Source organism: Centruroides vittatus, unplaced genomic scaffold, assembly GCF_030686945.1.
Source record: "Centruroides vittatus isolate TY-2023 unplaced genomic scaffold, ASM3068694v2 contig_290, whole genome shotgun sequence".
Classification (NCBI taxonomy): Eukaryota; Metazoa; Arthropoda; class Arachnida; order Scorpiones; family Buthidae; genus Centruroides; species Centruroides vittatus.
In genome coordinates this window covers 2,744,155-2,856,064 of record NW_027121846.1, presented here as the reverse complement: position 1 = coordinate 2,856,064, position 111,910 = coordinate 2,744,155, and the positions used below count along the sequence as shown (strand labels likewise).

General features: G+C 29.0%; 5 protein-coding genes and 1 long non-coding RNA gene across 8 annotated transcripts; 4 read left to right on the top strand and 2 right to left on the bottom strand.

Moving 5' to 3' along the window:
- The first annotated feature begins 4,776 nt into the window (after positions 1 to 4,776).
- LOC136972340 (protein psiJ-like) lies at positions 4,777 to 5,265 on the top strand. Its single transcript, XM_067266897.1, has one exon. It carries the CDS (start codon positions 4,777 to 4,779, stop codon positions 5,263 to 5,265), a length of 489 nt encoding a protein of 162 aa, XP_067122998.1.
- A 6,823-nt stretch (positions 5,266 to 12,088) lies between these two features.
- Positions 12,089 to 12,635, top strand: LOC136972447 (uncharacterized). The gene is made up of 3 exons (XR_010880332.1): positions 12,089 to 12,178; positions 12,310 to 12,466; positions 12,539 to 12,635. It is a non-coding gene; the product is annotated as an uncharacterized lncRNA (long non-coding RNA).
- Positions 12,636 to 26,724: 14,089 nt separating this feature from the next.
- On the top strand, positions 26,725 to 42,990 carry PIG-F (phosphatidylinositol glycan anchor biosynthesis class F). 2 transcript variants are annotated; one of them, XM_067267018.1, is made up of 4 exons: positions 26,725 to 27,031; positions 39,296 to 39,387; positions 42,317 to 42,433; positions 42,664 to 42,990. In XM_067267018.1, exons 1-4 carry the CDS (start codon positions 26,780 to 26,782, stop codon positions 42,863 to 42,865), a joined length of 663 nt encoding a protein of 220 aa, XP_067123119.1. In that variant the 5' UTR covers positions 26,725 to 26,779; the 3' UTR covers positions 42,866 to 42,990. The 2 variants fall into 2 exon arrangements, with proteins under 2 accessions (XP_067123119.1, XP_067123121.1); XM_067267020.1 differs by lacking the exon at positions 42,317 to 42,433.
- A 900-nt stretch (positions 42,991 to 43,890) lies between these two features.
- Positions 43,891 to 58,563, bottom strand: LOC136972418 (homeobox protein unc-42). 2 transcript variants are annotated; one of them, XM_067267017.1, is made up of 4 exons: positions 58,015 to 58,563; positions 57,885 to 57,938; positions 52,745 to 53,031; positions 43,891 to 45,266 (listed from the first exon to the last, which is right to left on the bottom strand). In XM_067267017.1, the coding sequence occupies exons 1-4, from the start codon at positions 58,040 to 58,042 to the stop codon at positions 44,880 to 44,882; spliced, it is 756 nt and encodes a 251-aa protein (XP_067123118.1). In that variant the 5' UTR covers positions 58,043 to 58,563; the 3' UTR covers positions 43,891 to 44,879. The 2 variants fall into 2 exon arrangements, with proteins under 2 accessions (XP_067123118.1, XP_067123117.1); XM_067267016.1 differs by lacking the exons at positions 57,885 to 57,938; positions 58,015 to 58,563 and adding an exon at positions 56,815 to 57,293.
- Positions 58,564 to 63,031: 4,468 nt separating this feature from the next.
- Positions 63,032 to 71,188, bottom strand: LOC136972422 (multiple coagulation factor deficiency protein 2 homolog). The gene is made up of 5 exons (XM_067267023.1): positions 71,157 to 71,188; positions 70,354 to 70,505; positions 70,204 to 70,290; positions 64,822 to 64,982; positions 63,032 to 63,200 (listed from the first exon to the last, which is right to left on the bottom strand). Exons 2-5 carry the CDS (start codon positions 70,503 to 70,505, stop codon positions 63,112 to 63,114), a joined length of 489 nt encoding a protein of 162 aa, XP_067123124.1. The 5' UTR covers positions 71,157 to 71,188; the 3' UTR covers positions 63,032 to 63,111.
- Positions 71,189 to 78,730: 7,542 nt separating this feature from the next.
- On the top strand, positions 78,731 to 106,098 carry LOC136972405 (unc-112-related protein-like). Its single transcript, XM_067266998.1, has 13 exons — positions 78,731 to 79,118; positions 85,277 to 85,427; positions 85,737 to 85,970; positions 86,473 to 86,681; positions 95,797 to 96,002; positions 98,584 to 98,686; positions 98,888 to 98,995; positions 100,969 to 101,144; positions 101,220 to 101,344; positions 101,424 to 101,530; positions 101,782 to 101,997; positions 104,867 to 105,013; positions 105,088 to 106,098. Exons 2-13 carry the CDS (start codon positions 85,286 to 85,288, stop codon positions 105,376 to 105,378), a joined length of 2,064 nt encoding a protein of 687 aa, XP_067123099.1. The 5' UTR covers positions 78,731 to 79,118; positions 85,277 to 85,285; the 3' UTR covers positions 105,379 to 106,098.
- The last annotated feature ends 5,812 nt before the right edge of the window (positions 106,099 to 111,910 follow it).

The window sequence follows — 111,910 nt, the reverse complement described above, 5'->3', positions numbered from 1 at the left end:
CTGAATTCATTTTGTCTTGTTCTGGCTTTATCAGTGGATTTATAAAATTCTGTTTTATATTTTTCATATAAATAGTTTATAGATGAGAATTGGATATATTTAGTATTGATATTTTCTTTTCTAACATTGAATCTATTAGTTATATAATAATCAAACCACTTATAAGTTTCTTTGGGTAATCATTCAATAAATATTTTTTTAAAAGTTGTTTTTGTTCTTTTTCAATATCTTCTTTTGATGTTGTTCTACTCAGTATTTTTCTTAATTCCATCAGAAAGGTGTTTCTTTTGATTTCTATTGGACAGTATGATTTATTTTTAATTATTTAAAAAATAAATAATTTATACAACCGACCCCATTGTTTTAAATTTATCTTTTTTATATATTTTATTAATTTTAAGTAATTCAAACTACTTTAAAATATGGAAATAATCGTATAATATGTATTTATATTTTAGAAAATACAAGAAAAGCGACGCTTCCACAGCTTCCATGGACGGCACGCCACTGAAATCTGTGCATCAGTACGATCTAGACCAGATGTGTCCAAACTACGGCCCGCGGGCCAGACCAGGCTCGGCAGGTGATTTTATCCGGCTCGCCCATGTTTAAGTTCATATTTAATGTATTACAAATTAATTATTTTGAAGTTTAATATTATTTTTAAGGTTTAAACATGGAAAGAACAAAAAGAAAAGTTGATGACGAGTGCGTGAAGTTATCGCCATTAAAAACGCGGCATTTTTAATGAAGAACGGGGAGTAAAATACTTCTTCGTGCAATTGCAGTCAAAGTATCGCAAAGCTGTATGTGTAATTTGCAATGACACTGTTGCTGTAATGAAGGAATATAATTTACAAACATGCTTCAACCTACTCACAATTTAAGGACAAGCAGCATACTGAAAAAATTGAAACAATGCGTCGTAGTTTGTGTACTCAGTAAAATTTATTTAAAAAGGCAAACTCGGAAAATAAAGCATTGACCATAGTTAGCTTGAAAGTTGCTTATTTGTTGGCGAAAGAAGGAAAACCCTTTATGGATGGAAACGTCGTTAAAGAGGGTATGATAGAAGCTGTTGGTGAGTTGTGCCCGGAAAAGTTGCAACTTTTCAGAATGGTCAATTTTTCCCATAATACTGTTGCTCGTCGAATTGACGATATTGGAAACAATATTCTCTACCAGATTACTGGTAAAGCATAGCGTTTCACTCGGTATTCTCTCGCGATGGATGAATCAACTGATGTTAGTGGCACCTCACAACTTTTAGTTTTCTTCGTGGAGTTGACGACCAACTTAATGTCACACAAGAATTAGCCTCCGTTAACAGCATACACAGCACTACAACTGGAGAAGATATCTTCAAAGAAGTACAGAAAACGTTGACAAAGTATAACTTGCACTAGAATCGACTCCAAGGTGTGACAATTGATGGAGGAAGAAACATGTCTGATGCAACATCGGTGTGGTTGGGCAAATTAGAAAAGCTTGTAAAGGTCAACAAGCATCAGTATCAATTTTTCTGCACTGTATTATCCATCAACAAGCACTATGTATAAAACATGTCGATATGAGCTGCGTTTTGAAACTAGCTGTTTCTGTCGTAAATTTTATTCGATCACATGCAGTCAATCGTCGTTAATATCGATCTTTTCTCGAACAAATTGAATCCAGTCCGTTGACTTGTCGTATTATACTGTAGTTCGATGGCTTAGCTGTGGAAAAGTGCTCAAATTAATTTATTTCTTGCGGAGAAAAATCACCCTGAACCACTTTTATCGGATGCCAAATGGCTCTGGAAGTTTGCTTTTTTTTATTTTTATTTTTATTTATTTTTTTTTTTTTTTTTATTTTTGCAGATGCTGTGACACACGTGAATAACTTGAACTTAAACCTCCAAGATAAAAACAACGTAATTTGTGATTTATTCACGAAAATCAAAGCATTCAGGACTAAAATAAACCAAATTTATACAATACATCAAAAATATTAGTGTAATTAGAAAATTACTTTTATTTAATATATATTCTAGGACCTTGGGTTCTATCCACTTAGTGATGGGCCCATAGAATTAATTAAATATTCAGAATTATAAAAAAACTCAAACTTGGAATTTAAACTTTAATCTCGCAGAAGTTATCGTGATTAAGTACGTTTTTATCTAATCATTTGCTATTGGATGCTTGTAACCAATTATCGATCTAAAAATATTGATATTTTATTGGACAATAATTTGCAAACTCATAATGTGGTGATAATTTTTCGCACGACTCTATTCAGATAATGCACGAGTGCGTCAATTTTGATAACAGGTCAACAATAGAGAATGTTATGACATAACTAGATGTTTTCTTGCAAAATTTTTGGTTTAGAATATTTTTGAAAACACTATCATTAGAAAAGTGTAGCTTTGATTTAAAATTTATCAATACTATTCTCTTTTTGCTAATATTTATACAATAAATAATTTTGTTGTTAAATATCTTGTTTAGAAAATCCAGCAACGAGTTGCAAAATTTTCCCGGTTTCACCAGAAAAGTTTGCAACATGCTCTTTTGTCGGACTCAATTCACCGAAAAGTTATGCCGCTTTAGGTTTTTCCCCACCTTTTTGGAAAGATTTCCTAGGATACGTTTCATTATTATTATTTTATTACTAGACATCCCCGTCAAGCATGACTGAATGCTTTTTTGAGAAAGTAGAGATTGAAAAATTGAGAATTTATTTTGATATTATTTTTTAAAAAATTCAAAAACACATTGATCTTTAGGAAATAAATTCTGGTCTCGGTTTTCATCTCTAATTCCGTTCACGAGATTAAGGAAAGGCAGACAGACGGACAAAAGTGGGAATTTATAGGTCTACAATTTTTTCAAATTGCAGCCCAACTAGATAGAAACATCACAGCAAACTTCCTTCTAGAAAAACCTGTTAGTGACTTTCGTCCAAAGTCTTCTGAAATCTATTTTTCGTTTCCATTTTTTGAAATACTCGAGGAAACTTTAATTAATCAACAGACTAATTTAAAATACCAGTTATATTCTCAATTCGGCAGTTATTTTATCTCATTGTGAATAGTCTCAACAGTTCCAATAGATCCAGCCTGGAAATCCGTACAAAGGAATAAGTAACGCTTCTTACTGTATTGTATGATATATACTAACAATTGTTTGCAATATTAAGCATCACAACGCAACCTGCATATTAATCTGTTCAATTGTGATCAAAATTCAGCACTCGTAGGATCTATGACGGTCTGTTACGATGAGACTGTGAACGATCAGATTATAATGCTTTCATATTTATTACAAAGTTACAAGCTATATACATGTATCTAGCTTTAATATGAAGCTTATAGTTAGGCAAAAACATTAAAATCTTTAACAATCAACATGGAATGAACAAACTGGGAATAAATTTTATGAGATCAAATCAATTATTGAATACCGGGAATCAAACGAAGGCAAAAACAGGAAAGAAGTCATCCCACCAAGATTATAAATACAAATCGTATATATGATAGCCGATTCATTCAGCGTTATTTCATCTTTATTTAATAAACGGAGAGAATTAATCAATATGTACCCGTAAGTCAGCAACTATGGTATTCAACTAGAACTACACGCAATAAATCATAATAAATAGGATTTATTATGATTTATTGCGAAATATCGAATCCCAATCCAGTATGACAGCCACGAAATTTATCACAACCTTCCACAATAGCGCGTTATAGCTTCATGGAGCGTAGGCAAATTTGAATTAGGGACCCCATGTTAGTTCAACATCAAACATTTTTCTTCGGGAGATATTTTTGGGGAAATATTTTCTTATAAAAGATTGGTTCTGGGCTCCCTGTTGGTGGAATCTCAAGCAATTTTCCCTTTTGCCCATAGGATAACGCGCCACTGACCTTCCAGTCAATCGTTTTATGAGAATTTACATTTAAAACTGAAATAACGTAACTTTAAAACTTTTTCAAACTTTTTTTAGCCCATTTTTAAATTTAATTCTTTAAACTTAATTTCATAACTTTTATCAATAGAATTTGTAATCTCAAACTATTGTTTTTTCTAGATCAATTTTCAGTAAGAAATATCTCGAAATTCACTATTATGACGCAAAATATAACGTAGACATTTCGATTCGAAATTTAAACTTATTATCTAGTTATTATCTACTCGTATATGTTTTATCTTTCCTGAGATATTAAGCAATCACGGTTTATTTAAATTGTTGTTAATTAAACATTTAATATTATGGAAAACAATATTCAGAAAATATAAAAGTTTTTCGTTTCTCAAAACACTGTAATGTTTTTTCCATTTTGATGTTAATTAGTTTAAATATATATTATATACCTCATATTAATGTATAATATATAAGATATTATATTATGTAAAAAATATATAAATTAACTGCCCAGTCATATGTGATTATCAATTATCAAATAAAATGATAAAATTTTATTGGAGAATATTTTTTTAGATAGAACTAATAGAAATATAATGATGATGTTTTTCACACGGTTCTATTTTTATCTTCAAAGATTAAATTTTGCACAAGGCACTCTAATATGATAAATATGTAATATAAATTGCATCTCCTCTTAAAATTATTATTCTCTTCATTTACTAATAATATAATTAGGTAAGTACTTCTATTTTATAATTTAAAACATTTTTTAAAAGTTACTTGAAATTTAATTTAATTTTTTTTTTTTTTTCAAATGATAGCGCTCGTAGTTCAGTTTGTAGTCATTTTTAAACTCTAATTATGGCTTCTACCAACGTTCAAAAACTTACATGTTCCGATGGTTCTTGCACTCTCACGGTTCTATGTGATCCCAATAGCAAGTGTCATGAAGAAGGATGTAGAGCTGCCATCACTTGCGGAGATTACAGTTCGTCTACAGGAGATAAACATTGTGGATGCTGCGACGTAGTGTTATCTTGTGATAAGAATGCTTCCAAATGCAGTACCAAAATATCTTGCGGTAACTGCAAAGTCGATGTATCCTGCGGTAAAAATGGAAAAAGGTGCGAAAAATGTGACGTAGTCGTCAATTGCAAGAAAAACGACGAGTGTGAAGTAGAAATAAATTGCGGAAAAGATGGCAACAAAAAGTGCAATGTCAAAGTCTCTTGTAAGAAGAAGGAAGACGGAAGCTGCGATTGTAATATTAACGCTTCGTGTGGAAAGGATTGCGAATGCTGCGATATTAAAATGTCTTGTGCAGATGAAGAAAAAAGTTGCTGTCACTAATATTAATCTCTGACCGAATAAATTGTATTCAGTTAATCAAAATATCAATTAATGTATCTTGTATAAAATAACTAGATATTACAGAATGATCAGAATTTTCTGTGTAATAATAATTGCCATTGAATAAATAAATCTTGTAAAAATTAAATAATTTGATCTTTATTGGAAATTTAATCATAAATATTATTTTTCTCTCTCACTCTAAATAAATTACAAAATAAATATAAATATATTGAATTTGAGAGCATATTTAAATGTAAATTTATATATTTTTTAACCTTTGGCTATTTCCGTGTGTTAACTTTATCATTACGGGAAAGATTGAGCCAGCAACTGTGGCAATAATATTAGTACTTTTTAATACTGATAATTTAAGCAAACCTTTTTAAGAATTTTCTTAAAAATTAAATATTATATACTTTAACTTTAATTAATACAACATAAATGAATTAAGCAATTACAAATAATTGTGATTGCTGATAATGTAATGATAAAACGGTTCTAAAAGTTACAAATAGATTCTTCTTGACTGATTGTCTTATGCAGAGCTTATTATTTTATGAGTTTTTTTCTCCTCTAGAAATTGTATTTAATTTTTAAAAATGTCGTACTTTTTCATGTTCAAAAACATTTAATTAAAAAGTAGAAAAAGTTTCCTAAAAATGATAAACTTATGGGTATAACCTTATATACATCTTGGCATTATTATCTCATTACATTAAAAAATAAGCAAGTGTGATTTTTTTTTAACTCTTTCCGCCCTGTGGGCACTAAGAGGGCCTCTTTTAGTAGGCCCATTATGGGTTCGGCCAGGGCCACAATGGGGCGACTGGGTGGTGAGGGACGGGGCCCGACATATCCGAACGGACCACCCCCCGAAAAATTCCTGGGGATTAATCGACCCGTTCGGATTCGATCCCGGGTCCCCCAGAGCGGTAGGCTGCCACTTTTACCGCTCGGCCATCCGGCCGTCTAAGTAAGTGTGATTTTAAAAAGCATTATAAGTTACGGAGAAAGTTTAATTAATTAAAATAGAAAGATTATAAAAGTAGCAAATGAGTTTTGAAGTTTAAAATCTACTTACTTTCTAGGCATAACGTATGAAAATCGAATGTGTTACAACTGCAGCACAAATCTGACCGGACTAAAATTTTGTCAGATTGGACAAAATTTTATGCGAAAAATGCGCAAAAGAATATTTTGGCCATATATAAATTAATAATTGGATTTATTTGATTTAAAAAAAACTTTTTACAATCACAAAAATAAAATCAAAATTTGCTACACAAATTAAATTTAAATAAAATCACAAAATTTTTAATGGATAAATTGTTTTTGTTTTGCTTTTTATTATATAATTTACAAACACGCCTTTTTTACAGCTAAATATACAATATAACAAAGGATCTTAAAAATTATAAATTTTATTTTAAGTTTATCAGTGCAGTTACGAATGCCACTAACCACGAGAGGCCGAATGGATAAAACAATTGAACCAATCGTGAGTTGAATTTCTTTTAGTTTTCCGGGGGAGTTTCCTCATCTAAATAGCGGCCATTTTCCTATTAAAAATCTTCCCGGGAGGCATTTTTTTGACAGATAGGTTCGGTGTTACGTTTTCATATCCCATCAAACTAAACTAAATTTTTCGGTCTTTTGCGTGAGGAACGTCTATTCGAACAAATTGACCTGCGCCCGGGTCAGCGTATTTGTACATGATTTAATTTTAATATTTCGTTCGGCCCGTGAAAAATTTTTCTTTCCAATTCGGCCCGGGGCAAAAACTGTTGGCCACCCCTGGTCTAGATGTTTGTTGTATTCAAAGAGCTAGAATACACTACCAAGGTCTTAATTAAAAGACAAGCTTTTAGCTGCAGGAACAGATTGACTGAGACGGACCGTAGTGAAATCGTAATCAAGAGCCAACACGTGTTAACACAAAAAATTAGGAAAGAAGCTGTTTTGTTATATTCAAATCAAAATTTAAGCTATAATAATCCATTTTGAAACTTATAAAAATATATTTGAAGCGTTTGTGTCTAAAATTTGGTGCAAGTACAAACTAGTTGACCACAGAAGACATCAAAGCATCAATCAGGTTAGGAAACTAAAAGCAGCGTGTCTTGAAAATAAAAAATGTACAGTACAACGAAGTAATTAATAGAATGTGGAAAGAACAAGTGTTAGTGTCTAACAGAACAGTAAAAAATCAGTTTTAAAAAAATGGGATTTTCATATATAGAAGTAAAACAAAAACCAGTACTGACACCAAAACATAATAAAATAAAGTTACAATGAGCCAAAACAAAGCAATTCTGGAATGTAGATGACAAAATATTTAATGAGTCATGAATATGCATTGGTCATGGAGTGGGATGCTGGAACTCTCATCTGGCACTATTCTAATGAAGCTTATAAGGATGACTTCCTAAAGCAGCAAAACTTCCTACATCAGTTATTATTTAGGGTTGCATGCCAGATAAAGGATCAGGCAAGCTGACCATTATTACATCAACAGTTAATGATTTTAAAGAACTTTATTATTTCATTCACTGAATATATGTTTGGTGGGGATTGTAAGGTCGCCGACTTCCAGGGGAAAACAGTTAATCACGCGTCAGGAAAACCTAGGGTCGAAATCGTATATGGGTGGTGGCGGTAGGAGACAAAGATGACAAGTGTCTTACACAAAACCGTTTATTCTAACTACTAAGTTAACTTACATATAATAGCAGTACAATACGATCTAGATCGTCAACGTAGCGTTGTTGAGGTGACGTTGGGAACGTTCCGGGGCTTCCTCAGTCACTTCTGGAGAGACAGTCTCTGGGCGCTGATGGGTGATGAGGTAGGGTCCTGTTGCCGATGAGAGGGAATCTTGTTTCGTTTCCCGTGATCTCCGGATTGTCTTGATCTGGGTAGACTCGACTGGGGATGTACTGTACTCGTCTGCAGGAGGAACGCCGCACTTCTTTTTCCGAAGACCGAAGGAGAATCAAACTTGCTGTCGGGAGGAGAACCCCCTGTCTTTGCGACTCGGGAGTTTTATAACCTTTTTCCCCCCTTGAATCTCACCCTTTTGATTGGTTCTGTTCCTTCTCTCCCTTACCCCGATTGGTCATTTCTTTTGTTTCTATGCGAAACCGGAGACCGATCTGGGTCGGGAGAATTCCGAGAGGTGTTGACGGAGTCTTTGAAGTTCGTGCTCGTATATTCCGCTGTTATGGCCTTCTCTTTGACGTTTTTGACCTCACGCGGTCCGCCAGATGCTTCGGTGGCCATTTACCCCCTCTGTTTCCCGTTTCTAACACTCGTACACGAGCACCTGGACAAAGCTCCCTCTCTCTCGGTTGACATCCCCTCGGTCGTTCATTATCGTGTCGCGTTTGTTTTAGAATAAGTTTGGGAGAGTTTCTCTCTTGTCTGGTTTACATCACCAACACTTGTGCCTGACACGATTTGACTCTTGAAATTTCCCGACTTCGGAACTTCATAATTATTCACCATTTTTACGCGTTTTTGCGATCCCTACAGGATAATGTCATTTTTCAAGATGTCAATGCATCTTGTCAGTGCTCAAAATGTTAAAAATTTTAGCTAAATGCATCAACACAATAGACTAGCCAGTAAACAATCCAATAGAAAACAAGGTAAAATTAAATTGGTCCAGGAAAATTAATTTGGTCCAAACCTCCATTCTGCAAATCAGATCTCTTGACTGCTATTTGCAATAGCAAATTTTTTTTTTTATTAGTGTAAGCCATACCTGAAAGAATTAAGACTGTCATGAAAGCTCATGCTGGAACAAAAATATAATTAAATTATATATTTGTTGACTGATTGCATTATTCTCCCCCAGTTTTATTTGATTCCGAAATTTTTCTCATATGTAAAATTTAAAAAATTAAATGATGTTACTTTGATTGTTTAAGTCATACTTAAAATAGTCAAAAGGTTTGACCGTTAAAAAACAAGCAATCAGTACAAAATACTTTTTTAAAGTGTGTAGCAAAGAAACAAAACATCTTCACAATGAAATGATTCCATTTTTGTCAGAGTTGTATAAGCTACTTTTTATGATTATAAACATAGTCCACATTTCAGTTAGACATGGTAATGTCACTGATAGTAAGTGGATAACATGCCGAGTTCTTCACAATAAGCCTTAATCCTGTCCCTCTCCCCCGCAAGGAAATATCGAAAAAACCCTTTTTAGTGTATATTCTGTTGACGTAACCTATTAAAACGCAATTAAAAACGCAAAAAACCGCATGTAAAATAGTATAAATAGAAGCCGAGTTCTTCACAGTAAGCCTTAATCCCGTCCCTCTCCCCCCGTAGGGGAAATTTCGACATGTATATTATATAAAAACACGTGAGTATTCGAATGCAACGTTGTGTCAAAATTTCAAAGGAATCGGTAGGAACAAACAAACGTTATATTTTATTTATATAGATAGGTAGAAAATGATCTGCTTTAGTCCATTCTCACAGAAAAGTAAACTTAGGTCGTCTGAAGTTAGCGCCATCTGTTGGACATAAAAGCCTTAATCCATATATAAATATATTTTTGAAAAAAGGGAAATGGTGATCTTCACATATGCCACAAACCTTCGCGGGAGTGTATTAAACAACTTCCCAAAGTAAATAACGCCAGCCATGTACTTTTATTGTTTTACTTTAAAATGTAATTTTATAATTGTGGCATTAACACCAGAGAACGTTTTTTTGATTTTACATTTTTCTGCAGAGGCAGTAGCCTCAAAAGAAAGGTCGTCTCCAAGACTTTGTGAATAGGGGAAAAAAGTGATCACGTGACATAGGGTCGCGCATATCGATACGGTTGTAAACAAGCCTTTCCGTTCGAAGGATAGCTTACTTTATAATAATGGAAAAACGAAAATATTTTTAGGAAGGTACTGTACAATTAAAAGAGAAATTAAAAAAGTACAATGCCAAGCTAGCTGGTAGAAAAGCCGATTTAATAGAAAGGTAAGTTAAAATAATCTACATCTACATAAATAAACTACTACTAGCCCGTTATAGAGAGCGATCCAAACACTGCCGAATTATCAGGCTAGCAAATGGCTATATAAATATTAATAATTAAGATAAATTTGGTACTAGAGTTAGGCGTTAGGCGCCATCTCTTGCTAAATTTAATAATTAGAATTTTAATTAAATAATTTAAATAAATTTAATTATTAAATTAAATTTTAAATTAAATTATTAATTTAATTATTTAATTAAAATTCTAATTATTAAATTTAGCAAGAGATGGCGCCTAACGCCTAACTCTAGTACCAAATTATCTTAATTATTAATATTTATATAGCCATTTGCTAGCCTGATAATTCGGCAGTGTTTGGATCGCTATCTACGTCTACATTTTTATCGTTAATTATTACATTTATAATTTCAAGTCCTTACAACTATTATATGATACAACTTTCATCTACTGGTAAGTTATTTTAAGGATAAGATTTCACAAAATGCACATTTTTCGTTGATAAAAACATTTAAACACCAGTAAAGTTGTCATTGATTCCTTTCACATTTGTCTAACCAATACTCAATTTAGAGGAGTATATAATAAAAAAGCTAAGCTTATAAATGCTGTATATTATCTTAATAATATAAAAATAAAAGTCAATATATGAAAGTAAAGATATTACTTTTACTATATTTGTAATTATAGTATAGAGAAAACTCGTAGAATATAATTATTGTCTTTATATCGATATATCACGTATACACCGTAATAGTACTGTCGCCGTAAAAAGCTTCGCTAGCCGGACCTCCACCGCAATCCGAGCGCAAACGCAAATAGGTCATGTGATTAAAAGCTTTTACGGCGAGGGGTTTTACGGCTGTTTTACGGCTAGTGGAGTCGCAGCCTAAGAAGGGATTTTTTGAAATTTCCCCCACGGGGAACTGTTACACATTTATGATACATTTTGAGCCACAACAACGCGTGGCCGGGTCAGCTAGTATATATATAATTACTTGTCCTGACTGACTCACTGACTGATTCATCATCGCCCACAGCAAACCGCTGAACCTAAAGTAGTGAAATTTGGTACACAGTTAAGGTACTGTACAGTTTGGTCTAATGATGTGTTCACTTGTTTATAATCGATCAGCGCAAATCGCAACCGTCAATCTCGTAACGGTCAAATCGTAACGGTCAACTCTTTGATAACAGGTGCGTGTCTGGGAATTGTAACGGAATTGTAACGGAATTGTAACGGCTGCGCTGATCGATTATAAACAAGTGAACACATCATTAGACCAAACTGTACGTCATGAAAACGCACACTAAGAAGGGATTTTTCGAAATTCCCCGCGGGAGGAGAAGGAGAGCATTAAGGCTTAACCGAAAAAACGGCTTCTACTGTACTATTTTAGATGCGATTTTTTGTTTCTGGTGGTAATAACTTAATCTCCAAATGTACAATATTTACGTATTACGATTTTTCAACCAAATTTTCTAACCGTTTTAAATTCGAATTTGTTACTACATATTTGTTCGATTATAGAACAATTACAAACGTTCGATTGCATTAGAAGATTCTCACTAATAAGCGGTATGTGTAAGGCAAGTAATTTTATATATTCGGGGCTCAACTGAGGGCTATTTCTATCAAATTGCAAAATCCTCGCGGGCAAAGCCGCGGATAACAGCTAGTAAATATATAAAAATATAAATACGATTTTTATTGTTTTACTTTAAAATGTAATTTTATAATTTAATGAATTTCGAACTTTTTATTGTTCAGCGCGTCATTGGTCGTAGTATCAATATAACAATTAACAAACAACACTGCAAGCAACAATACTCACAGAGACAATCAATCTGAAAACCGGTGCTGTCCAAACTTTTATTTAAACAAGTAGATTGAAAAAAATGGCGGTAGGATTCATTTATTTAACTCTAATTCTGCGATTATTTGTATCAGTGATATTTAACTCGGGATTTGAGAGTACGCAAAACTGCTGATTTATTCTTTATGTATATAAGTTTTCACTATTATTTTCTTTCAGGGTCTTTCCAGCAAACACTTGTGTTGCTTGTTATGCAGCAATTGCCGCAATCCATTCACTACAAACGCCGATAATGAAATAAAAGTTTATTGCTCACATTGTTTTCAGGCGGCTTCTGATACCAGATGCGATACTTGTGAAGGAAGTATTCATGCAGGTAAAAATATTGCTAACTTAGTGCCATTATTAACATCATTAGACATTAGGTCAAATTTCATCTTTCTTACAGGTACGGCAAACAGTGCCACGAAAAATATCTCTGCAGAAATCATATTGAAAGTAGCTGCATCCCAGGAAATAATTATATATATTCCACCCCATGCTACGAGCAGAAGTTTTCTACTCGTTGCACCAGATGCACCCAAATAATAACTACAGATGGTGTGAAATATGGCAATGAACAATGGCATCTGGAATGTTTCATAAATTGTCACACCTCTCTGGGTGGAAATCGCTTTAGAGAAGAAATAAAACCATATTTTGCTGGAGAATCATCTGGTTTTGGAGAAACATCTGCCAAGAGACGCCACACTTGCAAAAGACCTACCACAGGTCGGTTTCTAGAATTCTTGTTAGTTTATTAATAATCACAATTATTGTAACTGAAGTTTAAAATATGAAAATGTATATCAATAATTCATACTAAAATTTATCAATATGGTTGCTTATAACATAAGTACCAGATAAAAATGAATATACATTTATTTCATAAAAAATTATTGTAAATACTTAAATTTTAAATATTTACAATAATTTATCTTACTTTTACCAATTATTAAGTCATTCGTAGTTAGTGTGAAAGTCATGTTTTTTCGATTTCTTTTTGGTCCATAACTGACCTAGTGACTAAAACCAGCGAACACTGATGGTTGGTGCCCAATGAATGCGTTGGTTCGTGAAGATTTCCGGGTTTTCGTCATGTGCTTAACAGCTGAATAAAGGTCTATGGTCCATAGAAAGTTCTCTCGGAAGACATCGCCTTCGTTGAGTTGCTTTATACCAGCAAACCAAACCAATTTCTTTTCATAACTTGATTTCTTTCGTTCAAAATGATTTAACAACAAACAAAGAATCTAAAAACTAACATACCTTTATTAAATAAATTTAAAAATCATGCACTTTTTTATATTTTAGGTCTAGGTTTCTAACATTATTTTTATGTAAATTATACAATTATTTATCTCCGTAAAAAGTTAATCCTTTGAATATTTATATTAGAACAATTCATTTTTAGTTGATATTAAACACCTTTATCAAACACAAATAAGAAGTAAAAAAAAAAAAAGGTAAAATAAAGACTAAATTTTTAAGTGCACATGTTTATTTGTAATTAGTGAAGAAGGTGAAAAATTATAGTTAGCATTGGGTTAGTTCATTTTAGTGTACTTTAGTGGAGATTGATAAGACGATAAGTCTGTTTTTTTCTTCATTTGTAATCAAGAATTTTTAATAAATATAAATATATAACAGAAGATAATAATGCTGATATAATTAATCACAATAAGTAAAATAACCACACGCACTCGACATCTTTTCAAGATAAAGTGAAGCCCAAGAGAGCATACTTGCGTTCATAAACAATTCTATCACTCATTAAAGACGCAAAACAAGGGCCAATTCTAGTTGCGTCAACTATACTTGTTTTTTCACTATTATCTCCATGTCAGATGGTGTGAAAAGGTACTACTAAATTTTCTATACATTTGTGCTCATCGAATATTAAATATACCAATAATTAAGCTTAGTTTCCCTTATTGTAGTTATACTCTTTAAGGTTATATGGAAAAAAAAAAATGTTTGAGAACGCTTAACGAAAAAGTGCATGAGAAACGCTCTCGCAAAACACGCAGATACCAGAAGCTTTTTCTTTGGAGAGATGTTCGAATATATTTTCTTTTTAAACTAATTATTTAATTAAACGTTATACATTTAATCTTTACTAAATCTGGAATTTTTCTTCTAAACAACACACCCATAATATTAATAAATATTTATCATCACAAGTGTTTTTCGCAATAGAAAACTATCCATCAATACAGAACAACTGTAAAGTGAAGCTAGCATTACAAGAGCTCTACAATTAAAAACAGCTAATGGAATTGCAATTAGAAAAATTCTTGCATAATTACTCTTCACATTTAAATTAATCACTTCTTCACTAATATGTTGAACCCATAATATTTCCATCAAAATTAAATATATTTTACTTTCTATTCAGAAAATGACCAACATGAAAAAATTTAAAATCTCTAAATATTATATAAATAATGTAAATTACACACACACAAAAAAAATGATATCCAGAAATTATTTTAGTGATAAAAGTTTAAAATGTGCATGAATTAATCTTTAAATACATTCGAATTTTAGTATATTTTAAGCTATAATAATAAATCAAAATCCGTCGGTATGATTTTTATTAAATTATATCTTTATGTTTCATTCAGATAATTCGAAAACAAAATGAAATAAGTAATTTAAAATTAGCTCATATATCATAGAGTTTTTAAACTCTATTATAAAATCTTTCTTAAATCAAAGTATAAATTTCAAATAATTAAAACAACCGGATTAAATTAAATTATCGAATTAAAATTCGATAATTTTTCTTCGTTGTGTTTTTAATTTTATCAGTGTTTTTAGTTTTGAACTCTTCAGAAAACCAATTGAAATTTATATGAATCTTAATGGCTTATTCTAGTCTTAATCTTAGCTTGAGCATATTAAATTGATCTTAATTGAATATAAATATTAAAATAATTTGCCAAAGTCACGATTAAGGCAAGAATAAGTCATTAGGATTTATATAAATTTTAATTGGTTTTCTGAAGAGTTCAAAAGTCGGTATATTGATAAAATTACGAACATAATGAAGAAATCCTCAATTAATATACAGAAGTCTAAAGAAAAATTTTCTCTGCTTACAATAACAGTATAAAACAAATGGTAAACAATAAACTATCCATTGTTGAAAAAAATCTTTTGTCCAGAAATTTCGGGTTTATAGTAAAACTTAAAATATTTATAAGCTCATCACCGAAGTAATTTTTAATAAATGGTTTTAGAAAAACAAAAATTTTAAGTGTCAATTTATTCATTTATACGAATTAATTCAGATCATTAATAAAATTTTATCACAAAATGTAAAACTGATAACTACGAGCTTAGAAATACATAAAAGTGACAAACAGCGTTGCTATTTCTTCAAGTTCCACTCCGGGCCCTAAGCTTAATAATAATTTCTCCAGGTTTGTAATCGTATCGTTTCAGTTATTCAAATTTTTGATTAATTTTTAAGCTATTTAGTTAGGAAACTTATTCAGAGTCGATCGGATCGTCGAGGCGGCAAGCGCTCTGAGGATTCGGGATTGAATCCGGAGAAGCAATCCCAGGAATTTTTAAATAAAATGGAGTGTGGTGAGTGTGGTTTATAAAATATACTGATACAATACTTGTGTTTTCTATTCATAATTATAAATTATTAGTTAAAAATGAAAATAAAATAGATTTATGAACAGACACGTTGCTTAAAAATGAATTATTCTATAAAAAATTAGTATTGTGAGATTTTGGGCCAAAATTATGAAGAAAATAAAACATAACGGACTTAAAATTTATGATCTGTGACAGTTAATAACATATATAGAATTATTCAGGTTTAATGTTCGTTTCTGTACCACTCATTATAATGTACAGTACTGTACTTAACGGTATTTTCCACTTCATATTTCTGTTTCCATTCCTTAAAATCACTAAATGAATTAAATGTTTGATTATAATTTCATGTAGTAATATCGTGTAGCTCTCTGATGTTCATTTCTTCTTTATGAAATTCACCTGAATACAAACTACATTTAAATAACTTTATAACTTCATTCCTGTTATAGTCCTCCATTTTATGCTTCTTTTTCATATGTCTGCTTAAACTTTGCTTATCCTTGCACTTTAAATTGCATATACTGCATTCCATTTTCAACGAAACACTGAAACAAAAACAAACTCAGTTGCCGCCATAGCGCTGTTCGCCGTATCGGCAGGATTTAGAACTAATGTTTACCAGAGAGCTAGACTCTTGTGCATCCGAGTGATTCACTACCGACTGTCTCTCAGATCTCCTTCATGGAATCCGATCGCCCGCGCACGCGACCGCTCGCGTGACCTCACAACAATAACACTGACACTAAACAAAAACAGCCCTAGTTCCTATGCTGTTTCTTCTATCCTGACGTCAAGTTGTGCGGAAACTTAGGGGGAGTTTCTTGTATTATCACAATTATTACTCAATTATTAGGACTGAGTGATGAAAGGTGATGAACTGATGATGAACACAGGTGTATTTTAAAACACTTCATCAAGTCATCTTTATAAAATTCATCTTTAAAAAAGTTTTTTTTCTGTCGACCCATTCAATATTATGTACTATATATTATATATATACAAGTATAAAACAATATCATATTATATATAATATAACCTCTTATATAATTTTTAAAAGACAATTTTTTAAGAGCAAGAAAAATGTGTAAAATTTTAAATATTTGCAAAGTTTTAGTCATTCCCGCAAACTTTCATCGACCCGTAAAGGGTCAATACCGACCCCGTCGGGTAATCCGAATTTAATATAATAGAATGTATTTAACAAAATATTTCAATTTTAGAATTAATAAATCACAGGAGGGACAATTGTAAATATCAGCAGTTTATAATAAATTTAAATTTAATTTTGTACTCGACTTTTTCAACGAAAAACCCAAAACACTTTGGGCTTTTAACATCAAAGGGCATAAGAAAGCTGCCCAACAGCGGCCGAATGGATAAAATGGAACAAGCAGCTCTTTGCCTGCTGTTCGTCATTTTCAGACGAACGACAACCCAGAACTCACCACGTGGTGAGTTCGTGGCTGCTTCAGAGTTCCACCAAGAGTTGGAAAGAATCCTACTCCACAAGTGACCAACATCACTTGTCGAGTATAGCAGTTCTTAACTCGCACAATGAAAATATTTATAATTACCCCTGAATACTCCAAATTCAGCTATTCGAAACTCAACGTATTATTACTACCTAAACTAAGGGATGCAATATTACAACTAGTAATAAAGACAGAAATCTATAAATACACCTGGCGCGGGATTTAAGAAAGCGGGACACAGAAAGCCCTCTCCATCTCCGGTTGGCCTCTTCACTCAAACGGGACTTAAATAAACGGTACAGAGAGAGCCCTCTAAGCCTTAATCGAGCAGGCTTTAAAGATGCAAGACTCAATGAGCCTTGTCCGTCTTTCTTTGGCGTCTCCTGTCTTCGTCCGAGCGGTCCTTAATATTGAACTTTTCTAACGGTGTAGTTTCGAAATGCATTTTGTAACTAGGATGTTGCAAACAAGTTAAGGATTTGAGAAATGTTTTGGCAAGACTTGTTACTGTAGATTGTCACAGCAGTGATTTTTAATGTTTTTCTTATGCATGGACCAGTAAAATTATGAATAATTTTGCATGGACCAATAATTATATGCAACTATGAATTATGCTTATCTACAGTTTCTGTATGTAATTGTAGATTACTATTTAAATGTCATCTGTAATTAACTGTGCCAGTGTCGGTATGATCAAAAATGTTTCCGTAGACGCAGTGCTAGTTTGAAAAGTATCAGTCCATAGACCAGTAATTGAGACGGCCGGATGGCCGAGCGGTCAAGGTGGCAGCCTACCGCTCTGGGGGACCCGGGATCGAATCCGAACGGGTCGAATAATCCCCAGGAATTTTTCGGGGGGTGGTCCGTTCGGATATGTCGGGCCCCGTCCCTCACCACCCGGTCGCCCCATTGTGGGCCTGGCCGAACCCATATTGGTCCTACTAAAAGAGGCCCTCTTAGTGCCCACAGGGCGGAAAGAGTTGAAAAAAAAAGACCAGTAATTGAAAAACACTGGTATAGAGCCGTGGTTCTCAATCTTTTTGAAGTCAGGGAATACTAAACTTTGACAGTACACTAGCTTTAAAACAGGGTGGCAAACTTTTTTGAAATCAAGAGCGCACACTGTCTAGTATGATGTCATTGGTGTTTACTGATTACATTCCCATATAAAAGTTATTGTACATTGTATCAATTTTTCTTTTGCAACAATTTTTAATTGTATATTTTATTTTTTTGTGGAACACTTGAAGTGGCTTCACGGAGTGGCTTCATGGTCTGCGGAGCACCTGTGTTCCGCAGACCATGGATTGGGAACCACGGGTCTAGAGGATGCAGTTGAATTATAGAATTGCATTATATTTGTTTAAATTTGGTTTTTACGTTGAAAATTTTATCTTTAATATTTAGGAATCTTATCAGAAACTGATTTCTCGATTACTGCATACTTTTCATCCAGGAAAATTCATTATGACCATTTTAGAAAATAAGGTATGTAATTTAAGGGTTAGTTTTATAATTCATTTTTAAATTGACAAACTTTTCTTTCTAATTTAGTTATCTCTGGCCAACACACACAATGAATTTCACTGTGCCGAATTTCGTAACTACTGTCGTACAGAACTACAGTCTTGCCGCTTCAAGAATAACGATCTGACCTACACCCTCTTTGCCAAAGCTTTCAGTTGAGGACGAATGAAACACCTTACTGAACGTACCTCATTGTTTAATGTTTTTCTCTTTTGTAGCCCTTTGCTCATAAGTAAATTTTGCAGTCTCTTACTTCCACACATGTTATGGGCAAGAATATCGTGATCCAACTTTTCATATTTTGTGGTAAAGGCTGTAAGCTTTGTTTTGATTGGTCTTGGTCAAATGAATGACAGATCGATCACAAATTCGAGCTCGTTTAGAGTGGTACAATGCGTCAGACTGCAGCAAATTCCGGCGTGCTCATACTTAAGTCTGAAATTTCTTGAAAAATTGCATAAGGGAGGAAAATATTTATTGGTGAGAGAGGAGAAGCCATTGGAAATTATTTTATATATATATATTTTTTTTTTCCTTCTTCTTCTTCTTCTTCTTTGCACTTTATATATACAGTATATTATATAATATGTATTATATATGTAGATTTAGAAAATAATTTTGAAGATTTGGAAACATTTTTGTAGCTAAATTTTAGAAGTAACTTTTTCAAATGAGGTATGTCCAGATAAGGTGATTTTTCAACTGTATAATTCTTTATAAATTCTGAATGTTAACTGGTAATAAAATAAATTATTTCAAAATGTTTTGAGGTTTAGATCATTGTCTACAAAATTATTATAAAATTAATATACAAACAAGCATTTATTTATTGTGATATCGTCACAATACTGAGTTGCAATTTTTTGTGAATGTTCTCAATTTTTTAGTAATGTCTTGCCTCCGCACATTATACTTTTGTTGATAGATGATTGGCACGATTATTGCTATCTCAGTTCAGGGAAAATTTTGAATTGAAATTGATCTGTGCAAACTGGAAGTTTGTACAGAAGCCGTTATTTGTTTTTGGAAGTACAGCGTTAAGCAAGACCACGCTTAACGCTCCCTTGCTTAACTCTGATTCGATATAAAGCAGTCTGCTCGAAGCCTTAAAAAGCTCAAAATTTACGCTGATTTAAATTCTCGCGGAATTTCATTGATTCATATATAATAAGATTGTGAGAGGCAGACAATAGGTTAATTAAATTGTTTAAATTAAATGTCGGAAGGTCAAAACGGAAAAGAATGACGAAATGTGAAAAAAAGTGAAAAAACCCACAGGTCTTGTCATTCGATTTCTTTAAGAATATATTCAAAATGACTACCTTTGGTGGTAATACAATCGTATATAGTTGAGCGTGGTATTATGGATGACGCACAAAAAATACTAATCAGTGAAGGGTTGAAATGAAAAAGACGTCCTTTACACAAAAATTGAGAAGCACTAGTCTATTGTATTTTGCATACTTAAACCAAAACAATCTTAGTTGCTGCGAGGTGTCATCTATTCTGACGTAGTCATCACCAAAGCGATGTCGACCCTTCGGTCAAGTGGTGCGGAAGCATAGGGGCTCTCTGCGCATTGTCACACAAATAATCTTCGAATATTTTATATTTATACAAATAAATCTTACAAAATCTCGTAAACGTCTAAAGAATTGTATTTTCATTTGAAATTCCGACATTTTACTTATATAAAATCACATTTAGGCTAAAATTAATTCTAATTACCGGACTGCAATTTTTAATCATATTTAAACTTTATTTAATTTAAAATATATATACTCTTGATTTTAGTAGTATCTCGCCTCCTGTACATCATACTTTTCCTGTTAACAATCCAGTCATGCCGGTCAATTATCTAACTCCGTTCAGAGAGAGATATTTGAATTGATATAACGTGACTTCTGGTCGAAGCCGTAAGTTTGTATACAGCTAATCGGAAATTAAGAAGTACAAATTAAATTCTGTACACTGTTTCAAAAGATATTTATTTCTTTTATCAATTTTAAATACACAAGTATCTTTAATAGATATAAATGTGTGTTTTGAATTTAAGCAAATTGATTTATTTTTTTTTTCAGAATAAATCCAATTAAATTTTGAAAAGATTGAAAGAATGAAGAAAGAAGCTTTCTTAATTTAATAAATAAAATTGCAGAAAGCAAAATTGTCGTGTTGTAAGTAATGAAGGCAAAAAATAATAATAATAAATAAATTCTAAGCCGTCAAAAAATAAAATATCATGGCGAGCGAAAGTTTCAAAGTTGGGTCAACACTTGCGGACTAAGTCGAGCGGAAGTGTCAAATTGATTAACCGATTAAATTAAGAATTTAGGGGACAGATCCTTTAAAAAGCCAGAAATTCAAGGAAAAAGAGTGGTGGCTTCTCCCCGGCTCAGTCTGTTTTCTTCCTTGTCGGTTTCCCCGTTCTCTCGGACTTCATTTTCGTTCATTATAAAGGTTTCTCGGTATTTTTAATATTAACTTTAGCCAGTTTGACGCTGCATTAATACTCTAAACCCGCAACCCCGACGGCGATCGATGAATCTTTCCGTAAAGCGAAATAAATCGAAATCATAAGAATTTGATTGATTTCATCCGATGGCCGAAAACGGACGAAAAAGATATTTATCAACGTATTCAAACGAATTTCGGGCAATTTTCGGAAATGGTCAAGCCTCGAGACGTAAAATTTGAAAAGACCGTTTTTTTTTACCTCAGAATGGAGACGTTGGTACGGCTTTGGAGGCGGTTCCGGCGGAGGCAAGCGGTGGCGCCGGAGGGAGGGGGTTCCTCGGACGACGCGGAACGAATGTCGTTCCGTGCCGTTGGAGGAGCGGGGGCTCCACGAGCGAGAGGCAGCGGGTGAAGAAGACCTTCCCCAAGTGCGCGTGGCGTGGCATCCTCCCGGAGTCGGGATCATGCGACGCTACACTCTGGGTCCAGTGCACTTGGCCAATAAGTTGTGGGGTCAATATTTAACTTAGAAACTCTTTTTTTCGATTGACTTCCGGGTGGTCATCGAACGCGTTTTGTGGACTTCCGGTCGAAGATTTTTCTTTGATATTATAACCTCTTTAAGTACACGCCTTAAGCAACCTGTGTTTAAAATTTGGTTAAAATCCGTTGATTACTTTTTAAATTATGGACATTTTAAGATTATATTCTATTTTCAACGTCTTCATCTATAAGGTTGCCATGACTACGGTCACTTACCTTAGTTTGATAAATGTGTAAACCGAATGAGGATTTTTTTTCTGGCCGAATTTTAGCTATAAGTATATAGTGTCATATATTTTTGGACTTGGCATCTCCTATAGAATCTATATATATCTATACTTGTCTGGTGTCTGAGTAGTAATACTATATATATCTGCTATTAAGCTAATTTTATTATTATATGAAGGATTTGTTTATACCTATGAAATTTGATAACATGGAACCAACCATGGAAAATATAACTTTAGGAACTTTTCATAAAAACGCTCACGATATTTTAGAAGAAATTAAAAGATATATCTGTCGCAATACAAACGGGAAGCTAGGTACTGCTGCGCATTTACAATATATCACTGATCAATTCACTAAAGTAATTGATTTAGCTGAAACTAGTCTTCGCAATATCGAACTACCTGAAATACTCAACAAATTTACCACTCCAGCTAAGAAAGAGGATTTACTGCAAAACTTTAATTTTGAGGAGATTTTTACAACCCAGAAAGTAATCTTGGAAAAATTAGATAAAATTGAAAACAAAACAACAACTTATGTTACTGTTGAAGACTTTGCTGAGGCCCAGAAAACTACTCTTGACAAACTTGTTGAAATTTAGAATAAAACAGCCCAATTTACCCCTACCGAAGGCTATAATGATATTCAAAAAGCTGTTTTTGAAGCATTGGACAAAATTGAAGACAAAACATTGGAATGCATTCCTTCGTCGCCATTATACAGTGCAATTGTGAAGACCGGTAGAAACATGGGAACTGGCAATAATTCTAGAATAAATTCTACAAAAGAAGTAGTAGGCCCTACTTGTTTATAGTAGAGAAAAAGACAATAATAACAGTGAAGTCGTCAGGAAAATTATGAATATTAAGATCAAGCCCTCCAACATACACATCGGTATAGACAAGATCAGGAAAATTAGAGGCGGGGGACTAGCTATCGAACTGGAAACCAATAGGGAGGCAGCAATTTTAGAAAAAACCATAGAAGACCAGATACCTGAGTTGGTAACACGTCGTCCAAAAAAGAGATGGCCACATGTTGCTGTCTACTCAGTTCACACTGATATAATGAAGGAAGAACTCCCAAAGTTAATATATCAACAGAACCATACAATTTACGAAAACATCACAGAGGAAGACTTCATGAACCAATTTAGAATCAAATTTGCTTTGGGGAAAAAGACCTACACCTATAAAAACTGGGTAGCAGAAACATCACCAGACGTTAGAAAGCTCCTCTTGGTAATGGAGAAGATTAATGTTGAATGGTCGCGCTGCAGAGTCGTAGATTTTTATCCGATTCTGCAGTGCTTTAAATGTTGTGGATATAACCATTCGGCACGTGATTGTACATACTCTGAAATCATTTGTAGTCATTGTACGGAAAACCATCATTACAACGATTGCCCAAACCGGAATAAAGAGCCTATATGCTATCACTGTAAACGAGACAATCTACATAATCACCAACACAATGCTCGGGATAGTTCGTGCCCCATAAAGCAACGTATTAAAAAGTATATTATCTCACGAACAGAATATGGAAAGAAATAACTTTTATAAAATGCGTTTTCTGCAGATTAACGTAGGAAGAAGCATAGCTGCAACTTCCCTTTTAAGTAAAAATATAAGTGATTATGATATAGTGTTGGTCCAGGAACCATATTGTCTCAGGAACACACCTAAGTGCCTTCCTACCACCTGCTCCTATACTTCGAGGGACTGAATTGTACCCATGGGCTATAATTCTAGTCCCAAATATCTACATATCTATCATGCACCACACTGAGTTTAGTAATCAGTATATAATTAGTGTTGAGATTAATATAAATGAAGTTAGACTTATTGTGGTGAATGTATATATCCCTGGTCACGCTGATTCTGCGGATTTTATTAATAGACTTCAAAGAATTGTTGATGCATTTAGGGGTACGCACATCTTGATCGCTGGTGATATGAATGCACACTCACCGGCTTGGGGCGGTGATGTTTTTGATGGTCGTGGCAGCTTACTGGAGGAGTTTTTTACACACAATGATCTTCTAATTATTAACAATCCACTCTCTCCACCAACATTCACTTCACATAGAGGTGAGAGTTGGATTGATGTTGCTGTGGGATGCAATAGTACTTACACTAAAATTTCTAACTGGAGAATTCTGACTGACGACAGCCTTACGGGACATGCTTTAATTACTTTTGATTTCTCAAACTCAGATGATGCTCAAGATCCTGCGTATGTTCCGCCATTAAAATACGCTCTTAACCGTGCGAATTGGTTGGAGATGAAAGATTATTTGGAGACACACCTGATAAATCAATATTCAGAAAATCGCAATGAAACCTGTCAACAACATAGATAATAACATTAATTTTTAAGATTTTTTTAATAATTGCTGATGAAATCCTCTCCGTTCTTCATGTCCAATTTAAGAAATGCGTCCACCGCTCGAGCTAACAGTAAATTTTCAAATCGGCGTTTTAGATTTTCTGATATTATCTACCACTTGGTAGTAAATGTTGATCTTCCAGTATCTTCTGGTTGTGAATCGGCTGAAAAATCGAATGTATTGCTTTTGCCCACAATCGACTCTGTATAAAATTCTTTTTGTTGACTCTTCTTTTTTGAGACTCTAACAGGTACTAGTGAAATCTCGTGCTTTTCAGAAAACTGCTCGATGTCTGTCCAAATTTTGAACTGATTTCTACATGCTTCGAAAGTATCTATAGTACTTGTTATGAGGTCACTAGCCTGACCAAGAGTGCCATTTTGAGTCTGGAAAAATTTACTCACTACATTCACTATAGCGAGAACTGAGTGAAATGTGTGTAAGGAAATGACGAATTCTGGTTTCGTAATAATATTTAGGAATCCAAACGCTAAATATTATCACTGTGTGCTTGTCACGATTCTCAGTGATCTCTTTTTCCAGTCAATTTAATTGCCTCATAATTTGTCAGTACTGCTTGGCAGTTTTCGTAGGGACAACTCGATCTGGTAGTACTGAGACTTCCCACCAGCCCGTGCCGGTAAGTGGTTAATAGGGTACACCCTATAGCTGCTGGCTTATCTCACAAATGCAAAATATGTTTTGTCTTCAATGTAGTAAATATATTTTGTCCTAAATTTTTTTCTCGCCGAATAAAAGGTGTACATTTAAATTTCCAAAAAGTGAAATTCAACTTTCTTAATGCCCACAAGAAATTAGTCAAATATGGAAAAATATACACAATATACGAGGGTAATCCCAAAAGTAAGATCTTCTATTTTTTTAAAAATACAAAGAAACGTTTATTTTCAATAATGTTCATATCATTTTAAAGCTTGAACGTTTATCTATTTTTCTACATAATCGCCATTTCGGTCAATGCATTTTTGTAGGCTGTGTGGCAATTTTTGTATTCCCATGTCCAGAGCCGTAACTAGGGTATGGTCAAGGTGGCCCCCGCCATAGGCGCCGATTTAATAAAGGCGCCAACGAGAAGGTTTCGGAATAATATTGATTCGAAATTAATAACACAAAAAAACTTCTATATTTATATTTATATAGTATTTATGATCTGTAATTTCTACGAACATATATTCACAATAGGCCAATGGAAATGGCCCATTGTGAATTTGGCCAAACCCTCCATGGGCTTATAAAAAGGCCTCTTAATATGCACAGGACGAAAAGAGATAAAAATAAAAAACAATCACTCAACTCTTATGTAGATATTCCAAGGACGGATTCTTTATAGTACGACGAAGTATACTTTGCAGAAAGTAGACCTATTCATATTAAATGACAAAAGATATTCTATAAATAATATAATGCAATATCTGTCTATTGTTTTTAAAATTTTTTAACACTAGTATCTAATTACGTCTATTTGGTAGACGGCCAAATGGCCGAGAGGTTAAGGCGGCAGATTACCGCTCTGGGAATCCGGAATCAAATCCGGGGGCGTTCCGTTTGGATATGTCGGGCTCCGCCCCTCATCACCCAACAGTCTCATTATGTGCCTGGTCGAACCCATAATGGGTTTGCTAAAAAGAGGCCCTCTTTTATTGCCCACAAGGCGGAACGAGTTTTAAAAAAGTCTACTTGGTATATAAGAAAATAACAGATCATAAATAAATAAAAATGACAATTTCATCGCATCATATCTCTCTTATGATATCAGAAGATATAGGAAATTTCTATAAAAAATAAATATCCCATTAATATATGTGTATTTTTTTAATTTAACAAGTAACAATTCATTTTTGTACTATATGCAACACAACATAACTTAGATGTTTTCTTAACCGGCCGGATGGCCGAGCGGTCAAGGTTAGCAGCCTACCGCCCTGGGGGACCCGGAATCGAATCCGGACGGGTCGAGAAATCCCCAGAAATTTTTCGGGGGGTGGTCCGTCCGGATATGTCGGTCCTCGTCCCTCACCACCCGGCCGCCCCATTGTGGGCCTGGCCGAACCCATAATGGGCTTGCTATAAGAGGCCCTCTTAGTGCCCACTGGGCGGAAAGAGTTAAAAAAAAAAAAAAAATGTTTTCTTAAATATTCGAAATTAAAAAAAAAATATCGCAATAAAATAATTTATTTATAATCTTATTTTAAATGAAGGTTTTAAGGAAATATTAATAAAACATAAATTACGTTATTAACTCACATATGCTTTTATAATATATTTTTGGCTACTATTTGTTAACTTTTGTAACGGCGTTTGTGTCAATTTGGTATTTCCCTTAGCAACTAGTGTTTGGCGTGTTGCCGAATGCCTTAGCAACAGCATCGATATACAAAATTTTGGTCAAAAAATGAAGATGAGACGTAAATCTACAGCAATGTATCGTCCTGTGCACCGAATTGTTTATGTTTTAGGATTATATTTCGTTGTTTATTTGTTATTCTATCATTTTCATTTTGTTCTGCCTACTTTATTTATATTTACGGCTTGGCTTCATCTTCTGTCTTATTATGATCAAAAAAAGTTTCAAAGTATTTTCCGCTATTTTCGTGATCAGCAAGACATTTACGGGAGATATCAGCCGTATTCTGTTAGATTAACGGTTAGAAACAGCTCTTTTATAAATTTTACCCTTATTTCTAAATTTTTATTCTATAATATAGGTTAATATATTAAAGGTAATACTATATAACATTAAATTAAATTCTTTACGTAAATTGTGTTTACTTCACGTTATAAAAGATTATAATTCAACTTTTAATCATTTTAGTACTGCTGTCATACATGCTGTTTGTTTGTTTGTTTAGTTAAGTTATGGCAATGCAACACTTGGCGATCTGCCTAGGAGGAATGTCTCCCTGGTGGTCTTTTTAAGGGTAACTTGTCCCTATTCGGGTGTTACGGACATGGAGAAAATCCAGAAAACTCCGCGTGGCCGGCTCATTCTGGCCAGGTGCAAACCCACAACCAAACTCCCGGTGTTCAGGGAACAGAACTGCTTGGCCACTGGTGGGCCTGTCATACATTTCCCTAATTAATGATTAGGGGCATGTAACTTATATATATACAGGGTGCATAGGAAAGTCCCTTTAACCAGAAAATTCTTGCAAACAGAGAGAGCTACAGCAATGCAAATGAGGTAACGGTATAGTAAAGCGACTATGCCCGACCTAATGCAAACGACAGCAGCACCCCTAGTGGCAAAATTTGGAAGATAGGCAGTGTAAATCGAAAACGAAAACAGATAGAGCAAACTTTCCAATTAGAAAGTTTTAGAGCATCGATTAATTAGTATGAAACGACATGTGGTTCACATGGATAAGATAAATTGTCACCTGTATACCCAAAAGTGTCCAAAAGCGATGCATGCCATTTTGTGTGATGTTTGAAAGGAATAGCCATAGGTATGAAGAAATACGCACAATTTATTGCATAAAATACGTACTCATGTCAATACAGTTTGATAACATCACACAAAAAACAATGGAAAGGCAAACTGTCACACAGTGATAACAAGTTAATGTCGAGTATGTTTGAAAACTTGTTATCACTGTGTGACAGTTTGCCTTTCCATTGTTTTTTTGTGTGATGTTATAAAACCATATTGACATAAGTACGTATTTTATGCAATAAATTGTGCATATTTCTTCATACCTATGGCTGTTCCTTTCAAACGTCACACAAAATGGCATGCATTGCTTTCGGACACTTTTGGGTATACAGGTGAAAATTTATCTTATCCGTGTGAACCACATGTCGTTTCGTACTAATTAATTGATGCTCTAAAACTTTCTAATTGGAAAGTTTGCTCTCTCTGCTTTCGTTTTCGATTTACACTGCCTATCTTCCAAATTTCACCACTAGGGGCGCTGCTGTTGTTTGCATTAGGTCGGGCATAGTCGCTTTACTATACCATTACCTCACTTGCATAGCTGCATAGCTGTAGCTCTCTCCGTTCTCAAGAATTTTCTGGTTAAAGGGACTTTCCTATGCACCCTGTATACATATATACAAGTTACATCTCATTTATTAGGGAAAAGTTGCAGCCATATAAAATTATCCTGAACTAGATTTTTTCTTTAAATGATCATTTACTGGTCTAGTAACCTACAAATACCTTTAACTTCTGTCTGGAATTTTAGTATTAGTGATGGAACTGTATGTATTGCATAGTATTGTTGCTAGTACTGAAATTATGTTTTTTCAGTTAACAGGACACCAGAAGGCGATTGCAAAAGGCTATTGCATTTAACAATTTAGCTAGTGCGACTGTGCCAGCTTTGAGTAGTCCATTTGACTGTTAGTGGAGTACTTGATATATAGTTTTAGAAAGTGAGGGAGGCTTGCCCTCACCTGAGTGTTGAGGTGCTCGCACCAAGGCATGCATCTATGTGTGAAACATGTAAAATAGGCATTACACTGATACCTGTTAAAAACTGACCTTTTGGAGACAAATATCTTGTGAAGGGTTAATTAACAATTCTGGAGGTTGTGTGAAACCCCTCATTCAGAGCTTGAGTCTTACCCGTTGCTGTATATATTGGCTGGCGTCCCATTAACCAAAAAGTACTGTTCTTTCTCTAGGTATTCTATTCTAGTTACTTCTATGATAGACTTCTTTCTTTTTGGCCAAAAGACTTCTATTCTGCAAATTAGCATCATTGATGCTATCACTGCAGAATAGAAGTTTTTTGGCTGCTGTTGGAGCCATTGCTTGACAAATTCTCTGACTTTGACATTCTGGGTAATCTCGTCTCCCAAGGTTTCCTTCAATGGTCCAATCAGGCGATAATCACAAGATGATAGATCTGGACTGCAGATGCAGAATTTCTCAACCAAGTCTGTTGATTAACTCCATTGCATGCAGGTCCTTGCTTCAACACTAGCCAAAAGACTTCTCTTTTGCAGGTGTAGCATTTTGCCAAAATGGTAAATCGTAACGATGGTGGACTTCACGCCGATCTCTGAATAAGCAAGAAACCGTTAATTTTCTCGTTTCTTGCTTTGCCAAAATGATAAGTGTCAGCATGTGGAAGATGAGTACTTAGAAAAAGAAATATAAATTGTGACTAAGTAACATTTACAGTTTCATCACCATTACTGAAATTTCAGGCAAAAGTTGAATAACCCTCATATACATACCCTAGATATAGAACCATACATGGCTAACTATAAAACCAAAATTTTCATAAAACAGTATTTGAAAATTGGATCAACCTTCAATTGACCACCAAAAATTTGTTTTATGTTACTGTTTAGAATTTTACATAATGGTTGCAAGTAGAATGTGTTGGATATAATAGAATATTCTATTATGAAAAACTGCAAAATTTAGAGTTAGTCACTTATGGTTCTATACCCATGATATACAGAATCAGTCAAAAGTCCTTAGTCCCTTTTCTTTCCAAAAGTACTGAAAATATATTAATTTTGTTAATGTAGATACATAGGAAGTCGTGTAGAGAATCAGATGGGACATTTTGATGACCTTGAAAAATTTTTCAAGGTTACGAAAAACAAGTACAGTTTATCAGGCCAGATGACTGAGGCAATTATAGCATCAGCCTACTGCTCTGGAGATCCAGATCGAATCACAGTAGATCAATAAAAAACCTAGGAATTTTTCATTGAGTGGTGTGTCCTGGATATGTTGGGCTCTAACCCTTGCCACTGGGCTACTCTATTGTGGACTTAGCTGAACTCATGATGGGCTTGAAAAACGATTCTCTTAGTACCCACAGGGCAAAAAGATTCTAAAAAAAAGCATATCTCTTGTGTAGTTCTCAAGAGATTTTACAGAAAAAAATATGTTCAGACAGTTGTGTTTTATTCAAGAGATATGCTCCTGAAAACATTATATAACACAAGAAAGTTAGGGAATGTTTCTCAGAGTACATACATTTATCACCATTACAGAGTATTTTTTTTGTTTAAATATGATAATTCTATTAAAGGCACCATTGAGTTTTATTATATTATCATAATCACAATTGAATAACATTGGACATAATAAATTAGGACATGTCACAGCTCTGGAACTTTTGTTCCAAAGTTATTGATAAAAAAAAAAATACACATTTTTTATCATTAGCAATAGATAAGTAGTTAAATGCTTGTATGAAATTGTTCTGTAACATAAAACAATTCTAAACTATAACAATAGTGAATATTAAAATAACAGCATAATAGTAAAATTACCTGCAGAATTTCAAACTAATAGCATAATAATAATGATATTTACCACAGTAGACATTTCTGTTTATCAGTAAAAGCAGGCCTGGCCAATCCAAATTGTTTCGCGGGCCACTTTGATCACACGTAACATTACGGTGGACCACAATTTAGGCAAACGTGCTTTTAAAAAAGTAAAACAAATACAAAATGAATAAGATTTTATTGTTATACCAAGAATTTGTACTTGCACTTGCGCATTATAACAATGACACATGCAAATTTTCATTTATTTAATTGTTTTGGTATATACATAACGAAAAACAAAAGTTTTAATAAATATATAATATCGCTTAGTGGGCCACACAATTTAACATGACGGGCTGCGGGTTGGCCAGGCCTGAGTTAAAGTGACACTACAATGTAGGATGGTGACATGTCTGGCTTTTGAACACACTGTTCTTTGTCTAGCAGTTCCTCAAATCAACATTAATCTACTCTCCTTTTTGAAATTTTGTCTAAAAATAATTGTATAGTAGCTGAAAGCCACTTTTAACTTTTAGAATTAGTGTAATGTGCAGTATAAAGACATCCCTATATACTTTGGGAAATTTTGTTATGTTAAACTTATTTAACATAAACCTAGGTGTACAAGGATGTTTTAGTGTTACAAGTTGAACTTATTAAAATAATTACAAAAAGCATGTTCTTTAAGAAATTTTAGAATTAGTTTAGTTTTGTACTTCGTTTATTTTTGCCTAGGAAGATTCAGTTCTGACTGATTTTGGTTTTGATGTTTAACAGATACCATAGAAATAATATGCACTAAACTCACTTAAATATATTTATTAATATATTATTTTTATTTGAAACAATAAAGAAAAGCAAAATATCACAAAGTTGAAGTTAGTCTTTTTAATTATTAAAAAATTTAATCTATAAAAATATGCTTGAATGGTGAAAAAATTCTTGTTTGTTTCAAGTATTAAAAATGAAAATGTTATGCAGGTTTTATTTGAAATAAATAATTGATTTAGACTTTTATAATACAGAAATACTGATCTCTATTATTATTTTATAAATTCCTCATCTGGGAATTATTTCTTTGCTTTATTTATTATGTAAATTTAATTCAGTATTATTGGTAGCAATTTTCAATATATGTTTTATAAAGATAGTTTTAAAGTAATTAGAAATTTGAATTTATACATAGACCTGGACTTTTGAACATTTAACTTTTGTATACATTTTAGAAATGCATTACAGTTAGCCCTCCATATTTACAGAGGTTAGAAACAAAGGACTCCTATGAAAGTAGAAAAGCTGCGAATGTCTCTAGATCCCAAACCATTACTCTTAGTACCATTGCCATACTTAACACACTAAAAAAACTAAAACAATACACTGTACTGCAACAATATGTATATAAACATAACAGTGTTAACATATAGGCAGAGAGAGAAATAGTATAGTACATATACAATCTTTAGATAGGAGTAAAATTATTAAAGTTGTGAGAAACATAAGATACACTACATACAGACAGGGCCGGATTTACCAATCCAGGGGCCCTGGGCACAAATTCGGTGGGGTCCCCCCTTTAAGAGTAGGCAAATTTGATGATTTAGAAAATTTACACAAAATACTGTACTTTCAATTAGATTTGATCTAGGAAGTTGTAAATTTCATTTAAAAATAAGGTTATTGTAAACATACATATATTTTATTGTGTAAAACTAATTATTTTAATTTAACTGAAAAATACCTATGTGAAATTTTTTCCCGAAATTTTCTGATGTTTCTTAGGTTTTTTCCCGGGTTTGGTTTTCTCTGCCTGTTGCCCTCATGATTAGGCCACACTAGGCTGTTGCGGTAATAGAAAAAAAAATTATGTTTAAACATAATTTTTTTTCAGTTTTGTGGGGGCCCTGGGCATAGGCCCCAAATGCCCTTATGTAAATCCAGCCCTGCATACAGAGACAAAACACGAGTGGGGCTTGTTATTATCAAGACAGAGCATGGCACTCCTAAACAGAGTTTATAGCCTGTAGTTTTTAACACATTGAAACTTTTTACAAAATTTAACATTTTATAATAAATTTGTGTAATATATTTATGGTAGTAAATGAAATAGATTAATACTAGGACTGTCAAGAGCTTGTATGAGATCTGGAATACCCCACAGGCCTTTTTAGCCTTTTGTTTTTTGAACAAATGAAAGACATAGAGAATGTTTCTTTATTAATAAAAAGCAATCTTAAAGATTTTATTTTCTGTCAGTAAAAATAAAAATTTATAGGGGGGAATCACTAAGGACTCCTAAGTCTTTTCACCTCGTCTCTCGATGGATCTGATTAATATTGCATATATTTTATGCATTTTTGACTGGCTGAGTATATTTTTAGTTTTCTTCATATTTTATAGTTTATGTGCATTGTCTGCAATTTTCTGCAGTAGACTGCAAAACTCAAAAAAAAAATTCCTATTTAATTATTGATGGCAAACTTGCAAATAATTAAATCTCCAAAAGTCTGTACTTTCAAATGTTTGGGACTGTACATGTATTGATATTTTAATTTTATAATTAGAAATATATTTTAATGATAAATTTTCTTTAATATATAGTAAATACCAATAACATTAATCCATTATGAATGATTTAAAATTTTTTTATTTTCATTAAAAACTGATTTTTTGTTTAGAATATATTGCAGATTTTTAAGGGTAAGTATGAAATAATGAATATTTTACAGTTGTAAATGTGTCATTATTTGATACTTATTCAATTCAAAAACAGCATAATGGTTTAAAATTATCTGTTAAAAGCTATACTGTAGTTAGTTAGATTATTTTATTATTCTATAATCATATAAAATTTTGCAACTTTTCTATCATCAGAGTTTGATCATTTTAAATTACACTAGATTCCTGCAAACTTGACTTGATGTGGATGAAAGTAGTGATAAGTTTTATAGTATAGTGATGATGATAATTTAAATAGCAGAATTTTCATAAAGGTGATATATGTTAAGGTGACCAGATTTTAACATTGGTGAAGCGGGACAAAATTGAAGGGGGGGAGTGGTTGTCTTGTTGAAAAAAAATTGTTCTAGAGCAACAATATTTTATTAGCAAAGAATGCAAAAATTGTATTGTATTGTAAATTTTACATATGTTAAAATTTTTAAAAATTTTTAAATTTAAATTTACAAATATAATAATAATAATAAATATTATATATATATATTATAAATCTTTAAAAACTCTTTATTCTTTCTCATATTTCTCAGTTGAGTGAATTTTTTTAGTAGATTGTTATTTAAAATGTCATGAAATTTTTCACAAGAATTTGTTAAATTATATTTCATATGTCTTTCAAAGTGTCAATACTTAATTGTGATTTATCAGATGTCTATACTTTATTTACAATATTAAAAATGAGTTCAGTCACAGCATTAGTTCCTGGTAAGGACAATACGTATTCCATAATTTTTGTATTCTACACCATGGTAACATTCGAGGTAAGATTCAACGAACAAAATGTTTGGACAGCCTGTGAACACTCACTGTTCTGTTGCCGCAGCTGCACACTCCAAACCATTTTTTATCAGTTTTTCCATGAACACAAAGGGTTTTGTCGGTGCAGCATTCTTTATTTTTGATGCTCGCATACACCTTGGTACTGATACGTGTGATACAAAATGATCTTTATGAATGTTAAACATAAGACACAAGTTTATGACATATAATTGACAAAAACTTAATCTTTCCAAAACTTGGGACTTTTTTAAAATGCCGCGGAACACAGGACAAATTGTTAAAAATCGGGACTGTCTGGTCACCTTAATATATGTGCAAATTTGTATATGTATTAACTATATACAAAAAATGACTATTTCTATTTGTAGTTAAATTTTAATTATAAAAACTGACTACTCAGTGGCTACTTTCAAGTTAGTGACATTTGTGTCAGAGCAGTTTGCACTGGCCCTTGAAAAAGGGTTATATTCTGTTGACATGTGGAAATTATGGTTATTGGGAGTCGAGTTTCTAGGAGTCTACTGAATTTTTTAAATGATGAACTGAAAAACAAAATGAAATAACTGATATTTTGTCAAAAAATAAGATAATATGGGAATGTTAAGTGAAAATTGCACTGAAACATCATAAATATCAAAAACATCGGCAGTATTTGTTTATAAAAAATCTTCATTGGGATCAAAACATCTGATGACAAGATAATGGAACATGGAAATTTTAAGTGTAATATCAGATTTTAAAACATACAGCATTAAAGCAGAACTAAAATTATCAAAATATCTATGCTTGTATCCCTATATTAATAATTAAATAATTTATTATTTATTTTTATCAATTACTTTAGTAAAATTAATTGAATATTTTGGATTTGAATTTGTATCAGTTTCATGGAAATGGAAAGCATAATTGTTTAATTTTATTTTAAATATAAAAATATTGTTAATGTGCTCCTTACTGATTGAGATAGTTAATGATTTTGATCTTCAATAGATTACTGTCAAAAATGATTCATAGTCATGTATAACAATATCTGAAATATGTTGCAGAAATATATTTTCTTATTGGAAACATTTTTTCAAAAATAAATAATCTTTATTCTAGTAATTAATTTATAATTAAATAACAAATGCTTTTAACTTCATTTATTGATCATCTTCAAGTTTGAAGTATAGAAAATAAAAACAATCCAGCAATGAGCTGTATAGCTGTTTTCCAGCTGTTATGAGATTTTATTTTAAAAACTTATATTATTAATTATTATAAAATGGTACTTAATTTTGAGGGGAGTTATGAATTTTATAAAAAAAAAAAAACTGTAAATACTAATAATGAGTAAACTCTTGATGAAGGTAAGACCCTTACTTTCAACATATTGGTATTTTCTATTCCTATCTTTATAGTATTTGTTTTTTGTTCTATATTTCAAATCTGAAGCTGAACTATGACTATGGCTGAAAACAATTGTTATTTTGTTATAATTAGATAAACCTTTAATTAATAATTACAGGTATACCTTGAGTTATGTCGTTCTTGATTATACGTCGTTTGTCAAAAAGTATATGGAAAAATAAAAATCAAGTTTGTTATTTTATTCGACTTTACATCCATCCACCACAAATATTGAAGTTGTAATATCACTAGAAAAGCGTTAAAAGCACATAAAATCATATTAAAATATGTACATTTACAGTAAATGTTAATATAATCATCATAAATCCTACAGAATGAAATATGAAAACATCTGTTTTTGTGTTGTCTCATTCAGCAGTCTTTAAGTGCTCATTATTGGCATTTTCCACCGTAGTTTAGACTTACGTCGTAACTACACAAGTAAATTCGACTTACATCACCTCTCCTGGAACCAATTACCGACATAAGGCGAGATATACCTGTATTCAGTTCTAATCATCCTGTTCTAGTTGTGTGTAGTTCTGATATGACAATGCAAGTCAAAATGCATAGAAAGTTTGTTCTAAAGATTAGACTAACAGCAAGTTTGAATTTTTTAGTAATATGTATTAACACTTGAAATTTATATTTTGTTAAATTTTGAGATGATGTGTTTCATATGTAGAATATTTATTGCTTTTAATTAAATTTAAAAAATATCAACTGCATACAGTATTTGGTTAAGTAATGATACTGTATTATATTTCTGTTAATAACGTCTAAATGAAAATATTATTGATAGTTTATATACAGAGGGAAAAAAGATTACAAAGAAAGGTAACTACAATATGTGTATTCAATTGTCATAAATACAAATTAATAGATTCAACGTACAAATAAATATTGTATAGCAGATGTGTGGAGAAAATGTGTATCTGTAAATACAAAGAAAAATTTTTCAATAAATAAATTCTAAAAAAAAATATAAAATTGACATTTATACATGAAATATTATGTTTTATAGTGGAAACAGTATCTTCAGTGTAAAATACTGATGATAAAAATAAGCCCAAGCTTTACTTTTAAAACTTACTTAATAAATATTACATCATTTGTTGTCATAAAAATTATATTTAGTGGTTTCTTTGTTGTTGCACTTCAATACCTCAATATTAGTCTCATTTTCTTTATATTCACTGATTCCAACCAATGTTAATCTAAGCTTGGTTTTGAGTTTTTACTGTAGCATTTATAATCCATTTTGAAAAAAGTTTGCAGTGTTTACAATAAACAATAATAAAATAACCTAGAAAAATATTTTTTTTAAATGAGCAGATATTTGCATAATTATTACATCACCTCTTAGACACTGCACATCTTTGTTAGAGAAATTCAAAGAATGGGATAAAGTACTTGTGTATTATTATAATAATGAGTTAATATGTCTAAGACTTTTTTCACTCCCTGCCATTTCAAGGAAGTTATCACCCAGGGACAGATTTGGGAAATTTCCAGAGGCAATGATAGGAATGGTCCTTTTATATTTCTTAGACACCAGTGCTGATCCATATATTTCCAATGTTGCTTGAAGAAATCCCATCTGTCCATGTTGTCATATCTAAAATTTTGACACCAAAAATTGTCTTCTGAAATTCTAGTACCAAAAGTAAGTTTAATATCTGAGAATAAGTATCATGGACTAATTTTTGAGAGACTTATTTATGGAAATGTCTAGTAATGTTATTTCTAATAATAATAATATGAATATGTATTTAATGTAAAAATGTTGAGAGTTTTATTCTTGTTTTATATTTCAATAATTCCCTGTTCAAGTGCATTAACAAACAATGATTCAGACATAACTGCTATAATTATGAATATTAAAAAATCATAACCTATAACTGTTTTGATAAAATTTATCATTTCAATTTGCATCAGTTAAAAATTCTAATGTCTCTTTCAATAGTTCATTTAGAAAAAGTTGGAATTGTAATACAGTAGAGCATCGATTATCCAAATACCGATCAACCAAAACGTCAGTTAACCAAAAGCATTCCAATTAGCAAATTCAAATTTCCACTAGTGCTGTGGCACTGCAGCACTCCCCTTCCCTGCCAACCTAAACTGTAGGTCTACTTTAATGTACTACTTTATATAAGGTATGTATTTGTAAGACATGTGATACAAAATATATACAGTACAGTTTTGTGCTTAATATATTTTTTTGTAAATGATCAGTTATCCAAACAACCCCAGTCTCGAATTCTTTGGATAATCGATGCTCTACTGTATAATTTTTTCTGAGTAATCTATCTACATTATTTCTTGCATTCTGGACATTTTTATATTCTTGTATTTTGTTACAAAGAAATTAATCCACAAACATGCAATGTATACATTTCCTGTACAATACATATTTATATATTATGAATTTCAGAACTTTTTTCTTCTTCAAACAGAAAGTATCAATTTAATTTAGTGTTATATAAAACTTTATTTCTAAGAGAATTGTTAAATGAGTTTATTTTAAGTTATATATTCAACAATCAAAATATATATTAAAACAAAAAAAGCAAAAATGAATGTTTGTAGTAAACAATTTTCTTAATCACCGATTTAAGAATTATTGTGAATTTATATTATTTGTTTGCATTAAAAAATTTCTCTGTATTATATAACTCATCCATCTTTTAATTAATATTTCCTTTCATTAACATTCAGTTTGTGTGTAACATTAAGAATATTAAAGAATACCCTAAAGAATAATGTTAAGCATTCATTTCAATTCTGCTCATGATCTTATGTTGTCATTTTAATATATTTTTCAACTCTATTTTCTAAATTGTGTTTGCTCAACTTTTCAAAAATTATTTTAATATTTAAGAAACTTTATCAGTATAGTATATTCTAAAATTGATAAGTGAATATAATTTATGTTTACTATATTTTTGTAATACATAGTTCTAAATATATTGTAAAAAATTATCTCTATTTCAACAGGAAATGCTTAATATTTATGCAATTTCTCAAATTGAAAACTATTTTAACATTGCTATATCTTTTTGAGTATTTAGTTGAAATAATGAATTGCTACACACATTAAAACATTAATTTAATTTTTTAACTTTCCTGTTCTGTGAACACTAACAATCTTTTTTTTTTATTGAAATGACCAGGCCCACAATGGGAGCAGCTGAATGATGATAGATGACACCCAACATCTCCAGGTCAGTCCACTCATAATTTCTGAGCTGACCCAGATTGGTAAACTGGTGCCTTTATTAACTTGGCCATTCTGCCATCATAAGTTGTCAGTTGGACTGCTGGATGGCTGAGGTGATTAAAGTGTGCTTCTCCAGGCACATGGAGTTGAATCTAGGCAAGCAACTACCCAAAATTTTTTGTGATATTACTTTGTCCTAAATATCTGACCACCTGAGTCCCCCCCATTGTGAGCCTGGCCAAATGCACGATGAATATGATTAAAAAGAACCTCTTATTTTATTTTTTACTTTCTTCATAGAGTGAAAGAGTCAAAAATAATAGAATAAATGACAATTTGTTAGTTGCAGTGTTATTTAATACAATATCTCTAATATGTATATAATCAATACTCTTAAATTTAAGTCATAGATATGTTTACAAGCGTTATATCTAATTCATTTTTTAAAATATATCTATAGGTGAATTATATTTTAAATATTTTGTTTATATTATTATAATTTAAAAGTATCACTTATTTATAATTTTTAAAATTTATTTCTAGATGATTACTACACTCAAAACAATTGTGTTTGTTGTTCTAAGTATTGCTCTTTTTCACGTTAGTGCAGTTTTATTGGGTGCACCTGTATTGGAGTAAGTAACTTTTTGTTTTTGTTATCTAAGTAAAAATGTCATGAATTATTTTAATTTGTTTTTTCACTTTTCAGAAATTACTACTTATACTTATACTTTTTATCATTCACAGTAAATTTTATGAAGATGAATCTGAAAACTAAGATTTTTATTTTTAGAAAAAAATATAGCCAAAATTATCTAAAAAAAAAATCAGGAAGTACAACTTTATTATTTTATCAAATTTTACAAATTTAGGATTTTATTCCAATCAATTTTGTTTTGTAATTTTGGCTTTAATACAATAATTACATCCTACAAGAAAAATGAGTATAAATTTAAAATATAGACTTGTCATTAGGGAAATTATCTACACTTTTCATGTATTCTATTAAAGTTAATTATTTAATTTATATATATAATATTTTATTTGGAATTGATTTTACATATAAAATAATCATAAATATGACAGTTTATTTTGGCATTCTTTTCTTTACTCTGAGTGAATAATTAAAACTTTGATCAATTAGAATATGATAATTTTACTTGGCTAATTTAATGTTTCTTAATCCTTATGAATAAGATTGTCATTTTTATAGAAAAAATTGCATATAGAAATTGAGTAAAATTAATATTTCACTGATGTGAATAAAAGTATTCCTATATTTCTTGATATTTTTTACATCATTTTATGTTGTTTACCTGAAATAAATATTTTTATGAATGAGATTGATCTTTAATTTTTATGCTATTCAAACAAGTTGACATCAAGAAACATTTCCAAATTCCATTAATCTTGGTACCATAAATATCTCAAAACAGATGAATATATTGTTTGATTAAGGCAACTGAAAATATTCTATTAACCAGAAACATTTTCAGTTTTCTTGAAGCCATAATCAGATAGAACACTTACATATTCAAAATTAGAAATTAAAATAGTTAAAAATTTTAAAATATTTTAATTTTTAACTGTTCTATTGATGAATATATTTCTATTTTTCATGTTTTTAGATCAAGAAACATTTTTAGTTCTTGAATTATATAATTATATTTTTATCTAAACAAATATTAAATAAAGATTTTATGGAAAAATTTAATGTTGCCTAATTGAATATTAAAATAATAATGAATATTTTACCACAGTATTATTATAATTTATCTTAAACATATAGGCTGAAACTATGGACTTTCATCACATACAATACTGTATAAAGTTTTCTGTAGACTTCATATAATCATATACAATCTACCTTAGAATAAACTGCATACTGGAATCACTATGCGTCAATTTTTATTGTGTCATATAATTTGTTGTTTATTGGATTTTTTTACTTTACTTCATGTTATTGTTTTTCAAATAAAATAACATTCAGAAAATTAGTTAAGTTATTTAATTTATTTTATTTTAAAATTATTTATCATATTTAAAATTTTTAAATATGATCTTTATAGACATCCTATGGAGTAGGCTTTCAAATATTTATTTTAAACTTTAAATGTAACAAATATTACATTCTATTCCAATGGTATAAAATGTGAAAATGGTCTAAATTAGATTGAAAGTACTCGTTCATATTAACATTTTATGCTTTGTAATAAAGCATAGGTTTTATATACTGGAATTTTGCCGGTCATGTTAGGTTCTGTTATTTTTAAAATAAACTGTTATTGGAGTAATTCTATTTAAGTTTACTTCATAAAATTTTATTATAATAGCTTTTTAATTAAAATAAATGAAGAAATTAAATAAAAAAAATGAATAAACATTAATATAAAAAATGTAAATACGATTGATTAAAAATGAAATATACAGCACATATTCATTTAAATATAAAATCAAATAATTTGTAGAATTTTATCAGATGGCAATTACGTTTAAAAATTAAATTGAAGTCAAAATATGTTGAAAAAGTAATCACCATTTATATACAAACTTTTGATGAATTAAAATTAAAACTTCCCTTAAAATAAAGAAAAAACTTCTTTGTTTTAAGGGAAGTTTTAATTTTGATGGCCAAGTAGTGTACAAGGAAAGGTCAGTTGTCAAAAGTTTGTATTCCAGAACATTGAAAATAAATAATGATTCCTTTTTCAACAGACTTTGTCTTCGATTTAATTTTTAAATATAAACTATTTAAATGAATTCTATACAATTCTATATAATTTCAATTAAAAATAAAAATCCTTTTGACCATAAAAGAAAATATATTTTATCATTTCATTTTTGATTCAAACATTCTAACTAAAAAGATTTATGTTTATCATTGTCTGAAAAAATTGTTAAAAGAGAAGAAAGATCTTACGTGGGCTTCTACTGTAGTCAAAGATTAAAAAATTGCAGTTTCAAACTTGCCCAGTAGCATCTTATGCAACTTAGAATGGAATTATCAATAATACATTTTCCATTTAATATAAATTATTTTATCCTTGCATACATAATTTTATAAGGTTGATTTGCTGTAAAATCTTAGCTAATTGGGCAAAAGACATGTCACTAAATTTTTAACAAATATTAACAAAATAATTGATTTCCTTCATTTCCTAATAGCGAATTTTATTTTACAGGTGATTTATTTAAATAATTTTTTTAATATTTATTTCGTTATATTGTTTTTGTTTCTTTTACAATATCTAATTGCTGTTTAACTTAATTATTATTATTTTTTTATCTGTAAACAAGATAAAAAAAACATTTTATTATATTATCAGATTATATTTTATAAACAAATATTTAAAAACTGTTTTATTTATAAACCTAAGCATACAACTTAACAATTATTTTATTAGCTACAATTTAATTATGTATGTATATATTTATATATTTAATAGTTAGCAGTTTATAAAAAAAAATTTAGATTTGTCTAGAATAAAATAGATAAATAAGTGTCAGCATGAATGTGGTTACCATAAAGTCATGTATAAACTGTGTTATCTTCATTTTTTTCAGATCCTTCAGATCTACTTTATTCTTTAGTATTTTAATGACCATCTTAACTTTTACTCCAAGTATTTTGTTAGATGGTAGTATGTTGCCTGTTCTGTTGAAAATCTTTAGCGAAGGAAGGTTAGTATGTAGTTAGTGAGTAGTACATAGTTTGTGTAAGTATATGTATAGTATAAGCACGAAGCATGTTTATATCATAGAATTTTAGTAACTGTATAGTAGTATGTTGTTTGTTTTTGATTTTTTGACGTAAAATAGTTTACTTCAGAAATAATATCAGGTGTCGAGAAATACATAAATGTTATAAATTAACATATTAAAAAACTGAGCTGTTTGACTGTCATCTTCAGGTATAAAATGACACCGGAAGTTGACATGCACGAACCAGTCATCGGCACAATCATCGGAGCCTGGTGCGGCGCCTTCGTCATCCCTCTAGACTGGGATCGTCCCTGGCAAGAATGGCCCATACCTTGCAGCGTGGGTGCTGTTCTCGGTTGCTCCGTGGGTCACTTAATTTTGGCCGGACTGACCATGCAAAAGATCGTCTGAAAATATGTACATTTTATTTTGATTTGTGACGCTCATTAGTATAGCGCAACAATTGATATACTTACTGTCTGCCGATATTTGAAAAGTGCATTTGCCCAAAGATTTTTGTGCATTTTCCATGCTAATGAAAATAATAAGAATGTGAACCTCATTTAATTTATTTCAAAATAATATCCAAGACAAATGTATGTATGTATGGTGTTATTATAATAAACTCGAAACAACTTTTTTTCTTTGACAAATTCTCGTATTTCAATATAAATGATCAAATATTTGTTACAAAGTAACGTTCTTTATTATATCAAATATCAATAATAATAATAATAATAATAAATAATAACAAGGAAATAAATTATTCATAATGCTTATAAATTTTCAATATAAAATAAAGAAATCAACACCGAGACGACGATATTCATTAACACTTTCAAGGTACTTTAATTACACGCGCCTCGCGTGAATCGTTTAAATATACTACCCTTATTTTTTTCTCCTAGTTGAATTTTTATCTGGTAGATGGCGCCTTCGTGGGGTATTTCTAAAGTAGTGTAATAATTATTAGAATTAATGCAAGCGACAATTAGATATTGAAACAAAATGAATTATCCCGGTTAGCCACTAAAGTATGAAAGAAAAGTATTTGAATTTATTAAGAGTAATTAAAGGGATAATTGGGTTAATATGTTTAATATTTAACAGTTCCACATCGCCACGGATAATAAGTTTGTTTATTGGCTTCGACGTCTTTCATCCCACAAAACAAATGCCTTCGTAGTAGATTTTTAATCTTTTAATTAACATTTTAAACATCAGTAAGGTGTAGGCCTATAAAGTATTATAGTTTTGTTTTTTGACTCATGAATAGTCACACGGTTTAGTAGCCTCTGCTCCGACCGTGGCGAAACGTGATCCTGCCCTAACTATTAAAACGACATTAAATTGAATTATTTTCTTAGATTTCCACCTAAGAATTACATTTCTTGTAATATTTCCCTCGTACTAGTTTAACACGCTGCATAGAATAAGTTACGCTTAGGTTTAGCTTATTGTTAATAGATCTAATACAGCGTCGTGTGCTTCCGTGATTTTCTATGACGGCGTAACTACCTTACCTTGGATCGTACAGTTGTAAATTATTTTAATAAATCTTATATATATTTTAGAAAATGAATCATCTTTTTTACAAATTCTATAAACCGTTTGTATGATGTTTCAGAAATTAAATATCGTTACCTTCCGCCGTGTTTATCATTCAGGCCTATAGTTTCTTCTGCTGATAGCTGCGATTTAACAAAAAAAAATATGTTTAACGTAACGAAAAAATGTACACTCTAGGTAATAAATTTAAATATATTTTCTTTAAATGGCATAAATGCATCTTTCCGCTATATAAATTACGTTTAAAATATAAATTATCAGTCGCGTAATCTAAAATACGAATTTTCTTTCATCTTTACTAGCATCTTAGTATCCTATAAGACAATCGAGCGAGAGCCTAATTCGTAAACGGGCCTTAAATAAGATACGCATTAGGCCTAAAAGTTGTTGCAAACTGAAAAGTAAAGACAAAATTTATAGTCCTATATCACTACACTTGCTTTATCTAAAGCTAATACGAAATTGCTAAAGTTAAGGTTTTAATGTGTTTCCTTGTATGAGTTTCTTTTTTTTTTTAAATACAAGTTTATTATTTAAAATGCAACAACACATTACACACTATATTCGGACAAGCGACAACACGACCAGATGATACCAACGAAGATAATTACAGTATATAGGTAGATAATATGTATACAGAAAACGTAAAAGTCCACCTTCTCCGCATCTATACTCTTCAGGATCTATCACCTGGACATCAAACCATCAGTCACTATACAGTTCTCACACAATTTCGCAACTATAAGAACATGACTACTTTCGGAAATACACTAGATTTGAGAATAGGATGAGTTTACGGGTCCAAAATTTCCCGTCTCTTTTTTTTCACTTTATGTATCTTGCTCTTTTTTGCTTTTTATGTTTGATACTGTAACATAGGAGCTGCTGATAGATTCGGATGAGGTGCGGCATTCATACGCAGTGCAGGAAAACCTTTGTTGTACCAGTCCTCTTCGGTATCCTGTCGCATAGCTGCCATGTTTGGTGTAGGGTGACCCATAGAGAAATGCTGAGTAGCCATGGGTGGATAAGTAGATGTGGTCATGGGCTGATAGCGTGCTGCTGCAACCGAATTGATGGCGTTCGGCGGTGGGTACTGATAAGCACGCGATGTTGCGGTGGCCGTTGGGTATATGTTCCTCATCATTCCGTTGCAAGTTGGCAACACTGACGGTGCAGCTAGGGCCTTCTGTAGTTGTTTTTCCTGTTTGCGATATTTTGCTCGACGATTTTGGAACCAAACCTGCAAAAATTATACATTTGAAAATCTAAAAATTGATAGAAGACGCGAAAAAAGAATCGATAGTTCGGTAAAGGAAGAATAACCGAATGTTAATTCTTTGAATGATTTATATTAATGATTCTCGTTTGATCAACCAACCGTCCTCTTATTGACATTAACCTGCCTACTTTTCCTTTTGCTAATTTACAGTTAAAAATGCTTTCTTCTATAATCAAGCGAATTAAAATTCGAATTCGAAGTCGGTCCGTTTGTCATTTATTTCCTTAAAAATATTCCTGATGTAAAACTTCCGAGTTACATTTCCTTATGTAATAATTAACTTTAATTGTAATTAAATTGAAACATTCATTAAAATCCCAAAGATATATCGGCAAATTGAATAGTTTTATCGGACCTTCTGCCGCTGTCAACTTAGTGCATTAGGCCTACCGTGTGTAGTAGGCCTGTTACTGAAAAAACAAATACGCAATACTTTTTTTTTTTTTGTTAAAGTAACGTTACGTAAAAGGTATTAATGAATGCTTTTCGGCCCTGTTAAGTAAATAAAAGGCCTGGTATTATTTACTTAATAAAAAGAAATGGCCATTTTGACCGAACGCAATTTAAGTGAAAGAAAAAAAAGAAGTAAAAACAGGGGAAAAACGCAATTTATACTGCTACAGGTATTATATAAATCGTAAAAGCAAAACTTTATTGGGATTTTATCAAATTGAGAGTTTGTTTTCAAATCTCCGAGTTGCGATTTTATGGTTTTGATTTATCAAATAAAGCTCGACTTTATTCTTTTTCTCTTCTTTTTTTGATATTCTTATAGTAGGTTCGGATGAAACATTTCCTCGAGAGATGTTTTTATATCGAAGAATCGATAAATTTCACTATATTTTTCTTATTAATATTAAAGATATATAATCATGCTTTTCTTTTTAATTAATTTTGCACAGGTGTAACTTCCAAAGTATATTAAATATAAGGCGCTTCTTGTGAAATGGCTCCTGTTTCTTTTTAGTAAGCTTATATCGAAACGTGTCTTTTCTTGCGAGCGGATTCTAAACTTACACACAATTTTACAAGAATTTTTTTACTTTACAAGTCGTGTTGTCTGTAATTATTTCAGAACTTAATCTTTACGTAAAAGGATACTTTAAAATTGTTATAGTCTTATTCTGTTCAATAATGGAGATTTTTATAAGAGTAAGCGTAAACATTTTTGCGAGTTGTCCGGTTGAAGTTTATTAATATATTATTTTATTAAATTTATGCACGATATTGTTTTATTCAAAGAATAGTCAAGATACAAACTTCATTTATCTCTACGAGACTACGGATAATCTAATTGTTTCACCATAACACAGTTCAATCGGACATAAAACATAATCATGCTGACGTCATGAGTTTTCTATAATAAAACGTCACTAAACAGAAGTTTAGATAGAACGTAGAAAAGGTAGAATAATCGAATCATTATAAAGACAAAAAAAGCTCATTATCTGCTACCGAAGTTAATGATATTCGTGAAATGTTTTTCAAACAAATAATATTTGACTGATTTTATTCCGGTTATTCGTGACGAATATTGAATATTTTATGCATTCAGTATAAAAAAAAGAGAGCTTTAAAAGATTTTTGACAGTTTCATTGGTTTGTCAAGTTCATTTCTGGTTGTTAACATTCAATGGACAAAATGTAGTCAAATAGCGTTGAAAAATGTGTTTAGTATTTAAAGAAAGTCACTGCTGGAAATCATTTTGTTTGAAATTGCAAATTAGTTTCAAATCAGAAGGAAGGAAAATAGCATTTTCTGCATGTTTGTTTTTAGTCGAAGCCGAACGTGTTTTAAACAGGCTTTGTATGGCACATCCTTAATGTTTCATTATACGAAAATAGCTGATTAAATATAATTTTTACTTCTAAACACACAAGAAAACTTTGTTACTTATGTATCAGATATTTGCTTTTATTTTTTAAATTTATTCTTTAAGATCACGCCGTCGATGAATTAAGTATGTAGATAATAACATTAAAAGTAATAAATTATTATAGACACGTTTAAAAACGAGAACGTCGTCTTTAATAATTCGGACTAGTTTCGTGCTATTTTCTGTTAGGAATACAATTTTATAAAATCATAAAAACTTTTATATTATTCGTCAGCATAAAACTGTCGAGTTTTCTCAATGCAACTCATCACTATTCAGCATAAATTACAGATCCGTAAGTTGAGAAATTCGATATTCATCACGATTTTGTAAAGAGGGGAAAGGGGGTTTTAAAAAGGCATCAGTATTCGATATATCGATTGATAGCAAATTTTCAAGTGCATTTCAGTAGGATTTCATTGGAGTAAAGTCGAATCTGACATTAACGAACATTTAAAACTACAGAAAGAAAGCGAAGGAGGGGAAAAAAAGAAAAGCTTTTTCCATCGGTGTGTCAGCTAAGTTACAAAATCAATAGTAAGTAGTGAAGTATCTTTCAGACAGCAGAGAATGGAAGGAAAGAGAGGGGAGAGGGGGATCCACACACACAGAAGCTAGTCCAGACACATACCACGTACTTCTTTGGCTACATCTGTAGCGGGGCAGCGATGCAACATTAAGCAGGCGGCTAGGATACAAGGCACGACTTCAAATGATGATTGACAGTTGGAGCGAGCAGAGCCGCGGGCGGTCTTCGTCCCTGCAGAACAGGCAGAACGCTGTGTGCCGTCAAATTGAATTTGCAACTCGGACTCGTAGAGTAATGGACTTGAAGACGCTCACATCGCACGGACGAAAAAGCCTCCACCCCTCTCTTCACCACTCTGCAATCAGTGGATGTGCAATGACGGGCTCTTTTGGATTCTCTGGTAAAACTGGAAGGATTTGATTTGGCTCGGTAAAGAAGGTTTTGGTAAAGTTCTCCCGGAGAAATTACTTTAGTTTCATTGTCGATGAAGAAATAAGATTAGAATGGCGATCGTCTACTCGTTAAGGAGAAGCTTGCTTTGTTGATAAAGCAGGAATTGTAAAAGAGATGCTCTTTTGATTGAGATGCAGTTTGGCAAAAATAATCATACTTTACTAATAAATATATCCCGTGTTGATTTTTTTAATCTGCATATTCTACTTTCCTACTTTTGTTGTCGCGTCGGAATGTGATTTTATAAATTGATTTTAGATCACAAGCAGTTTTATATAAACTTATTCTTTATAATGTGTTTATGTATTGAGTTGGCTATTATTATTTTATTAACAAATAAACCTTCCGTTACAAATAACAAGAATTCTAATACGCAACTCATTGTAAAACGCTGCCGTATTTAATAAACTTAACACATCCAGCCATTATTAGTCCAAACTATTTTGCTAAAAAGGACTATTTAAAGATTTTAACATTATACTTTTATGCTATATATTTTAATATCATTCTAGAAATGAATACGCGTAGACTTATATACTTTACGCGTAGACGCTATAAGCTTATATGAATATAATCTCGTATTAATACGAATAAAATTACATTGTTTGCGTAAATTTATGAATTTCGATGTAAATAGACCTACGAAAGATTAATGATCCTTTAAAAGCGTTTATCTTAATTAAAGTTTTTACCAACAACATGGAATAATAGGATAGTAAAAGTAGAATAGGATAAATAAAGAAAAAGAAAGGATGTAGTAATTGGCCTGTTGTTCAGGATTTTTTAATCCAACTTCCAATGTTTATTTCCCAAAAAATCCAATAGAATTATAAAAGTAAATTCCAACTGAAAATTTTCCGAAGTAAAATAAAAAAGAACACAACATTGTAAAAATTGGATTATTTTTCAACTCCGCAGATAACAACTTCAAAAAACAAATCTTTAAATTTTGAAACGAAGAAATACGTAATTCAAACAGACAACAAAACGATTGAAATGACGGATAAAGTCCAAATGTAAGATTAAGGATTCTAAAAACGTTTTTAAAAATTCCGTTTTCCTCTTTTATAGAGTTAGTAGATCTAACTTTTACAAAATTTATTTATCGTAAATATTTAAATATGGCGGACAGTCTTTTTTCCCCTCCGCTTTTGTCACTTTCGTCTAACATGCGAATTAAAGAAAAACAGATTCAATTTATACGCGGAATGTTAAAAAAAATGGATAATGTTTCTGTTAATAAACTTAAGTGGTGTAAAATAGATGTAATTATACAATTTAAATTTTATTAACACTGATCTATTTAATTAAGTTTATCAATCAACCTTGATTTTTTCTACAGGTTCGATAATTAAATAAGATTTGTCGGCCATTTTCCTTCCACAAAAACAAATTGTGATGTTTTCTGTGTTATTGTATTTTACGTACGATTGAGAATTTTTTTTAACTGTATGTTAAAAATAAAAAAATACCTGAAGGAAGCGGAAAATGATACACGACTTAAAACGTTAGTCGGGAATGATATAAAATTCGATAATAAAGACTTGTCCAAGTGGTTTCATTATAATTAAATGAATTAATATAACCAGCACTAGGCATTAATGTACAGCACCTTATAAAGGTTTATCATAATAAACATAAATATGTTGTCATATTTATGTATAACTTATATATGAATATATAACTAGATATTTGTATTTACCAACAATTATTACCAATATATCAGTATAGATATATATCTTGACGGAGTGATGTGGATTAATACAGACGCGTTAAGAGACACGTAGGCCTAAATCTCTTTCGATAGAAGCAGCGGAAACGAATTTAAATATTCCATGTTTCGAATTTAACAAATTAACATATCTATAGCTTATTAGTAATCGGAACATACCATTTATGAAAAATTTTAAAGTTTTAATTAGACTTAGACGGTAAAACATACACTTGGAGGCCGACAATACGCTTTTCCAGTATCTATTTAAGCGATACTTTCGGAAGAATAATTTTAAACGTTTCACAAAGAATTTAACGAATTCATTTCACTCGCCTTCAAATTAAATCATATTCTTGTATATTAATTAAATTTGAAGTGTGAATTCGTATCAAGTATTAACTCACCGTTAAATCTCACAAATGGCGACACCATCGGTCGGAAGAAGTGCTTTTAGTCTATGATCATTTATACCTAATCTTTTTTCCGAAGTTTTAAATTCATCAAATGTTATAAATTACAGAAATATAAAAGAAAAACGGCCATAAAACAAAACGATTCCTCTCCCGTCTTGCATAAATTTAGAGTCGCGCAGGCAGACTTTACCGCAATCCGTAAATAAGACAAATATGAAAAATATGATTAGTAGGCCTAAAGCTAAACTATTAAGTAATTAAAAGCTAAATTAAATGATATAGTATAACAACACTGGCTATTTTTATCAAAAGTAATGTTCAAGTTTTCGTTACAGGAGCTCGAAAATGAATTTTAAGAAAAGCTAACTTTCTAATCCTAAAATAATCAGAAACAAACTTAATTAAAATCTTTATGTGCGCAAGCCTAATTATGATTAACCGTGATCAAAATTGAACATAATGATAAATTAATTTCTTTAAACACTCCGTTTATTTAATCATGATTCGATAACGAGCGCAATTGTTTCCCTGACAGAATTAATTCCGGAAGTTTTACACTTAAGAAAATACACACTGAAGACAAAATTCTACTAAATGTTCTATAAAACTTTATAAATAATGTAAAAATTTTAAATTAACAAATTAATAGGACGTCCGATTTTATCATTTTTATAATAATATTTGTATTTTCTCGACATTTCTATTATTATTATTATTATTAGTTAGAAGATAGAATTGTTTCGGATTTTGTAGTAAACAAAGCTAGAACGTAAATCTCTCTTGAATTTATAAGTCTGGGGAAAAAAAAAAAAAAAAAAAAAAACATTAAGTTTTACGTATACAAGGCGCAAAATATAATTTAGATATTTCGGAATTTATAAAACCAAGACCATAAATATCTTTTGAACGCAAAATTCGGTTCCTTATATATGATTTTTTTTTAAAAATTGCGTTATTAGAATCTACTTTTAAAAAGTTATTACTGCTAATTTTGAATTAGAAATTCGGAGTGTTTTAGAGCACCACGTCACAGGCCTTAACAGTAAACGTAAGAAATGGGCTAAATGAGTTATTTTAAAGAAGAAAATTTAAAAGAATGTTAACTTTCCTAGACAAAATATTAGCCACAAATTTTAAAATTCGGAATCTGAGAAGCGAAAAGCTATATTAGGCTAAATAAATTCTTTCCGATCCTTTTAATCGTCCAATAGCATACAATTAAGTTAAATAAGTTTTTATTATATATAAAACGAAGTGTAGTAACGTTATTAATAGTAAAATCTCTATATCAGTTGTATGTATTAAACAGTAAATATAGTTTATAAAAAGGAAACTGTGTAAGATATCGGATAAATTCATTGGTTCAATCAAATTTAAGAGAACGCGATTTTAAATGAGATGATAATTCGATAATTGTGTTTTCATCCGCAAGATATATTAAAACAAATCGGGACAAAACAATCAAGGTCGTCGGGGGAGAAACAGTAATATTAATAATTTTATCTCAATTCGATAATTATCCATCCGACAATTAATAAAATTAAATTTTCCAAAAGGTATTTAGGGTGGAACGAATCTGTCTTCGCACATTTATAAATAACTTATACGTATGTATGTATAAAAATAGAGATATTTTACGAGAGAAAAAAGGTTGACTTTGTCCCTTTGCAAATATGGCGTCGGATCGCGACAGATGTTAACAATGGCCACCAGAGTGCGCTGATGGAGAAGAAAATCACTTCTCTACATTTCAGTCACCGGGGCAGAAATATTAAAGAGTCGTTGATTGCATTTAAGTTCATCGGCCTTCACTAACTTTATAATAAAATCTGTCTTTGTAGTTAGCTCGATCAAGAAAAGAAATTCCCTATGTGATTCCATTCTATGAATGATGAGGGAAAACCATAAAAGGAAACGGAGATCGTCGGTTCCGCATTTACAAGCAACCGGCGACGATAATATTAAAGAAATAATTGTAAAAGTTAATTTATACTACACGTATACCTCGCAGATCGAGGACAGACTGTAGAGGGATATTATGATTATTTTATAGTATTTTCGGAAATGAAATAGTGGCCTACATTTTGTGTTTGGTATAGAGTTACAGACAGAAAACGCCGTTTCTAGTCCGTAAATATATAAAATGTAGATGATTTAAATTATAAAATGCAATTTAATTTAATAGACTCTACTTAAAATTTAATTAGGCCTTTAATATTTAAAGCGCGTGTAAAAAATTCCGATTAAAATATTTTAACTCGTAAATTAATTTGTGTGTTTTTAAAAATTTTTCTATCTATTAGCAATGATAATATTTTAAATTAATAAAATTAATTATGAACATTTATTTTTGAAATAAATTTCTAATTGTTAAACGAAGAGAATCATACTTTCTGTCAAAGTACGCGTGTTATGAAGATAAGCCAAACATTTCTTATCGACTCCGTATTTACCTGTATACGTGCTTCATTCAGCTTCGTTATTCTTGCTAATTCTTCCCGGCAATATATATCTGGATAGTGACTTTTGGCAAATGCCGCTTCAAGTTCTTGCAACTGTTCTTGTGTGAATGTTGTCCTGTGTCGTCTCCTGGCAGGTGTTGGAGGGCACGTTCCGTTTCCAGTTGGTGTTGTACCCGTTCCGTTGCTGGGAGAAGTGGTCGGAGAACTTCCAGCTGACGGTAAAGCCGTTCCTAATGGGTTCCCTTCAACTTTTAGTTTCTTAAAAGCACCTTCTTGACCTGCATAATACAAAATAGGGATTAGTGGGTGGTAAGCTGCAAAAGCGCAAACAGCCGTTCTGCACTGTTCTATTCGACAAAGAGATCTAAATATAACTTCTTATCCTTCTATTCGCACATTTTCAATACAAAAATTTAAATAAATTCTTTTAAATTTATGAATCTACACAAAAAATTTTATTCCTCTAAAACGACTACCGTTTAAACAGTCTAATTTATGATTCCGGAATTGTTAAAAATGCCAATTTTTCAATTCGCTTATATCTGCGTCATAAACAGATGGGGTATTGCTTCTACTATTCCCTCTCCTGGCAGACAATCTCAATACTTTTGACCCCTTGCTGAGTCTTGTGTTCGGTAGCTCTACAGGCCTCACTCAACTGGAATCTATAGCCAACTCCTCAAACAGTAGAGGAACAACTATAGAAACCTACTAAAGTAACTTTTAATTAATTACAGATTTGTAGATATATCTCTATTTCTATTTATTACAAGCTGTATAACTAAATTTACAGCCCGATTAGTTGAGAATTAAGATTAAAGTAGTTAAACTATCGGAATTTTAAAGTTTTCTTTTGTTAAATGGAGTCTAAATGAGCTTATAATATAGGCCTAATAAAAATTTACTATCAAGGAGAGAGGACGTTTAACTGTTTAGTGGAAATTAATAACAGAAAATAAAGCAAGTATATAAAAAAATACATACTTTATAAAATTATTTAAACAAAGGAAAACTGAATCAAATTACAAAATAAAAATGATTTTAATACGAAAAGAATCGAATCGGAGTAAATTGAAGACGTTCGGACAAATGATCAGTTTTATTGTTAAATTGAGTTTGAACGAATTCATTAACAAGTTAAATAAATAACATAGAAATTACGTACAATAGGCCTACTTCTAAAGAATATGAAAGTCATTCATTTTCTTTTTAAAATAATTTTAAAGTTGTTTTAATGTAGAAGCTTAGCAAATCTATGCCGAACTACATTATTAAACATTGACGAATAGATTTTATCATCGTTCCTAAATGTTAAAAAATATATAAAACAGCCAAAAAAAATTAGATTAAATAAGGTTGATATAATATTTAAATAAATAAGTAAAGGATTAAATTTAAAAATAAAAAGTAAGTTTATTCGGATTGAATTAAACTTTCTTGACATCGGATAACTCATGAATATATATCTACATTCATATCTAACCGCTGTAAAGGTTTAAGTAGATACATTATTAATAAAATAATTGTTTATAAGATTTAGGCCTATAAATGTATTGAAATTTTTATTGACTACATCAGTTTGGCTGTATTAGATATAGCCGAATACTGAAAGTATGCCTACATTCAAAATAGTAAAAGGTAATTTACGGTACTGATAGTAAAGTTATCAAAATAACTAATCTAAATATTTCATTACATAAGTTGAATTAGGTTTACTGACGAAGTAGAATTCCCAACGTCCTTTATCCCTATAAGACTATAGCGGATTCCCGTTAAAATTATTCAAGCAACGAATGCCTTAATAAGTTTGTAATATTAATGCTAACTTACCGAAATGTATAGCATACAATTTTAGATAAATTTAACTTCTTTTTAAAATTTTTTATAATCTTATAGGTGATATAATATGAAACAAACGTAGGCCTGAAGTATAGCGTAATATAACGAGTTGAGTCGAAAAGATTTCTCAAATCTTTATATATTTAAAACCATTTCAGTACATTTACTATTATAATTGGTAATTAGAAAGAGCGTAAAATTATAATTGTCGATAGTCATTTTGTAAGTAAAGATTGAAGAACTCTTGTAGATAACCCGCTAAATATTAACCCGATCATAACTTCTTATTCAAACCAAGTTATTCTGCTCTATTCAATTGAATCTCGGAGAAGCCTTTACATAGATGAAGATAATTATTTTTGAAAAATTCAATTTACTGGTTTTCATTCGCTTACAAATTGTTTATTGATTGTTAACTTCTTTTGCTAATCGTCTGACGATGTTAAAATGGCTCTCCCTTAATATCTTAATCATTTATTCCATGTTTAAAAAGAACAAGACGGTAGATTTTGATTGAATTCAAATTTTATAAGCAAAAAGTAACAAATAAAAACTGCAAATTGCGACTTCGTTAAATTTTTGCATTCCGTAGTAGTTAGGCCATGGAGCAATAATTTATTCTCTTGTATGAGGTTTTTATTTTGATTTTGATTAGTGTATAAAATATCTGAGATACTTCGGTCATTTATTTTATTATAGGCCTTCAATTCTTTTTTATTTCCATTGTTTTTATTTATTCTCTTCCGTAAAATAATCGCACTCGCAGATTTAAAAACGATGTAAATCTCGTTCCATATTAAATATTTACATTACGCATTGCTTTTACGTTATTCTCAGAAAATATAAAGAAATTCGTATTTAACTACATACAATTTACAAGTTTACAAATATATTAAAATGTTATATTCATTAAATAATTTGGACTGAAATCAAATAAATCATTAAGATGAATAAAAACTAAAATTTGAACTACTTCAAAGTATGATTAAAGAAAAATGATTATATAGAGTAAAACTAAAACAACGCTTATAACTTCCTTGGTTAATAAAACTAAACATGAAATAGCAAGTATATTGATAAAGTGATGTGCACGTAATAGAACGATAAAATAAACACAGTAAAAAATATGTTAATAATAAAGATAAAAATAATTAAAGACACTAATCACGTTTACTTTCTCAAATGCTGAGTTTACAACGTATCTTGCTCTGGGAAGAAGAAGCTTACAGTCGGCCGCCATCTTTCTAACAGAGTGAGAATTTAAATTACATACCAACGGATTAAATAGAATTAATGTATTATTAAGCAATGATTTAATTTATATAATTAGTAAGAGATGATAATTAATCGTATAATCCGATATAATTAAAAGTATATATATAAGAAGCGTCACGTTCTTAAGTGATGTCGGAAATGTCAACATCCAGTTTTAGATTTTCGAAATAATAAAAGATTATTCTAAGAATGAGGGTTATAATTAATGTAAAAGAGCTTAAATTTACGATAGAGAAATGAAATTTAATTGTATCACGAAAGGCCTTAGATTTTAAAAGTTGTGGTGTGTGAAAAAGACGTTTGCGAATTGAGTAGTTGCAAAAGCCTATTTTGGTATTGAAAAATTGAGATATGGATGGAAACCGAAATCGTATAGAAGACTTGATTAAAGCGAACAATTTCGGCAAGGAAACTGAGAATATAATTGAATTTGCGATAACGTCAAACGCAAAAAATTTCCCAACTTTTTTCCACCCTAGTCATTAACTCGGTAAAAATCATAAAGCAGTATAAGAAGCGCTAATTCATGATTGTATAAAAAAACAGTATAAAAACTGGATTTAATTAAAAGAACAATAGAAAAAACGAGGTGGATAGATGTAAAAGTGTTACCAATCCAAAGAGATGTTGACAAAGTACGGCTGAAGAAATACAATACACAATCCAAAGCAAACTAAAAGAATCCCAAACGGCAACGAAGGCAAAAGTGATGGCTGTGCTGTCACAGACAATCAGTTCAACAGAAATTTCCAGGTACATCGCACCAGCTAATAGAATTTCCAATTTAATAACATGAATGGGATGTACGCCAGTCGGGTTGTTACTCTACATTATAACCGAAAAATGAAGATTTATTCTTATATTCAATTATACGGAAGAACTACTTAGAGTGTAGTAATTTAGGTTGATTTATTGAATTTATTAGGAAACGTGCGAACTAAACTTACCCACGTGTTCCTCTAGGCTACGAGTGTCCAGACCATAGAGTGCTGCAAAATCATCACATTTTCTCTTCTGTCTTTCTTCCATCATCTGATGCTCTTCGGTCATTGAATGCGAGAAAAATCACACCCAACACTTTGTACCTACGATGACAATATCGCTGGCCCTAACCAAAAGTGACTAACTAAGTTACCAGAATACGGTCTTATAAAGCAACACCTGTCTCTATGTATATATCTTGTTCTAGACCAATCACAGTTCACTGTGGATCTGGGGTCACGGATGCAAAGACAGACTTGCACAAGCTCCCACATGATTGGTTCTCTCTCTCCACATTCTCTGGTCGGACAGCTCTCCATGCAAGAGGCGTTTCCTTCAAATCGATTGTTCCTGTCAGCCCGTACAGTTCTACAAAATTAGTAAGTATTTTTTGGAAAATTTCTACTTTACTCCATACTCTTACTTTGTATGGCTGGATGTTCTTCCTATCCAGATAAATGTTTCGAATAAATATGACGAAAATCCGATCTGCTTCTAACCAAAGAAAAGACGTGGAGATAAAATGATTATAACGTAAATTTAGCGAGCTAAATTACGTTCGAGGATTGCGAAATTAAATCACGGATGGCGGCCACATAATAGAGGGAGAGGAAGGCGCTGCACACATTCACCAGAAAACTCTTGCTATATAAGCATTGGTTGTGACCATTCAACCTTTATGCTACGAATGATGAGGGACTGTCTCATGTCCGACTTGGTAAGTACCAGCACAAATTACTTTTTGCAGTTTTTAGCGCTTGTTTTCTGTTTACTTTAATATCTTAATCAATTTCGCGATCTGTCTACTATGTTTGGCTTGCTTATAGTGTGTTTGGCTTCATGTCTGAAATACCAATTTTCTAATATACCCCAAATGAACTCTTAATCAGCTGTCAAAAATCTATAAATTGCTGTCTAAATAGACGATTCCAATGTTTTCTATTCGTTCAGAATCTTTCGATCAGAAGTGAATACATTCTTCAACTCTAACAAAAAACAAAAAAATGTCTACTAATAAATTCAAAATAACCCTTACCTTCGTTAAAGCTCGTGCATCGTTCTTCCTTGAAACTTTTTTCGAAACGATAATCTGGAGAAAAATAATTTTTAAATATATATGAAAGACATAAAAGTGCTAAAAAGTAGAAATTAACGTTTTAACTTACGACTTAGGCCAAGATAATGAAAGTGCATCTTTCAAGATGGCGCCGGCGATAAACAGCAACAAACGATCAAGAGAACAACTCAATCTACGTGTTGAAAGGAAGAACACGTGCTTGGGGTTAGGTAGCAGGTTGTGAAAACACGATCCAAGAAGCGGGCCAGGCCACTCGGCGGGGTGCCCACTGCTGACAATAGAGACCATCTGACAGTCGGCTTGTGTGCCACGTGCCTCATGCAACCGAACTGCCTCCCTCATTACATCGGCTTAGGATTCTATAATACTTACAGCAACTATAAAGCCGGTAATAGGGTGACAAATGTTGACGTTGGGCACACGTGTGTGTTCATCTATTCTGTAGTTGGCGCTTAATTGTTCAGAGGGCTCTTCAACTCTGATGGCCTACGGCACACAATGAATCTAGACCTTTAAGACTTGGCTTTTAATCTACGGGCCTACCTGAGCACTTTTGTGTAGATAAATGTGAAGCATTATAAAAAAGGATCTACACATTCGCTTATTTATTATTTAAAGAGTTAATGAAAATCGAAAAGACAAAACATTTAACAAGGAAAAATCACTATAACAACTAAAAAATGCTTCGAGATTTTTAAGTGAATATTTACAATCCGAAAAGAACGAGGATATTTATGTAGTTTAAATAGATGAAAATTAAATCTAAATTGCATTTATTAATTGCAGAATTATTTATTACTAATTTTGAATAGGTCTATATTCTGATCATCTTTTTTCAAACAGATACAATTTACATTATAATCATAATTCCCTTCCGATATTACATTCCGTTTAGGAATGTTTTGATTTTATTATTATTTTTTAATAGTAATAGAGTTTATGTATTTTTAACAATCTTATATTCTCATAATTAGGCCTGCTTGCTATTTCTTAAATTGATAACTCGAAATTTTATATTCAACGCTAAAAATTAAAATTTTCTTTGTGTATTCATATAAATACACACATTTGCCTAAATTTTAATTATAAATTTGCATTTTAAAATGTATAATATTTCTTACTAATGTAAAAAGACTAAATAACTTGTTTTCTGCAATTGTTTACTTTCTTCATCTATTGAAATCTTATTAGGCCCATTATTTTAAGTATAATATTTTCATATTTAAGGAGTTTATAAACTAATATTATATGCCGATTTTTTAAATTTATATTTCTAAAGCGCAATATAGGCCTGTATTTAGAATAGGACATTTAATTTTGCAATAAGAAATGAAGACAGATGTAGCCTTACAATAAGAATAGAAGTGTTTTAGTGTTAATATAAAAAATAATTACACATCTCTAATAATAATTTAATACTATGTTTTAATAATGACTTATATTAATAGAACCTTGCTGGCCTTGTAATAAATTATAATTGAAGAAAGGTATTATTTAAATATAAAATATATTTTACAAGTGTAGCCTAGTTTTCATTATTGAAATTATAATTAATATATTTTCTTAAAGATAAAATTTAGAGTGTGATTAAACTTCTTTATTAAAAAAACGTTTTAAATTAATTAAATTACGGCTTATATTTTTTAATGTACAGTACATAAAGAAAGTTACGTTTTAGTTTTATTTTGTATTGTTGATATCCTGGATTGAATGTCTTTAATAATAAAATAAATTTTATTAATTGTAGATCCAGATACTTTAGAAAAATAAGCTTTTCTGAGAATAATAAGATAAAAAAAAGTTTAACTTATATAGAAAAAAACACTTAAAAACTGTATAATCAACGTTAAATATATTATATTCACAACGATATCATTTTTTTTATCACGTAAATTTATGTTAAATATTACAAAACAAATAATATTTGCAATTTCTAACTTATTGGTCTACCGATTGTCTGTTTATCTAATCTCCTTTAAAGGCTTTGCTCTATAGTCTAAAATTAGTTATAGATGCCAATTTAAATAAAGTATGATTTTTAAATTATTTAAAATTGAGGATAGATCTGTGATTCGATTTCTATTAGGGCTTCTAAAATAGATTTAAACGATCGGATTAATCATTTGGTTGATTAGTGAATTTATTAAAACTAAAAGAATTACACCATTAAATCTATAGGCCTAAATAACTATGAATGATTTTTGAATTTGTTAAATGGTTTCTAATAGTGCAGAGAATTATTTTTTTCATTTATAGCGGAATTTACATAAAATTTAACAAATAAATGTTTAATTTCATAAACCAAGAGTTATTTTACAATTAAATAATTTTAATTTCTTTATACATAATCGTGCTATAATCATGATTTCAAATACCGAAAAATTCACTTAATTTAATCTTATTTGGATGTTTAATTCAATAAATTGTTTAATAAACTATTTTATTATTATTATTTGCATATAGTTGTTTATGAGTTATGTACAGTACAGTAAAGTACCCGTAAAACTGTCCTCGACAAGCTTAAGTCTTGTGAAATCTGCTTACAGTTTGACAAAAGAGGAAAATTGAGTTTATAATTTACACTTAAATACACGAGTCAAAGATTCTAATGAAGTTTATGAGTTAATACTATAAGATAAACTTTAACCTAAATAATTTTATTTGATATATTTGAAGATTCGTTTATTTTTATGATATATTTTAACAAATTTTATTGGATTATGTTTGTTTGATATACGATTTATTTAATATTAAAAATATACCATTCAAATACAGGTAAATTTATAAAAAATCACGAGCTTTAATACTGAAAAATATTTTTGTATCTTAAAGTATTCTTTTCGGTATGTTAAGTTAGGTTACAAAGTAACAATAGGAAAAAGAGTTACGTATTAAATCATACTTGGTTATTAGTATACAATTTTTAAGTTAAACGAAAAGTTAATGAATCCAGTTGAAGATTCAAAAACATTTATCGACATTAAAATATCATAATCTGTGTAAATTTACCCTGAAACAAGATTTAAAATAGCTATTGTATGAACTTTAGAACTTAATATAAATCTATTAAATTTCATGTAAGTTCTAATTAAATATAATAAAATTTTATATATAAAACTAAGCATTTTCTATCTCGTAAATCGGAACGTAAACATCATAATTTATTCATTTATTTGAAAAATGTAACTTGTGAAGTAGAATATAGAGTAGATTCATTCTACTTTTTGTATTCTAAACCTTATACAGAGCATTTCAAATCTTATAGCTTATAAGTTTTATATAAAAATTTGCTTCATAAAAATGTCCTAGAAACTAAATATAGTCACGTATAATTTTATGCCGGATTTAAGAAAAAGCGTGTAATATTCTATTATCGAAATTAAACTAAATTACCAAAGAAAATTCACAGATTTAAAAGACTTTTAATATCATATTCCACATTACGACTTTGCTTCAGCGCTATCGTAACCTTACTCCATATATCTCTTCGTTTAAATCATTAATTATTTTATTATAGAAACTATGATTAGAACTAGAATATATATAAATATATATAACACATATCAAATGGTTAATCTTTTATATAAATTTAAAGAAAAGATCTTGTTTTCAATGAAATTTCTTGATTTATAAGTAAATGAACATTTCTTTATTGCAAATTTTTTTTTTTAGTTTTGAAACAACAAAAACATGAAACCGAATAAAAATTTGAAAATGTAAATTAGAACTAAATAACTTAATAATTATATACAAAATGTTTTTAGGCGTTTAAATTTTGAGCTAAATAATCAAAGGATTTAGTTATTATTTCGGGATAAGAAATTTTTAAAAATTTTATCAAGGCCTACCTACTATTTTAAAATTAAAAAAGAATGTTAAATAAACAAAAGATACTTAAATAATAGTTTCTTTTTCATGCGATGTTGTTTTATAAAGAGTCTGAAAGTTTTCTTTTCGTGCTTTTGATTTAATTTAATTATACATTTCAAACGATTGAAAATACGAAATATTTCTTTTCCAAATACAATTTAAGTATGTCAAAAATCAGTTCTGAATAAATTAATATTCTGCCTTCGGCGTAAAAACAAAATTTTTGGGAATTAACGAGTGTTTATTAATCAACATAATGTAAAATATCTAACAAATTCCATCAAAATGTATATAAAAGAGAAATACGTCTCAGTTAATGACAGCAAATTGACACGACGAATTTCAAATTCCATTTACATCCTATTAATCAGTAAATGAATTATTTACCGATCGTTTAAATAAAATTGCTGAGATACTACTTCAAAAATGATTAATTCTCCAGGAAAAAAAAAAAAAAGAAAAGAAAAGAAAAGAAAACATTTAAAACGCGTCTAATCGTATTTATTAACAACACAATAGAACAATACAGCTAATTGATCTTTATGTTTATATCTTAAAAAATTAGGATATTATTATTTATTATTCGAGCAATTTCACCTAACAAAAGAATGGAGTAAAAGTATTAAAAAAAAGAAAAAAAAAAGCAAAGCTGTGCAGATGGCGAGATAGACACTCAGGTTTCCAAAACTACATCATCTCCCTAATGGGGGACGGCACCTTTGCTATCTAACGAGTGCGTACTGCGCATGTGTAACTGATGTAGGACCCCAGATGGATAGAAGGGAGACTGCCCGCCCCTATAATCAACGAAGCCGCTGGGAACAAGGCTAGTAAATTGAATAGCTAGTAACCCCCCTAGAGGTAGCAAAGGGACGCAGGTGGACCCGTGCTTTAGGTAGACCCCCTAAGGCATCGCGCCAGTTGTTCGCACCCAATTAAGTCGTAGTGCAATTTTGTGCAGCAATGGAGTGATAATTGAAACGATGCAACTTTGAGATCCACTCCCCCTGTACTACATGGTGATTGACTGAATGGGAGGAGCTTTGACCAGATCATGAGTTACTTGTCTATCAGGATTGATTTAAATTTCTATGCATATATGAAAATTTGAATTTTACTTTTATTCTTCGTTTTATATTCCCACTCAAAAATTTTAATGAAATTTTGTATATTTCTTTAACAAAATCATACTTAATTAAAGTTTACAAAATAAAAACAATTTATAAATTTGAAAATTTATATTTTTAATCGAATTAATTGTAAAACTTACAAGTAGTTTTATTATAATTCTTTTTTTTTAATTTTATTTAAATAGTTACTTTCGATGACTAAGTGCGAATTCGTGGTAAGTCAAGTATCCATCGTTGTTTAAGTCGTCTTCTGAGAAAAGAAGGTCGATGATTGCTTTAAAAAATAAAAAAATAAAATCATAAATTTTTATGGGTTGTAAAACATCTGTTGTAATATTCACCAACCGCGGTTAGATGACGGCCGCGATTAGATAGTATCAGCAGTAATTTTAGCCTACTTTTCCTACTCAATTAGGATATCTCTAGTGAGGTCTTGTTTAAGTACAAATTTTTACAACACTTATCACGTGTTGTGTAGAATTATTGGCAATCCGATCCCACAAAACACGTGTCGGGGTTACTTTGTGTGGCGAGAGGCAGCTTGTAACTACTTCGGTAACAAAACTCTAAAGCCCATAGTGTGTTTAATATAGCGCTTAGTAAGCCGTGAAGATAAACGTGTATAATGGGTCACATGGATTGTTTTTAATCGTCATATTTGAATAACGAGATATTCTTATTAAGTGCATCAGCTGATTCGTAATGGTGTTATCTCTTTATGAAAAATATTCAGAGTAATTTGCATGAAATTTTATAAACAGATTATCGTTAACATGAATTGAGAATTTGATTCGGATAACCTAATTGTCAAGTCGAGTTTTTACGCTGGGTTATTTATATTATTCAAAAGTGATGCCAACCTTTCTCTCTCTCTCTTTTCCTTTTACTTACTTTTTTATAGTTTTGACCTACAAAAATTCTGTTTATCTTTAAAATCTTTTAAAATTCTAGAGGTCTGCTGCAAACCGAAAATTCTATCCACGGGCTTTTTTTATAAATCTAGTTTTTCTTTAGGATAGACCCACTGAAATGTTTTCGACGTCTTCATTCTTGTTATGAATTTATTTTTTCTTTAACAAATAATTGATACTTAAGATACAATACTTACTATTTGGACGTTAAAGAAATACAATACGAAACGAATGTTATTAATAAATATTGCTTTCATATAATCCTAGAGTTTTAATTATATTACAATTTACTATAACTATTATAACTAGCAATTATTATAAATTCGAGCTTAGGGGAAAAGTCGTAAGCTAGTATTAAATATTCAAAATTAAAGATAAAATTACGCTTCTATTCTTTTCTTTCCTAGGAAGAACATTGCAGAGTTTTAGATTTTTTAATAATATAAAACTTTGCGACATCTTAATTGTTAAATTTAATTTATATTAAATGAATTGAGTTTACATGTTGTACGAATATTTTAAATAGTATTACTTCTATAATATTTAAATGAAGATTTATATTTTATTATTTATTTGAATGGCTCTAAATTTCGAAAATGAAGTTCAAACAAATGAAGATAAATCAGTAAGTACAACTTAAAAATAAATACATATCATATTTTAAATGAAAATAGAATTAATTACGCATAGGCCTGCATATTAACTTCATTCGTATCGATAAAAATCTTTTTATTATTCTAGATTAACGAACGTTAAAATGTTTCAGCATGATTAGTTGTTATAGAATTATGTCGTGTTTATCGGGCCTACAACTCGAGAATAACAATTGTGAATATATTTTAAATTTCCGTAATTCTAAATATGATGTAAGCAATGTACTTTATTAAAATATGTTTGTCATATACTCGAGTTTACTCGTGTAACATGTTTAAATAGCTTAGCCAATGGATTTGTTGTTTATATCTACGGAAATATATACCTTACCGGCATCAAGTTCATATATTTCATTCTGTTTTCTTTGTTTTTCCAGCCGATCGGCTTCATTATATCTTTCATTTTCTGAAATACGTTCTTCCGTTACATGAGTGAGTGCCATTAGCAATTCGAGTCCATCTAATTTCCCATCTTTGTCTAGATCATGCAACCTACATAAATAAATAAATAAATAAATATGTATATTACTAAATTATGTAATTTTATTTCCAATAATAAAACCAAAGATAAGCTATATATAAGTTTAAAAAAGTCACCTGTAAATATTTTGAATTAAATATTTTATTATACAGTTATAATTATTATTCACATATTTTATAAATAGTAACGACAAAGACATATTTATGTAACAAAATATTAATAGATTAATAATGAGACGGCGTAACGTTAGTGTTTAAGTATTTATTAATCGAATTAAAACGTTTTAAGAATTCTTCGAATAGCGTAAGGGAAGTGTTTTTAAAGCCGCAGATTAAATTTTAAACACGTATTTTATATTAAATACTGAAGCTATATTCTATAAATTAATATATTAGCTTTATAATAAAGCTCTGTAATATATATATATATATTTCCCCTTGTTTTAAACAAAGAAGCTGATTTCAAAATAGGAAACTATCACTTATGTAGATAAACAAGCTTATGAAAAATGTTTATTTATCGCGAAGAAATCTTAAATTGGCGAAGAGGTCCTGTAAAATGATAAATAGTAGCCTATAAGCCTACAGACTATCATTAGTTTAATGTAGCCCCTACATAAAAATTTATTATTTTAAATCGATCTCGTGGATTTAAAAGGAAAAACTTAAAAAAATATTTTTCAATTGGTGAAATACAAATAAATTTTGATTTTATTTCCTTTTAAAATGACGCTGTCTATAATTTACATATTAAAACAACCCCAAAATTCTTCAAATGCATTATATTAAATTGAACTTATATTTAATCTGCGACGACGAATAAAAATCTTCGTCGCAATTCTGCAAAATTTATTAAAATATTTGACTTAAATAATTAATAGAGACTTTAAAAAATGGAGCTTTTTTTGGTCTTCGGAAATTTTTTTACCTTCGTTTCTTAAACGTTTAATTAATCAGGTTTTAGTTTATAAACAACAAAATAAATTCTTACGATAAGAAAATTTAAAATATATAAAAATGTTATTAATATTTTTATTTTAATTTAATTTTGATATTAAATTATTTTAATCGGTATTTATTAAATGGAATTTCTACTTTCCATTATATATATATATATATATATATTTTTAATAATCGGAAAATTTTTGAAAAAAATACACGAGATAATGTCATAGATAATGAAGTTATGGATCGCTTACGCTTATTTAATTTCTTGCTATAAAAAGAGAATAACAAAACCAAAGAATTAAAACAGTTTTTTCTTATTCCTTTTTTTTCGTAAAAGTAGATTTATAATAATATGATAATTAAAAAATAAATAGAAATACACGATAATATAAAATTATAAATTTATCAATCCGACAAGAGTATATAGGCCCTATATATTTGAAATAAGCATATATTTTAAATATATTTACGGTAAAAAAGTTTTAAATTTAATTTATATAGGCCTATTTAAAATCTATTACAAAGCTTAAATGCAGAATTTCATAGGCCTACATAAACTGATTACGAACAAGGCTATTGGCTATTTCGAAGCTAAAATTGATCCTTTTTCTTTCGTACGATGATTCAAAAAAATGCCATTCAGAACATAAAACAATAAGCGATTTCATCAGAAAGGAATGTTCATTTATTTCTTTGTAAATAAGTATCTTAAAATCTATAGGCCTAAAGAGTATTTCAAAGTTTAATAACTAAGGTATACAACTGATTCCCAATTTTGTATTAAAAAAAAAAAAATATGAAACTAGTTATAATTTATGAAGTGAAAATAATGATAAATTTCTAAGATTAACGGATGAAAAGAATGAAAAATTTCGACTAAATCCGGAAAATTTTATAGTAAATTATTAAAGAAATAGTTTACGTTATTTTCAGATATAATATCTAATAAAAAACAATAATAGTTTGTAGATTATAATGCCGATAATCGAATATAATTTAAAATTTAAAGCATATTTATCAATGCAAAGACGACAGATGTTATTTACTGAAAGGATCTGCTAAAAATTCAAACTACTGTATTAGATATTCAAGCTTTATTTGTTTATTTATTTTCAAAATGTTTCTCCAAGTATGGTTTATTAAAACTATTTTAATTGTTTTTTTGTTATAGCTTCCAAATGCTATTAAATATAACTCTCTCCATAAAGACAACGCAGTCAAACATATTCCGAATTGAAATGATAACTAGGCACCAAGAACTGGAAATTGCAATCAAAAGTAAGCTTATATAATTGACATTAAATTTATGCTATTAAATGTTTCGCTAATATTGAAAATAGAAAAGAATTATTTTTAATACTTTAATAAATTTTGAAAATAATCAGGCCTATAGTTTATAAAATAACGTAAATTTAAAAAAATTGCAATTAAATTTAAGCATATATCGGATTTTAAGATAGACGAATAAAATATTAAATTGTTCAATAAATTATTAGATGGATCATGTAAGATTAACCTAGTCCTTAATATCTCAATGAAATGACCATGAATTACCTACAATTATTGGATCAAATCAAATAACTGTCCATTCAATATCTTCTTTATAACATTTGAAACGTTAGGATCGGGAAATAAGACCTACACTTTCGCTTTTTATATTTAGTTTATACCGACACTATGAACAACGTATCTATTAAACGGCATTTAAAAATTTCTTTTTTTCATGCATAAATATAGTTGAATTCGTTAATTTTTCCTACGCTTAATTGTATGCTCCATTTTATCCTAATCGGAGAACGGCCAGATATGGAAAGCAATAATAAAATACTCTGATGCATTCTATTGTGGCATCTTCTCTACACATTTTTCAAAGTAATTAATACTTTCATATAAAAAAAAAATATGTGATTATATATTCTACAAACATAAAAAAAGTTGTGAGAAATATAATATACAGTCTGTCAAGAAATTATTTCTATTTACAGTAACTTTCTTTTTTAAAATCCTGACCTTCTGGCGACATTAGGCCTATCTATTAATAAATCTATTTAACAAAATTAATTAAATCGGTATTTAAAAATCTATAAAAACAATTATTCTTGTGCTATTTACATATTATTCTACAACGTACTGTATTTTGCGTAGCGTGTAGTTTAAATATATATATATATATATATATATTTTAATCAAGCTTGCTTGTAATCATGTTCTTATTTCTTGCACAATTTATTATATTGATATATCATATATATTAATGGATAGTTCGAATGATTAATGGTCTAGTCCAGGGGTGGCGAACCTATGGCACGCGTGTCCGAAGTAGCACTTAAGGAGAAATCATTTGGCACGTAACGTATCGTATTATTTTGATTTATCATCTGTCTTTTTCAATCAGCTTTCTAACATTTATTCTAATTAAAGCATTTTCGTTAAATTTATTTAAATATCGTTATTCGAAGTTTAAAACTTTGGCATCTTTATGACAAACGGGCTCAAAAAGACTGGCCTTTTTGAGCCCTGGTCTAGTCTGTTCCTAAATTATAATACATATTTTAGAATTTTAGCAGATAAAATTTAAATTTTGTTTATGTTCTACGTAAAAGGAAATTATTTAAAATGTTTTTTATTATTTTCTATGCAAAATTTAATATAAAGGCCTATTCCAAACTAATTATGTAGAACACGATCTCTTGACAATAATCTCATTTCTAGCTTTGAAAACTTTACAATATTTTTTATTTTTATTTTTCATAAATTGTAAATATTTACGAAAAGAAGATATTCTTAAGTACTGTACAGTGCATTAAATATGTTAAATAAAAATAAACTTTAAAAATTGCTTTTTATGATTAAAAGTTAAGTGATACTTGAAACGTTTCCAACGTTATAAAAGTATTGAAAAACTTTTTAAACACTTCGTAACCGATTTGATTTTTTTTTTCAATTAATCTATTAATGAATTTATTTATAAGTATATAAACATCATGTAGCAAAAATGTTGAAAAATGTATCAACTTCGAATTACAAACTATATAAATTTTTATTTTTTAAATATATCTTTGTCTGTATTAAAATTCTCTAAATATAATTTACATAAACCTTGTATATGTAATTTATCATTAAAAAAAATTCAGCACGAGTTTATTCGTAGATATGATAGAGAGAAATTAATAAAGTTAATAATTAACCGTTGAAATTTTAAATAAAATAAATTTTTAAATGTTCCCAAAAAGATGTAATGAAGAATGTAACGCCATCTAGTATCAAAATTCATAACAATTAAAATCGATTTTGTAAAAATTTTAAAATAAAATAAATTCTCTTAAAAAAAATGATAGAAATTTCCTGTTTTTATTTTAAATATAATGGAAAAATTATCAATATTTTTCTAAATAAGTAACTATTAAATTATTTTAATACAAAATTATATAAATGTAAACATTCAAAAAAAATAGGCCTAATTTAAATACATTTATTAAAGTTAATATTATATATATATATATTTCTTTTAATTTAAGATTTCTTTCCCTCTAGATATAATATACATATATTAATATATAAATATCGATATCATTAATTATTGTCGAGAATATGGCCGTTTTATGATTACGACATTTAGGAAAATTTCCTTAGGTCTTGTTTTCATAATTTCATTTAGTAAACAAATACCGAACTCGGCTTAAAAATCAGTATTTATTTAAAAAACCCTTCTTGAATTATCAAGAGGGAAAAAATACCAATTTGTCTGTTAAACAATTCCGATTACAAAGAACCGAGAGGACAAAGAAGTAAAAGGAAGAAAGGTGTTTCAATTCGGAACACGTTCGGATTCTCATCCACTCAATTTCCGTTCTGACGTTGGTCGTTTCCATAGCGACCGGACTAGTCATATGCAAATGAGCTCGGGCTTTCTTGAAGGCGGAAATGGCAAGGAACCAAAAAACTGGTAATCGTCTTTCAGTAATTACGATATGAAGCGTGGATAAGAATGATCCCGGGTAATGTTCGATAGACGGAAATGCATTCTTTTACAACAAATTTTATTTTCTTTCGATTATTTTATTTATTTTTTTAAATTGAAAAAAGAAAAAAAAATTGAAGATCGATTATGAAACTGGCAAGATTTTTTTTTGGTAGGAGAATACGTCACATGATACGTCACATTATTGTATTAATAAATTCTTATTAATACAATACCGTATAGTAGTTATTCCTTAACGAGTTTCTTGAAAATCGTAGGTTTTTATTATATTAAAATGTTATAATTAGATAGAAAAAAACTTACTGAAAATAATAAAATTCCATTTCGAAATCTGAAATATCATCTGCCACGTCAAAATCATATTCATTTTTCAAGTCTTCTTTAATATGGCTAAAAACGAATCAAATATACGTTTTATATATTGTTAATATGTCTAAAAATGAAATTACATACTTTCTATCTCTTAAAATTTCTTCGTTTTTTAGGAAATTAGTCGGAGAATCTCTAGGTATATAAGGATGATAATGATCATCGTGCTGGTATCTTCTATCGAGTTGCACCATCGATGTACACGATAGTACGATAAATATATTCAACAGTATCATCTATTTCAATTTATAAATAAATTAGGTAAGGACTTGTACGGACAAAATACTAATTACTCAAAACAATAATTAACTTTTGAGTAATTAGTAATTGTTAAATTTATAGTAACCGTTTATATACACGAACTCCGGTTACACAGGTGAGACGAAATAACATTTGTTTATATTCGCGATCGCTTTAAATTATTATTAATTTACATTAAAAAATATATTTAAAGTCTTACTAAATTTGGTTAATGTAACCCTTGGTGCCAAAATGGCGGCTCGTCTCTGATTCCGGCAAGGAAACAGTGGGACGCACGTTCTAACCTAACCTAACCTATTCTAATAAATTACCATAATTATTAGCAACCAAATTATTAGAATAGGTTAGGTTAGGTTAGAACGTGCGTCCCACTGTTTCCTTGCCGGAATCAGAGACGAGCCGCCATCTTGGCATCAAGGGTTACATTAACCCTAAAGTTAAGTTGTATTGTTATTTAAAGTAAATATTTTCTAAAGTTCTAAGTATTCTCTTCAATTTAAACTGAATTATTTATATATAAAGCTTCTTTAAACAATTATCTTTTATATCTGAAATGTTTTTATGATTGTTTTAGACTAAAAAAGTAACAGTTTAGCGATTTAATTGGAAATATTAAATAGCTTTACCTTCTTTCCCGTGTTTTAGACCTAATTCTTTGCCGAAATAAGGATATTTTGTAGCACTTTATCCTTTTCTTATCATCGGCATCTGGAAATTCTCAAAATTATCTAAATTAAATAGATATTCTTCGAATTTATTGAGTCAAAGTAACAAAATAAAATTATAAGTGCCGAAAGTCGATTAATCTAAAATGTACGATGGTTTTTCTAAATTATTTTCTTTTTAAACCTAAAACCCTAGTTTATTATTTTAAAATAAATTCGTTAATATAAAAAAATAATATCGTAATTAAGTTAAATAATTTATTAATTATGTTTATCTTAAGTTAATATAATAAATCGGATATTTTACTAAATGTTAGTTAATACGGTATTTATATTCATATTTTAAATATTTATGATATTTATTTTAATTATTCTTTTTTGTTTCTAAAAAAAAAATAAGATTTTTTTTTCATAACAATCTCATTTCTTCCCTCCGAATCTATTTATAATATAGTACTTGATTGCTAGGCATATTTCAATAATTTTCTCTTTGTTTCTTTCACTTTGTCCTCTTTCTGTTATCTGCAATTCTTGTTTTAATAACTTAAAATCCCCTGATAGAACTGAGTAATACTTAAATCAAAACTAGCAGTTTTAATTTACTTTGTCCATTTTTCTCATCGCTCTTTTTTCTATTACAATTTCTGATAGGTTACGGATTATTTATTTTTTAGTCGATGAAGCATTTAATAACGTTTTTAATCAAAATTCGGTATACTTATCAAATTCATCCTTTGTTTTACTATTCATTCAACTTTTGATTTTTTTTTTTTTTTTTCAAAATCCCATTATCCGAAAATCCATCATTCTTTCGCTACAGTGAATGAGAGTAATTATCCAATCGGAATCACCGAAAAAAGGCAAAATTGATTTCTTTCTTTTTGTAAAGATACCTTCAAAAATTTAATATTTTCTTAAAATTCACAAAGACGTAGCTTTTATATTTATTTATTAGGAATATTTTTAATGCTAACAGAATAATTCATTTCTGTGTACAGTATTTAGGATTTTACTTTAAATAAATCATGAAACTGGGTCTTAGTTTCTTCGAATTTTTTTTTTTTTTTTTTTAATTTTTAACTTCTCCAATTAGTTAAGTAAAATCAATCGGAAAAAATCTTTTAAACTTAATTACTTAGAAATAATTCTAAATTCAACAACAAACTTTATTCTTCTACATTTTTATACAGCGTATTTATTAATATGTATAAAAATTTAAATATTATCTTAAAAATTAATCAAATTTATTAAAAATTTACAATAAAGTGCAAATCTTAAAATAATTTAAGTCGGTTATTTTGTATTTGTTTTAAATTTTCTGGAATAGTTTTTAAAGTTAGAAAATAGAGTTTATTTATGTACAATACAGGCTGTTAATGAGTGAATACTATCCGCGAATACTAGAAAGTATTTGAGATTTGTAATCTCGAATATAACACTAATAAAAAACAAATTACAATACTACGAATACCTCTAATATCTCACTATCCGTACAGACAGCGGCTTTTCAGTACCCGTGGTTTAATTTGCGACGAGAAAAGGAACAGACTAGATCCTAATGTGTTCGAATGCTTGTTTTCTTAAATAAAAATCTGTACTAGGTAAGAATGAGAACAATTATTGATAAATCTGTTGTAGTTAAGATAAAAGTACCTAAAATAAACACTTGTATAACTCGGTTCGAAGTTTCACTTCTTATTATTAAGTAATTGTTTTCTTTTTTCCTTTATTAATTTATTTAATATTTATCCCTTCTTATATAACTTAAAGTATTCGGATATTTGCCTAAAAGCCATATTCAATCGTACAATTTAGCATGTGACATACGATAAAATTAGACTACTGCTACGACCGTATGAAATAAATTATAATAGCTTTATTGCATATGTGCTTCTTATTATAATACACAAAAATAAGCTATTTTTTTTAAAAAAGATGTACATTATGTATAAGATATAATAAGCCGAATAAACTATTATTATTGTATTGGTTGCAACGTTTCGGGTTGTAATCAGTATGTATTTTATAATTATTTGAATTTTGCAAATTATTCAAGCTAGTGATCTGTACACTATAATCCGATTGCAACATTTCCCTTGCGCTTCATTTCCTTTTGTAATCTTCATTGCAGTAATTTAACCATTCCAATAAACAATCGAAGTTAATAAACGAGTTATGAATCTGTATTCTCAGCAGACACAATCATCAAAGGAAAATAGTAAAATAAGCATTACAAATCTTTTTATAACCGTAATTAAAAAGTATAAAATTAAAATAAATATTTGAGATTTTTATTTCAAAATATTAACATACAATTTCTTTAATACGAGAAACGATGACTTTCGAATTTATAAATATTGTAACTAGAAATTATCATAATACATATAAGAGATTGAATTATAAGATCAAAATTTAAGTTTTAAAAATACTGATTTTTGAAAATATTTCTACTTGAAAATCTTTATTTAAATTCCGCTAGTTTTAAAGTAAAATTAGGTCAAATTACCGTTAACTTTTGCATTTTAAAACACTAACATTCTATATAATGAAAAGCCGTGTAGATATTCTATAATAGTACAGATTTTAAACAGATCTAAGACCTAAGTAAATTCTTTATTTTAAATATTTTCAGATCTTATTAATTGCGTTTTTTTGGATTTATTTATTGAGAATAAGAAAATAAATTCCCGGCGGAAAATCTATGGTATATTAATGTTATCTAATTTGTAAGGGTAGGATAAAATTCGGCATCGAGGGAATAGAAAATTTTATACGGTGTTTGTTGTTTTCTTTCTATGATTATCCATGGCCTTGGTTTAGTAATTGATGGGATATGAATCTCTGCAATAAATGCATTTCATCCAGATCTCATTTGTTAGTTTTGAATCGTTCTAATACTTACTCCATTCTCTCATCTACATTTTTAGCAAATTCAGTTCGTTTAATCTCGTAAAGTAAAATAAATTTTAAGGAAAAATAGAAAGTTTTATCTTTTATTTTTACTCTTATCGTATTTAGTGTGAAATAAAGAATCCATCCTGATATTTTAACCCGTGTGATGCTAAGACACCTAAGACCAAATGAATGAATTGTGTTTAATATTTAATGGAAACAGTACGATTTAAACATATGAATTAAAATAGATTAATATAAATAAATATATTCTATTTAAATTCAAAATTCCAGAGTTTATCATGTCTGGAATTAAGAGTAGGTGTATTATTCATTCCACAGGCCACCCAGTTATGAAGTCGAGCATTTTGTACTTCTTCAGAGTTTATCTCGAAACGAAAAGAAAGAAATAATAATAGTAGTGATAATAATAATAAAGACAACCTTAGACTTTCTATAAAAATATTCAAACAAAAGGATTTGTCGGTCGACATTTCCTTTCATCGTCTCTAAGGATTCTTTCTATATGCATTCTTAATAATGTCAGAAATATTCTTAGAAAACCCAACAATATGCGCATAAATTTGAATATACAGTATTGGATTCTTCGCATTTCTAGCTCCAGAATAAAATATTTCCAGGGGAAAGAGGGAAGAGCAAATACTAAAGGGAAGTTCCTAATAAATAACTAATATGTCTTGTCAAAGTTGAGGGAAACCAGAGGAAAGCAATTTTCAATGAGGACATTTCCCCGCTCTCTTTTCATGATGAAAGGAAATCAAAAGAGATACGTAGAAATTGTTTCTAATTTCATTGGATATATGTTTTCATAGAAAGCGCCAGTCAGTTTTTTATCACTAAAGAAGGTTTGGAATAAATTAGATTATTCGAAGATACCTGAATTATTTTCGATCTAATTTTTAGCTTTTTTTTATATTTTATGGATAATAAATATGACTAAAACATTTAAATAGTAAATAGAATACCGATATCCTACGCTATTCATTATTATCTACTAAGAGAATAGATTTTACCTGTATAGAAATATTCATAAGAGTATGTTTTAAATATCATTTTTCAAATTTCCAAAAGATGCTACACCTTTTTAGTTTTCTTATTTAATGCGAAAACTGTTAGGTTTTGTATATTAAAAAAAAATTTTACCGACATTTTTAAAGAATAAAACAAATTTAAATTTAAAAGTACCGCTTCAATAATAATTAATATACAATTAACGCACAAATTTAATACATTTTTAATACATACAAAACTGAGCATTTATAAAACTATACATTATTTACGTTCAACTTTTACTTGTCTTTTTATTAATGATGCATATATGTTAAAACAAACTTCTTTAAAAATTAAATTACACATCTTATGAAGTCTGTGATGTGCTTTTTGTAAAGGAATTTTTTTCCTTTCTTTTCTATTATTATTTTTTCTTTTTTTGCAAGGGGAAAAAAGCCTAAAAGGCACAACATCAATTTAAAGTATATCAATTTTGTAAACTTTTTTGATATTGTATAGGATTCTGTTGGCTTATGCTCCAATATTTTAAAGTCAAAATCGCTTCTATCCTTCAATTTGTTTATATATTTTCTATAAATAACCATCGTTAGCTGTTTCATCTTTCTTCTCTCTTGACAATCTTTCTCATTTTTTTTTCCCCTCCTGCATACTTCTCCCAGTGTTTTCAACAATGTCTTAGATCGTCATTTTATCTAGTTTTATTCCAACTTTTTTGTTATTTAACTAGTTTTGAGTTTTGTTTTATCGTTAGTTTTTGTTTTCTTTATCACAAGTATTGTCTTATTTAGCCTCTTCAAAACTTTATGTATTATAATTTGTTATTTATTGTTAGTACTTCGTTTCTTTTCTATTTTCTTGTCGCTCTTATCGACTTTTTTCATGTTCATTTTGTATTTTTTTTTCTTTTTACGCGTTGCTACTTTTTATATTTAAAAATAAATAGCATTCATGCAATATAAAACAAAGCCGTGTTTTATAATGTATAGAACTATTGTCGTATAGTTTGAGATTGGCCTATCTTTTTTCATTTCTAAATGCCTTCTCTTCTTCATTATATGACGTAGTGTTCCAAAGATATTCTATCAAATTCCTATCTTCTTCCTGATTTTCCTACTGGCTTAGCACGTTCGACGGACTTAGGCCTAGTCTACCCATCAACAATACAATTCAATAATGGCGTCATTGATACCCACATCACTTCTTTTAAATGTAATTATTGAATGACATTTATTTTATAAAAGTTCATTTCTGGTATAGTTTAGCTTTCGAAATCGTATTCTTTTTTTTTTTTACTTTGTGTATAATTTCTGATGGAACTATTATGATTATTTATCTTTCATCTATTTATCAAATTTTAGATACTTTTTTGCATGAAAACGCATTTAGATTTCAAATTAACGAACATTTCGGATATAAATTTGCATTTGAATGAGTCTTGAGTACGGGTTTTTCATGATAATATATATTTTTTGAATAATATTGTTTTTTTCCAGCGGAAAATGAACATTGGATGTAATATTCAAAAGTGAAAATATTAAATTAAAAGTGATTTGTTAAAGGGAAATGTAGTAAACAAATATAGAAATAAGTTCGCACAACTACGCTTCCTCGTCATAAATATGAAAGGAAGTTAACTTCATTATACGTGTGACAGGAAATGCGATAAAGTTATAAAAACTCTCAGGAAGGAGGGAATTCGAACTCGAACCCGAACCCAAACCGCGCGCTCACTTGTCAAATATATATATATATATTTAATATAAGTAACAATTTATATTGATTAAATTCCTTTAAATTAAAATTTAAAAATTGTTTAACTGAAACTTGTTTTTTTTTTTTTTTTTTGGTTAGAAAAAGTGAGTCCACATCTAGACATTTGAAACGTTTATTTGTTAAAAACGTCAAGCTAATAGAAAAATAAAAAAATAATAAAAATTTAAAAGCATCTGATATCCTCATCTATCAATAATAAATATCGCATTACATAACACCAAGTAACGCTACGACGTGACATTTCTAAAAACAAAACAATAACATAACTTGTTTCAAGTCACGTCAGCAATCATCAATCCTGTTTCGTTTCTCAGTCACAAGATGGCGCTTAATTAGTCATGCTTCATTATTTCCAGAAAGAAAGAAAAAAAAAGAAACATTAAAATATAATTATTTTCTTTGCTTAGCAATAATCTTTTCCATAAAAAAATAAAAATAATATTTACTTAGAGTAACGCCGATATCCGGTTTTCGTCGGCAACTTTTTAAAAAGCGACATTGTACGATTGTTTTAGTAAAGAAAATACCACATTGACATTATTCAAAAATGTCTTTTTTTTTTTTTGCAATTAATTTATAGCTTATTCTGATTTTTATTTCTCTTCGAAATAACAGCTGAGCATTAACGTATCGATAAATTTCGTTATTCGTGCGTCATATTTTTGAAAATATTAACCAGAATGCATTGCCTTCATTTAATATTTTTCTCAAAATTTAAAAAAAAAAAAAAAAAAAACAGAGGCAATATTCTTTATCGGTATCTGTTCATTAACAAAGGACAATCGAGGGAAAAAGTCGAATTTTTGGCAAGATCACGAACGTATTGTTTACACGTGCGTTCTCATTTCCTGTGGAAGATACCTGCCATAGATAAATATGCATTCCTTCTCTTTCAATTATGTCAACATCTTATTCTGAATATCGCCCACTTATATTACGCCCAGAAACAAGTCTTATGGGCATTAAAGTAGGCGGAAGGACCGCCTACTTCATTCAGACCTTAAATATCCTTGCTTTTTACAAATAAACGATCTCTTTAAAAAATGATTCAGTGTTTTCTGCGGTGAAATTGACGTAAGTTACTGAAACTCCCGACCGATATTACACTTAATAAACGGAAATTAATCATTAACCATTTCCTCTATTCGTACCCTTTGCACCGGTTTATAAAACCAAAAAGAAAAAAAGGAAAAAAAAAAAAATTGAAATTCGTCGAGTCTGCGAGCGGAGGGAATATTCCCTATCTCTAGGGAAATTTTATACAGATACATTCACTTTAAAATGAATTCCTACGATATTATGGTTCTTTGAAGTCTGTAAAATTGAAATACTTCGAATTTGAGATACTTTTATTCAATATTTGACGTAAATAGTCAATAGCCGGGAAAATTTTCGTTAGGTAAATTATTAATTTTTTAATATTATTTTTTAAATTGGAGAATACTTTAAAACAATACTATATTGTTTTAAGTTTTAAAATTTATTTTAATTAACTTTTGGCCAACAACATAAAATTTTAAAAGCATCGACAGAATATTTTGCGCAACTTAGGGAAAATTTTTTAACGTTAGGGAAAAAATTTTATATTTCGTGTTTAGAAATATTTAAATCTATTTATTAATAAATATTTTACAGTTAAGTAATAACATATTTTAAAATTGTTGTTTAGTAATATAAAAGCTCGTCGTACTTAAAAACATTCAAAACAACACCTAAAGGGAAATTTCCATTGAAGAGAGGGAAATAGTTGACGGGACGGAGGGAAATTTTAAAGATAAACCACAAAACGACCGAAAAGGTTAAAAAAGTAAAATGACATATAGTATTGTCATATGTGACGTGGACCAATAAGAACATTTGTGTGGAGGAGCTCGTGTTTCGAGGATCCTCTCCTTTTTTGGACGTTGTTTCCTTCCGGGTTGGACCGCCCAATAGAAAGTTGGACGTCAACGGAATTGGGCGTCGACACCACAGATGTTAAACGTTCTCGTTCAAATGTCTATTATTCTGTATCGAGTGTAGGGTTAAAGCTATTCGGCCGAGTTTCGAAATGCTAAGTGATTACGCACCTCCGTCTCCATAGCGTTTTACAAGTGCCAAACAACACGCAAAACAAGATTTGTTAACGTACGCGTACCATTAAGGGCGGGGGTTGCTCGACTCCCTTATTCTCTGCATGCTTACAGTGTGATCGTCGATCTAAGGATATACAAGAAACATTAGAAGGTTAGTATATTAGTATTGACTAACGTTTAACAGACTAAAAGTTTGGGTAAACTAAACTTGGCTCGGCTTCTTGTGCTAAATTTGGGATTAAGTAGGTTAAGAGAACATATCTTATGTAAGGTTATGCTGCTTAAGTGTTCCATTTGACCATGATGTCATCCAAAGGAAATTCCTTATTGCATACTTATGTCCTATATTACCCATTATTTTACTTATGTTTTTGCTTTCTCTTTGCTTGATGATGACATTTATAACCATTGCTTTTGTGCCAGCTGAGTAATGTATGTGTTCGCAACCAGCTGTTTTTGCTGTAGAGAGAATTTCCATCATAAAAGTAATTTGATGCATTCCCAAACAATTGAAATGATTGGAATAACACTTAAAAATCTAATACCTGTTCTTGTTTATGGAAAGTGAAAGATCAGAACATTCTTCTGAAGCTTTTCATTAACTAGAAGAATATTATCATGCGACTGGCCTAATTTAAGGCTTCTTAATGTTTTGTTCGACACCGTACTAAATTTAGCCGAAATAAGTGTTTCGGATTGGAATTTATGGTTTTTTTATCCGTATGTTACTTTACGCGCATGGAAATTGAAAGTAAAATTGAAAATATAAGTGATTACAGGTAAGATTTAAATTTTCAGTTTGTCTGGTAGACGAACACGAATGGTATTCCGCGGCGTTATGCTTGCAATATGTTTCTTTATGCCGTGTAAAAGTGCTAACAAGATGTATATACATTCTTGTTAATTTATAGCATTCTTTTGATAATTTATATTGAGGTGATTTGTATATTTTTAAAAAATGACAAAAAGAAAATTAATTAAAAACAGATATTGACAGTTTGAATAATAATTAAATTCACACAAAGTTCACATTCAATTAATCATTCATAAAAGCAAAATCAATTTAACAAAATTTGTTATGTTTTTGGAAGAAATGGAAAAAAATATCTTTTTAAATTGGGTAATGTTATTTAGTTATCGATTGTTAACATATTTTCTCGTTCTTTGTTTTAATAAACAAATTTAATGAGTAAAAAAGTTAGTTTCCAACTCGTTTGATATTTGTTGTTACGAATTAATAGTATACAGGTGATTTGAGTCCTCGTATCTTTTGTTACGGCAGTGCAATAAAGGGTATTATTAATCTTTAAATAATGTCTGAACCATAATGGTTGCAGGTGTAAGAGTTACTGAGGCGGTTCCCATTGTTTACAACTTTATTTTTTGTGAGTAGCTTATTAGATCATGGAAGGGTGATTTAATACATCTATTTCATGGTCTAGTGCAATTCGAAGGTGTAAATAATAAAACTTAATTAGTAAATGTAAAATCTATGAATTATTGCTAATGCATTTACGTGATTAAAAAAGCATTATTTAAAACAGCATGAGCATTTTAGCTGTTTGAACGTAAGGGAATTGGAGTGTAATACTCCAGCTGCTTCTTAGAAAGTCTAATACTTTCCAGGAAAGAGTTTTATTTGCTTAAATTCTTCTTTAGTTTAAGATGTTTTATTTGAAGTTAATTATAAGAAAATTGCTTATGTTTTGTTTATATATTTATAAAAAATATATAAATACTTGAAAATATTAAATATAACATATGTATAGATTATACAAATATAAATATTTCTTTGTTTCTATTAGAGAAATATATAACTTATATATATAGGCCTATATAATTTAATGAAAATAAAGAAATAAAATATTAATATTTTTTAAATTTTGGAAAATGAATAACTAATTTATGCAATTAAAGTTTTATAAAAACTTTTTTCTAATATATGAATTACACAGTAAGAAACTATCTGATTAAAAAATTATTCAAGAAAAGTATTTTTTGAAATTATAAATTTATATGAATGACAATGATAAAAAACTGATAAAACCAGTTTAAAATGTCATTTGATTTTACTATATATCACTCCTACTTAAATAAATAAATTCTGTTAAGCTTATCTTTGTTAAATGTAAAGGTATATAAAACAAATAATTTGAAATTTTGCATTATTAATTAAAAAAAAACAATTTATTTAAATATGTTGTAATGATTTTCAAATCATAATTTAATGCACGTCCATGTTTATTTTTTCTCAAGTATATTTAGTTGTTTACAATTCTATCTATTATGAAATCAATGCAATTTAGAGCACATCCAATGAATGTTTTGATAACCTGTTTTATTTTAAAATTGACTTTACAACTGCATTAATAATTTATAATTATTGGATTAGCATTACTATTGACTTCAGAGTTTGACTGCTTTTAAGCCAGACACTGCATAGATTCTGCAGTAAATAGCAAAAAGGATAAGTTTTCTTTCCTTGTTATGTAGATTAACTTTTCAGGAACATGGGAAATGTTTTACTAGTGAAATAATTACACGAGAGACTGACCATAAAGGGTAACGTTCAGTAGATATAAATAAAATTACTGTAAATTCAAAAATTAACTACTCATATTATCCCATTCCTGATTTAAAAAAAAAGAATGCAAGTGCAATCCTACTTATAACACAAAAGTTTAAAACAGATTTTTGTAATAAAAAAAAAAATTATGAAACGTTCAGAAATATCTATATTGCTAAATAATTGCTAGAGAAAGAGAAGCATTGTGCCACTTTGCTTTATGTCGGAAGAAAGTACCCGTGCTTGCTTGGTACTGATACTGCTAGTTGTCATATTTATTACTTAATTAATTTAATGATAAATGATTACATAAACCTGAACGAAATTTACTTGATACAATAAAATTTTCAAAACTAATACTTACAACATGTTTTTAAAAATAATGATTGCTAAAAAAATTTCTTTTCAAAACAAATTTATTTTATAAATACTTTGCTGTTCTTTAATCTTTAATAAAGATAACACATTGTATTTATAATATATATATATATATTTTTGGAATTATCAAATATTATAAATCATATAAAAGAAAAAAGCTTGTTTGTGGAATTGGATGCTGAAAATAGTTACATTTTTTAATTACTAAAAAAAAAAAAAAAAAAAAATGTTTCTTAGTTCTTCAAATATAGAAAATTATATATATATAATGTTCTAATGTGAATAAACTTAAATTCATAATCGAGTTACTGTTTGAAAAATCTTATATGTTTTTAAAATAATTACATAAAATTTAATTTATAATAAAAATTATCTTCCTCTTCCTTTATAAGGAATGTTCCTTTTTTTGTTCATTTATTTCCTATTTAGATTAATTTTCGTTAAAAGTTGTTAAGTCTCTACGTATAAAAATGTTTCCGTAACAAATGAAAATAACAATAAGTAAGCATAACTTCATATTTTATTCTTTATTACATCGTCGTTGTCATCGTCACATAATTTTAAAGTATTTCAAAATTTAATAAAAATACATTTGTCGAGTTGTATAATAATTTAATTTTTTGATATAATGAGATATTTAGTGTATAATTTTGAGAATATTTTCATAAATTATCTTAATTTGGACAAAAAGAAACATTTATAATACTGATAGCAGTTGTGTTTTGAATGGTTTATGAAGTATCGATCTATTAAAATTCCATTTGAAAAATTAAATGTAATAGTCTTTTATTGCAAAATTTAAACCGTCCATTAAGGACAAGCAAGACATTTTTACCTTAGTAAGTTTGACGAGCCACTCTCCTGTTGACCTATAGCCATAGGCTGTGTAAATTGCTTTATCATTAATTAAGTACCATAATAAATAAGTAATGACTTTTTATAATATTTGAAATTTATTAAACTTAAAAAATAATGGCCTCTAAATTACTTTTTATTAAGATAAATTGAGACAAAGTTAAAAAAACAAAAAAAAAAACACTTGGCTATTGCAGTAAATTCAGGAGAGCCCAGTTATTGCTTTTAATATTATATGCTTTTGTTAATATATTAGGACGATAAATTAAGCCAGAGAAATAACATCAATGTCCGAGGCTACGTTTTTGGTAAATTAAAAAGGATCATTAAGAGTTAAAGTAGTACATAAAAAAAGCTTTAAGAGCAAAGAGAATGTCATGTAAAATTTTTAGCCAATTGTATTAAGGAATATTAACTTTTTATTTTCTATGTTAAACATTTTAATTTGACTATAAACGAACAAAATGTCCATAAATAAGAAATTCCAAGTATTGGAACATAACCAATTTTTAAGTAAAAAAGTAATAATAAAATATTGATCTTTTAAATATGTGTAATATAATTGTTTTATATTTTTATAAATTACAATATAGAATAATTATGCTTCTCGTTAAATTAAGAAAAGTTTTTATAAAATTTATTTTTGAAAAATATCTATATATATATATATATATAATATATATATATTTTTTTTTCTATTCTTAAGATAACAAATATACCTGTGTCCCTTCCAAAGGCCATTTTTAAACAGACTTCTAATCTTTAATATTTTTATAAACATCTTTGATGTTATCAATTAAAAGAGGATTGTTGACAGCAAAAAATAAATGGTTAATCCTACTCTCCCAACTTAGAGAAGCTTCAATAACGTAGATGTATATTCTGGTATTAGTTTTCTAATGGTTGTGAAATATAATCCTTGTTTTGAATTTTTTGATAAGAAAACTTAAGATGAGAATAGTAATTTTGAAACCACTACTTTCCATTATACTTTTTATTTTGAATTATGAATGTACATTAATTGGTATAGAAATTTTTTGATTTAAAAAAAAAAACAACATTTTAAGTGATTTAATATGATATTCTAAATCACCTGCTATAGAAAAATATTGTTTACAACTAACTAGGAGCTCAATAATGAAATTATTCTTCTGTAACATGACTCTGTTTAAGTGTATTATTTAGTTGGTCAAATTATAAAGTAATTTTTCTAGTAATTGTTGTTTAGACAATTACAGGAAAAATTTTGATTTCTATTTTGTATAAACCAAACACTGATGCATTATGCTTATGAAGCTAAAAATTCAAAACATGTAAACAGTTATATAGTTATTTATGTATGCTCACATGAAAAAAATAGATGATTCTAAAAATTGGTTTACCATCTTATCCCTCATTCTGTATATAAATATCTCATCTGCTATACAATTTGTCACCATCTGTCACTAGAACATGGTTTTCTGACCCCATTTTTTATTTGAATTGATGACATTTGGCTTCTATTCTGATCTTTAAATATGAATAATTTATGGTCTTTAATTTTGAAATTTAATTCTGCTTAACTTTCTCTTAATTTGCATATCTCCTCTATATTTTTCTGCATATTTGCACATTAAACTACCCTAATTATTAAGATCATAAGATAATAGTTTTGACCTCCTTATTAAGATAATTTTGTATGAAGCAAGCAGACGTTAAATTATTTTAATTGAGTTGTAACTCTGACTTAGACTCCTTTTTATACGTAGTTTTTAAAATAGAAAAAACTACACGAGTTTCAATGATGATGTAGTAATGTGTTATTTTTAGATGTTACTGTTCTGTGGTTTTATTCATTGTCTTAATGCTTTTATAAAAATAAATGAGTAGTTATTTATGATGAAATATTCTGAAAATGAAAGAATTATGGCTGTTTATGATGATAAACGTAAAATATACATTCAAAAGTAGTTTAATAAAGATATGGAATAAATTGTAAATAAATAGAATATGCACGATGATGCTTACGTCAAGATGATTTGTTAATAGATAAAGAAATTTAAAGTAAAAAATAATCTTTATTTATGTACTGTACTTTTATATTTTAAAGTTTTTCGAAATGTTTTGATTAAGTTACATATGTTTGAGTTGATTTGTTTAATATATGTATTAAAAAAAAGGGGCAGAATTTAAGTTTTTTTATTCAGAACCAGCAGTGAGCTAATGGATTAGAAAAAAGTTCAGGAAGAAATGTTAATTGATGTCAAGTGATAGAACCTTGATCTTTATCATATCTAAGAGCTTTGAAAAATAAAATACTATCATAATGATGTAAATTGATATTTTCATTGCTCTTCAATTTATTTTAAAATGATATATGTAATAGAGTTAAAATTTATTAAATATTATGAAAAATTTAGCTGTTTGCTATAAAATTCAAAACATTGATATTTTTAAAAATGTTAAAACTGTGGAATTGCAATATAATAATTATAAATAAATTATTAATGTATTAACTTTTGATTTAACAGAAAATCAAAATGATTGCCGACGGTTATTTGGTTGGGGACGGTTCGTGGGAACTGAGAGTCTACGTCACTGATCTTCAAGTAGAAAGGAATTTGAGAGTCAAAGGAGATCTTCACATTGGAGGTGTTATGTTAAAGTTAGTTGAAGACCTTGGTAAGTCTTATATTGTGTAATTTGATCTTTGATATTTCTACTTAATAGAGTTTTGATTATTGTTAAAGTTAAGAGAAGCAATCTTTAAATCAAAAATAAGTTTTTTTTGTTGTAATTCAGTTTTTTATCAAACAATTTATTGGTTTTGTGTATTAATACTTTATTTTAAACTATATATAAAATAGATTTTATTTCTTTTATTATTTTGATAGCTTTCTTAAATATCACTAAAAAAAAGTAGAATCTGCTGTATTCTACTTTTATTGATATGATATATAATATTTAATTGAATTTGTCTAAAATCTTCAGATGTTGCCATCGACTGGTCCGATCATGCCCTCTGGTGGCCAGAGAAAAACACATGGTTGACGCACACCAGGTCAACTCTGGACCAGTGTGGTGTCCAGGCAGATGCAGTTCTTCATTTCACGCCTATGCATAAAACTTTAAGAGTACAATTGCCAGATTTACAGTATTTTGATTTAAAAGTAGATTTCTCAGTTAAAACCTTCGCATCAGTGGTTAATCTATGCAAAGAATTAGGTAAGTTTATAATGAACAAATGATAAAAATCATAAAGACAAAAATTAAAGTAATATTATAAAGTTTATAATAGAAAGATTTTCTATTATAAAGTTTATAATATTACTTCATAATCTACTCCTGCATATTCATATTTTATTAAATTTATATTAATAAATTTAAATTACCTGTATAATTTAAAATGCAATTTTAATGTATATTAGCTGCTTTATTTTTATTATTTAAGTTGTAATTTATTTATTTATATATTTAAAGATAAAATATTGATTTGAAAGATGAATAGTATACTAAACCTCTTCTTTTTTATTAAATACTTTGTACCTGACAATTTCATTTAAGATTTTTGTGAGAATATGCAAATTCTAAAATGATAAAGTAAAAATTTTGAAAGATGAATCAATCAAATTCGATTAAATGTAAATTGAATTTCAAAGTCTGAATATAAATTTTGAATGGAAATATCAAATTCAATTATTTAAAAAAAACTTTTTTTTTTTACTAGGACTCCGACATCCAGAAGAATTATCATTCTGCCGTCCTTTGATGCCCGAACATTTGAAGAGAAACTATAGGTATGTTGGGTGCAGTCCCCGTCAACGAATACAAGAGTCGAATTCTCCAAGGAACCCAAATTTGACACTTAATCAAAGTAATTTATCTGACTCTATAAATCCAGATGGTATCATACCTCCAGTGTCACCTTTAAATACGGTAAGGTTTGATCAAATATATATATATATTGAAGTTTTGAAATTTTTCAAAACCATATATATCACAAAAACGTTTTTAAATCAATATCAGATTAGCATAATTTGTTTTTTTTTAATTAAATTTTAATTTGAAATTGTGTTACTTTAACATGTTTAAAAATAATACTTCACTAATAAAAAAAACTTTCAAATGCTAGACTCCTTTTCGTGAAAATAAGTTCCGGTTTTACTTTTTGCTTGTTATCGAATTTATGAAAATTATTCAGCTTCCTGAATGGTGGAACATATAAATATAACACAAAGCAAATTTGCAGAACATCAACAATAATTTATTTTTTATGTCAGAAATTATTAGGTCAAACTACTCGGTGTACTTCAAAATATTGGTGTATAATCTGTCCGTAAGTGCATTTGTATTTGCATACACACTGCATAATGACATACACATCAATGTGCTTTCCAACCAAGCATGCTGATGATGATATGCTTTAATAAATTTATTTTCTATATAAAAATTGTTATAGTATTCATTTTTGTAATTCCTGTCAAATAGTTTGAATCCTAAGATAGCTTAAATTATAAATGATCCAATCTTTCTTGCAAACATTCAATGATTTTTTCATGTCTCCAAAAACATCAAATTTGTTTTCAAACAAACGTCTTTTTAGTGTTTTAGAAACATTTTTTTTCAATGAAAATAAAGAATTATTGACAAAAGTTTTGTTAGAATAAATCTTCAGAAATTAAAATTATCTTTATATCTTAATGAAAAATACATTATCAATTAGAGTTTTTAATAATTTAATTCATGTTGTACGAATTTACTAGAGTTCCAGTTCAAGGTAAAGAAAATTTTTGCAAACTGGAAATATTTTAAACTCTAGGAATTAATTATATTTTGCATTACGAGAATTTGGATTAAATTTTTATTCCGACGATATTTTCACTTTTTTACATTAAATTTAATAGTAACTGCCAGAAGAAATATTTTTAGAAAGATGTGAAAGTTTTTTCTATTTTGCACTTTATATCTGAAAGTTTAATAAATATAATTCAATTTGTCTTCGTCTCTAAATAATTTGGTACTATAATTACTTTCACCTTTTATTAGAATAATAATTGCGATTTAGTTCTAAGTTGAATTTATTGATTAAATCATATGTTTTATCGTGTTTGTTTTTATATAAGTGAATCACCATTTGAAAATGGCATACAGCCAAGATAGATGCTTGCATCTGCTTTTCATTGAACAATGACCCAGTTCTCAAAAAAGATTTTTATGTAGTTCATAATAAAAATAAAATGATCAAACTTTTAAATTTTATTAGTGACAGTTTGTATGTGTATCTTAATATTATTAAACATGTTTATTTATATACAAAGTCTATTTAAAATATGAATCTGGGTGAAAATTTGTTCTTCGTCAAATATTAGAATGCATTAAAAAAACGAAGAAATTTGATGTTTTGTTTGATGTTGAGTAAAGAGCAAGTTTCAAAGATCTTTTTGATGTTTTTTTGATAAAATATTTTTACAAAATTTTGTTGAATGAGTAACTTTATCAAATTTATTTGATGATACAAAGTTTAGCATTCTTTTGATCTGTTGGATTTTTTGATAGGATTCATTTACATTTTGTTTGCATATTATTCCATTCACAAACATCTTAAGTTATTATTAATTATGTTACATAACTTATTTGTGAAAAATTAGCTATTTATGTAGTTTTTATTTAATTTTATAATGATCAAATCATTTGTGAATATTAATCAATTAAAAAAAATAGTTTGAAAACAATTAGTATTAATTTTACATTTTAAATTTGTTTAATGTAAAGAAAGATACAACTAACTATGAGAAAAATTAAATATTAATTATAATTGTTGATAATTGTAGTTTTACAAGAAATGCAATACCTTAAAAGAATTTTGGATCCATACTGCAAAATTTGCAAAAAAAGTTAATTGGTTTCAATATTCTTTTTATTTAGAATATCTGGAATTATTGATCTAATTTTAACTTGATAGAATATCATTCTTTGCAAAAAATATTCAGATATACTTACTTCATATCATCTATATATGGGAAAGAAAAAAAAAGCTATCTAAAGAATATAATGCTCTTTTGTCTAAATGATTCACTGGAATGTTACTGATAGATTAAGTTTCAAAATGATAGATATTATCACACTGTAGCACATCTGTTGAAACTGAAAATGGCGAATAAATCAAATTTTTATCTCGAATGCTATTTGTACTTGAATTATTGCATTTAATGCATTTTAAATATGTTGAGATAAATGTTATGATGCAAATGGTTTTAATTTATAGAATAATTTCATTAATTATATTGATATGTATGGTATGTAATGAAAGTAAACAAACCCAAAAAAAATTTTTAACATTAACAATTTCATGTTCCCATATTAAATAGAATATACTGTATATCCTACCTGACAAATGTTACCATATATAACTTGTATTTTATTAATATAAATAGCTAAATCAGATGCTATTTCTTATTTGTTATCTAATTTTGTCATTATCTGCTAATTTCTTCATTATACAGTGAAAGATTAAATTTTGAATAGAATTCATAATCTTAACAATTATTCAACCTTTGAAATTCTTGACTATTTAGTCATAAGCCTTTAAGTAATAGCAGCTGATTACTCATAAATTTAGTTACCTCAGATTACCAAATTCTATTTTTATACTTGTATTGAATCTTAAGTTGCATATTTTTTTATACAACAAATTTAAATACTATTTTCTGTGCATTAATGTTATTATGATTTCTATTTTAAAATAAAATAAATTATATACTCACAAACACAAACACACACACACACACACACACACATATATATATATACATACATACATACATACACTAACTAAAAAAAAAGTAAAAAATATATTGTATAGTTTTAATTTTATAACTTAAAATTCAACTCTTTTCAGATAATATTTGTCCTTGATTTAAACTAGTTTTTCAGGAGTTCTCTTAAAAATGGATATCTGCCATTAATATGAGTTTTCTGAGCCAGGTACTTAAAACTACAAGTTATAAATGTTATCACTTTTTAATGAAAGATATTCAGTTTATTTAAAGTTGTATTTTGATTTATCATAAAAAAGAAAAGATCTATAAAATAATGAAACTATACAAAGAAACATAATTAACTTACAAAATTTCAAAATTAAATATATTGTATATTATTTGCTTTGCGCAGATCATCAATATTCTGATTTATTGGTTACTTCATGTTGCAAATGAAGTAACCAATAAACTAACTTCTGTAATATTTTTTGAAATTATTAGAATTAATTTTTATTAAAATTAAATTTAAATTCAAAAAATATTCCTAATTTGTGTTGAACCTTGAATGATTTCCTTATATGTTCATAAACAAGAAGCTAGTGTTTTTGTTTTTTACAGTATATTAGGCATAAATTTAGTTGCATTTTATGTTTTTCATATTTATTTTATGATAAATATAATTAAATTCTGAAAATACAAAATTCTGATTTCTCAAAATCAAAATGTTTAGATTTTGTATATGTAATGATTATTTAGTTATCATACAAAGGCTGTTTTTAGTCAAATTCTAAGATCAAATTTGCTAATTTTATAAGATTTCTATATCGCTCATTTTCTAATATATTTATTAAAACATCTGTAAGTATAACAATGAATACTATAAAAAAGTTGTGTGACGACAAAAATCAGCAAAAACAATAATAAATATGTATTATGATGATTGTGCAATTTTCCCTCTATGTTTAATTTTTATGAATTCTTAATCATTCAGATATTTGCAGCATCAAATACTGTGAATAGTTTCATTAAATTTTTTAAAGGAATTGTTTAAATATATTGACTGCCAGGCTTTTATTTATATGCATGCAGTATTGAGCAAGAGTTTTAAAATGCTCTGGAAAAAATATAAAATATCTATATTTAACACTATACAGTTTGCAATTCTTCAATCTGTTATTTTTCTCTTTACAAGTGTAGTTATATGTATTAATATTTGTACTATTAATTCTTTGTAGTAATTTTTTTCATAAAAAAATCTACTATATTCTAATTTCTGAAAGTATCTACATAAACAAAGATATAAATGTTATGTGAAATATTTATTATGACACAATATTAACATGAAATTATTTAACAGTCTGTTACCATAAATAGAAGTGTTAACTGGAACAGCAATGCTGTATGAGATCTAGAAATTGATAGTACATTGTCTGATTGTTATGAGACTGATGCAACTTGGTAAGATATATAAAATTACTGATCATTACAGTTTTAATATCAAGAAATGTTTTTATATGTCTAGATCTTGAACTGTTGAACCTTATATTTTTTTTTTAAATTAAATTTTTTCATTTAATGTGACCAGAATAATTACTATTCTTTAAGGAAAATACAAATGTTCAGAAATTGAAATTTGTGATTACTTCCTGTATATAATCAGTCATTTAGGACATATCTTTCAAAAATACTTTTAAACAAATGAATCATGTTAGAGAGGAAGTATTATGATGATGATTCAGATTATAAAAACCTCAAGCCATTATTTATATTTTATATTTATTATAATTATGTATTGAGTGAATCACATTATTTACTTAGTTCTATCATTTAAAAGAACGTCAATATTGACCATTCTCATTGCTGCTAAATGTTGTTTCTTCAGACCCAATATTATATATTTGATGTAAATATTTGTTTAACTAATATATCTATTTTCATTACTTTATGATAAATATATTTTTGTTAAAAATTAGAATTTTGTAAAAACTAAGTTTCATATTGAAATATCTTGAAAGTAACTTATAACGCGAAAGAAAACCAAAATATTTAATCTTTTAGAAACGCTTTTGGACTATTTTAGTCCAGCGTCAACACCTCAAGTATTTAAATTCTACAGAGGAGTGCTGAGGCTGGACTAAAATAGTCTGAAAATGTTTCTGAAGGAATAGTTTGGTTAACCTAGTAGTTACTTTCAAAATACTCAAAGTATCATATGAATTCACTCATTAGGACTCCTCTTATTTCATACATAATTATTTTCCTGTTGCTGTTGTACATAGCAGTTATTCTTTCCTGTTCAGTGGAAATTTACTACATGTACAAGTTGAAATAAAATGTAAGAGCAATAGAAATAGCAATCATAAAAAGAAGGTTAAATAATAATAATAAATGATTATGTTGAAATTATATAGAATAAAATGCATGATGGAATAATAATAAAGTATTGTATATTATTTGTCACTTCCAATCAACTTCATCAGGTGATAACCATGTTAGACAGATTTCAATAAAGGATTATCTTAACTTTATTTTCCTAATTTACAATTATTTTTAAGAAGAAAGTTTTTAATAATAATTAAAAAAACATTAATTCACATTTAAACTTAATTTATTTTATTTTTTATATATTAATATAAAGAAATTGGGAAACTTTTTGTAATCTATACAAGAATAAAAATTACTTTCAATTATAAAAGCAATGATACAATATATTTTAAAGTTAGGATGAAGAGAAGTTTCGAGAATAAAACTTTATTTTGCTCTTAAGAAATGCACATTAAACAAATTAGAATTTAAACTTTTAGCCTATTTCTTCTTCTGTTTACACAATTATTAGCTAGCTTCTATTTATAATAATGTTATTTTCAGATACTATAAATAACTGCATATCATTTACAAATGAAAGTAAATTTTTAAAACTTTTGCTATTGTATATTCAATACACAGTAGAAACTTGTTTATTCAAATTTCGGGTACCAGATCCATTTGTATAAATGAGAATCTGGAATATTTGAACTGTTGGAGACAACATACTCATAGTACTAAATAAATACAATACTTAATGTTTTGATTAATACAATATGACTTGTTTTATGTAATTTTGTTTTTGCAAATGATTAGGTAACCCATGCTTAGTGCCACTGGTTTGCATGTATTTTTCTCTAGTAGTATACTCAGTATAATATAAAATTTTGCCTGACTATTCATAAATATAAGAACTAAAATGTTATTCATTACAATAAAAACATAAAATGTTTTTAACACATTTTAATGTTTTTTTTTTTTTGTTAATTGTAAATGGTTACACAAGTATCCTCTGAGACTACTTGGGTGGAGAACAATTTACAGAATTTTATGTGATACCTGCTGACATGTAATTCCCACGTAAAATAAGACTATACTGTATATAAAGTACTCTACACTATCATATGGAGCCTATCCCAAAAGTAAGGTACAATTTTTTATAACAATTTAATAACAAATTACAATAAAAAATTAATCATTTGAAAGTACACAGTCTAAGCTATCTACATAGTCTTCTTTTCTAAATACAACAAGAACAAAAATTCTTTTCTGAAAAAATTATCCACTTATGATTTGTACAAGTTCATGACTCATCTTTAACTTCATTTGAGATTAAGTCACCAAGATGTTTCTTAAGAGGTTCAATCAAAGGATGCTAAGTCTGAACTATGTGGATGGTCTATTACTTCCCATCTATGCTTCTTTAGCTTGTCTTAATTTTGATGGGCAGTATGGGGAGTTGCACTATAGTGCAGCAAATGTACCATTTTCTGCATAGTCCAAACTTTCTGCGCCATCTGGTTTTTACCTTCTTGGGCCTCTTAAGAAACATCTTGATGGTTTACACTCATCAAATGATGAAGTTAATGATGCAGTCATGGACTTTTTCAAATCATTAAGTGGAGAATTTTTTCAGAAAGGAATTTTTGCCCTTGACTTCTGCTGGGAAAGGTGGTTATAAAAGATGGAGAGGAGAGTATGTAGAAAAATAGCTTAAACTGTATGCTTTCAAATGGCTAATTTTTTAATGTAATTTGTTATTAAGGTGTTACGAAATATTGTATTCTATGTAGAAGGTCTGTCTCAGAAGTAAGGTACAATCACATAGTATTTCTGACTTTAACATTTCACATAATGATACAAACTCAAATATAATCTTACTGAAGATTTCCAATTTACTTCTAAACAGAGTAATCTTGAAGTCATTTGAGTTTCAATAGTTTAGCACAGGATGATTTGCCATTTCAAGCATGTCATTTTCTTAAAAATCATAGGATTTCAAAATGATGAAAAACAAAGGGTCCATTTGTCATAACTGTCTTCAGTGAATATGCTTAGATGTGCAAGCAGTCATATATCATCAGATAACAGCATATTGAAAATCAACCTTATAATTTATCCAACACGAGACATTATCATCATCTACTTCAGATTCGTCCATCCTGAATATTTCCAAAATGGTTGTAGGCAATAGCTTTCTGTTCCTCTTACATAGAAGCAGAATGTTTAATTCCAGCTGAAACATTTAGTGAAAATATAAATGATAATGTTAGTGGTGTCACCTCTTCTCAAGTAGATGCTAACTTGTAGATATTTGAGATCATTTTACAAGAAATAACAATGTGTTTTTTGTTATCATTTCCATCCATAATTTTATTTGGCAGCTTCTTCCTACATTGAAGCTTAAAGGTTTCACTTAAGGCTTGGTTCGTGGATTGCAAAAACAATGACTTACACATGAATATTGCAAAAAATATGTGTTCTTAAAACTCTCATTGGAGGATTGGGTGGATAGAAGCATTGTTGAGTGACAATATAGCATTTTGCAGTAAACTGGTTTTCAAATTACTTTTTAAACAAAAGCAACAAATTGGTCAAAATCATTTTTAAAAATAGTCACTAGTGTTGTTGCTTCTGAGTTGATTTGCAAAACAACTACTCAAGTTTTCAAGAAAATATTTTTATTAAATGATAAGTCAATGTTTTCAGAATGTTTGTCATTTCATCATCAGACTGTTGTATTTTTAATAAAGAATACATAGTGACCGTTGATACTGGATAATTCAGAGAACCACTTAATTAGATTACAATACTTTCAATCTAATTATAATGGAAGATTTAGCATTTTTGCAAAGCTTTACATTTATAAATATATATTTAAAAAATTCTAACTTTTTTATTCTTTAATTACAAATAGAAATGAATTATAGGATGTAATTCAGGTAACCTGCATTAATTTTTTTTGATTGATTTGAATTAAATGGATATGCAATAATTCAAACTATTAATTAAAAGATTGTTTAAATGTTTAATAATTAAATATTTCATTATTATAAACTTAAAATGTTATTAAACTCATGTTTAAAGAATAATTACAAATGAGTTTTAGGAGATTTTTTAATCATTATTATTATCATCTTTGTTATGTATACTTTTATGAGAGAGTATCTAAAGTAGAATTAGTTAAAAATTGACACCTATACTTGTAAAACTTTCTTTGTAAATTTGAAAAAATAAGATTTTCTCAAGTTTTTTCATAGTTTTTTAGTAAGTTGCATTAGTTGTCTATTATTTTTCTTAATTATGTTTGTTTGTTTAAAAAGATATCAATCTTTTTTACATACCGGGATTCAATACAAAAACACACTTATGTAAGAACCAGATAACCGATAAAAAGATATCTTACAAATTTTAATTTCATTATTCACTTATTAAAAGTATATTGACAATACAAATTTGTTTTTAAAGAGTCCATCGTTCACAATTGCCATTGACAAACCAAAAACGAATTTTCATTCAAGAATGACCTTGTATTTGAGGCTATACTTCTATAAAAATGCAAAGTTGTTTATTATTCACTGCCTTAACTTCATAAATACTTTGATTCTTTATATAGTTACATTGCACTATTGATTAGGATAAAAAGAAATATGTGCGTTGTATTTTTTATATAAGTGTTTTTTTTATTTTATTTTATTTCTGTAATTAGAGAAATTTATCTATATGCATTATGCTAAAAATGATACTGGTAATTACATTAACATTGTATCTTAACTAGAAAATTAAATATTGTTAATTTATATATTTAAAAACAAAAGTGATTTAAGCTTAAATTGTTGATATATAAGTTAATGATCATTTTTTAATATTTATTTTTAACTTTTCTTACACATTAACCAACAATTAAATACATGTTTTAGATGAATGAAAAAAAGCAAACTGATGAATTAAAATAAAATATATGATTTTTGTATATTCTATTCTTACAGTCTCAGTGGAACAATACTACAAGGAGTTACTCTCCTAGTACAGCAATGTTCAATGGTTCTTCGTTGATGTCGAGTTTTTCTTTGAATGGTAGTAACAGTTCGTTGGAGACTCCTTTGGCCAACAGTCCACGCACTCCGACTGATGAAGCCAAACAGAAGCTTCTTCGTCCAAAAACTTTGATAGAAAGAGCTCGTCTAAATTCTGGGTAAATTTTAGTTTTTAATCCTGATGTATTCTGTATAAAATATTTTATTAATAGTTACAGTTTCAAAAACACATTATGTTTAAATTAATAATCTATAAACTAAAAGAATTTTTGCTTTCCAATTTTGTGATAGTATTTTAAGACTTGTCAATTGTATTCAATAACATTCTGTAAGATATCTGATATTTGTAAATATTGGAATAAAAGCTTGGCCCTATCAAATTCTATATTAAAAAGAAATGTATACAAGCAATTGAGAACAAACTTTATAAAAATCAAGTCTCTAAATGTCAGCAAACAATCTATGTGGGTCTCTCAGGTTAACTGGTCTGGAAATGGAAGTCAGAGATCAGTAGCTTAACTGGTAATGCATCTGCATAAGCAGGTTAAGTTCTACTCTGGGTCAATCTTTTCTTCAGAATATTCAAAAATTAATGCAATTATTGCAAGATGATAATTTCTTATCTTTAGATCAAATTACTTTATATCTTGGCTAATTATTAATTATCGATACAAACTGAAATAATTCAACACTTAGAGATTTGATCAAAAAATGTTGCTCTAGTGAACAAGTTTTCAAATTTGTGTACAGTTATTTCAGCAATTTGACATGTATTAAGATTCTCTTATTTCTCTCTTAAATAATTAACAAATTTACAATTAAATGACAAGTATTTAGAAGTAAACAAATTTTGAAAAATCATCATATTGTCATCATTGATGGCTATTATTCCTTTTTTGTATAAAGTTTTTATAACACATTAATTCCTTATCAATGAATTAAGGATTCTTTTTACCTTTGTCACAATATTAACACACATTATATTATGTAATTAGTCAGAGAAGAATGTATCTTTCATAATGACTAATATATCATATATAGAAATATTAATGATTTTGTTTCATTTATTTTGCAAATGTGAATGCTTAACTGAATTTCATATTATGGAATTTGCTAAACTGGATAATTTTTGTATTTTAAGAAACCACTTTGAGGATTTCTATAGAAAAATTTTCCTTTACTATTTCTTAGCCATTGGCAATTATTCAAAAATATTTAATAATGTAATGTAATAATGAAATCCAATCTTGTAAAATGTAGTTTTTAACACACTGACTGCAATGCGAGACAAATAAAACCACACTAGATTGAAACTCCAATGCTACGTGAACTATATATAACTCCGTTGTGTTACAAGCCATATCGTTACAAACTGTGGTTTATGACTCATAGTTTACTCTTGAAATATGGATGTTGATAGTTAATGGTATGGAGGACAGTTTCATATATTTAATGTCAAAATTTCAGCTCAATGTTATATCATTCATTGGTATTTTAACATAATAAATTCATAACAATGTTTTTAAAATGGTTTTCAGGAAAGAAGTACTTTGAATGATTATTAATTGTATACAGTAAAATCTTATTATTTCAATATCGGATAATTCTAAGACATTATCTGGGCCAGTGATTTGCAAAAATATCGTTTAGTTTGAAATCTTCCATTGTACATAAGGAAAATTTCTGTGCCCAAGTGGCAGTATCATATTTGATTTTACTAATTACACATTGTTAATTTATTGGAGTTCAAGGTCATTCAGATATTGTGCATGTTGCCAATGAAGAGAGAATTTTTTAATTTTTATGGAAGAAATCTGTTTGTTTGGCATTTAATTATTTTTGACATTTTTCTCAAAAATCTATTGTTTCAATAATTCCAAAGTTGATCCAAATACACACACGTGTTTATGATATAATGCATACATAGTTTTAGCCATTAACAGAGCTTGATTTCATCAGATCATGCAATTTTCGTAATCTTGAACTCAAGATGGTGAATTCTAATTCTATGAAGAATTCGTAGGTAATTCTTATTAAGCTTCTCACACATTCTTATTAAGCTTCCTTTGTACATTATTCTCAGGTCTGCTTTGAATGTATTTTGTTACGTTTTTATTGTTTTCTTTAAGTACATGCCAACTGATGGTTTTTTGAAATGGCTTAAATTACTAAGTAATGACTTGTAATAATGGATTTGTAACTGAATGGGTGAAATTATATAAGATAATGTTGTAATGTTATTTGAGAATTGCAAAAATGTCAATTAGAAACAGTTCAAATATCCAGGTTTGAATTATCCAAAGTTGTGTTCTTATGGTCCCTTGTTCCAAAATAACAAGTATATTAACATGAACTGTAGTCTAACATGAACTGTAGCTCAAGACAATAAAGTTACATTCAGTAAGATTATTAACTTGATACATAATTTTCAATGTATAAAATTCTTAATTCATATGTTAATAATACCAAGACACAAAATTTAGAATTTTTTTTAATCGTTGAATATCTAAAAACAAATGATAAATAATCAGAATGTCAATTATGGAAAAAGATCATCATAATTTTGCTGTTTATGAAACTGTAGTGAAAAAGTTTATTAATGATGATAAAACAACTGTAATGAATGATATTACTTATTACAAGGAGTAAATATTATCTTTATTTTTTCATAAGAATGGATGTGTTCTAGAACGCAGCCTCTTCAAAAAGATATTTTAACATTTTAACACTATTTTTCAGATGGCTGGATTCTTCTTTGTCATTGATGGAGCAGGATGTTAGAGAATTTGACACATTATTGTTACGTTATAAATTCTATAATTTCTTTGATCTCAATCCAAAGGTGAGAAATCAAATATAAATGCTTATTACAATGTCTAGAATTCTTGAATATATAACTACATTAATTCATAAATATCTGAATGTGTTTGTTAAAATATTTAAAAGGAAAAGTCAAATTAGCCATAAGTAGTTTTGTCTCGTATAAATATCATATTAGAATTTTTGAGTTAATTAAAAATGATTTGTAACTTTTAACTTATAGTACGATTCAATCCGAATAAATCAAATTTACGAACAAGCAAAATGGGCCATAATGACTGAAGAAATTGATTGTACTGAAGAAGAAATGATGCTTTTTGGAGCCCTTCAAGTAAGTTTAAATATTCTTTATTTTGAAAATGTATTAGATTATATATCATAAGTAGATTCTTTTTGCAGAAGCTACCATTTGACAATTAGTTGTTTAATTATTCAAAGATACAAAGGGTGTTGTTATTCAGAAATTTAAAAAATTTTTATCCAACAACCATAAATCAATGTGAAATTTGCAACTGCTTTTTCAAAATAATGTCGTCAAAATTGGAAATATATTAAAGACTTGTTTAAATATTCATTAGACACTGATGTTCGATATTCTGATTTAAATCTTTTCAAAAATAATATATATATGCAAAGAAACACAGAAGCAAAAATAGAACTATTCCCTTGTGCAAAACTTTTTAAAACTTTTTTTTAAATTCTCTTCTGGCTGAGATTTGTAAAAATTTAATGAAGTCCCTTTAAATAGGATTTTATAAAAACCATTTGCAGCAACGTCTATTAATTCTAGTTGACTTTTCAAAAGTTTGTATTTCGAAGTAGCTCAAGTGTGTGATAAAACATGTCAGTGAGAAAAAGCTGTAGGTTGGAGACCTATTTTGCAGTTGTGTCTTTCCAAATGTCTTTCCAAAGATGTCGTCTTTTGGATTTTATAAAATGTCTTCCAAAGATTGTGTGTATACATAAATGACCAAAATCACAATTTAATTTTGTAATATTTTTTTATCATTAAACTTATGAAAGATTTAATATCTTAAAAATATTCATATAAGTCTGAAGAGAAACAGATTTTATTATTAGTTGACATTAGTTAACTGTCAAATGAAAAACATAGAATCAAAGAGGATGTAAACATTTCGTCTGTAAATAAAAATGAAACTGCCAATTTTTAAAAAAATCTTCTAACTTGATTTGTTAAGAAATCTCAGATGATGCTGATTTTGCAACTTTCCTTTACAAAGAAGGTATTTAAATTCTTTCTTAAAAGCAATATTTGAATAGAAGTTATTTAACTTTCAGATTAAGCAAATGTTTTCTCAGTAGTAAGGGGGGAAATACAGTAGAATAAATAACATATTTTTCTAAGTATTTTATTTCAGTATTTAATTTGTATATTTGTATTTAATAGATGGGGTAGATTTTTTTCTTCTCCTTGATCAGTTGTATTAAATTTAAAAATACAAAAGAAATGGTTTGAAATTATTTTCAAATAGTTTTAGATTATTTAGTAAGAGATCATCATAATATTAGTTTTTATAATATTGAACTAGACAAATATATTGTATGTATTTTGTAACATTTTGTAACATGGTTTGTGTATGAAATCTCGCTTAATTATTTCTGAACCTCATTTGGATCAAGCTTATAGAACAGTCTGTTCCTTAAACTGTTCTAAAAAGATAGCAAATTTAAAATGTCAGCTCTAGCAGATAATGGCTCTAGCAGAACCAAAAACATTTTTTGTACAAATAATATCCAACTGATTCTTCGTGTTACCGAAAATTATTATTATTTTATTAGATGTGCAATGTTTTTGCTCTTTTTTAATTAAAAAAAAACTGTAGAATAGTACCAATAACTGGAAGCCAAATTCTAACAAATAATTATAATCCATGCATCCATTCAACTTTTTTCTTGTATTTGTATTTTGTAGGTCTAAAATAAGTATTTGATTTTTCTGTTATGTAATTTAAATAATGCATTTTTACTGGTTTTATCTAATTTGTAATATCTTTATCTAATTCATAATAAAGCATATTACAAAAACTAGAGGCCTGAATAATACATTTAACAGATCCTTAGAGTAAAATCAATATGCAGGAAAAATGTTAATGGATCAATTATTACAGTATTAGCCAGTTGAAGAAACTTTGACACATCAATGGAATAGTTGGTTTGAACATACTAATTTTGTAAATGAACTTAAAAATTTACAGAAAATAGAGTCTAAAGATTAGAATTAAAAATTTAAGTGAAGATAAAAGAAAATTGAAGACTGAAATGTTTTTTAATTATTACAAACAGTTCCAAGTTAATCTACAAGCTAATGTTCCACAACCAGACAGTTTTCAGAGTGACGAAGATGATATAGACTCTGCCCTGACAGACTTACAAGTGTCCTTAGAAGGAACTTCAATTAACAACAGTTCTGGCGACATCACACACGTACCCGAGCTTGCAAGTTATTTGCGGTTCCTAAAGTGAGTCATAATTCTAAATAATATAGTTATATTCCATAAAAATGTAAAACAACAATTTTACAAATTTTCTTACAGACCAAAAAAGTTCACATTCAAGGGTTTCAAACGACTTTATTTCACTTTTAAAGATACTCATTTGTCCATTTATAAAAGAAAAGATGATTCCACTGGCCAACCTTTATTAGTTATTAATTTGAAAGGTTATTTTCAATTTAATATATAATTTTTTTATAAATTTAAAATATCTTTATATTGAAGAAAATTTAATTGGAAAAACAGGTTGTGAGTTGACACCAGATGTGAATATTTCTCAAGGAAAATATGGAATTAGACTAGAAGTGCCAAGTCATGTTGGAATGACTGAATATTGGATACGTTGTGATATGGTAAGTTTCAGGTGTAAAGAATTCTTAGACCACGAATAAATAAATTGTTCTTATAATTTAAAAAGTTAAATCTATAGTAGAAGCTTTATGGATTTAAAAGTTAATTTTCTGTATTTCTTTAGTGAAGCAAATAGTCATTTCCTTTGTTCACTCAGAACAGTTTCTTCTTGCAAGAATTATATTTTTGAAAATATAATTCTTACAATATGTTCCCTCATTATTCATTTTAACTTTATTTTTAAAAATTTCAGGAGGAGCAGTATGCAAAATGGATGGCTGCTTGTCGACTTGCAGCCAAGGGTAAAACAATGGCAGATAGTTCTTATGAAGCAGAAGTAAAATCGATTTTGGAATTTTTAAGCATGCAGCACCCAGCACCTACTCCTGCCATTAGTCCTTCACAAGTTGATATTAACCCAGAGGATTTTGTTGCACCTCGCTTTTTAAGAAAATTAAAATCTCGTCAGGTATAAAACTTACATTGACATGTATATTTCAGTTAAAATAATCTATCATTCATTTTACCACTTACTAACAAATATTTATATATATTTTCTCAATTCTAAGGGCAGCTCCACATATTTGGTATTCACTGAATGCTGAGCAATCATTTGGCAAATACCAAGTAGTGTGGATGATTTACTCATTACGAATATTTGGTGTTTGCCATTTGTCAGTAAATTCTCAAATCAAAAGGGATGAACATTTGCCTCCATGCATTCATTTCATCCATCTGCGTATTTTCTTGTTTTTGGTCATTATTTTCAAAATGGAATAGTCTAATGAAATGGTAAATGAGGTGAAAAATATTGTCACCAGATTAAAGAAAAAAAAGACAATGTATTTTAGTGTGTAGAGTGTTAAAAGTGGGTAGGAACAAACGAAATATATGCCAATCTGATTATATCTGTTAATGAAAAATAAGACAAAACTATTTATAACTTACAAAAGCAACAGCACAAAGTATTGTATGAAAATTGTCCATTGTTTAGATCTCAGGCAAACTTTTGTCATTCCCTCAACACCAACGCTTAGCAAGCACACATGTACACATGATTATTTGCCATGTGACAAACACTTTGATGAAAGGCAATTATTTAGCATTTGGAGAAAACTGAATGTGCAGAGACACCCTAAGTATAATAATACTTTCTTATCTCTACTTTGGACAAGTAGAAAAATGGATGCATCTTAGAATTGAGGATATCACACAGTCTAAACAATCAAAAATCAATAATGTATCATGAGTGGACCACATGGTGAATTAAGCAATAATAATTTATTCAGATATACTCAGGGCCAGATTTAACAGTCAGAGGCCTGTGGGCACAAATGCAGTGGGGCCCCTTTAAGAGTAGGCAAATTTGATGGTTTAGAAAATTTACACAAAATACTGTACTTTTAACTAGATTTCAACTAGGAAGTTGTAAATTTCATTTAAAAATAAGGTTATTGTAAACATACATATATTTTATTGTGTAAAACTAATTAGGTATTTTTCAATTAAATTAAAATATATAAAATTTTTTCCCAGGTTTGGTTTTCTCTGCCTGTGACCCTCATGATTAGGCCACACTAGGCTGTCACAATAATATATTTAAAAAAAATTATGTTTAAACATAGTTTTGTAGGGGCCCTGGGCACCAGCCCCAAATGCCCTTATGTAAATCCGGCCCTGGATATATTGCTCAATGCCCACATCATCAAATACGCTTTTCTGGTAGCTCCTTGAAGGTGTTTAAATGATACAAAGGTATCACATCATTAAAACAAATACAGGAAATCTTCATTAGTTTGAAATTCAAGGGCAAAATAATTGTAAATCTCAGCTAATTCAAAGTCACATATTTCTGTACAATATGCAAATTCCATGTAACTGATGTAATTTATTAAGCAAATGGAATAAGGCTATATATATAGAATGCTATTTTTGTTAATTAATAATAATATAAATAAACTGCAGGTAAACAGTATATGTCTGGTGGGAATCTCACAGGTTGCCAGACAGGTTTTATAAAAGGTAAAGCAGAATTCCTCAAAATAAAGCCCAAAAAGTAGCAAGTCATCCAAATATAGTAGCCTAGAGCAGGGGTGGCAAACCTGTGACATGTAAGAGAAATCATCTGGTGCACAATGTATCATATGATTTCTGTCCTTTACAAACATCCTTTCTGTTTATCATCTGATCATCCTTTTTTCAATCAAAATTTTTACATTTATTCGAATTAAAGCATATTCATTTAATTTCTTTAAATATCATTATTCAAAGTCTAAGACTTTGGCACGCATTAATATCTTTAAAGCTAAGTATGCTTACAATATGGCATGCAGACTCAAAAAGGTTCTCCATCCCTGGCCTAGAGACCTACAAATATCTATCTGCTACTTATAGCCCAATCTTGCAATCCCAAAACACAGTTATATTTTATGAGATAAGGGGAAATGGGTAATCCATATGTAAGGTGACATCTGAAAATGTGTTACTGTAAAAGTAATGCCATGTTGACCAGATTAGAGTTGTTCTTGGTCTTGGTCTATTGTTCTCTTATACTATGGAAGCACTTCAATCTAAACAAATGAGTTAATATACACATATCACAGTTCAGACAGAATTTTTACTTCAGATTTCAAAGTAGCTGTATTTTGAACTAACCAAATTCCTTAACAAATTTCTACTTCTTCTCCTGGCTGGGAATATAGTTATGAACTTGATTTTGAACTATCCAAGTTTGAATCAATGAGGATTTCCTGCAGTTGTTTTTAATGATGCATCAGAAAAACTTGGAAACTAACTTGTTTATTTTTCTACTTCTAAGTCTTACTTAACAAAACTTAAAAGTTTTCCTCTATAAAAATTTAATTATACTACAAGTTTGAAATTGAATTTTTTTTTTTATCTTGCACTATATTTCCTCTATAGTACCAATAAGTATATAATTAGTGTTCTCTCCAAGCCAGTTTTAGTTGATTGATTGACCGGCTAACTAATTTTTAACTGGTCAGAAAAATATTTATCTTTAAAAACTAAGTTGATTATGGTGCTATAGTATGAGTATTGTTTTGTTGTCATTTGCAAGAAAGGGTCAGCCAGCTCATCTTAGACTGACCATCTAAAATATCTTCACATCAAATAATTAGGCATAAAAATTAACACACACTCTTTTCCTTCATAACAATAAAATAAAAAGTTGAGATTTTTCATATAATTTCCATATTAAGGAACAGATGAATTTCTAAAAATTGTTGACTTGATCATTCACAGATATTTTTTTTCTCCTCAGTATAAATCATTATCATAAACTGTTTTTAATCTAAGTTAACTTTTATATTTCTTAGATTGTCCAAAGAATTTTAGAAGCACATGCAAATGTCAAGGATTTAAATCTGATAGAAGCAAAATTAAATTTCATTAAAGCATGGCAAGCTCTTCCCGAATTTGGAATTTCTCTGTTTGTTGTTAAATTTGTTGGAAGTAAACGTGAGGTAAGAGTCAATGTGCAATAGATAAAATATTGTCATAAAAGTATTGAAGTTTTAAGTTAAATTTTTTATTATAGGAATTGTTGGGAGTAGCCTTCAATCGTCTCATGCGTATGGAATTAAATACTGGTGATCATATTAAAACATGGCGTTTCAACACTATGAAAGTCTGGAATGTTAATTGGGAAGTTAAACAGATGATGGTGCAATTTGAAGAAGAAAATGTGGCTTTCAGTTGTTTGAGTGCAGATTGCAAAGTTGTACATGAATTTATTGGTGGTTATATTTTCCTTTCTATGAGATCAAAAGATCAAAACCAGTCCTTAAATGAAGACCTTTTCCATAAGCTAACAGGAGGATGGATCTGAAATCAAACATGACTTTTTCTTGCTAGATCTGTAACAAATTTTTCAATTAAAAAGTGTAATGACATTTTAAAGTGTTACAAATGTAACATTGTTAAAGCAGCTGTTCGTCTTCCACTCGTACAGTTGATCTAGAGTCCTATTTAATTATATCTACAGTTTTCCTTAAAATGCATTTTTATCTTAAATGCATGTTGTAACATGTTGCTTAATGTTAAAAATATGTAGATATCTCATTAAGCAATTTTAATAATTTTAACATAACTAATAAGAATATGCAGTTGATCTACAGTTATCATCATCAATTGTAATTTTTTTATTGCAAGTTGACATTTTACAGTTTACTAGTAATCTATTGAATTTACTTGTTCAAAGTGCAAATTACAGATTAGACATATTAAAATGTTTTATAATTAATATAGTATATATGAAAATTGTTAAAAACAGTGATATGTTGACTATGCTACAATTGTGTGCCTACAAATATAACGCTTTGCAATTATTTGATTTAAATTTGGTGTAAAGCACTGAACCATGATGGGGGGGTTTAATTCCAATACCCAGACAGACAGAGTAGAGGAATAAATTTTAATTTTCTTTTGAGAGAATAGTATTAGAGGATTGTTTTTTTTTTTTTTATATTATATATTTTACAATTTAATGTAAAATGCATTGTGCCTTACAGAGTATATTTCCAGGTAATAAAAAAAATTTTAAATTTAATTTGTGTTGATTTATAACATATTTTAGATTTGTTTCATAATAAAAACAGGAAGTGCCATATGTCACTGTGTTCACATATTGATTAACAACAACTTCATGATGATAATTGTCACTATTACATTCATCCAATAACAAGAATTTCTTGATCATTTAACTTTTTAAAAATTTATAAATTACATTGTAATAGTGAAAAAATTCTTTTGTAGCATATAAGAACTGAATATGTATTAATACTTGAACATACTATATATTTACATCACATTTTTAGCATTTTTGTTATTGTAAATGTATGACAAGCCTTAATTCAGGTTAAAAAACATTTGGTATTGTTGAGGTATGAGCCAAATGTATGTGTGTGATTTCTTTCGATTAACTTTAATGAACAGGAAGTTAAAGATAAAATAAATAAAACAAGAAAGAATGCAATACAATTAATTTAACTTTAACTTTCAAAAAAGTTCTCAAAAAGCTTATTGTTTTATAACTGTGGTTAAGTAGATCAAAGAAAGATATAAATATCATCATGCATGCATGTTAAAAAATTTCTTATTCAAGAACAATAATTGGTTATATATACAAGGGCAGTTTTTTCAACCTCCAATGGTCCAAAAAACAGACTAAATAATAAGTGTTGGTAATAAATTTATTTTAAGTTAGGTACAAACATGGTTATTTTTGACATAATCACCATAAAGACTGAGGCATTGTCATATCTGTGGACAAGCTTTGAAATCCCTCTTCATAGAATGTTGCAGCCAGTGACTTGAGATGAGCCTTAATGTTTTGAAGATCGTCATTAGTCTCAATTGCTGCCTGCCTAGCTATGTTTTCAGTTCAGGAAAGAGGTGGAAGACGCTTGGGGCTATATACTGGGTGTTAAAAAGTTCCAAGCTGGGTGGAAGTCTTTGCACATTAAAGATGTAAAGACTTCCACCCAGCTTGGAACTTTTTAACACCCAGTATATAGCCCCAAGCGTCTTCCACCTCTTTCCTGAACTGAAAACATAGCTAGGCAGGCAGCAATTGAGACTAATGACGATCTTCAAAACATTAAGGCTCATATCAAGTCACTGGTGCCAACATTCTATGAAGAGGGGATTTGAAAGCTCATCCACAGATATGACAATGCCTCGGTTACTTTTCGACATAATCACCATGAAGACTATGTTTGTACCTAACTTTTGGTAATAAATTCATTTTGTTATTTACACTTGCAATCTTGGTTTTATGGACCATCGGAGATTGAAAAAAAAAACCGCCTACATATATACATCTTAAACTGTGTATTTTTATATATAATAATATGAAAGAATCTTTAAAGGTTCTTTCATATTGTCATTGTTACTGGTAATTAAGGTAGAAGAGATCTGCATGTGTATATTTGTTACTAAAGTAAATTTGAAACCATAGTTTTAAGTGAGGGGTGTATAAAAGTAATGATATCCTAAAAGTACTGTACTGTACATGTTATGACTAATAAGTTCAGCTGTATTAATTTGAATTCAAGCAATAAATAAATCACTGCAAACAATTTTGGTATTTGAAGGAAGCCTTACAATAATGATTATGCACTGTACTTATATTTTTAAATTTTCATTGAAATTTTTTCACATTTGATGGTTGTCTAACATTAACATTACAATGCTTTTTGGTATCCCTTCAATTTGTTATCCATCCTTTATATGAGCAGATCCAAATGAAATGCTTTGACTTTGAGTCAATTGTCATTTTCTTCCTTACTATTTTCTGTATCAAATTAGAATAAATTGTTAATAAGGATTTATTAAATCTAAATTACTGTACCCACTTTAGTGATTCCTTTCTTGATTTTGTGCACATTAATATTAAACAGTAGCAAAATAAGGGTGTACACCAGTATAAAGATAATTATTTAACACTTAAACATGTAATGATGGATATGAATTTTCTGCAGTACCATGATCATGCATAAAATTCTTAAATAATTCAAGAAACTCAGTTTGATGGTGTATGTTATTTAAGCATTTTTCTTAGTAAGTTAGAATATCAAACTAGGTTTCTTAAACAACAGATTTGCAATTTAATCAGTTATCAGAAAATTCTCTAATAATTTATTTTTATCAGAAAAAATATTAAAATACATTACATTTCTGCAATATATGTTATGGACCATACATACCACATTTTTTTCTTGAAAACTGTTTCTCATAAAAGATCAGAATTCTTTTATACTCAAAGCTCATATGAAGAATTGAGTGCCAACATTGGTGTCAATTAGAACTCAGAAGAAATGCAAATTAACAGTCAGCCCCAGTTGGTTGTATAACAGATTGGGTTGAGTTGGGTAAAACTTTTTTAAATGATAAATTTTTCTACAAAAAAATTCAAACTTTTCCTTTTGCTGTTTACATAAACAGTTGATACATAAAAAGCTATTGCTAATGTGAACTGAGTCACAAATGTTTAGAACAAAATGATGGACACTTCAGACATTTTAAAATCCTTTTTTGGAAAGCATTATAGAAATACCATTATTTTTAGTTTTATTATGATTAAGGTATGGCAATTCTGATAAGAATTACATGGAATGAAATTTGAATAAAAATGACATTTTCATACATTTCTCCTGCATATGAGTTTTCAGTTAGTTTTGTCATTAGAATTAATTTCTAATTTTGCTATTAGATAGAGAAGCCATCTTCACAGTTAAAAATAAATTTATCTAAATTAATAATTTCTTGGAATTTAATAAAAACAGGATATGTTACATCTACAATTTCCTTTAACCTGATTTTAGATTTAAAAAAAAATAGAAGAGAAAGAGAAAAATAAAAAAATGCAAGAAATTTAACTTTTTATTACTTTTCTGTTTCATTATGTTAGATGATTTATACCAGTCATGAGCAACTCTTGGCCATGGGCTGTATGTAGCTCATGAATTCCAAATATGAAAATTTTATTTTCCAGTTCTCTGCGGTGTCATTATTAATCCTAATTAAGTTATTTGTGATGAACATTATTCTCATATTTTTACAGGTCAAGTTTAATTTTAAACTATATATTAATAGTTTGCATATTATTAGCATATATTATTTTAGTACCTAGTGCAAAGAAAAATTTATGTTGGAAACTGTTCAAAATATCAAAAAGAACCTTTTTTTTTCTTTCCAGCAAAAATATTTAATGATTAGACAAATGTTTTTGGACTGTAAATCAGTCCAAAAACATCAACTTCAGGTCTAGATTCAATATAACATTGCATTCTATTTTAATAGAATAGAATGTTGAATCTAGACTTGAAGTTGAACTGTAAATCAGGTCCAAAAACATCTGTCTAATCATTAAATATTTTTGCTGGACAGAAAAAAGGTTGATATTTAACACCTAGTACACTGGCAATTATGGAATATGTTGGTATTCAGTATTTTAAAGCCTGACACTCCATTAAAAAAAAAATGCATATGGCTTGCTGGAAGTCTATGAAGTTCACTTGTAACCCACATCCAGAAAAAGATTGATCATCACTGATTTATACCAATGACATTATCTCATTTACCACACAATTGATAAATTGTGAAATGTTTTTGATTTTTTTTATCACAAGTTTATGGAATATCAATCATCATCATAATAATAATAATAATAATAATAATATATATATATACATATATATATAATTTGAATTATATGTTCCATATAGTGTGACCACTGGACCAAAGCTCTCTAAACTCAGACTATTTTAGTATGTAACCATCATCTGCTCTAATGATCAGGTGACCAAAGCCATGCTCTATTGCAGGCAGGGGTGTCCAACAAGTCGATCGTGATTGACTGGTCGATCACGAAGCCAATTTTGGTTGATTGCTTGTGATGTCTTTATGTGTTACACTTGTAACCGAACACAACATGCAAACGCAACAGTATGCATGCAGTTATTACTTGACTCATAGAAAAAAACAGCCATTTAGCTTGAATATTTGGTACTGTCATACGGTAGCTTCTTTTCTTTAGTACAGGTATTAACATTATTATTACGGTAATAAAATAAATTCCAAATCTGTCTTTATCTGTAGCTAATTTAAATTAATAAATATTGTTAATAATTACTCATGTTGTTTTAATTCCCCTGGATGCAAGTTTTTTGACTCGTTAAATAATTATGTTTTTTTTTATGTAAGTAGATACACAGGGTGTTTCAGTACAACGTGCACTCCCGTGATTGATAGATTAACAAAGACTAAGTCTAAAAATCTTATATCGTTCTTCCACAACAAATTTTCCTGGCCCACAAAAAAAATCGCGAAAGAAATCTTAAAATCAAATTATCAGCTATACTGTGCATTTTTATAACAACTTTTTCATATTTACGAACAAATAGTACCACAACTTATACATTGCAATTGATAAAAAAATTAATTTTTAGTAACTTAAAATATAATTTATCTTGAAAGATTTTTGTAGGTATCGCCTGTACAGAATGAACTCGTAGCTGCAAATATCAAAAGTTGGGTCTGGAAATTTATTTTTTTATGAGCTTTATATCTCTAGAACTTAATAAGTGATTTAAAAAATAAAAAAATAGTTTTGAATATATGTTTTGCTTATCTACCTGTAGCTCGCAGGAGTGCACCTTGTACTGAAACATGGTGCATAAACATAGTATATATTTCACACCGCCTCCTCTCCATTTAGACTATGCCTATGACAAGTCGATCGCGACACATTTTTAAGACAAAAAGTAGATCTTATGTACACAAAAGTTGGCCACCCCTGCTCTATTGCTTTCGGTCACACAATTAGCAGCTATACTCTAATCAACACTCAATGAGGCTGGGTAAATCCACATATAAGAACAGAGATGTGCAAATGTGTTATGGGGATTAAGTGCAGACCGTAAAGACCCTCTTCTGCTATGTTGATTTTATTATTCTATTGTTTAAAAGGTATAGGTTTTCTATGCCACTTGTGTATTTTCCTTTTGATTTAGTGCAGAAATGAATTAAAGCTGAAGACATACTCATAACATGAATACCTCCTATGTACTCAATACCTCCTAGCTATAATTGCAGTAATAATAATTTAACAAATTCCAACAAATTAAGCCTAACTTGTTTTGTGTATTCATGTTATATGCTTAGGAGTATTATATAAATATATGCAAGGCCATCAAGAGTTTGCATGGAACCCAGGGATAGTTGACCCCCTTTTTTCTTTTAACAAATAAAATATATAGCATATTTCTTTATTAACATATAGAAGTCAAAGATTTCTTTTTTATTAGTAAAAATAACATTAATCTATGAGTAGGAACCAGACACCTAAGTTTATTCTGGCTTGGTGAAAAATCCATCACTCTTCCCCTCTCACTGGCCCTGCAAGAGAGGGAAAGGAGGGAGAACTACTACAAAGAATAACAAGCTTGAAAATTTTATTATTATTTTATTTAGTAATGCTTAAAAATAAGTAACATAGAGCCTGGAGATTCCAAGTAAAACTTGTAGAGGTAACTTAGTTCTGTAGTTCGTGTTTACAAGCCATGAGAAGAACACGTCATCTACCTTTTTATTTTAATAAACAGAAATACAAAATAATATTTACACATTTCTCTCCTAGTCAAATTAGGAGCATCTATCTTTTCTTCATGATAAATTCTATAAAATATTTTATTTTTAATAGAGCATAAATTAAATGTCATTTGGCTTCTGGACAATTCATTGTTGTATTTATTTATGCACTTCTGTCATAATGAAAAGTTGGAACAAACTAAAGATATCTTCTTACTCACTTACTGGAAGTAATGACAAATGCCAAAAAACCTTACAATCCCAGTAAC

Excerpts from the sequence above, each read along its gene's own strand:
- LOC136972422 (XM_067267023.1), bottom strand. The coding sequence starts at position 70,505 with ATGATACTGTTGAATATATTTATCGTACTATCGTGTACATCGATGGTG. Across the intron at positions 70,291-70,353 it reads GAAATTTTAAGAGATAGAAA|CCATATTAAAGAAGACTTGA; the intron begins GTATGTAATTTC and ends ATTCGTTTTTAG. Across the intron at positions 63,201-64,821 it reads AATATATGAACTTGATGCCG|CAATCATCGACCTTCTTTTC; the intron begins GTAAGGTATATA and ends TATTTTTTAAAG.
- LOC136972340 (XM_067266897.1), top strand. The coding sequence starts at position 4,777 with ATGGCTTCTACCAACGTTCAAAAACTTACATGTTCCGATGGTTCTTGC.
- LOC136972418 (XM_067267016.1), bottom strand. The coding sequence starts at position 56,917 with ATGACCGAAGAGCATCAGATGATGGAAGAAAGACAGAAGAGAAAATGT. Across the intron at positions 53,032-56,814 it reads TAGCCTAGAGGAACACGTGG|GTCAAGAAGGTGCTTTTAAG; the intron begins GTAAGTTTAGTT and ends TGTATTATGCAG. Across the intron at positions 45,267-52,744 it reads TGAATGAAGCACGTATACAG|GTTTGGTTCCAAAATCGTCG; the intron begins GTAAATACGGAG and ends TAATTTTTGCAG.
- PIG-F (XM_067267018.1), top strand. The coding sequence starts at position 26,780 with ATGAAGATGAGACGTAAATCTACAGCAATGTATCGTCCTGTGCACCGA. Across the intron at positions 39,388-42,316 it reads TTGGGTGCACCTGTATTGGA|ATCCTTCAGATCTACTTTAT; the intron begins GTAAGTAACTTT and ends CATTTTTTTCAG. Across the intron at positions 42,434-42,663 it reads AAAATCTTTAGCGAAGGAAG|GTATAAAATGACACCGGAAG; the intron begins GTTAGTATGTAG and ends TGTCATCTTCAG.
- LOC136972405 (XM_067266998.1), top strand. The coding sequence starts at position 85,286 with ATGATTGCCGACGGTTATTTGGTTGGGGACGGTTCGTGGGAACTGAGA. Across the intron at positions 86,682-95,796 it reads CAGTGTCACCTTTAAATACG|TCTCAGTGGAACAATACTAC; the intron begins GTAAGGTTTGAT and ends CTATTCTTACAG. Across the intron at positions 98,996-100,968 it reads TGCTTTTTGGAGCCCTTCAA|TTCCAAGTTAATCTACAAGC; the intron begins GTAAGTTTAAAT and ends TATTACAAACAG.